Source organism: Podospora pseudocomata (assembly GCF_035222375.1).
Source record: "Podospora pseudocomata strain CBS 415.72m chromosome 2 map unlocalized CBS415.72m_2, whole genome shotgun sequence".
Classification (NCBI taxonomy): Eukaryota; Fungi; Ascomycota; class Sordariomycetes; order Sordariales; family Podosporaceae; genus Podospora; species Podospora pseudocomata.
Window position 1 is genome coordinate 250,710 of NW_026946365.1, and position 127,919 is coordinate 378,628.

General features: G+C 54.1%; 44 protein-coding genes across 44 annotated transcripts in view; 23 read left to right on the forward strand and 21 right to left on the reverse strand.

Annotated features, from left to right (window-relative positions):
- Window positions 1–11,609: 11,609 nt before the first annotated feature.
- On the reverse strand, window positions 11,610–13,316 carry QC762_0030390 (uncharacterized protein; the record flags this gene model as incomplete). The annotated part of the gene is made up of 2 exons (XM_062883225.1): window positions 11,610–12,038; window positions 12,162–13,316. 2 exons carry the CDS (start codon window positions 13,314–13,316, stop codon window positions 11,610–11,612), a joined length of 1,584 nt encoding a protein of 527 aa, XP_062746637.1.
- A 181-nt stretch (window positions 13,317–13,497) lies between these two features.
- QC762_0030400 (uncharacterized protein) lies at window positions 13,498–15,397 on the reverse strand (the record flags this gene model as incomplete). Its single annotated transcript, XM_062883226.1, has 2 exons — window positions 13,937–15,397; window positions 13,498–13,874 (listed from the first exon to the last, which is right to left on the reverse strand). The coding sequence occupies exons 1-2, from the start codon at window positions 14,229–14,231 to the stop codon at window positions 13,498–13,500; spliced, it is 672 nt and encodes a 223-aa protein (XP_062746638.1). The 5' UTR covers window positions 14,232–15,397.
- A 1,583-nt stretch (window positions 15,398–16,980) lies between these two features.
- Window positions 16,981–17,664, forward strand: QC762_200010 (uncharacterized protein; the record flags this gene model as incomplete). The annotated part of the gene is made up of 1 exon (XM_062886884.1): window positions 16,981–17,664. One exon carries the CDS (start codon window positions 16,981–16,983, stop codon window positions 17,662–17,664), a length of 684 nt encoding a protein of 227 aa, XP_062746639.1.
- A 490-nt stretch (window positions 17,665–18,154) lies between these two features.
- QC762_200030 (uncharacterized protein) lies at window positions 18,155–20,150 on the forward strand (the record flags this gene model as incomplete). Its single annotated transcript, XM_062886885.1, has 4 exons — window positions 18,155–19,349; window positions 19,423–19,490; window positions 19,554–20,011; window positions 20,075–20,150. Exons 1-4 carry the CDS (start codon window positions 18,713–18,715, stop codon window positions 20,148–20,150), a joined length of 1,239 nt encoding a protein of 412 aa, XP_062746640.1. The 5' UTR covers window positions 18,155–18,712.
- Window positions 20,151–20,394: 244 nt separating this feature from the next.
- QC762_200040 (uncharacterized protein) lies at window positions 20,395–21,263 on the forward strand (the record flags this gene model as incomplete). Its single annotated transcript, XM_062886886.1, has 2 exons — window positions 20,395–20,994; window positions 21,066–21,263. The coding sequence occupies 2 exons, from the start codon at window positions 20,395–20,397 to the stop codon at window positions 21,261–21,263; spliced, it is 798 nt and encodes a 265-aa protein (XP_062746641.1).
- Window positions 21,264–21,511: 248 nt separating this feature from the next.
- On the forward strand, window positions 21,512–22,336 carry QC762_200050 (uncharacterized protein; the record flags this gene model as incomplete). The annotated part of the gene is made up of 2 exons (XM_062886887.1): window positions 21,512–21,870; window positions 21,918–22,336. 2 exons carry the CDS (start codon window positions 21,512–21,514, stop codon window positions 22,291–22,293), a joined length of 735 nt encoding a protein of 244 aa, XP_062746642.1. The 3' UTR covers window positions 22,294–22,336.
- Window positions 22,337–22,463: 127 nt separating this feature from the next.
- Window positions 22,464–25,373, reverse strand: QC762_200060 (uncharacterized protein; the record flags this gene model as incomplete). Its single annotated transcript, XM_062886888.1, has 2 exons — window positions 22,464–25,066; window positions 25,133–25,373. 2 exons carry the CDS (start codon window positions 25,371–25,373, stop codon window positions 22,554–22,556), a joined length of 2,754 nt encoding a protein of 917 aa, XP_062746643.1. The 3' UTR covers window positions 22,464–22,553.
- A 1,324-nt stretch (window positions 25,374–26,697) lies between these two features.
- QC762_200070 (uncharacterized protein) lies at window positions 26,698–29,489 on the reverse strand (the record flags this gene model as incomplete). The annotated part of the gene is made up of 3 exons (XM_062886889.1): window positions 26,698–28,819; window positions 28,888–29,267; window positions 29,325–29,489. 3 exons carry the CDS (start codon window positions 29,487–29,489, stop codon window positions 26,698–26,700), a joined length of 2,667 nt encoding a protein of 888 aa, XP_062746644.1.
- A 1,293-nt stretch (window positions 29,490–30,782) lies between these two features.
- Window positions 30,783–33,357, reverse strand: ERC1 (ethionine resistance protein; the record flags this gene model as incomplete). The annotated part of the gene is made up of 3 exons (XM_062886890.1): window positions 33,038–33,357; window positions 31,759–32,910; window positions 30,783–31,702 (listed from the first exon to the last, which is right to left on the reverse strand). Exons 2-3 carry the CDS (start codon window positions 32,375–32,377, stop codon window positions 30,783–30,785), a joined length of 1,539 nt encoding a protein of 512 aa, XP_062746645.1. The 5' UTR covers window positions 32,378–32,910; window positions 33,038–33,357.
- Window positions 33,358–33,829: 472 nt separating this feature from the next.
- On the reverse strand, window positions 33,830–36,155 carry QC762_200090 (uncharacterized protein; the record flags this gene model as incomplete). The annotated part of the gene is made up of 4 exons (XM_062886891.1): window positions 33,830–34,940; window positions 35,011–35,130; window positions 35,192–35,477; window positions 35,564–36,155. 4 exons carry the CDS (start codon window positions 36,153–36,155, stop codon window positions 33,830–33,832), a joined length of 2,109 nt encoding a protein of 702 aa, XP_062746646.1.
- A 3,138-nt stretch (window positions 36,156–39,293) lies between these two features.
- On the reverse strand, window positions 39,294–42,076 carry QC762_200100 (uncharacterized protein; the record flags this gene model as incomplete). The annotated part of the gene is made up of 4 exons (XM_062886892.1): window positions 41,580–42,076; window positions 41,264–41,546; window positions 40,607–41,171; window positions 39,294–40,536 (listed from the first exon to the last, which is right to left on the reverse strand). The coding sequence occupies exons 2-4, from the start codon at window positions 41,325–41,327 to the stop codon at window positions 39,294–39,296; spliced, it is 1,872 nt and encodes a 623-aa protein (XP_062746647.1). The 5' UTR covers window positions 41,328–41,546; window positions 41,580–42,076.
- On the forward strand, window positions 41,425–41,795 carry QC762_0030500 (uncharacterized protein; the record flags this gene model as incomplete). Its single annotated transcript, XM_062883227.1, has 2 exons — window positions 41,425–41,553; window positions 41,694–41,795. The coding sequence occupies 2 exons, from the start codon at window positions 41,425–41,427 to the stop codon at window positions 41,793–41,795; spliced, it is 231 nt and encodes a 76-aa protein (XP_062746648.1).
- A 301-nt stretch (window positions 42,077–42,377) lies between the features above and the next one.
- QC762_200110 (uncharacterized protein) lies at window positions 42,378–44,684 on the forward strand (the record flags this gene model as incomplete). The annotated part of the gene is made up of 2 exons (XM_062886893.1): window positions 42,378–42,810; window positions 42,886–44,684. 2 exons carry the CDS (start codon window positions 42,378–42,380, stop codon window positions 44,682–44,684), a joined length of 2,232 nt encoding a protein of 743 aa, XP_062746649.1.
- Window positions 44,685–45,429: 745 nt separating this feature from the next.
- On the forward strand, window positions 45,430–46,596 carry QC762_200120 (uncharacterized protein; the record flags this gene model as incomplete). Its single annotated transcript, XM_062886894.1, has 3 exons — window positions 45,430–45,722; window positions 45,794–45,913; window positions 45,982–46,596. 3 exons carry the CDS (start codon window positions 45,430–45,432, stop codon window positions 46,070–46,072), a joined length of 504 nt encoding a protein of 167 aa, XP_062746650.1. The 3' UTR covers window positions 46,073–46,596.
- Window positions 46,597–47,503: 907 nt separating this feature from the next.
- Window positions 47,504–48,928, forward strand: QC762_200130 (uncharacterized protein). The gene is made up of 2 exons (XM_062886895.1): window positions 47,504–48,404; window positions 48,471–48,928. Exons 1-2 carry the CDS (start codon window positions 47,611–47,613, stop codon window positions 48,640–48,642), a joined length of 966 nt encoding a protein of 321 aa, XP_062746651.1. The 5' UTR covers window positions 47,504–47,610; the 3' UTR covers window positions 48,643–48,928.
- Window positions 48,929–49,172: 244 nt separating this feature from the next.
- On the forward strand, window positions 49,173–50,174 carry QC762_200140 (uncharacterized protein; the record flags this gene model as incomplete). Its single annotated transcript, XM_062886896.1, has 2 exons — window positions 49,173–49,406; window positions 49,465–50,174. The coding sequence occupies exons 1-2, from the start codon at window positions 49,268–49,270 to the stop codon at window positions 50,172–50,174; spliced, it is 849 nt and encodes a 282-aa protein (XP_062746652.1). The 5' UTR covers window positions 49,173–49,267.
- A 1,811-nt stretch (window positions 50,175–51,985) lies between these two features.
- Window positions 51,986–52,324, forward strand: QC762_200145 (uncharacterized protein; the record flags this gene model as incomplete). The annotated part of the gene is made up of 2 exons (XM_062886897.1): window positions 51,986–52,094; window positions 52,203–52,324. The coding sequence occupies 2 exons, from the start codon at window positions 51,986–51,988 to the stop codon at window positions 52,322–52,324; spliced, it is 231 nt and encodes a 76-aa protein (XP_062746653.1).
- A 2,210-nt stretch (window positions 52,325–54,534) lies between these two features.
- Window positions 54,535–59,430, forward strand: QC762_200150 (uncharacterized protein; the record flags this gene model as incomplete). The annotated part of the gene is made up of 4 exons (XM_062886898.1): window positions 54,535–55,464; window positions 55,545–55,654; window positions 55,712–57,898; window positions 57,964–59,430. The coding sequence occupies 4 exons, from the start codon at window positions 54,535–54,537 to the stop codon at window positions 58,424–58,426; spliced, it is 3,690 nt and encodes a 1,229-aa protein (XP_062746654.1). The 3' UTR covers window positions 58,427–59,430.
- Window positions 59,431–59,434: 4 nt separating this feature from the next.
- ATG5 (autophagy protein 5) lies at window positions 59,435–61,158 on the reverse strand. The gene is made up of 3 exons (XM_062886899.1): window positions 60,054–61,158; window positions 59,789–59,959; window positions 59,435–59,723 (listed from the first exon to the last, which is right to left on the reverse strand). The coding sequence occupies exons 1-3, from the start codon at window positions 61,066–61,068 to the stop codon at window positions 59,533–59,535; spliced, it is 1,377 nt and encodes a 458-aa protein (XP_062746655.1). The 5' UTR covers window positions 61,069–61,158; the 3' UTR covers window positions 59,435–59,532.
- Window positions 61,159–61,873: 715 nt separating this feature from the next.
- Window positions 61,874–67,718, reverse strand: QC762_200170 (uncharacterized protein). Its single transcript, XM_062886900.1, has 3 exons — window positions 67,271–67,718; window positions 63,817–66,809; window positions 61,874–63,743 (listed from the first exon to the last, which is right to left on the reverse strand). Exons 2-3 carry the CDS (start codon window positions 66,448–66,450, stop codon window positions 62,175–62,177), a joined length of 4,203 nt encoding a protein of 1,400 aa, XP_062746656.1. The 5' UTR covers window positions 66,451–66,809; window positions 67,271–67,718; the 3' UTR covers window positions 61,874–62,174.
- Window positions 67,719–69,942: 2,224 nt separating this feature from the next.
- QC762_200180 (uncharacterized protein) lies at window positions 69,943–73,530 on the reverse strand (the record flags this gene model as incomplete). Its single annotated transcript, XM_062886901.1, has 3 exons — window positions 69,943–70,840; window positions 70,937–72,030; window positions 72,067–73,530. The coding sequence occupies 3 exons, from the start codon at window positions 73,528–73,530 to the stop codon at window positions 69,943–69,945; spliced, it is 3,456 nt and encodes a 1,151-aa protein (XP_062746657.1).
- A 162-nt stretch (window positions 73,531–73,692) lies between these two features.
- QC762_0030600 (uncharacterized protein) lies at window positions 73,693–73,994 on the reverse strand (the record flags this gene model as incomplete). Its single annotated transcript, XM_062883228.1, has 2 exons — window positions 73,693–73,895; window positions 73,965–73,994. The coding sequence occupies 2 exons, from the start codon at window positions 73,992–73,994 to the stop codon at window positions 73,743–73,745; spliced, it is 183 nt and encodes a 60-aa protein (XP_062746658.1). The 3' UTR covers window positions 73,693–73,742.
- Window positions 73,995–74,315: 321 nt separating this feature from the next.
- Window positions 74,316–75,972, reverse strand: ORM1 (sphingolipid homeostasis protein orm1; the record flags this gene model as incomplete). Its single annotated transcript, XM_062886902.1, has 3 exons — window positions 74,970–75,972; window positions 74,440–74,798; window positions 74,316–74,363 (listed from the first exon to the last, which is right to left on the reverse strand). The coding sequence occupies exons 1-3, from the start codon at window positions 75,103–75,105 to the stop codon at window positions 74,316–74,318; spliced, it is 543 nt and encodes a 180-aa protein (XP_062746659.1). The 5' UTR covers window positions 75,106–75,972.
- A 601-nt stretch (window positions 75,973–76,573) lies between these two features.
- QC762_200200 (uncharacterized protein) lies at window positions 76,574–78,742 on the forward strand (the record flags this gene model as incomplete). Its single annotated transcript, XM_062886903.1, has 1 exon — window positions 76,574–78,742. The coding sequence occupies one exon, from the start codon at window positions 76,574–76,576 to the stop codon at window positions 78,740–78,742; it is 2,169 nt and encodes a 722-aa protein (XP_062746660.1).
- A 1,443-nt stretch (window positions 78,743–80,185) lies between these two features.
- QC762_200210 (uncharacterized protein) lies at window positions 80,186–82,744 on the forward strand (the record flags this gene model as incomplete). Its single annotated transcript, XM_062886904.1, has 1 exon — window positions 80,186–82,744. One exon carries the CDS (start codon window positions 80,186–80,188, stop codon window positions 82,742–82,744), a length of 2,559 nt encoding a protein of 852 aa, XP_062746661.1.
- A 564-nt stretch (window positions 82,745–83,308) lies between these two features.
- Window positions 83,309–88,540, forward strand: SLN1 (Histidine kinase osmosensor). Its single transcript, XM_062886905.1, has 2 exons — window positions 83,309–86,938; window positions 87,001–88,540. Exons 1-2 carry the CDS (start codon window positions 84,207–84,209, stop codon window positions 87,821–87,823), a joined length of 3,555 nt encoding a protein of 1,184 aa, XP_062746662.1. The 5' UTR covers window positions 83,309–84,206; the 3' UTR covers window positions 87,824–88,540.
- A 44-nt stretch (window positions 88,541–88,584) lies between these two features.
- QC762_0030650 (uncharacterized protein) lies at window positions 88,585–90,911 on the reverse strand. Its single transcript, XM_062883229.1, has 6 exons — window positions 90,484–90,911; window positions 90,334–90,404; window positions 90,253–90,279; window positions 89,266–90,185; window positions 89,021–89,194; window positions 88,585–88,949 (listed from the first exon to the last, which is right to left on the reverse strand). Exons 2-6 carry the CDS (start codon window positions 90,350–90,352, stop codon window positions 88,902–88,904), a joined length of 1,188 nt encoding a protein of 395 aa, XP_062746663.1. The 5' UTR covers window positions 90,353–90,404; window positions 90,484–90,911; the 3' UTR covers window positions 88,585–88,901.
- Window positions 90,912–91,013: 102 nt separating this feature from the next.
- On the forward strand, window positions 91,014–92,609 carry NAT2 (DUF1279 superfamily; the record flags this gene model as incomplete). Its single annotated transcript, XM_062886906.1, is given in 5 exon segments — window positions 91,014–91,124; window positions 91,135–91,152; window positions 91,214–92,125; window positions 92,198–92,383; window positions 92,443–92,609. 3 exon segments carry the CDS (start codon window positions 91,663–91,665, stop codon window positions 92,607–92,609), a joined length of 816 nt encoding a protein of 271 aa, XP_062746664.1. The 5' UTR covers window positions 91,014–91,124; window positions 91,135–91,152; window positions 91,214–91,662.
- A 1,976-nt stretch (window positions 92,610–94,585) lies between these two features.
- On the forward strand, window positions 94,586–95,128 carry QC762_200245 (uncharacterized protein; the record flags this gene model as incomplete). Its single annotated transcript, XM_062886907.1, has 1 exon — window positions 94,586–95,128. One exon carries the CDS (start codon window positions 94,586–94,588, stop codon window positions 95,126–95,128), a length of 543 nt encoding a protein of 180 aa, XP_062746665.1.
- A 1,393-nt stretch (window positions 95,129–96,521) lies between these two features.
- QC762_200250 (uncharacterized protein) lies at window positions 96,522–98,508 on the forward strand (the record flags this gene model as incomplete). The annotated part of the gene is made up of 3 exons (XM_062886908.1): window positions 96,522–96,546; window positions 96,625–96,738; window positions 96,794–98,508. 3 exons carry the CDS (start codon window positions 96,522–96,524, stop codon window positions 98,302–98,304), a joined length of 1,650 nt encoding a protein of 549 aa, XP_062746666.1. The 3' UTR covers window positions 98,305–98,508.
- A 1,136-nt stretch (window positions 98,509–99,644) lies between these two features.
- On the reverse strand, window positions 99,645–101,627 carry QC762_200265 (uncharacterized protein). The gene is made up of 2 exons (XM_062886910.1): window positions 101,068–101,627; window positions 99,645–101,006 (listed from the first exon to the last, which is right to left on the reverse strand). Exons 1-2 carry the CDS (start codon window positions 101,294–101,296, stop codon window positions 100,903–100,905), a joined length of 333 nt encoding a protein of 110 aa, XP_062746667.1. The 5' UTR covers window positions 101,297–101,627; the 3' UTR covers window positions 99,645–100,902.
- Window positions 99,875–100,381, forward strand: QC762_200260 (uncharacterized protein; the record flags this gene model as incomplete). Its single annotated transcript, XM_062886909.1, has 1 exon — window positions 99,875–100,381. One exon carries the CDS (start codon window positions 99,875–99,877, stop codon window positions 100,379–100,381), a length of 507 nt encoding a protein of 168 aa, XP_062746668.1.
- A 59-nt stretch (window positions 101,628–101,686) lies between the features above and the next one.
- SUI3 (translation initiation factor eIF-2 beta subunit) lies at window positions 101,687–104,218 on the forward strand. Its single transcript, XM_062886911.1, has 4 exons — window positions 101,687–101,984; window positions 102,296–103,115; window positions 103,175–103,241; window positions 103,299–104,218. Exons 1-4 carry the CDS (start codon window positions 101,973–101,975, stop codon window positions 103,396–103,398), a joined length of 999 nt encoding a protein of 332 aa, XP_062746669.1. The 5' UTR covers window positions 101,687–101,972; the 3' UTR covers window positions 103,399–104,218.
- Window positions 104,219–104,326: 108 nt separating this feature from the next.
- Window positions 104,327–108,175, reverse strand: PTC2 (Protein phosphatase 2C 2). The gene is made up of 7 exons (XM_062886912.1): window positions 107,114–108,175; window positions 106,555–106,861; window positions 106,318–106,391; window positions 106,142–106,226; window positions 105,857–106,063; window positions 105,534–105,794; window positions 104,327–105,306 (listed from the first exon to the last, which is right to left on the reverse strand). Exons 1-7 carry the CDS (start codon window positions 107,147–107,149, stop codon window positions 104,957–104,959), a joined length of 1,320 nt encoding a protein of 439 aa, XP_062746670.1. The 5' UTR covers window positions 107,150–108,175; the 3' UTR covers window positions 104,327–104,956.
- Window positions 108,176–108,569: 394 nt separating this feature from the next.
- Window positions 108,570–111,905, reverse strand: AXL2 (polarity establishment/cellular polarization; the record flags this gene model as incomplete). Its single annotated transcript, XM_062886913.1, has 2 exons — window positions 108,570–111,683; window positions 111,840–111,905. 2 exons carry the CDS (start codon window positions 111,903–111,905, stop codon window positions 108,570–108,572), a joined length of 3,180 nt encoding a protein of 1,059 aa, XP_062746671.1.
- Window positions 111,906–112,209: 304 nt separating this feature from the next.
- Window positions 112,210–113,259, forward strand: EFM6 (Protein-lysine N-methyltransferase efm6; the record flags this gene model as incomplete). The annotated part of the gene is made up of 3 exons (XM_062886914.1): window positions 112,210–112,588; window positions 112,688–112,855; window positions 112,971–113,259. Exons 1-3 carry the CDS (start codon window positions 112,341–112,343, stop codon window positions 113,257–113,259), a joined length of 705 nt encoding a protein of 234 aa, XP_062746672.1. The 5' UTR covers window positions 112,210–112,340.
- A 1,523-nt stretch (window positions 113,260–114,782) lies between these two features.
- QC762_200310 (uncharacterized protein) lies at window positions 114,783–115,610 on the forward strand (the record flags this gene model as incomplete). The annotated part of the gene is made up of 1 exon (XM_062886915.1): window positions 114,783–115,610. The coding sequence occupies one exon, from the start codon at window positions 114,783–114,785 to the stop codon at window positions 115,608–115,610; it is 828 nt and encodes a 275-aa protein (XP_062746673.1).
- An 871-nt stretch (window positions 115,611–116,481) lies between these two features.
- QC762_200320 (uncharacterized protein) lies at window positions 116,482–119,388 on the reverse strand (the record flags this gene model as incomplete). Its single annotated transcript, XM_062886916.1, has 2 exons — window positions 118,610–119,388; window positions 116,482–118,533 (listed from the first exon to the last, which is right to left on the reverse strand). Exons 1-2 carry the CDS (start codon window positions 119,045–119,047, stop codon window positions 116,482–116,484), a joined length of 2,490 nt encoding a protein of 829 aa, XP_062746674.1. The 5' UTR covers window positions 119,048–119,388.
- Window positions 119,389–119,525: 137 nt separating this feature from the next.
- Window positions 119,526–121,262, reverse strand: MAF1 (RNA polymerase III-inhibiting protein maf1; the record flags this gene model as incomplete). Its single annotated transcript, XM_062886917.1, has 2 exons — window positions 119,526–121,186; window positions 121,257–121,262. 2 exons carry the CDS (start codon window positions 121,260–121,262, stop codon window positions 120,149–120,151), a joined length of 1,044 nt encoding a protein of 347 aa, XP_062746675.1. The 3' UTR covers window positions 119,526–120,148.
- Window positions 121,263–121,866: 604 nt separating this feature from the next.
- Window positions 121,867–122,142, reverse strand: QC762_0030780 (uncharacterized protein; the record flags this gene model as incomplete). The annotated part of the gene is made up of 2 exons (XM_062883230.1): window positions 121,867–122,072; window positions 122,130–122,142. 2 exons carry the CDS (start codon window positions 122,140–122,142, stop codon window positions 121,867–121,869), a joined length of 219 nt encoding a protein of 72 aa, XP_062746676.1.
- Window positions 122,143–122,813: 671 nt separating this feature from the next.
- On the reverse strand, window positions 122,814–124,203 carry VAS2 (AP-1 adaptor complex sigma subunit Aps1; the record flags this gene model as incomplete). The annotated part of the gene is made up of 5 exons (XM_062886918.1): window positions 123,614–124,203; window positions 123,518–123,551; window positions 123,334–123,451; window positions 122,985–123,259; window positions 122,814–122,843 (listed from the first exon to the last, which is right to left on the reverse strand). Exons 1-5 carry the CDS (start codon window positions 123,622–123,624, stop codon window positions 122,814–122,816), a joined length of 468 nt encoding a protein of 155 aa, XP_062746677.1. The 5' UTR covers window positions 123,625–124,203.
- On the forward strand, window positions 123,935–126,359 carry QC762_200350 (uncharacterized protein). Its single transcript, XM_062886919.1, has 2 exons — window positions 123,935–124,811; window positions 124,936–126,359. Exons 1-2 carry the CDS (start codon window positions 124,684–124,686, stop codon window positions 125,909–125,911), a joined length of 1,104 nt encoding a protein of 367 aa, XP_062746678.1. The 5' UTR covers window positions 123,935–124,683; the 3' UTR covers window positions 125,912–126,359.
- Window positions 126,082–126,891, reverse strand: BUD32 (serine/threonine-protein kinase bud32; the record flags this gene model as incomplete). The annotated part of the gene is made up of 1 exon (XM_062886920.1): window positions 126,082–126,891. One exon carries the CDS (start codon window positions 126,889–126,891, stop codon window positions 126,082–126,084), a length of 810 nt encoding a protein of 269 aa, XP_062746679.1.
- An 892-nt stretch (window positions 126,892–127,783) lies between these two features.
- QC762_200370 (uncharacterized protein) overlaps window positions 127,784–127,919 on the forward strand; it is a gene marked incomplete at both ends in the record, with an annotated part of 822 nt that continues 686 nt past the window's right edge. Inside the window, one exon of the mRNA XM_062886921.1 lies at window positions 127,784–127,919. This exon is cut by the window's right edge and continues 686 nt beyond it. Coding sequence (XP_062746680.1) covers window positions 127,784–127,919 — 136 coding nt within the window.

Consider the following 127,919-nt stretch of genomic DNA (forward strand, 5'->3'; position numbering starts at 1 on the left):
AAAATGCTTCTACGCTTTCCTGAACTAGCCCCTGAAGGCTTTGTTGAAAGGGAACACGTACGGATGAGGGTGAAAGAGGCCCTCTTAGATCCAGATCTTCAAAAGGAAGTTGAAAATCTGAAGAAAAAGAAGTCAAATTGACTAGGCCGGAATGTCGGCCGCTGCCCTGGCAGTTTTGTTGTATCAAAGGGAGCCTTCCACACAGCTGAGTACCCTTTGAAAAATTCTGCTATCCTTGATTCTGGAACCACAATCCATGTCTTTAACCATATATCTAGATTTGCCAATTACATCAAGGCCCCAGCCGGCGATTTCCTCTGGGCTGGCGAACACCCAGTTCAAATTCATGGATACGGAGATGTGGATATCCAGATTCAGGGATCACAACAACAAAGGCGGCCACGACAGCAAATACAACAACACTTTCTACGGCTTCGGAATACGGCCTACTGCCCTGATTCGCTTGCAACCTTGTATCTCTACGACAATTACGAAAACAAGGCTTGTGGTGGGATAACAGTCCTGGCAATAACTGTGTTCGGAAGGCCAACAACTCTATCCTTTGCTATCTGACGGATCGATACGGCCAGTATGTTCTGGAAGACCTACCATCCACTGTCTCCAATGCAGCCTTCTTCTGCACCCGGCGCAATCGATTCAGCAGCTACACCCAGAAGCCACCAAACAAAGCCATTGCCAACCTCTGGCACCTACGGCTTGGCCACCCTGGCCCTCAGGCACTAGAACAACTCGTCCATCACACGCGAGGAGTTCGAATCAAGGGGCCACCACTGTCCAGTGCGATGCATGCGGAGTATCGAAGGCCAAGCGGCAAATCCAACGACGACCGAGAGAGCACAACGAAGGCCCCGGTCTACGGCTTGCAATCGACTTCCATGACTTTGAGGAAGGTCTCAAGGGATACAGATACCTACTCCTAGTCACAGACAGGTGGTCTGGCCTAGCCTGGGACTATTACCTCAAGGACAGAACCACAGAGTCCATCACAACAGCAATCTCCCACCTCTTTGGCTTTCTTCAACACCAGTACCAACTGAAGCCCAGGATAGTCGAGTGCGATAACGAGTTTACGAAGCCAGTCCTCGAAGCATTCTTCAGTCGGCTATTTATCAAGGTCGAGCCCTCAGCACCCTATACACAAGCCCAGAATGGAGGGGCTGAGCGCTCAGGGGGTGTGATCAAGGATAAAATCCGATCCATGAGAGCCGGAGCCAAATTGCCAGCTGAATTGTGGCCTGAAATCTCCAGGGCTGCAGTTTATCTATACAACAGAACGCCGAAATACGACTACAACTGGAAGACTCCGTACGATCGATTCCACACCTTCGTGGCCCACAGAGATGGATCAGTAGTAGAAGACCAGAAGCCGCACCAAGCACACCTTCGAGCCTATGGCTGCAAAGCCTTCGCCCCAACCACAGACGCCCAGAGAAAGAGCAATCGGCTCCAGCGTTTGAATCCAAAGGCTTGATTGGCTACTTGGTTGATACAGCTCTACAAACATCTATCGAGTCTGGAATCCACTAGCCAATAGAATTGTCAGCACCAGGGATGTGATTTTCAACGAAGAAGAGCTCTTCAAAGGAGATATTGAAGCTCTGAAAGCCGACTGTTCGCACGTACGGCTTGATGAATTGCAACAACTGCTTGCTGCAGTAGAAGAGCCAGAATTGGAACAACTACAACCCTCCGCAATAGAGGAAGACAGTGAGATTTATTCAGTCGATACAGAGGCTGATGCTGAAGTGGAAGGAGAAGACGCCGGAAGCGAGACACAACAGGAAGAATTCCCCCACACCTGCGCTAGGTTTGAACCATATCCCACACCTTTGTTGTCTCCAGAGGCTGCCCTCCTGGCCGGAGCAATCCAGCAAGTCAACCACGCAGTCGTAGCCAGCACCACCGATTTCGAGCCCTGGATGGCTGCGTTCGCCGCAGGCCGACTGCTGCAGCCAGTGGAAAACCATGAAGGCCAAGCCATTACAAAGGCCGCAGTTCAACGGCTGGCTCGACGACCGAACGGCCTTCAAACCCTCCATGGCCAAAATCTACCTCCTTTGCCGAAATCACATCACCAACTGAAACACCACCCATTCGGCCCTCAATTTTTGCAAGCTGAAAAAGAGCACCTCCAAAGCCACGCACAGAAGCAATCTTGGTGCGAAGTGGATAGGTCGGATCCACAGGCACAAGGCCATCAAACCCTAGACTGTATGTGGGTTTATACCTACAAATTCAACCAGGACGGCACTTTCAAGAACTGCAAGGCTAGATTGGTAGTCAGAGGCGATCAGCAGAAGCCCACCGCACAAGAAACCTACGCAGCCACGCTGGCAGCCCGATCGTTCCGCACAATGATGGCTATTGCGGCCAGATTCGATCTTGAATTAGTTCAATACGACGCAGTCAACGCTTTCGTCAATGCCAACCTTGAAGACACCATCTACATGCGAATGCCTCCTGGCTACCGAACCCCTGGAAAGATCCTAAGGCTAAAGAAGGCCTTGTATGGACTGCGCCAGTCTCCACTGCTTTGGCAAAAGGAACTCACCACGACCTTACAAACCTTGGGATTTCAGAGTGTTCCGCACGAACCATGCATTCTAATTCGGAATGGAATTCTGGTGTTCTTCTATGTTGACGACATTGTGTTTGCCTATCGAAAGAAGGATACAGCTGCAGCTCGAACCTTAGCATCACAACTGCGGCAAAGATACCAATTAACGGGTGGAAACGACCTCCAATGGTTCCTAGGGATTGAGGTTCTCAGAGATAGAACCAAAGGCCTGATTTGGCTTTCTCTCAGACAGCCTACTTCGACAAAATCGTCACCCTGGCTAGCAAAGAAACCAACAGTACAAAGGTCAAGATCCCAATGGCTACAACAGAATTGCTGCCATACGAGGGCAAGGCCGAGCCTCGGTCGATCACGGCTTTCCAGCAAAAAGACTGGATCCATCTTATACGCCGCAGTGGTTACCAGACCAGATATAGCATTTGCGGCATCACGGCTGGTTAGATTCAACACCAATCCTGGACCACAACACCATAAAGCAGCCGATCAAGTGCTGCATTATCTCTATAACACTCGAACACTGGCGTTGAGGTTAGGGGGTGAAGACGAATTTGTTGTTGCCAGCGATGCCTCATTTGCTGATAATTCGCTCGACCGGAAAAGCTCGCAAGCCTACACGATGAAGCTGTTTGGCGGCCTAATTGGATGGAGAGCCAATAAGCAAGACACAGTCACCACCTCAACCACCGAAGCTGAGCTCCTCGCCCTCGCACAAGCTACGAAAGAAGGGTTATTTATAAATCGTCTGCTTGACGAACTGAAAGTTCAACTAGATCAACACCACATTACCATTCAGTGTGATAACAAGCAAACCATTAGGCTGGTGACTGCAGAAATGGCTACTTTGCAAACCAAGCTCCGGCATGTGGATATTCACAACCATTGGCTTCGACAGGAGGTCAACCGCAAAACGATAAAAATCGAATACACACCCCTCAAACAGTATGACAGCTGACGGCTTGACTAAAGCTCTGAGCAGTCCACTCCACCAGCGTTTCCTCCAGCAAATAGGGGTCACAGAACCAAAGACCTAGATTCTAAATGGTATGGTCCAGATCCAGGCTCGGCTAGATCTGAGGGGGTGTGTCAGACAGAAAAGGGTTCTGGTCAACCAAGCTGAATAGGGCTCATGGAAGCTGAAACTGACGTAACCAGTTCAGCTGGACATGGTACCATTTGCCACCAATGCTGTCACCATGTATAGATATAATTGAGGTTCTCAGGCTTTGAAGGAACAGGAGCACACACAAGGACAAGCAATACAATCACACTGTTGCAACCCCCATGATATTCACCCTCAAGAGTGCATCGTGTTATCTGACAATATCCTTACCCTGCCTTGCCTGCCCCACGTGGCCTGTGCTTCCCTTTGCTCCCATTGGCCGCAGCCCTCATCCTCAGCCCTGACCCTGTATTCCTGTCCTAACCCTAACCCTGTAGCCGTATGCCGTTACAACCCCCGGGTGGAGAGAAGCTCGCCCCGAGCTTCAAATCGCAAAAAATGGGTAATTGGTTGCTTGGTAGTGCCGAAAGCTCCATGCGCGCGGGGGCGGAGCGGTCGCCAACCAGCTCAAATTTGGTGCCCGACATGGGAGTCGAACGACGGTGGGGCCGTTTCGTCCCCTTCCCATCCATATGTTCGCTGCATCACTCCTGTCGTCACCCGCATAACTTCTGTCGCATCGAACATATCTCTGCGTCGCTCACTTCTTCTTTTCGTGTCGAGCGCCTCAAACCGGGCCCGGCATTCCCTGCCAAGTTGTCGTCGGGATGCTCTGGCGCAAAGTCGTCTGAGGCCGCTGCTTCCAACCACTGCTGCAATCGTATAGGCGGTCCCGCCTGCTCTGGATTCTCGTCGTGGAACTTCTTCAGTGCCATTGGCGAGTCTCGGAACCCGTCGGCGTAGTACCATTCGGGGTCTGGGTCCCAACCTCTCCAGTCGACCTGATATTGTAGCCTTCCTTGGTGAATCCGACTTGCGATGATTCTGTCGACCTCCCATTGCTCTGAACCATCCGGCATCTCCTCCGCCGGTGGGTTCTCGGCTGCTTGTCCTGGGAGTGGATTGTCGGCGTACTTCCTCAACCGGTCAGCCGTAAACACCTTGGTACCCTTCCATGAGTCGGGGACCTCCAGCTGGTAGGCGTGGCCGACCATCTTCTCGATACGATAGTTCTGTTGAGTCATTGGGAACGAGAGCTTGTCGCTGGGGCGGCCCGTAAGCTCTGTCTGTTTCAGGATGATCACCCTGTCTCCGACCCCGAAGTCAGGCTCCCGTCTATGCCGGTTTGCTTGTATCGCTTGTCTCTCCTGTGCCTTGAGGATACACTCCCGAGCGTACTCCCAGTATCCCATGATCTTCTTGGCGCTCGCTTGTGCCTCCTGTCGCGTCAGCTTCTCCCGTCTCGTCATGTCCTTGAACGACTTGGTCCTGGCTTCCCAGTCGAATGGCGTGGGGAAGGGAAATCCGAATAAACACTCGTGGGGGGAGATTGTCGTGCTGTCTTGAGGCATCGCCGCCTGCGCCGCGTCCAAGGCCGGTATCGCCTCCGACCAGTTATCCTGGTAGTGGCTGACGAACATCCGCAGTCTCTGGTTGATGAGCTGGTTGTAGTTTTCGACCTGGCCAACCGTTTGGGAGTGACCGGCCGTGGCCAGCTCCCACTTGACTCCCAAGATCTTGGACATCTCGTTGGTGAAGTCCGAACGGAATTGCGGGCCTCGGTCGCTTAGCACGTCCGCTGGGAGCCCCAACAACCGGTATGGGCCCTCGTAGTACAGGCGTGCTGCCTCCTTCGCCGTTGTTTTTGTGGTGCATGGTATCGTCCAGGCTTGTTTCGAGAGTCGGCAGATAATCGTCATGGCGCTGTCGAATCCGTGCTTGTCCTTCGGGAGCTGGTTGAAGTCCACCACCAGGCTACTCCACGGTCTATCGGGAGGCGGGAGCGGGTGAAGGAGCCCCGGCGTCTTGTCTCTGGGCCGCTTGGCGGACTTGCAACAACAACAGCCCACATACCGGTCTATATCTCCATGCATCTTCGGCCACCAATATCTCGCTGTCACCAGCTTGCGAGTCTTGTGTCGGCCCGGATGCGCCGTCAGCAGCGTGCCGTGGACATCTGCGATCACCCTGGTACGCAGCAGCGCCTCGTCAGGCACTATCAATCTTCCTCCACACAACACGTATCGGTCATCCTGCATGCTGAACTCTGAGGGGACCTCCTCGTTCCTTGCCTTCTCTCTGTACTCTTCCAGAGCCTCACTGCTCTTGTTTGCCTCCAGCAATTCATCCATCAACTGGAACCCGCTGCCCTCCGGCGGTTCCCGATCATCATACAACGCTGCCAACATCATCAGTGGGACTTCCACATCCTCCGTCTCTATCACCGATATCAATCCCAGCGCTTCATCATCCCTCTGGCTAGTCTGCCATTGACTAAGGTCGTCCGGTCTAACCGGCGCGAACATCTGCATCGTGCGATAGGCGTCTCTCTTGTCTTTCTGGGTCTTAGTGTCTTCCGACTTTCGCGACAAAGCGTCCGCAGCCGCATTGTCCCTCCCCGGGCGGAAAGTGATGTGGAAGTTATACCCCGAAAGCTCTTCCGCCCATGCCGCCTGTCTGATGTTTAGAACCCTCTTGGTGCTGAAGAACTTCAGGGGCCTCGTGGTCCGTGATCGCCAAGAAGGGGTCTTTGTGTTGCAGTCCCCGCAGTTCTGCCGACCAGAACTGGATTGCTTTCACCACCGCCATCAGTTCTTTATCGTGGATATGATAATTGTGCTCCGATCCCCGCAGGGTCTGTGACCAATATCCCACCGGGTGCCAGTCCTGATCCTCTTCCTGGTACTGCGATAATACTCCAGCCATCACTCCTGCGACGCGTCGGTCTCCAGCCTTGTCGGCTTATGGTGGGAGAAGTGCTTCAACACCGGCGTATTCAACATGCGATGTTTCAGCTCTTCAAACGCTGCCTCGCAGTCCGGATCCCAGTCCCACTCCTTATCCTTCCGGGTGAGCAGGGTAAGTGGCCGAGCGATTCTTCCATATTCTCTGACAAATCGCCGGTAGAAGTTACAGAATCCTAAGAAAGACTGTACTCCCTTGACGTTCGTTGGTCTCTCCCAGTTGCGCACCGCTTCGATCTTCTTCGGGTTAACCTTGATTCCTTCAGTGGTAATCACGAACCCTAAGAACTCCGTGCTCGTCGTGTGGAACTCGCACTTATCAATATCGGCCTGCAGCCCTGCTGATCGCAGCCGTTCCAGTACCTTTGCCACGTGCTGGCGGTGCTCTGTCTCGCTCTCCGAGTAAATCAGAATGTCATCGATATACGCGCTGCAGAAATCGTCCAGATAGTCCTGCAGGGTTCGGTTGATAAATCTTTGAAAGGTGGCCGGGCCGTTACAAAGGCCAAATGGTAACACCTTGTACTTGAACGCACCTTTGCCTCGTCCGGAAGGCCGTCAGTGCCTCGCTCTCCGGGTCCATCCTCACACGGTTAAAGGCCTGTCGTATATCAACCTTCGAAAAGATCTTCGCCTTGGAAATCCGCGCCATCGTTTCGTCGATCAACGGGAGCGGGTAACAGTCCTTGATGGTCTTTGCGTTCAACTTGCGGTAGTCCACACAGAACCTCAAGGACCCGTTTGCTTTTCGCACAAACAGGATGGGGGATGCCCATGGCTCCCCGCTCGGTACGATCCAACCTTTCTGCAGCATCTTTATCACATATTCGCGGCTGGCTTCCAGTTCTTCGGCCGACATCTTGTACAATAGACTATACCCAATATTCTCCGGTCTCTCGTTGGGGAGTAGCTCGATTTTATGGTCGATATTATGTCGGTATGGGGGTAGCTCGTCGGACTCGGTCTTGCTGAACACGTCGAGATACTGGTGGTAGCACTTGGGCAGCTCCCTCAACACCTGCTGCCGCAACTCCTCTCCATCCTTCTCCATCCCGTTCGCAGCCTTGTCCTCCTCGATCCTCTTGTACTCAATCACAGCGTCCAACTCATCCATCGTCACGAACCCTGTCTCCCATTTCCCGTTCCGAGACATCTTATCGTAGATGACCTCTTCGATGGCCCCGATGTCAAAGGATTCGCACATTTCCGGCCGACCCGTGAAGGCGACAACCTTCTTCTTCCTTCCACCGGGTGGTGTCCATACCTCTCCGGCCAGAGCGCGCTCCATCTTCGCCTCTTCCCTCGATGAGCGATCGGCTTGTTGTCTTCCAATCTGCAATGGTTTGACCGTCTTGGCTGGCTGGTCCTTCAGTTTCCTCAACTCTGCTAGCCTTTCCCTGATCAACACTCCGTTGCGTCGATGCCGGTCCTCCTGTTCCAGCCATGCCTCTACGGCATCCAGCAGCGTATCTTTCTCTTTCTTGTGCCTCTTCCTATCCTTGGAACGACGCTTCTTCTCTGGTGGCATGTTCTCCGGGAACAGCAACCTCCTGCGAACACAATCGATCATGATGTCGTGTCGTTCGAAGAACCTCTTTCCCAGGATGATGTCGTGCTGGGCGTCGATGACCAGCATGGGCTGTTGCAAGAATGTCCTTCCTTGCACCGACAACTCGTGCCGTAGTGCTACATCGATAATCTGTGATGGTACTCCGTCGAATCCTCCGACCGGCCGTGGCGCGAAGTCTTCGATTCTATTCAGCGCCATTTTCTTCTTGAGTTTCTTTGCGAATGTTACGCTAATAAACACATCTCCGTTTGCTCCCGTGTCGACCAGAGCGTCAGCAGTAGTTAAAGAAGTCTCATGGTTACCTATGGAAATTGGTATTACGAATGGTTTTCCTCCCAGCCTCTCCTCCAGCAAGTCCGGAGGCTTTACTCTACCCACTGCCATCATGGTCGACAAGTCCCCTGGAAGGGAGTCACATCTCTCCAGGGTGTCTAGTTTTCCTCCCCGGAGGAGGAGTCATCGCTTTCGTCCAACTTCGCCTTGTTGGAAGCTGGCTTCTTGGGTTTACCGGCCTTCGGGGCCCTTGGGGGAGTCGGGGTCTCGCCCTCTTCGTCGTCCTTGGCCCAAGTCTTCTGCAGATTGGCGATGCGCGCTTCACGGTCCTTGTCGCTACCCCCTCGGCTTCTTCTCATTCGCCTTGGGGCACTGCCTGCTCCTGTGTCCCGTCTCGCCACAGATGAAGCACTCGCCGGCCTCGTAGCGCTTACGGACCTCCTCCCTGGACAACTTGTGCTCTGGCTTGGGGCCTTGGTTGGACTGCCCACCGGACGACTTGCTCTTACCGCTGTTGAAATTGTTGCGCTGACCGCCCCGACTACCGCGGGCGTTGCCTGAGTCTTCTTTCTTCTTCTCCATCGCGTCGACGGTTTCTTCGATCATGGCAATCTCGGCAGCCAGTCGCGTGAAGTCTTCGAAGGTGACCGCGGGGTTGACGTACTGAGCAGCCAAGGCTTTCTGGAATGAGCCCGGCAGACGGCGGCGGAACTCTTGCTTCCATTCTGACTTGGAGCGACCGATTTCTCCAGCCAGACGCACGAAGTCATTCTTGAAGGCGGCGAACTTGGAAGCCTTGTCGAGCTTGAGGTTGTTGAAGTCGGTGAGAGCCTTCTCCTTGCAGTTGTGGTCATTGTACTCGTGCCACAGGTGCTGCATCAACTTATCGGGATGGACGATCTGATCAGGGGTGACCGTCGCGCAGGTAGGGAGCCAGGGCGTCAGCGGCCTTGCCGCCAATACGGCCCTCGATGTAGGCCAGCAGAGCGCGATCGCTGGCGAAGTGATCACGATTGACCACCACCTTGTTACACATGGCGCGACGCCAGACCTCGAACGAGGGGAGTCCTTACCGTTGGTGAAGATAGGAGGGTCAGGCAGCTTCGTGCTCTTCCTACCCTTCTCGGCGGCGTCATCCTCGTTGATGCTGAAGCTGTCAAAACGCGTCTCTCTGGAGGTGAGAGAGGCGGGGCGATCTTCAGTCCTGGGAGGGGGAGAAGACCGCAAGAACTGACTGGACTCTGAACGCGGCTTGCGAGCCTGAGCAAGCTGTTTCTGCAGCTCTTCAATTTTCTGGTTCAACTTATAATTCTGGCCGGCTAAATACACAGAGGCCTCCCGGGCTTCCTGATTCTCGGCCACGACTTCCGTCAATTCCTTGCGAGCACTCTCAAGGCGCTCCTCCGTCAACTCCATGTTGTCCTCCACGTCTCTACACTGCATCTCTTTCTCCGAGAGAGCCTCCTTCAGGTCCTCGACCTCCCTCTCCTTGGACTCGAGGGCATCGTCACGGGCGGCCAAAGCGTCCCGCATGGTAGTGACCCGCTCGTCGGTGGACGTCGCTTTCTGTTGGTGGAGAGCGGGGACCCAATCGTGGACAATCTGGAGGTTGCGGTCGAGGGAAGTGAGGTGATGATGGAGGTCGCGCACTTGTCCCAACAACGCGGTGCAGATCAGCGCTCGAACCTTGAATTCCTGCCACATCTCGTGGGGTGGTTGATGCAAAGATCCATCCATTCGTGCTCGTAGAGGACGCCCTTGAACTCGATCGGGTGTCTGCCGTCGGTCTCGCAAAGGGGTGCAAAGGGCACTGTCGGGCCGGCGGGGGTGGCGTACCAATCGGCAAGCGAGCGGACCCGCTCAACTTGGTCTTGGTCGAGTTCTTCGGGGGATGTGTGGTAGCGGAGGTCGTCCAATCTCTGGGACACCTTGTCGCAGAACACCTCGTAGGACACTTCGGTCGGGGGGATCCCGATCTCGTTGCCGGCGGCGTCGACCACGGTCGCGCCCAGGGTGGCCGACTCCTCGTGGGTCGGGCCGCTGAGGAAGACTTCCGACACGCGAGCGGTCTTCTTGCTGACCGCCGTCTTGGTCTTCTTGGTCTTGGGGAGATGCCAGTGCAAGGCATCCAGGAGAACCGGACTGACTTCCGGGATTTCTCGCGGTCCTCATCGGAGGGACCCTTCGTGGGGTGAGCCATGGCTAGAATCGTCGATTCGTCCGGGCGATGCGCTCAATCGGTATGCTGCAGGTCGACCGGGATTGGGACCGCGCAAGTGGGTTGCCGCAGGTTTGTCGTAAACCGCGCAGGTCTAGCCGTTCTTGGCTGTCGCAGCGACCAGGGTGGCGCGCGCTTGTCTGTCGATCAATTCGTCGAAATTGTCGTATCCTTGGGATATTTCAACCTTCCCAGGCTATAGTGGTTTTGATCTTTCGATTGTCACGAAGCTGAGGCTGAAATAGGTCAAGGCCAATATTATTCCGTAGCTAAAGTAATCGAAAGATGAGGAAAAGGAAAAGTAAGTGTGTGTGGCCCTGCTTGCTCTGCAAGATATCCTTACCCTGCCTTGCCTGCCCCACGTGGCCTGTGCTTCCCTTTGCTCCCATTGGCCGCAGCCCTCATCCTCAGCCCTGACCCTGTATTCCTGTCCTAACCCTAACCCTGTAGCCGTATGCCGTTACAATCTACACTAGCTAGTTCTTCCGTATACATAGACCTAAGGACCGTGGATCGTAAGCCCCGCTACGGTCCTCGGTCCCGATTTTATTGGTCTGTCTGTTACAACCTGCACCGGGAGTGGATACAGACTGCAAGGCAGTACGCCAGAGGTGAATATGACAGGATAATCGAAGGTTGTGGCAAGCGTCTCAGACATGGGTTCACTGTCAACAACAGGTTGTTCTAACAAAGAGCTACTGAAAGTAGATTGTAGACAAATGAACTTGATTGCTTGCATGAGGAATCAGATTCCTCGACATGGGGAGCGCCGGGCACTCCCCCCTATTTATGTGAAGCTATCTACATATGTTTCTGAAGTATCTTTGTACCTTGCTCAGTGTGCTCAGTGGTCTTGGCGGCTGAGCAGACTGAGCAACCTTTCATGATCGATGTGCTCAGTGTGCTCAGTGGTCTTGGCCACTGATCAGACTGAGCACCTCCTGATTTGTCGTATGGGGGCTTATGGGTCTTTCCATCCCTGGCCCAATGATTGGCTGAGGTGTCCAGCACCTCGGGTACCACCCAGTGGTTCCTGTACGGGAGTATTACGCTTGGGGCGTAACATACATGTCTGTGGCCGGCTTCAAGATTCGGTCACTGTCATATACTCCTTTGACCCTTGACCTTTCTTTCACCAGCGACTTCTCTTTTTCCAATCTCTCTTCGGGGTGGGCATGTGACAGCTCCTGAAGCAGTGTCTCAATCTCGACGGTTTTCTGCTCCACAGCAGCCTTGATACTTTTTACGCGCTGTGGGGCCATAAAATTAGAGAATCCTTCGTACGAGGAGTCGAGCTTGATCCTCTTGAGCTTGCCTTGCGTGTCATGTCCAAGGCGTAGGTTTTTGAGTTGTGCCAATACTTTGATCATGGTAACCAAGCCTAGAACTGCCACATGTTTGGGCTGGTAGGTGGCAAATTGATGCGAAAAGTTGGATTGGTAGGTGGGGAGCTCGGCGTCCCAGCAAGATGCTGTCTTTTTGCTCGAGGCTGTATGAACGTCATTTGTTTTGACTTTGTTTGCGTGGTGTTAGAATACAACATGTCAGTCAAAAACTTCCAGGTAGCTGTTATCATTTCAGTTTTGTCGATAACTCACAATGTCACAAATAATAGTGTCATCCGGCTGAAGGCTGAGAACAGTCCCCTCGCGATCCCCTAACTTGACTTGGATATTCCCAGTGGCGACGCGAACGGCTGGTAGCTTTACGCTGGATCGCTGGGCGTTGAGAACCAGAGTCCTGAGTGCCTCGTCATCGTTATCACTGCCATTGGATACTGCAAGCTCCTGGATCTTGAGCCAGTCGCAAATGGTTTGGCCGGCAGGCTCTACTTCCCTCCGCTCAAGCTCTGCTCTCAGATCGTATAGATCATCGAGGAACATGCTGAGAACAGAAGTAAATGCCAACAGGGAGGTGTAAGCGCTATCAAGACCCACGAGCAGAAATATGCCAGCGGCTTTGCCCAGCTCAGGCTCATTTGTCAGTATGTGTGTTGCAACAGTAAGCCCCAGTGTTGTCATTGGGTTGGTGTGATCCCTGTGACTTCCAAAGAGCCATCGTCTGAAAGAAGAAATCTTCCTTATGATCATGCTCTTGTTCGCTTCCACTATGATGCCTTCTTCCAACACCAGCCTGTACAGAAATCTCATGGACCTTTTGAAAGCTAAACGCCGCTTCAGCAATCTTGTCTCGTCTGCATTGTATGAGAGGTATACTTGGCAGTTTGTAATGTGTTGGTAGAGATCGTTCTCGGAATATTTTACCAAGGGGTTGGCTTCGCTTCTGACCATGTGGCCCAACCCCAGGAAATCGGCGACGTATCTGGTTACGGCTGGAATTGCATAATCTCGCGTAACATCCAAAGAATATATTTTCCTGCCCTCTAAGGGGTCCATAGCAGCAGACTCACGCCTGATGATCCCCCTCATGAGGTTTGTGGAGTACTCAGTGAGAGCTGCAGAATCGTCTGGGTTCTGTTCAAAATGCTCCTCGGTCGAGGCCTTTAGAGACGGCTGGCGTGGGCATAACACCGCCACCATCTCAGGTGGAAGATCCAGAGTGTCCAACCGCACAAGATGACCGATGACATTGGACTGATCTTGGAAGAGCGATCTGATTCGCAGTGCATCCTTCAGATATACTGGTTTGGAGGGCTTTCGGGGCTCCGATGGTTTGGTGTCGAAGGTGTACTTGATCTGCTTAGGAATGCCAAGCCAGTTCCTCTCACCTGCCTCGGCTGTCTGGAGGTTCATGCGGAACTGTCTACCATATCCTTGTTCTTGTGCGAGTTGGGCATTCTTCCCCGAGGTGTAAAATGGATGGAAAATCCGGATCGAATCAGCTGGAAACCAGTCGGGAAAAGCGCGCTGGAGAAGCTGTATGGAAAACAGAGCTTTTGAGAACGCCGTTGTCCGGCGTAACTTCTATCATTCCCTACGAAGTAAGAGAGTCTGTGTTCAAGTCCACCGTGTAGAACCGATCGGATCTGACCAGCGTGATTGCGTCGGAGAAGATGGCAGCCCACAACGCTGAGTCAACGTCTCTCGGTCCCGGATCCCCATTCATCGCGCTGTCAGACTTGCAAAAGACACCAGGATAAAGCTCGACTTTGTCAGGGTGCTCATACAAGTCGCACAGCGCCTTCTGAACAGCAGGGCTCTTGCAAATGCTCTCAAAGGTGTCGTGACGCTTGAGCCCGAAGAATTCACGGAAATCATTCAAAGTGCCCACACCCCATTTGCGCGCCTGATGAATACCCATTATCTCGACGGCCCTGAGGCATCGTGGCACATTGTTGGGTCCAAAGTTGGCTGAAATATTACCGGGATCGTTAGCATAGCTGTCTGGTTTGCAACATGGACAGCAAACTTACCAATTGGGTCATCCATCGAGTCCAGCAGCTCGTCAACCATCTCTTGATCATCAAATAACCCGGTCAAGCTGTTGCGCTTGAAGACCTTCTTTCCTGCTGGGTTGCGTTCATTGTCCTCCCTCAAGCCAAACTCCCTCTCCCAAACTGGAAGCTCAGGCTCTTGAGCCTTCCCGCGAGCCTCCTTCGACTTCTGCATCAAGTTGACAAACTCAGGAAGAGTCATATTCTTCGGGGTCCCACTTGTTGTCTTTGATGAAGAACATATCGCGCATGGAGTCTTCAGCATATCGTCCATCCCTGGCAGAAATGGCACAATGGAAGCGATAAAGCAAGTTGAATTCAACTGTTACTTGATTTCCCAGCCCGCGTGTCGTCGTTTTTGCAGCAGTCTCGTGGACGCGCAGATCGTGTCATAGGCGTGGAAACCCATCAGAGCCCGAAGGTAGTCATGGATCGACACCTGGATGTACAGGCCATATGTGATCAACCGCGCGGTGTTGAAAAGGTCGTCGTCGAGCTTCTTCCATGCAGCGTCATACGCGTCATAAAACTCTTCAATTATCTTCTGGCAGGGAGCGTGCTCATAGATGTATGTCTCCAAAGCCTTGACGGCTTTTGCAAACCTCGGAGTTGCATCCGTCCTTTTGCCGTTGGCCACAAACTCGTCGTAGGCCTTTGCATACTCGGCGAGGACACTCTGATAGTGGCTATCATCGTCACGTCCCTTGACAAACGCACGGGCAGCTGCTTGGTGTTCGGTGCCCTCGAACTTCGCAGGTACTGAAAAGCGCCCGTTTTCATTGATGAGGCGCAGTTGGGTGGCAGCGTAATGGTGATAGCGATTGTACATGACAAGCATGATGCACACTCCAGGAGGCTCGTGCAGCAGGCGATCCTCAGCGAATGTGTCAGGCTTGAGTAGACCAAGCCTGTACTTGTCGTCTCGCACCTGACGCTGCATCTCCTGGTTGAAGCCATAGAGGGGGGAAAGATCGAGGTAGGAAGATGTGTCCGAGATGTTCTTGTCGCCATCATTGGTTCGAAAAATGTCGTGTATGATAATGGTGGCGTGATAGATCAGCATGCTGGAAAGTCCAGAAGAGCTGTTCCGTGCTTCCTTGCCTCTGGCCATAAGTCGGTCAAAAATGTCACCGGGATCGGGAAGGGCACCGAGTGGGTGAGTCTTGGACGGCACGGTCTTGGCGTAAGGGGCTCCTGCCTGTCCGAGATGCGGGTTCAGGGCGCTGTTGAACTTGCCATCGGCAGCATGGTACTTAAAAGCATCGCCTAGGTAGGTCAAGGGGGGATGGAGTATGCGGTCGTACTTGGTCTTGACTTGGCTCTCAATAAACTTGGCCCTGGCCTCACTGTCGTTGGACATGAAGCCTATCAACTGGGCTCCTGCTTTGATATCCAAGGTCCCATGCTTTAGAAACATGGCCACGACATTCTTGATTCCGGGAATGTTCTTCAAGGTGAGAACTCTATGTATATCGCCAAAGGTACCGAGCTTTTGAGCCCGCCTTGTTCTATATAGGGCTTAACGCTTACTTCATGATACTCCATGCTACAGGCATGTTCGACAGAATACTCACACCGATAAGTGTATCCCCGTGAAACCCAGTTGTCAATTCCGTTGTGCTCAGGCTTGCCAGCTACTTGTCCAGATGCTCCAGCTCTTGTTGAATTTGGCTGGTTTTCTTTGCCGCACCTTGGTTGACACGACTGTTTCTCTGGCCGTCGGCTTTGCCATTTCCATCAGTATGACCGTTAGTAGAGAACAGAGGTCTTTCCGAGTGGGACGACATGGCCGAAAAGTGACAGTAGCCCCGGTTATACCTGGGGGACGACCAAATGTTTGTGAGATGGGCAAGCAAACAGCGAAGCAATCGCTAGCTAATAATCTGTGAATCACCGAAGAAGACAAACGACGCCTTGGAAGAAATAAAACCATAAGAGAGGTAGGTAGGTAAGGAAGCGTGCATATTTAGCAGCGAGTCCAGGTTTTCTTTTTGACTGGAGCAGTCATGTTGTCTACAGCTACCGGCCCTTCCAGACCCAAGAGCAATACTTTCCCATTTCAAGATCCAAGACGTTTTCAGCTTCGCGCCCCATGGATACGGATGTGGGCTGCAACCATTAACTTCATGTCCCAACATCATATGTCTGATTTCCAGGTTAGGAAGTGCAATCCGAGCTGAGGGTTGCCTATCGATTTGCTCGAGTGCCTAGCCAATACTTTCGCCGAGCAAGCTGAATCATGAATGTCGCGGGGGCAGTAACTGAGAGCGCTCAACTCGAATCCAGATTAGCCCAGTCAGTTTCAGCTGAGCCTAGAACCGGGTGGGTGCGGTGACTAGACAAAATATGGCTTGCTTTGACTAGCTGTTCTGCAACTTGCATCAAGCCATGCTACACATGAAGCACTTGTTGGGTTCGGAAGACACATGGCGATAAGGGATGGGCATCAGGGCTGACCGGAACGTAACCCGGCGCTCCCACCATTGAACAAATTGTATGCATGTGCTAGGGGAATATTACTATAGAAGGCTGGGCCTTTCTGATTGTGCATGAGTTTCTCGCTGTTGGTTTCAGACTCGGTCGATTTTGGCAAATGATTTGATATTGTTCCCACGAGTACTTCCCAAGGTGGACATTGCTCCTGGCGCTTGATTTTGTCATTCTCTCCTGCGCCCTGCCAAGACATGAGGATCAGGGAGGTACCTGGGTATTGTAGTTGTCTAGGTGCCTACGTATCTATGTATGTCAGATGGGTGGCTTCATTTCTTCCGGCTGACCACAGGCAGCCACCCTGCTGTCCACCAGAGCTACTTTCCACCACCGTATCTACCTTAATTACTGTAACAATAGCCCCTATCCAGAGCTCTAGACAGGTTATCAACCTTTGCATGTTCAAGTGACAGCCCCAGGCCTGCCTTTTCATCCTTCACTCCACACACCCTGGTATTCCCAGCCAAGCTCACCTTATCTTCCTCAGACCTTTGCTGTCGATTCTGTTACACACAGTCCCCTCGCCTACCATCATGTCCATGTCAACAGCTGCCGAGTTAAACGATGTTGCAGTGGGACAATGCGCACGACCAAAGCCAACCGACATTGGCAGCCCTTGCCCACTGTTAAATGCCCTTGCAAACCACGGGTATCTTCCCCGCGATGGCAGGAGCTTTCACCAAGCAGAGCTTTCGGCAGCCCTGAAGAAGGTCGGCCTGTCCCCGACACTTCGCCTAGTACTCAGCAACCCCGTGTTTCTCGAGCATCAGACAGCAGCGGGAAGTCAGCAGCAGAGACCGGCCTCTTCATGGAGCAAGCTGTGGTATCTCATGCGGAATCCGTGGGCAGTCTTCTTCTCCTTTTTCGGCATGCGCAGGCCCGGACAGCAGGACGACAGCGGCGAACCGGTGCTCGATTTGGATCAGATTGGGCTCCCTGGGGTTGCAGAGCACGACATATCCCTTACACGTCGCGATGTTGCCCAAGGCGATCATCTGAAGGCAGAGCCGGATTCGGTCGAGGGGCTATTGGCATCCTCCCCAGATGGCGGGAAAACAATGACAGCGGAGGACTTTGCCTCTCTGCGTAAGCGTCGGATGGATGCGCAGAAGCAAGACAACCCAGGGCTCTTGTACGGACCGTTGCAGCATCGCATTAGCTGTGCTGAGATTGCGCTTGTGCTCTGTGTTTTTGGAGACGACACCAAAGTCCCATGAGAATATGTGCGTGCTTTGTTTGCCGAGGAGAGATTGCCAACCAAGGAAGGATGGAAGCCACACGCTGGTGGCGCTCGCTAGGTTTGATGGAGCTGTCGAGGACCTCGAACAGGGTTGCGCAGCTGATCGGCGTGAAAGGTGAATAACCATGTTTTTGACTGACAGTCAGAAGCATAGATAGATCAGGCCTCAAGTTATTTAGATACTTTCTCCAGGAACTACAATACATACGACCATATCCAGCTGAAAACTCGGGATCCCGTCCGCTCTCCCCTGGATAAGCAGCTGAGAGCTGAACTAGTACTCAGGTGGGTGACCACTGGGGAATCCTCGGTGTTGTATGTTTTTTTGACACAAACAAAAGATTGTTGATCTTGGCATTCTTTTTGCTTTCTGTGGTGCTGTTTATTCTTTCTCGGCACTGTGTTACATGCAGTCTAGCTGACGAGAGCGCGCGCCGTCCCACCGAGCCGGCAACTCTATTTTGACCTACCTCCATGTCTCCGTCAGATTGTCAGAAGAGACCACCATCACGGGAACCTGCGCAGATGACACGGTAACACACATCATCACAGGGTGGCGGCACAAATCCGGATGACAGAGCCAGGCGGCCCTGGTTGCATGTGAGCCAATCAGCTGGCACAATCATGATTTCCCCTTCTGCTGCCCGATTACGTCGTATGGGCTGCAACTTGGCCACGGCTGGTGACATCGTGTGTCGCTGGCGCAGGCAGCTGCCGCACACGACAAGGCACATTGCCAGGGAACAGCCAGGAGACAGCCAGCAACGACTGCCAAGCGGCCAGGCCAAGTAAAGCTCAAGCAATGCCGCCCTGTCCTGCTTGGCACCATGCATCATCGACAGGTAGGCACTTACTTGGACACTCACTTCGGTTGGGTGGGATATATAGGTAGGTATCTTTCCCTTCTTTTCCCGTGTGTGTGTGTGTGTCGCCCCTTCCAACTTTGTCTGCCTGCTCTCTCCTCGCCCTCATCTTGTTTTGAATAGCACCAGCATCCCTCCCATATCATCCATCGTTCTGTCCTCATGTCACACCCACGGCGAACTCCCGCTGGCACTCCACGGGCCCAGTCTATTGGCTTTGAGAAGCGGACGCGGAGCGAATGTGGTTTTGATGATGTCGAGTCGTCGCTGGCCCCATTTGGCGTTTCGGCGTCCCAAACACACCAGGGCAATCTCACCAAAATCCTCTCTTACCTTGGCTCTCGAAACCCGTTCCCTGCCCAAATAGGCAGGGACGATATTGTGTGGCTGCTGGACAATGTTGCCTTTCGAGCCCAGAATGGGAACTGGCATGCCGAGTTTGTCGCCGCCGCTTTTGACCACCAGGCCTCGCCCAAGTTGGTCGATCTCGTGGGCGACATCGCGTCCAGGGTTGGCTTGTCCAAAGGAGACAAGGAGGAAGCCACCATCGAGAAACGTATTGCCCCCTTCGTCATGGAGGTTTTGCCCGGGAGACAAGTAAACCTCAAGTTCAACAACGCTATCGATATTCGTCTAGGGCCAGGCGGGAGGAATGGCATCAGCAGCGACGTTAGGAAGGTCACAGATGGCCAAGAGGGGGCTGTCACCGTGTCCAAGGCTGTCGTCCCTCAGGGTGTCACCGGAATGCTTGAAATGAAGACTGTTTACGCGGAACCTGAGGGATGGGCCGTCATCTCAGGTATGTGATTTTCAATTGCCTACTCGGAATTGCAGGAACATGGGAGAAGCTGACTCAAAACATTATGTGGCAGATGTCGATGACACCATCAAGGTCACCCAGACGAGCAGCCCAGTGGGCATTCTACGCTCGACATTTGTTGTAAGTCAATCAACGGAGAAGAGCGCCAAGAGGTAGAGTTAGGAAAGACTCACCACTGCCTAGTCCCAACCCACACCAATTCAAGGCATGCCCGAGCTTTATGCCTACATCCAGACCATGGTGACAAGCTCAGCACCGTGGTTCTACCTTTCCGCTTCTCCCTACAACCTGTATCCCTTCCTTCGAAAGTTCAGGGATGATTACTTTCCGCACGGACAACTTATCCTGAGGGATTCCAATCTTATGACTATCTCGGGGCTGCTGTCCAATCTTACCCTTGGTACTGAGAAATACAAGGTTGACCGAATTGAAAAAATCCATCGGTGGCTCCCACGAAGGAAGATGATTCTCATCGGAGACTCGACGCAAAGCGACCCAGAGGCCTATGGAGACGCATGTAGGATGTTTCCAGGTTGGATAAAACTGATCCTTATTCGCAAGGTTGAAGATATTGCGGCTGTGGGGATTCACGAGAAGAATGAGCCGCAGAGGTTTGAAAAAGCCTTTGAGGACCTTCCCAGGTAAGACTATTGCCTGCTGATCTTGGACAAGCATTCTGAGAGTAACTTCTAACTGAAAAACAGAGAGCTATGGCATGTGTTTGAGGATCCTGCCGAGTGCCAGGAGTTGATACATAAGACGGTAACTGCTGGATTGTGAAGCGTTTCAGCGAGCGGCACAGGGAAGGACTTGGACTGCAGTGGATGTTGTCCACCTTTTATTACGTCACCATACCAAGTTGAGAAACATCTCGGAATAAGACCCCGCACCGCCTTGCCGCAACTCTTCCCGAGCATGCCACCCCGCTCTCATCCCCTCGGTGGAAGAACAAACCTGACCTCACTCTCACCATCTCTCCAGCAATATCCAATCTTGCCGGAAGCATGACCCCTAGCCAGTGACAATGGCATCTGAAACCCCAGCCAAGCGACAAAAGTCTTCCAAGGATGTGCCATACCGTCTCATCTACTGGCCTGGGCTTCCCGGCCGCGGAGAACATATCCGTCTAGCGTTGGAAGAAGCCGGTGCTGAGTATGTCGACACGGCCCACCTCGAGGATGGCATAAACGATGTTCTTGCATACAACAGTGGTGAGCAACCCAAGGACGAAACCAACATCCCGCTCTTTGCACCACCGATTCTGCAGCACGGAGACCTCGTCATCAGCCAGACACCCAATATTCTCTTGTATTTGGGGCCTCGTTTGGGGCTGGTGACCGACCTGGAAAATGATCCTGATGGGCTGTACAGGATCAACAGCCTTGTCCTCACAGCTCTTGATGGCTTGAGCAACGAGCCCCATGACTGCCACCACCCAATTGCCACAGGTCTGTACTATGAGGACCAAAAGGATGAGAGCAAGAGAAAGGCCGAGGACTACGTCAAAAACAGGCTCCCCAAGTTCTTGGGGTATTTTCAACGTGTGTTGGACTCAAAGGCCAGCGGCGACGGTCCGTGGCTCTATGGTGGAAAATTGACATACGCAGACTTGGTCCTGTTCCAGGTACGTTGCACCACAAGAATTTGGTTCTCGTGCTTTGCGCGTGTTTTCTGACCCGGTTGCGTGTTTCACAGTGCTTGGACGGTTTGATGTTCATGTTTCCCAAGGCAACGACCAAGTTGGAGCGTGAGGGCAAACATGGGAAGGTTTTTGCGCTTCACAAAGCTGTCGCGGAGCGTCCAAGGATCGAAAGCTATTTGGAGAGCTCACGGCGACAGAAGTATTCCAACGGCATCTATAGATACTACGAGGAGTTGGATTTTAAAGGCTGAGTTTTGCTATTCTTGGATATGCGCTTGTATAAATGGAGACTGTGTAACAATTTCAACGCCAAGATGATAAATGTTGGAGTTGGGAGATGGGTGTATATCGTGCCTGTGTCGTCAGCTGAATGATGACGTATTGATTTGACATCCATGATTCTATCTCTCCAGATATTGCATCAAGCCCTAGTGTATTTCAGACCTAAGACCTTTTACTTTTTCAAGGCCGGAAATACCACCAAAGCTGTACAAGAACAATGCTCACTGTGCCGCCCGTACATCTAAGATCCTCTTGGTTCACAGCAGCTGCCCGCCTTCATTGTATCACGGTCCGCCCGGCCGACCATTCATCCGGTCAAATACACGCACCCCGGCCTACCCTGAATACAGTTCGTCCCGTATCGGGTTCGACAAGAAACAAAATGCCGCCGTTTCCAAAGCCCAACGAAGAGCCACCTGCGCACAGGATGGTGTACTTTCCTGACATGACGACGGCGTTGCCGTCCGAATCAGGAGAGTTTCGTCGTGTGCTTTGGACAGGACTGTACTCGCAGGTTGTCCTCATGACGGTGCCGGTAGGAGGTGACATAGGGGAAGAGGCATGTATTACCTCACAGTGCCGTCTTGGTCGGGGTGAGTGGGTGCTAACGACAGCCGAGGCAGATTCACACGGTGGATCAGATCCTCACCTTCACTTCAGGCAGAGGTCTTGCACAGGTTGGAGGAGAGGAGCGGGATATCAAAGCCGGGGACATGGTCGTCGTGCCTGCGGGGACCAAGCACCAGTTTCTCAATACTGGTCCTAACCCGCTCATTTTGTACACCGTCTACTCGCCTGCGGAGCACAAGGCCACCACTGTGCACAAGACCAAGGAAGAAGGAGACAAGGCCGAGGAGGAGGGACGGGACGAGCCTCCTGTCTGGAGCCAGCGGAGCAAGCAGGAGAATGAGGAGGATCGTCCAGTGGGCTGATGATGTGCAGGTGTTGCATGAAAGTGCTGATGGTTTCGTTAGGGGCACTGTATGTCAAACTGGATAAGCATGACATTTTTATAAGCTTTATACACTGCTATGAGTTTGAAGAGATGGTGTTGTGTGATGTTTGTATAAACCTGCCCATCAGGGGGTTATTGCGTGTCCCCTGCCCAAGATGACATTTCATTATGATTGACGTCACATAACGCCAATGGAAGACATTAAATCAAAACTGAACGAGGAAAGTCAAAAGTGTGTAACGTTACATGTTGTTCTATCAATTCAAATTTATTGTACATCCTGGACTGTCAGTCCATTCTTGAATTAATCCAAATCGCCAACGGTAATCTCAAACTCCCCAGTGAGCGGCTGCTCAACCTCCACCGTCGTCTCGACCGTCTCATCTCTCTTGCGCTTGCCAGCTCCAATGACGGTGACCTTGGTGATCTTGACCTTGGTCTGGAACCCAAACTTGCCCTTGGCCGTCAAGACACCGCGGGCGTAGCGGAAAGTAATCTCGGTAGTGCCCTTCTGCTCGACGCTAACACCGTCATCAAGGTAGAGAGTACCTGTGGCAGTGCCATCGGCACCAACGGGCACGAGAAGCTCAAAGTTCTGCTCACGGACCCCGGTGGTGGTCATGGCCGACTTGACGCGGGCTGGAACAATAACACCGCCCCGGAGGAAGAGGGGAATGTCGGACAGACCTTGATTCGCGAGGCGGATGGTGCGACCTTGACCCTGGATCTTCTTATGGGTGTAGAAATCATAGAATATATCCTTGGGGAGGTACACCTCGACGCTGGTGGAGCCCTCCTGGGTGACAGGTGCCACGAGGAGGCCAGGGCCATAGAAGTACTGGTTCTCAAGGCCGAACGTGTTGGAGTCGTTGGGGTACAGGTAGAAGACGGGGTTGATGAGGGGGGTGCCGTCAACGGTCTGCTTGTGCATGGCGGTATAGATGTAATCGAGAAGGCGGTAGCGGATATCAATGGCCTTGCGGGCGGCCTTGGTAACGCTCTCCCAGCGGTAGAACTCCTGCGAGATGGCAGGGGGGTACTCGTTGTGGTTGCGGTAGAACGGAGCGAAGGCACCAAGGGTGGCCCAGCGGGCGCAGAGCTCCTCCGTGGTCGAGCCAGCGAAACCGCACACATCAGCACCGACCATGGGAACCTGGTAGATAGCGGCAAATGCCATCATGGCTCGGATGGTTCCGCGATATGCAGCCCAGTCGGCAACGTTGTCTCCCAGCCACTTGCCGACTGAAGCGCCGGCGCCGGCAAAGGTGGAACGAGTGATGACCAGGGGGCGAAGACCGGGACGTCTGGCAAGCATGGCATCGCTGGAAAAGGTTGACATCATGGAGCCGTAAAGGTTGTGGACATCGTACTCGGCGAGGCCGTTCTCGTGAATGGTGTTTGTGTTCACGGTCTTGTTGGAGATGCCGCCCTTGTCAGCGTTCCACGAATCCATGTAGGCGGCCTTGTTGTGGATGGAATACTTGGGGAACAACAGGTCGCGACCGGGAAGACCCTTCCACTTGGTCACGGGACCGGCGTGGGGGTTGCTGAGGGGGACAACATCCCGAGCAGCTGGAGCCGCGATCTGGGGCACTTCATCGCGCTTGCACTGGGTGCCCTCTGGCTGGAATTCACACGGCCAGCCTGGGAGAGGGCGCTCGGAGTGGCTGCGCACAGGTGGCGGGGTGGGAGGGAAACCGACGGCAGCCGCGAAGGGATCGCTGCAGGGGAAGAAGCAGGGGAAATTGGAGGGCTCGTTCATGTCGATCCAGAGGCCGTCGATATCGACACCGGTGTCTCTGGAGAAGAACAGAGAAAACTCGTTGTTCCAGTACGTTGTAATGTTCGTAGAGAACCAGTCAGGAAAGACGGAGACACCTGGCCAGACGACACCAAGATACTCGGATCCGTTGTCGCGCTTGAGAAAGATGCTGTCCTCGACACCACGATGATAAGCAGGATAATCGGCGTATCCGACAGCGGGATCGACCATCACGATGTATTTCTGCTGGTTCTTGTGGAGGTGGTCAACAAGACTTCGGTAGACGGGCATCGGGAACCTCTCGGGGTCGTTGGAAAACACCCTTCTCTGGTCCATGTAGTCGATATCTGTCCACATGACCTCGAGGGGAATCTGGGCTTGGCTGTAGTTGTATACTACCTCGGCGACCTCATAGATGTCACGGTAGCCATACCTGCAGTTGTGGTAACCCAGACCCCAGTACGGCATCATGGCGGGGAGTCCCGCGACCTCGGCATACTGGCGCGCAACGTCGATCGGGGTTGGGCCGGCCATGAAGTAAAAGTCAAACACGCCTCCGATGGTGTTGTACTCGAGGAACTGTCCTGATTTGTCCTTGTCGATCTTGATGTCCATACCGTTGGAGTTGAGGAAAAAGACGCCGTGAGTGCCCGTCTTCCTGTGCTCGTAGTACACGGGATGGCTGCCATACAAATTTGCCCCCTCAGGCGTGGCAAACGAGTCCTGGGACCACATCGTGCGGATGTAGTTGGTGGTATTGAGACGGAACGGATCCCAGTGCTCACCGAGGCCATACAGGTTGGGGTTGTTGGGAAGCTTGGTTCTCAGGCGCAGGTACTGGGACTCGAAGACGAGAGGGGCGGCGGAAGTGTCAAACAGAACCTCACCGGTCTTGCGCCGGACGACTGAGAACGAAAAGGGATTCGTCTTGTACTTGAACTCCAACGCCGACCGCTTAGCGTTCGATCCAGAGCCCTTGGGACGAGGAAACACAGATTCCGGGACCTGGAAGACAGCATCGTTGGTGTCCTGAATCTTGACGTGGATGCGGTTATCTGGCGGGCTGTTAGTGGGAGGGAGAGATGGGCGCCGGGAGGTTTGAAGAGATGCAGGACACTTACCAGTCTCGTAGGTGACCTCGAGACGGAGTTTCTCCAAGTCCGTTCCGTAGGTGTTGCACGCGCGACCGGCCAGTGACAGGTCGGCTGTGAGCCTGGATGAGGTGGTCTTGACGTTGGAGGCTTTGTAGCCAGGGCACTCGCTCAAAGGGCGTTCGACAGCGACAGCGACAGCCCTGGGCGCGATGGCGGCCGAGCTGAGCCCGGCCAACAGCCCGAGACCCAGAAGACGAGGTCCGATCATGTTGTCCCTCTGGCACGTAGGATATTCACACGGACAACGGCACCTAGGAGGTTGACCATTGGAACGGCAAGTAAGGGGTTGGGAGCGCTATTTATCCCCGCGAGGATGTGGATGCACACATCTATATCACAAGCCCACCACCCCGCATTCTGGTTCTGCGGTGCTCGGTCATGGCAACCACGGATCATGGTGACACTGCTGTCGATCCCATCTACGCCATTCTTCCATTCTCCCCTGTCGATTAACCATATGGCAGGGAGTCGCAGTGCGCTCCGTCACGAAGAAATTCCGCAGTGTGGACAGAGGAGGTCCATCGCGGTCTTGACAAGACCTCCGAATGGCAAGGCAAAAGGGCCGTTTGACAACTCAAGCCAGCGACATACAGCAGTATGTGATGTTGGTGAAGCTTGGCACCTAGTCTCTTCACCGGCTCTGCCCAACGTCTTCAACCTGGCCGGCAAGGTGTGGTGGAGCGAGAAGGCCCGCTTCTTCCCCGGCCGGTACGGAGTATGACATGGTGAGCGACGGTCAACAGCCATTCTTCATCCCCAGACCAACTTTCTCCCCGCACCATATTTGCTTCGATTGGCTTGTCCCCCCGAGTCTGGTAGGATTGGAGGTGGAGCCATCCCCCGGCCCGACAAGAAAACCGTTGTGCCATGCACGCCATAAAGGGCCGAATGCGGGCTGGAGAAGCCCCGGCTAGAGCCATGTCCATCACCATCCCGGCCGGCCGCGCCAAGTTGCTGCAGGGCGGCGGTAGCTTCATCTCGTTGTGGCCCTGCTGCGGTGTTGTTCGCTCTGATGGCCAGTTGGTTCAGCGGTTGATGGAGAAGCTAAAGCAGGATCGAGCGGATGTAGAGGGAAATGTTTATAGCGACCGAAAGACGTGGAATTTTATTGTGTGGTGGTCCCTGAATAGACAAACTGCCGTGCTGGTGAAGGGATAGTAGACAACGGATTTACGTCGCTAGTAAGATCGAGCTCTGCCAGCTCAAATGATCCCATAAAACCCCCTTGACCCTTCCAGTAAATACACTCCATGTTGGGGGGAGGGGGGCTCGACGTCAACAGGTCAGCCCACCGCCCGATGTGCTGGACAACCCAAAGGCTTCCTACAGTAAAAGACCCCAAATCCCTGCGCTCAATGCCAGCCTTGATTTGTATTCCGACCCTGCCCTGGACCCTAGGACAAAACAAAATGTACCAAATCGACTTCTTGTTATACATGCCTTCATAAGCGGTGTCTTGATATTCGTTCCAGAAATAGAAGATGCTGCGAGTTTCGCCTGCATACCGACTTTTGCGAAAAAAGAAAACTCATTCAATCCACCTCCATATCGTCAGCCATTGGCAACGTTATCGCTACAGTGATGGACGGGTCTTCGTCCTCCCTCTTCCCACCATCTACCAAAAAAGAGTTGTTGGTATTGCTGTTGCTGCTGCCGCTGCCGTTGCCGTGACCGTTGGAGTCCCTCTCAGCAACCCCGTTTCCATTCCCATTCCCACTTGTAAGCTTGTATTCCCCGTCCTCCAGTCGTTCAATGATACCTTCCTCCAGCGCCCAATCAGACAGTAGACTGTCAACGCCCATTTGCTGGGCCTCACCCTTTTCCATGTGGCGGCCAACGTGTTCGGTCCACTCATCCCAGGACCCGGGTCCTTCAAAAACACTTTGGCAGTCTTGTTTCGGACAGGCCGAGCGTTGTGGTGGTTGCCTCCTCGTCACCAAACAAGAGGCCTGCATCTCCTTGACATGAGTTTCCCATTCCACCTGCAGTTTGCTGTCGCCCTTGGCGATGGACTTTTTGATGGCGAACGGAGCATGCATCCGCCGAAGATGTTGCGTGAACAAGTCCTTGCGGTTGAACTCGTTGCCTTTGCCATCGGGACTGCTCTGCGGACACGAAGAGCATCGATAATACTGCAGACACAGATGCTGGGATGCGATGTGCCTCTTCCACTCATTTTTGGAGCCAAATGTGCTCGGGCAGCCGGCGAAGGAGAAGGCACAAGGAAAGGGTCTTGTGTGGGCGGCAGCGACATGCTTTCGGAGCGACGAGGAATCCTTGAAAGGTGCATGACTGCAGAGGTCACAAAGGGTATCCTGCTTGGGAGTTTGTTTCTGCAGGGGCCTCCGAGCTTTAGACTTAGCGGTAGGAGTCCCATATTCGGGGGCATATTGGATCTCGTCGGCCGTTGGCCCAGCCACTTCAGCTGGGGGCGATCCGGGATCGCCGGCATGTCGCACGGCGATGCTGTCGCCTATTCGTGTGTTTGAGGGATCGTGGGCCGATAGGCCGTCATCACTAACGTGACGGACGTGGCTCAGTGCTTTGAGCTGCTCTGCCGCTTCTTTCATTTCAGCTGATTCCTCCACCTCTTCCTGGGGGACAGCGGAAGGCTGCTGGCCTTGGGGTGCCGGAGGTGGCGCTGATATCGCCCCCCCGTTGACCACTGCCGGTTGTGAACGTGAATCCGCCTGACGCCCCGGTGTTTCCTGCTGAATGGGGACGTACTGAGCCACAGCTTGCTCGCGCCGAGTAGCGGATGGACTACCCTTTGCAGGTGGGCGAGCTTCGAACGCCGTGCGGTTCTCATCTAGCTCTTTTGGCTGCAGCGAACCGTTGGCAGCCTGATTTACCAGTCGCTCGTAGAGGTGGATCATATTATGTGACCCAATGGAGCCCAGGAAGCAGCACACCTTGTCGTGCTGAACAACATTCCACACGCTGTTGGGCATGGATATGAGAAGCATCGTGGGAGGGCCCAAGAACATGCCTTCCACCTTGATTTTTGACGCTGCAGGAGGCGTGTTGTGAAGCCACTGATTAAAATACGCCATGTCGGGACTCGCGTCGCCAACAAACGTGGTACACACCAAGACTCTTGGTTCGTCAAACGTCAGGCCCATCACCTCCTCAGAGCTCAAGGGCCGGTCTTCACGGCCGGACTTCCACGTTCCCTGAAGATCCGTGTCTGCAGACTGGGGAGGCGACTGAAGCTGGGCGGCTTTGGGGTCCAGAGGTACCAGAATGATTCCATGCCCCCTAGTGTGGGTAAGCGTAAACAAAGCAGGTATCCTTTCATGGGCCACGGGTTGCTTGCTGGCCCCGTTGGCCAGTCTGGCCAGAGCTTGTGCGCTCTCATGCTGTCTTTGTTGTCGAAGATCCTCGAATAATCGTTGAGCACTAAAAGGGCGATTCGTGAGACTCAGCTTGTGAAGTGTGTCGGTCAGAGAGGCGGTAAATGAGCGAGGGCCGGGCTCAAAGGGGGTCTGCTCTGGGGTGTATGCCGCGATGGCTTGCTTGGCTACGTTGCTCCCAGCCATGGGCGCATTGGGGATGGCACATGAGTCAAGGAGGAGCAGTATTTCGGACTGTGCATCCTCAAACAGGCACCGGACACCGTCCCACTTCAGCTTGGCAGCATCCTCACGAGCATTGCTAGAGCAAAGTATTAGCACATCGAGACCCCAGCATCGAGACCTTTGATAACCTACCAGGCCCAGTACAGCTGGTTGTCGGAACCAACATAGCCATGGCCAGCATAATATATAATCAAGAGATGATCTGGGCGGGCATTGTCCAGAAACGAGGCCATCTGAACACCGAGCTTGATGCTTGGATTTGGAACCGTGGGGATTGCCCACTTGTCAGTGTGATAGTTGTAACGCTCAATAAACACCTTTTCCAACGCCAGCAGGTCCTGCTCCACCGAAGTGTCATCCTCCCATCGCAGCATGAGCACCGACACACTGGTATGCTGTGGCTTCAGTGTTTGCTGGTGGATGTGCATGGCGGCATCTTGGAGATGCCGAGCAAAAGCCTCGAACTCGTGCCGCTCGGGTGGCGGCGCAACAGACTCGGTGGGCGCATAGTGAGGAGGCGGAAGCTGTCGACACCGTTAGTGCTCCGGCGGGCAGGTGAACAAGGGCGACGGGATACGCACCTGTTCTGGGGGGAAACTGTGTGGTGGAGGCTGCGCCTGAGTATGTGGAGGTGCTGGAGCCGGGACCGGGACCGGGACCGGGACGGACGCCGGAGCGTGAGGAGGCAGGACGGGCGGATCGGCGACTTTGGGGGCAAGCCTCCGGCGTTTGGAAGAAGGCTCCATGGTGGTGGTGGTGATGGTGGTGGTGCACGAGGACGACTGTTGGGCGAAAGCACGGGGCCCAGGCGCAACAGCCAGAGACCCAAAAGACACGGCAATCCGATGTGTGTGCCGCCTTTGCGGTGGTCCTAGAGAATGAGAGATACCAAGAGCTGAGATGGTGGGGAGCAACCAAAGGGCCCAATGGTTCGGCAGCGTTCAAAGGTGCGGTAGTAGAGACGAATTGATGGCGACAGCGTCAACAACAGCGACAACAGCAGACGGCGTGGTGGGTGCGAGAGGAGAAAGGCGGGCAGGAAGAATGAGGTTTGAGGCCGCACCGTCGGGGGGTGGGATGGGATAGGATAGGATAGGTGGGCGAGCGACACACACACGCACACCTCTCACACACAGTAAGGCTGTGCTGAACTGGAAAAGGACCACTCGGCTCTGGATTAGCCTTGTGGCAGGGCCATGGCGCTATATGATTGGCTGGCGGCGGCTTGTCCTAGATGGAGCCGGCAAGGAGGGGGAGCGGGGCTGCAACTCTGCCTTGCGGCCAGTCACAGGCCGCCACAAGAGCGCTCGAACCACCCGGCATGTGTGATCAGCTGGCAAGGTCTGGCGAAGACTTGGCTTGGGCTTGGGATTGGGCTTGGTTCTCCTCCAACCTTGTCACTTCTTCTCGTCTCTCTCATCCTCAGCGTTAGCTGTGTTGTCTGTTGTCTGTTTCTCTTGTGCCTGTTGTGTTGTATTGTGTTGTGTTGTCCTGTGTTGTGTTGAGTGTGAGTGTGAGTGTGTGTGAGTGTGTGTGTGTGTGTGTGTGTGTGCGCGCGCATGTTAAACAGGTGGAATGAAGCACTATGTAAGGTAGTAAGTAGTGTGTAGGTATGTACGATGGATTGGATTCTCCTCGTTTCCCATAGACCCATTCCTCCCCCCGTGGCACTGTTTATTACAACACCAACCTGGAGCCAGATCGAATTTATCTATCCGTTGCATGCATGCGTCTCTGCCCAACTGCCTTTTCTCGCTCGCCTTGCTGCTACAGGCGGGCTTGGTCTGGCTGCTGGTTCTGCAACGGCGCCTTCTTATTCGCCTCGTAGCTCGCCCAAAAGAGACAAACCAGGCCAGCAAATGGGCCATCGATGGCCATGCAAGACGAGGCCGGATCCTGACCAAAGCTGCAGTCTTGCAGGCTCTTCGGCCTTCTCATTGGCGGCTGTCAGCCTTCTGCAGCACGCTGCCTGCAGCACTTGATTGGCACAGGTCAGCCGTTCACCACCTGACTGCCAAGGTAGGGGACGGTACCTATCTTTACACCGACTCCAAACCGCCATCCGAGTTGCCAAGCCCCCCAGCTTCCAACCTGGCGATGGCCCTCTCAACCTCTGTCTCCCAGTTGCTCACCCCCACAATCACCCACTCTAGAGCCCCGACTAGATACAGCGCAACACACTGCCCGACCCATAGTCCGACGAGACCCCATCCGTGGAAGGCAAGGTAGATGCCGCCGGGGAGCGCCCCTCCGTAGTAGCTGATCAGGTTCACCACAGCTCCAACCCATTGCCGGCCCATGCCGCGCAGTGCACCGCCGCAGGATCCGTTGAGCCCGTCGGCGATTTGGAATAAGGCCACATACGGCATCACTTCAGCCACGAGCTTCACCACCCGCTCATCGTCGTTGAAGATTCGCCCAAAGACGTTGCGTGAGGCCATGAGTATTATCAAGATCAAGGTCCCTGCTATCGTGCTGAGGATGGCGGCTGAGTGAGCAGCCCGGGCCGCCCCCCTCGAATTGTGTGCGCCGAGGAGGTTTCCAACCCTCGCCGAAGCAGCGACGCCGAGGCCGAACGGGATTGTGTTGATGATCTGGTCCGCGGTCATGATGACGGATTGTGCCGCCAGAGGAATTGTCCCCAGACGGCCCGCTGCAAGTGCAACGATCTCGAAAGCCCACCATTCTGTCCCGACATGTACAACGCCCATGAGCGCAAGGTGAGCGAAAGGTCCCATGTGGGAGACGGCTCTTCGGACGTCAATGCCTCCCCAGCACTCCTTCCCCCGCACAAAGGCAGCATACGCCACGAGCAAGAGGAATGAGCTCCAGTATGATATGCCGGTGGCCATGGGGGCGCCGTACAGACCGAATCCCAGCCGGTGGATGAAGAGCCAGTTGAGCAGTGCGTTCATCGGAGAGGTGAGCAACAGCACGTATGTTCCTGGTCTGTAGATTTCTGTCATCGCGTCAGTCTGGATCTGGACGTTTTCTCTGAGCAGGAGCCATGCTAACCTTGCGCCTGCAAGTATTTCTTCATGGCCTCAAACCAGACATAACCGAGACCGCCGGGGATCAGATACCGGAGAAACTTGGAGCTCTGTACGCAGATAAACTCCTCTTGGCCTAGAGCGCGAAACAAGTGTTCAGAAAAGGCCCATATGATGGCCACAACGGCATAGAAAGAGGTCAAGATCACCAGGCCTCGCTGCAGCAGTACACCCAGATCGTGTTTGTTGGACGAGCCGGTAAAACTGCTTGATGCGAGTGTATCCAGAGCAGTCGTACCGCCAAGAGCAATCAGCCACGCCGTGGCCATGGCGAACATGTACGAAAAGGCGGCTGTAGCAAGAGCCTCGGGACTCAACCGGCCGACAATGAGCACCGAGACTGTCTGCAACGAGTTCTGCAATATGTACGCGAGGATGACGGGAAGGGACGTGCGTGTGAGCAGCCACAGTTCGTCAAGCCATAGCCGGTATTGAGGGAGCCTGAGGATTTCGGATGAAGCAGCGTGTCCGGTGGCTGATGATGACGAATATACCGATGCCGGCTTTGTCAAGAGGGATGTTCTTTCGTTCGGAGGGTGATCAGAGGCCTCTGCCCTGTGGGCAACACCATCCTGTGCCATCATGCACGGCGGCTAGTTGCTGTACAGGAGTTGGAACGAACCTCTCTGATGATGGTGGGAGGAATGCTTAGATATAGGGTCCGGCATCTTGAGCCGGTTGTTTCGATGTCGGAGATCTCTAGTCGATGAGCTGGGGGGATTTGTCGCCTCTTTCCTCGACAGCCTATAGACATTGCAGCTAAGCTGATTACCAGGCCCCACGCGGAGCCAAACATTGGAGAATGAAGATGAGCGGACTGTCCTGCTCGTCTTGCAGGAACGTCACACATCTAGGTACATAGGTACATAGGTATGGACGTCTACTAGACATGGAAAGATAAGAAAGCGGTTAAGCCAGGCAACGCCCAGCGAATCTCGGCTCGCAAAAGAGCACTCAACGTATCTACCAGTTGCCGCAGAGGAGCTGTTGGACAGATTCAAGCCAGAAAGTAAGATGTTGCAGCTCTCTTTACTCGAGCGTCTGGCTGTTGAGGTGTGTGTGGGTTGGCGTTACAATCTCCAACTTGTGCCTACATCCACTTTCAGCATTCAACGGCCTAAGTATCAATCAGTTATCGCTCAAATACAGCGCTGGAAGTAGAGCTGCGAGGTTGCCGGGAATGCAAGCACGCCGTCTGTTATCTCAGACCAATCCTAATTAAATAACGTAACGATTCTACTAACGGAGTCTACCCAATCAGCTCTGTTGAGGTCTGTCCAGCATTGAAACCCAATGTCTCGTCAATGGCGATGCTGCTATCTTGCTTCTGCACGTATGACGGATGAGTTTGGCCAACTGCAGCATCTCGTTGAGAGGTTGGAGTTACCACTGGCCTTTACGTAAAATAGAGCTCGAGGTTTGGTGCCGATTTGCTTGGTCGGGAGATGATGATATCATCCGCCAACAGCTTGCAATCAGACACAACAAGTAAACCTCTAGTCGGAACAATACAAAAGAGCATACTGTCCCACGATTCAGTTTCGAGGGCATGCTTTTATTTCTCGTGATTGTGACATTAAGGCTGACCGTAACTTGTTACGAACCCCTCCCCCTTCGCATCCCCCTCCCCCAACCCAGTACCGGACATTACCTCGAACCAACACACCAAAGCTGACGTCTGCCAAGCCCCCACCCCTTTTCTGGCCCCCTTGGCCCCTTAATAGGGCTGGCCCCAGAAGACACCAGAAAGTAAACAAGTCTCCTACTTACAATGGGTCACTGTGCATTCGCCCAAGACGGACCGAGTCACGAGTTGAGGCACCCATTATTTGCTCTCAGCACGACACTTACCTATTCATGGCCACATTTATCAAAGCGAAAAAAAGATGGTATCCCTGTACATGAACTAAAAGGGGGTATCGATGTCCAGAAACAAAAGTGAACAGAAAAAATAAGAACGGCTATCCCACCGAGCGTTCCTCTATCTAAAATTTTCTTTTTGGGCTAGCCTTTTTATCATATTCCAGGCGCGCACTTCACCCGGCAACCTGCTTGCCCTTGTCCTTCGGTCCCTGCCCCCTATCCAATTTCTCCCCCCCCCGTTTCTCCATCCCCGCCCCATCATCTTTTTGACCCTCGTTGCCACCGTCCCCAGCTTCAACTCCGCTCCCCGACAACCACCTCTGCAGGCCCACGGACGCTTCCATAACCCCGCCGCACAGCTCCCAATTCTCCATCCCGATTTGCAGCAAGCTTACGTTCAGCATGCCCTTGACAAAGTGCCCGTGGTTGTTCGAGTCCTGTTCCTGGGTGCTCGACGACGACACAAGAGGCAGCAGAATCCAGTTGAACACCCCGAGGAGGGACCGCCACGTGGACAGCGGCACCTTCCATGTGGTCCTCCAAAGTTGTAGGTGCTCCGCCGGTGTTACAATCTGCTTGAAGGGACGGCGGAGCATGATGGCCCGGCTGTAGAGGATGGCGGCGAGCCGGACCGACTGGTAAATGTAATCTGGAGGATCCGACGGCATCATCGCCGTGGAGTGTGTGGACGAGGCTGCAGCTCGGGCTGGCGATGGTGAGCCGTCGAGGCGCAGCACGCTGGAGTGTTCGTCGCCTGGCAGTTGCATGGGACGAACAGGAAGTGGAGAGTGTTGCTGCTGCTTCAGACCAAGAGGCCGACCCCTGGTGCTGCTGTGGTAGTCGTCTCCCAGTTCTGGACTAGGCCTGGTGTCTAATGGGCTAAACGTTGCTGAAGTGGTGCTGGCGGCTGATGACGGGGCAGGAGACGCCGCGGCTGCGGCAGTGGACAGGCGACGTAGCGCCGGGCCCTCCACGGAGAGGTTCACCATTCTTTCGTGGATCCATCCTGATGTCGTATGCACTTTTTGGAGCTCTTTCGCTGTCGGCTCTTGGGGCAGCGCAAGGACGGCGGCAAGGAGGAACCGCATGTCGTCGAGGATAGAGGCCACGGCGCCGTGGGTGCGAAGGGCTTCGCCACAGGATGCAAAAGTTGCGAGTTTGGGGATAAAAGGTGTGTTGAGTGGCAGACGCAGCGGCACATGACTGTTGTCGCGGAACTCAAACTCGGCGCCGCCACGCAGGAAAGGGGCCGTTTCAGAGGATAAGGCAATGGCCACATCGGCTCTATCATGGCTCTTTTGTTAGCCCAGAGTCTTCTGAGCACAGAAAAGCTCCCGGATGCCAGAATACTTACGTGATGGCAAGCTTGCTGATCAGCCCGTGTAAACCCAGGGTACGAAATCCGCCTCGGACCCTGATCATCTCTCGCAAGCCGCTCAAGTGGGCACGCAAGTCGCCTTCGTTTCCCCAGTGCCTGCGGTGATATCAGTACGGCTAGCAAAATGACAACCGTCGGAGTCATCAGCCGGACTTACCACTCGTTGAGAACAAGCTGAACGACACCTGTGATCCCCTCGTCGCTGGTAGACAGTTGCGAGCTGAGATGCATGTTGACGAGCTCAAATACTTGGCTTTTCTGCGCCATGGCCGCCGTGAGATCAACATGTCCAGAATCGGCGAGGAAACACGCAGCTGTGTAGACACCGACACGCTGAAGGAGCTGCGACTGAATACAGTATGGAACATAATACTTGATGTAGGGGTTCGACGCATCTGGGTTCCCATCTAACGATGCCTTGAACTGGGAAATGAGGTTTATATCTGGAAGAAGAGCCATAAACAATCAGCACACCGGACTGAAAATGGCACCAGGACTACATTTGTGAGTAGAAACCGCTTAAACCTACAGACCGCAAACAGATCAGCATCCTCTAGAATAGGCGGGTGCCTGGATATGTCCCATGGTATGTTGCTGTCGCCAGACATGCTCGGAGGTAGGGGTGAGTTGTTTGCCCACCCGCTGCTCTCCGAGTCCCATCCCCCCCCTCCCCACGGATGAAGCCCCTGCCCTCCTGGGTAGTAGGCACGAAGGGTTTTGACGACACCATGGACAGCCGCGGCGTGTTGCGTACAGCCTTCTTCGCAGGCTGATAAGTGGGAGTAGAGAAAGCTGCGATCAGTGCTCCAGGCGTACTGGGGAGTTGATGGTGCCGTGGGAGAGTGTCCCAGTGTGTCGAATCCGGGCCAGCCAGCAAGAGGACCCGTTACCTCTTGCCCTGGCGTTCTGGGCCATGGCGAAGTGAGAGGAGAAGGCTGCCTTGGGGGTATCGAAGAGGGCCTGATATTTTCGACCCCGTAAAGACCAGGGCTCAGAGGTGGTGGTAGAATGGAGATGGAGAAGGCAGGCGGGTGTGTTGCTCCCGCTGCTGCTGCCGCCGCCGCTACGGCGCTCGATCGTCTACAACTTGGCTTGTAAGCAACTATCATGGTACAGACCATTCCCGTCTATGTGATACAATTGCGCACCTGCTGTTGGGCCTGTACTCGCAGAGCGGTTGGGGGTATCTTCTCGCGCAGTTGTTGCATGGCTGGCCCTGGTTGCACTAGGAGAAACAGCCACAGAGACACAGTGTTAGCAGTAGCGTTTGTGACCTAGATAAGAGTGAAAGGAAGAACAGTCTGGCAGCGGCAATGGCAACGGCACTGGCACTGGCACACAGAAAGAGTGCTTGGCCTTGGCAGGCTTGCTTGCGGTGTTCTTTTCGAATGAGCGGTTAAGACATGGCATGGAAGGAAAAGACGGTGCCTCACTCTTTGCTTCCTCCTCCTGCACTCTCCACACGACGTCGTTGTTCTCTCCGCACGTGAGGGACGTGGTGGTACATTGTTTTGCGTAGGGTCGGACATTACGGGTATGCTGTGCTGGATGAGAAGCTTATTGACGGCGACACGGCCGTCAATCTCTGCATTGGCAAGGGATGATGGCTGGTTGTAGGGCTGACTTATAACGCTCCCTCTTCTTTGGGACCAGCTTTGCAAAGGGCTGAGACGGGGTCGTCGGGCTCGTTTATGCAAGCCTTCGGCGCTGGGAGCACTCGTTGGGATTAGCGTGTTGAGATGCCAGCCGGGCCGGTTGTGGGCAAGGGGTGACTGGGTGGTATAGGGGACGAAGTAAAAAGGTGTGTTGCCCCGCGGCTCCAGACTGGGAGACATGAGGGAGGGAGGTAGTATTGAGGATGGCAGCTGTGAGCGAACACTCCTGATAAGAGGATGAGCACGAGTAGCCAGACCGCAAACCTTTGCCTCGTGGAAGGTTCTATGGACTGGTCCACGATGTGATGAAAGGTCGTGCGCGAAGCAGATAGATTTGGAACGACCAACTCTTTATGCTTCGTCTGAGGCCTCTCTGTGTGTACGAGAAAAGAAGAGGAGTATTTTTGGAACATGGAAACAGAAGAGAACAGAAGGTAGGGCTGAAGGAAAACATTTCTTACATTCGCGTGGGCGTATATGTGCCGGATGAACAACAGCCATCCACTTGTTCCCAGGGACATAGAAAGTGTATTGATGGCGGTGCTGCTGGGCTGGGGTCAAGTGGCAGCTGGGACCCTTCCTACACGCACTTTTTTGTATTCGGGACCATGTGTGTATATGTAAACAACCAAGCAGGTACTCTGGTACATGGCGGTGAGTGATTTGTCCGGATAGTAAAAGGCGGCTCTCTCTGTGAATGACGCACCAGCGGCCAGGGATAAGGGGACATCTCAAGATGGAGCAAGATGCCACCAGACTTCCCATCCTTTAATCTGGCTAGTGCAATACAAACAGGCTAGGCTCCTCGTATATTTGAGGGCGGCAGGTTCTGGGTACTCTTCTGGCACTAATGGAGCGAAGCCAGGCAATTGTGGCCTCTGTGGTGTCCAGCCAGACAGAGGAGAGATGGGATTCTGGAGTCAGACCTGTTCATGAGGGTGTGAAGTTGTCCTGATCATCACCATATGACCAAATCGAGCGTGCTTTGCGGCGAATGTTGTGACACCAAGCACCTGTCTGTCCCAAAGCCTCTCGTTGCCTATGCTCCCTGGCGAAGGTGACATTGATCCGATCTGCGTCCCCTGACAGACCGACCTGGTGGATGGCTGGTCCCTGAATTCCAGGCCCTGTGAGCGGAGGATGCCGTTCACCCTCTGGTGCAAGGGCGACGGCGTGGCGTCGCTCTGAAACAAGGAGCCAGCTTTCTCGCTCTGGCAGTCACATCTCCGGAAATGCCTCCGTCCAGTAGCCGTCATGCAACGAGATGCCAGCCAGGAGCTGGCAGTCACAGGGCTAGGCAGGGCTGCAGGACTTGAAAGGTGCCCAATGACGCAAGATAGTAAGACCTCGACTCTCACTTTCCGGCTTGTGGAGAGTGGGCGAATAGAAACCAGAAGCAATAGTTCAAGGCCAGTAGTCCATCAGAGTCAGACACAGCACCTCGATGCGGCGTGGTCTGATGCAGAGCAGAATATTGTAGCTCAACCGTCGTTCCTTGACCCATCATCATCTGAGTTGCCCACCAGCACCCAATAATCTAACCCAACCCCGCACGTCCCGCACACAGGATACGTGCAGCCACAAAGCAGCGGGCAGTAGCCAATGGAGTGGTCAAAGATGGGGTCGAGTTCGATTCCAGCTTGCCAGAGCCCCCAGGGCTGGCCTGGTAGTGCCGACCGGCTGAAGGCTTGGGTATTTAGGAAACGCGGGGTCGGCGTTTGAGAGTGCTGCCAGCCCATCTAGGTAGGTAAGATGGGCTTGTGAGAGCGGACTATTGCTCTCACATCCAAACGATTCACTGGTGATAGCTCAAGATCTGGCGAGGCAGTGCCCGCCAGCACGTCGGATGGTGTCAATCCTTTGGTCCGGACGGCGGCCTCCGCACCTGACTAGAGCAGACCGAGGTCGGTCTCGATCGTCGTGATGGATATCTGATGTAGTTCATGGGTTCATGGGTTTATGCCTGTCGAAATAGAGTTGGAGAATTGTGACGTAGCCTGAGCTTGATGTCCCTAAGCCTGGTGAGCTTGGCTGACTTAGGGCCAACCATCCTATGTACAGGGGGTCAAAGTGCTGCCAGCCTACTGGTTAGCCTATCGGTCCTGGGCATTCTTGGGCAGGGGTTCGGGTCTAGACTGGTCTCTCTGGTCTCTGGCCAAGTTCTGTCGTAAAAGGCTTCCCCGCGGAGCCATGGCCTACCAGGGCGGCTCCTCTTGACAGGCACCACTGACACTTCAGAGAGTACATAGGGAAGATGACCCGGTATCCATGTGCAAGCCATTTGAAATTCCGTTTGGCCATTAAAAAGCAGTGCTAAAATTGGTATCACAACAACAGAAAATGCTCCTCCCTCCTGCGCAGTCAGTCCTGAACGCCAGCCTGTTACCCAGCGTCTTGCTGTGACAGTGTCTCCCAATATCTCCCAATATCTCCTAATGTCTCTCATTGTCCCCCAAAATACCCAGAAGAATTAGCATTCTATGACATATCGGATATCATTCATCATCATCATTATCATCATTCATGGCTGCGAAAGCCGTTGGTCTTGCAATGACCACCCCTCACGTCTTCCCTCAGCTTCCCGTCCTCTCTATGTTGGGACCGTTATTTGGCCACATAGTTTGGTTTCCTGGCAAGGTTCACAGCCGGCGGTGCATCTTCATCCAGGGGGTAAGGCAGCGCAGGAGCAGCTCCTCGCCCAGAGGTTGAATGTTGCCTCTCGGGAAGCGGTGTTTTGGGAGGCAAGGGGGGAGGTCCATCACGTACTGGTAATGGCTGCTGCTGTGATGGAAGCTCTTGGTACCGTCGAGGGTAGTCATCCGCGCTCACAATAGCAATCTTGTCTGAGCCTGACGCCGTTCGGTACTGCGAGGGCGTCGGAGCATTCACCGTCAGCCGGTCTGCGTCGTCATTGTTCGGAGGCTTAGCCGGGCGACCACCTTGGGGAGGCGGCGGAGGGGCTAGAGTAGGGGCGCTCGAGTACGGCTGCGTGATGCCCAGCGGCGAAGGCGGGAACCGCTCGCCTGAACTTCTGGGGGACGGCGTGCTGACACCGGGCCTTGGAAGCATGTCGCTTCCAGACTCGTACGACTGTCGACTGGGTGGTGTGCGAGGAGGGAAGACAGGAATATCGCCTGGCAACTCAACAGCCAGAGGCATCGAGATTTCCGGCAACTTCTTTTCTTGCTCTGCGGCACTCATGGATCCGAGACGCTCCCACCGCAACTTGGCGAAGTGAATCTTGGCCAGCTTCGATGACGCTCCCTGTACCATCTTCTGCTCCTCCTCCCTCGCCAAATAGCGCCGGGTGTTGGTACTGATTTCGGCCAGCCGGTTCCACTCATTCATGCCAAACTCTCCCACGCCCACCTCCACATTGAGCCGGTAATAATGCTCAATGTTGACACCCCGCTTGGGCAGGTGTTCCTTTTTCATGAGCTCATGAATCTTCTCACAGCCCTCAATCTTGGCTATCAACCTCCTCCTGGCCTCGGCAAACTCCCCCATGAAGCCCTCGTACCACAAGGTCGAGTTTGTGTCACTGCTCTTTGGCCGCTTTCCCGTTCCGACGCTGACAAATACGCCAACCTCACGGCCGGGCCACTCATTCACCACTGCCTCGTCCAGAGCAGTGATGGAAGGGTTGAAGGTACCAGCGCCATCGTCGTGGAAAACCGAGTGACCGATCTGAATCGGCTTGAAAGCCAAACCGATGGCGCAGGTTGCTCTCCCAGCTTGCCAAATCTTGCAGTCAAACTCAGGAGCGGGCTCCTTTCTGGAATCGTAGGATCGCAAAAGCGCCGGAGCGCCGCCTCGTTGGGTACCTCGATATACAGCTGTAATGGCACTGCAAAGATGATATCAGGGGCCAGTCAGCCGTGTCCTGGTGGAAACGAGGGAATACAGAAATTACTTACGTCTTGGTCCTGTTCTCCCTCTCGTCATACAAGCGGGCGTTGGGATTGCCCCAGCGTGAAGAAAAGGCGGGCCTTGCTGCCTGCGATGTTGGGCTTTTGGCGCTGAAGCTGATCACACTCGCGTTGCTCGAATGCCTTCTCGGATAGGCAGCGCTCGATCGCGAGGCAGTGGACATGGGATACGTGCTGCTCGTTTCAGACAGGTCGTTGCCCTCTCGTTCATACACCGTATGCTCCCTGACACACTCCTTGATTGCCTCCTCCAGCTTGGTCGCCTTGAACAGCGTAGACCTATAGGGAATCCCAGCGATGGTCTTGTCCGTCTCAAACACCATGCGCGTCAGGCGCACATACAGTTCCTTGCATGTCTCGATATCCAGACGCAGCCTGCCAAGCATCAAGGCGATGAGGCCACCGGTGCCAGTGCCAACAATGAGGTCAAAATGATCGCATGGCTTAGGTATCTCGGATCGTTTGGGGGCCCGACCTTCGATTTCGACGAACGTCCGGTGCATCAGCTCTTGCAGGATCAGGAACATGGAATAGCCGCGAACACCTCCACCATCTAGAGGCCCCAAAAGACGGCGTTAGTATGCTATGCTTGCAACCTTTGCGCTGCGCGCACGCAGGCTAAGAAAGGGCCGGCCGTCAACATACCTAGTGATAAGATGCGCAGGGGCGGACCTTTGGTGGTGTCCTTGCGCCTCAGGTGGGAGTCCATCTCCAGAATGTGGCAGTCACTCAGAGAAACTGCAGACTAGAGAATGTGTGAGTATCGGGAAGCCTGCAAGGCCCCGAGGACTCGACGAGTCCTAAAGATGATGGCTTTGCCGCCGAGAGGCCTACAGTGGTTTGCTTGGCGCAACGACTGGGAGAGGGGGTGGGTGACGCAGGAGCTTGGGCCGGACGGGGAAGCGATCAGCCTGGAAATACGCCACACCTGGCTGGTCTTTTTGTCTTTTGGTGCTGTCACAAAGAGTGAGGTTGACTGAACGATTTCTTTTGGGCTGCTGGGGAGCAGGAGGATGTCGTGTAGAAAAAGATGACCTGGATCTGTATGCGATCACTCCGACCTCAGCGCTTGCAGATAATCCGAGAGCAACAATCACGGGCGGTTGTGGCAGTGCCTGAGCGCCGAGTCCCGAGAAAGGAAGCCTTCTACCAAGTACATGGTGCACACAATTCCTGAATGGGGCCCGTGCGTTGGGGGACTTGGGTGCCCGATGACGAGGCATCTACCTATCGCCTCCTGACAATCAGGGCGCTTTAGGACGGCTCTTGTTGGGCCCGCGCAATCCGGCCACAGGAACCCGCTGCTCCGAATGCACAAGGCTGTCATCACCTGCTCTGATTCGATGCCACGCGAGCTTCGGTGCGAGGGCGAACAAACACATGGCTGCAAGTTGTGGCTGTGCAAAGCATGTCTTGAAGACGAGGGATGAGGTGGGAAGGGAATGAGGCCTTTCCAAATGTCAAAAAGAGTCTCGCACCTCGGTCATTAAACCCGAGCCATCTGAAAAGGCCCTTGTTGAAAGACGGGATTCCGGTGTCTCTTATTGGTCGTACCTACCATGGGCTTGTTGGGTGGTAGGTAGGCAGTTGCTAGCACAACAAGGGCAACTAGCTGTCTACGACGTCATCGTTTCGTTGCCCGCTATCTGTGTCACTAATAGAGGACCAGATCCATCGTGAACATGTTCAACACAACCTTCACTTCTGCATCTCCCGGGCATCCCCGACTGCTTGATTCAACTTTGCCCAGTCAGCCGTCATGCTTTCGTCTTGCTTTGGATCTGGCCGGCGCCGGTCAGACGAGCATGAGCCGCTGCTGCCCCAATACGATGACACCACCTCGCTGCAGAGACAGCTGCACCAGAAGCTGCACACGTACCAGATGCTTCGAGCTCTATCCAAAGGTTTCATGCCCTCAAACGAGCAGATCATTGTGAATCTCAGAACCCTTCTCGCTGCCGACATCCTCAACCCAGATCTCGACACAACGGAACTGAGCGACTCGGGCCAAGCGCTGGTGCATTACAGCAAACAGTTTGTCCACCAACTCATTGAGCTCCTCCAACACAAGAACAGCAATGATCAGATTCAAGATTTTATCTGGTACTTGACCAGGGCGAGGGTCTCGATGGACATGGAACACGTCGCTGAACGGGCAGCCAAGGCAAAAGCCAAGGCTGACACAGCAGCAGGTTTGTTGGAGAATCTGGTCGATTTCCACACCAGTGCTTGCTCGGCCAACTGACACATTTATTCTTGAATTCTAGCTTACAAGAGCCTTCAAACAGTGGGTTCCCTGCTTCTCACAAACTCGGACTTTCGCCTGTTCCTCACAGATCTCAACTTGGTTGCCCGCGAGGTGTTCAAAGACACCGCCTTTGCCCTTTCCGAGGCTTCGAAAGAAGCGGGTAAAAGTCTTGAACCGTCTCCTCAGGAGCAGGAATCCTTGAAGGCACCGGGGAAGGATGCGCAGACACCGCCAAGCAAAGAAGACCTCTTGAACCAGGCCTCAGAGATTACCCAGGTGCTCACCGGGAGCACGTCTACCGTGGTTGAGGGAGCCGAAAACAGTATCATCAGCAAGCTCCAAGGTGATGAAAAAGACACCATGCTTTTCCGGCTGAAGCAGGCCGTGTTGAAGCTTAGAAAACGACGCGACTATTCCGACTCTGTTTCGACCCTCTCACTACTGCTCAAGCGCTATGCCATGGTTTACTCACGCATTGCTCGCGACACTCTCGAGGCGGCTGACCAAGACGTTGACCGGAATCCGGAGACGGACCGAGCGCTGAAAAACTTCTGGCTGTTCATCCGATCATTCGGGGATGCCGAGGAGTGGGAAGAGCTGGAGCGGCGCTTCAGAGACGTTATGGATCATGGCCAGAATGACCCGGAATTTGAGGACCTGGTTCAGCAACTAGGAAACGCACTCCAGGAAATGTTTACAGACGCAGCCTTCTTCGAGCACGCCGAAGAGAGGTTCCAGGCATTACGGGTCAGGTCGAGACAACTTGCCTCGGGGTCATCTTTACGGGACGACATTGACGGACTTCTTGCTCAGGTGCAGTCAACCTTTCAGTCGGTCATCAGAGACAAGGATGTTGCCAATCTCATCAAAACCGCAACCACCATCGGCAAGATTCTTTCCCCCAAGCACCAGTATGCCAATACAGATTTGCTGACGGATTCGATCAATGTTTTCGTGCCACTGCTCATCCAGTCAATCAGTTACATCCCGATACCCAGGCTTGAAATCTCAACACCGCAACTCGACTTGTTGCTTGAAAATCTCATCTTGGAACCCGGCGTCACGGTCAATCATTCTTCATTTTTCCCATATAAGCTCCGAGTTGAGACCTTCAATGACTTGGAGATCCGCAAGGCGCGCTTTCGGACAACTTCGGCGATAAAGAGCCTGATGCGCATCAGGATTGATGGATTGTCCATCAAGGCCGAAGAGGTAGGGTTCTGGCTCCGGGCGCACACAGGGCTCTTACGCCTGGTGGATGAGGGAATTGCTTCGTTTGAGCTTGACGAGCGAGGTCTGGACATCCAGCTCGACGTGGAGGTTGGGAGAGACAGACTTGAGAAGATACTCTCTCTAAGGGGGGTAAGGGTGCGCATCCACAAACTCAACTGGACCCTGCGGAGAAGTAGGTTCAGTTTTCTGGCATGGCTCATGAAGCCACTCCTCAAACCGCTTATTCGCAAAACCATCGAGATGCAGATCGCCTCGGCCATCAAGGATTCACTGCACTTTGCCAACCGGGAACTCTTGTTCGCACGGGAAAGACTCCGTGCGACACGTATAGCTGATCCTGATGACTTGCGGACTTTTTTCAAGGCTGTTTTGGCAAGACTTACACCCCCTGACGACCCAGATCTCTACGCTCGTGTCGGTGTCGGCGAGCCAGGCCAAGGTGTCTTCGAAGGAGTTTACGCGCCTGGTAGTATCGTCAAATTGTGGAAGGAAGAGGCACAACAGGCAGCACAAAGGATCCGAGAAAATGAGAGAGACGGGTGGCGCAATGATGTTTTCGATGTCCACGCCAGACTTTTGGGGTGAAGGGGTGTATTACTCATGGTCTGCTTGCGTCTTGGATCCTCTTCACTTGTGTCACGATAAGGGTTGATGACACACCTTCAGTGAGTAGTCAACTTGATGCAAAATATTAATAACACTCTCAGCAAAATGCGCTTGTGCACCATGTTCTTGCACATGCGTTTTACTCGACATCTGATCCGGGATGTAAAGCCTGTCTTGGGCCATGACATCATAACTGGGGTTCACTGGGCGCATATGGCTGGACGCCATTCGTGGTTCTTGGCAGCAGTCAGCTGAAGCCGAGTGGCTCTATCAAGAAACCAATATCGAACAGGCCTGTTCTCAGTGGCTGGACTGGCCAAGCTGCACGCTTTGAAGTGAAAACAGGGTCCTGTTCGTTTCAACGGTGGTGGGTGGTCCGGCCTACCCAAACAAGTGACGTGGTTCAAGGAGCTGGGCGCTTCTGGTTTGAAGTCATCGTCAACAGCTAAGTCTTAATCGCGTCAAAAAACATGGTCAGAAGGGGGGGCGGGAATGACGAAGAACAAAAAGACTACCAAAAGAGCCAAGTACTGTCCGGTGCCACGACATATCGTGTAGCAGTATATAGCCCAACGGTGAGCCGTAGGTTCCTCATCGGTCTGCCTCCATTCTCTAGTCCTGTAATATTCAACAGCAACGACGGCTTACCCTGCCCATCCGTTGATAGATATCCCCAGCAGCAACCGTTACGCCCACTCGCGCTACTAGCCTAGCCCAACTCAACATGGCGCTACCCGAGATCGCCTCCATCATTCTGCGGCTGGCAGAGCTGGCGTTTGCGGCCGTTGTCGCAGGCTTGAACGGCGACTATCTACACTCAGTTCACGGCGCTTCCTCGTGGGATTTGGGACGACACATCTACACTGAAGTTGTTGCGGGATTGTCGATTTTGTTTGCCATTATTTGGCTGTTTCCCTTCAGCTCCTCGTTTATCCATTGGCCGGCCGATCTGTTCTTCAGCATCCTGTGGTTTGTGGCCTTTGGTCTATTGGTGGATTGGCTCGATGGTTCTTGCGGGTATGTATCATTGCTTAGACTTGTTTCGACCTCTCCGGGGCTAAAATGGATTAAAGCTAACTTTTTCTCAGACGGGTTTTCGACTGGACCAACCTCTCCTTCCGGGACACTGCATCCTGTGCCCAGTTCAAGGCCGTAGTCGCTTTTTCCTTCTTGAGTGCCATCTGCTGGCTAGCCAGTGCCATCGTCGGGTACGTTTACCACTCATTGCTTCCCATACATTTTGTTAAAGGCAATCGACTAACACGAGGGGCCGTAGTTTCTGGTGGGTTCGCCGCAACACTCGTGTTCGTCACACCACCACTGCACCCACCTACCGTCGTCGCCGTTGGTATCGCTCTCGCGTTTAAGCCTACCATTACCGGTACCCCAGATGACCATGACAAATCACGATACTCCATTCAGAGCAGCAATTTTCTCCTAATCCAAGTACCCTATTCATTTTCCTTTATCTTGTGGTACCAAACGATAACCCTCCTTACAATGTGGTGTAACGACATGACGGTATGAAGAACGACGAGGCAGCGAGGCGGAGGACAAATCGGAACTTCTTGATATACTCCATATTATTCTCTTCTCATGTATTTAAATAAAAGCAAATTTTTGTGTGATCAGGGGTGATCTGTGCATACCAGGCTCATTAAAGTTGACTCTATCTGCCGTTCATTGAACATCTCCATAATCATCACAACACAGGCACCCAGGATCAGCAGGGCATGAAGTGGCTGAGTGGGGGTGGGGTATCTGTCGCAAACGGGATGACCCTTTCGGCATTTGGGTCAATCAAACAACATTATACAGCACGCGAGCACAGAGGGCTGTGGCTCGGTCAGCGTGGCTCCTTTACCTGGCAATCAATGACGTCGTTGCGTTATGCGGAGCGGCAAGCCCGGCACCAGACGGTGTAAGTGGATGTCCACCTGCTAAAAAGAGAACAATGCGGGGAAGCTTGAATTGACGGGGCTTTGCGCCACACCTGGAACCGTGACGCCTCCTCGTGCCCCTTACACGACGCGGATCCTGCTTTAATGGCAGTGATGCCAAGATTAAAGCAAGAATACCGCAGTGGTACCGTGAAGAAGCAGCGGCCGCGCGTTGTAGAAGAATGTACCTTCAAAAGCTGTTTGCTCACAAGATCGAAATGTGGCGTGGATCCACAGAGAATCAATGGGTCCAGGCCAAGCAATGGGGAAATGCTCGGCAGCTCAAACGTCACCAGCCACACAACTTCAACCACAAACGACGTCACAGCATCCCAGGCGAATTGCATCTCCTTTTGCCCATGCGGCCCGAATTCCCCATCTTGGTGATGGGCTTGTCGTGCTGTATGTAGAGCCCTGGAGAGCGTAGCTTCATTGTTTGATCGCATCTGGGTATACAACTATGACGTATATGAGGTAATGCCCGTTTGCTGGGCCGCCATCTCTGACGTTCTATTGGACTCGGCGGCTCTGACAGCTTATTCCAGTTCAAGACGAACAAGAAGGTACGTGTCTCAGGACATGCAACCGGCCGAGAATGATGCCATTTGACCAACTTCGCTTCGGCTTCTTCCATCCCTTTTCGAGAAGCCTTGATGGAATGAGCTAACGTCTGGCCCAGGCGAATGGCCATGCTTGCTATGACACAACCAGAGCGAATCTTGGTTCTGGGTGATCCACATCTCGATGATGTTTCCCATGTGCCCATTGACGCCTTTCTTGTTCCGTATCTGGTGTCAAAGGGATATAAGGACTGTTCCCCTTCCTGTTGAAACAGAATTTTCTTTCCTCATCAACACACAAAGCATTATCACAAAGCAATCACAACTCAAACGAAGCTTCACCACTCACCTCACTATATCAACACACAACTACACTTGAACTCAACACTCGATACAGTACCCAACATGTCTTCCATCGTCAACAAGATCAAGGAGGCTGTCCACTCCGACAAGTCCCACCATGGCGCTCCTGAAGGCACCAGCGGACCCCACAACTCTCGTGTCGCCAACGCTGCCGACCCCCGCGTCGACTCTGATCGTGACGGCTCCCACACTGCTGGCCGCACCACCGGCACCACCGGTACCAACGAAGGTCTCCACGGCCCCCACAACTCCCGCGCTGCCAACACTCTCGACCCCCGTGTAGACTCGGACCGTGACGGCTCTCGCACTGCTGGCAACACTGGTACTGGCTTTGGCAACACTGGTACTGGCTTTGGCAACACTGGTACTGGCTTCGGCAACTCAAGCCGCACCGCTGGCACCAACGAGGGTCTCCATGGCCCACACAGCTCCCGCGTTGCCAACACTCTGGATCCCCGCGTCGATTCTGACCGTGACGGTTCCAACACTCTTGGCTCTTCTGGCACCGGCACCCACACCACCGCTGGCTTCGGCGGCAACACTGGCATCGGCTCTGGCAACACTCACCGCGCCACTGCCGGCACCGGCACGACTGGCATGACCGGCACCCATGGTGCCCCCGCCGGCACTCACGGCCCTCACAACTCTCGCATTGCCAACGCTGCTGATCCCAGAGTTGACTCTGACCGTGATGGCCGTGGTGCCATCCACAGCGGACCTGGCCCTGCCAGCAACACTGCCGGCCCCCACTCCAGCGATATGGCGAACAAGCTCGACCCCCGTGTCGACTCGGATCTTGACGGTTCCAAGACCATTGGTCAAAACAGGACTCACCAGTAAGTAAGTAAAATATGAGAGAGCAACAATTTGCAGACAGCGGTACTAACCTCATCTTCTCTCAGATCTGGGACAGCCACTTCCATCGCAAGAGACCCTACGGACGCTTCTCAGGTCCCGCCCTCTGTCCTTCGCAAGCATCTGGGTGACCCGGTGGTTGAGCATGATGACCACCACCATCACCGCGAGAGGAGAAACAGCGTGAAGTCCCACCAGGAGGCCTTTAGCGGAGTCTAAATAGGGGGTTGCTTTTCGACCAAGATGGAACATGCATTATGAATTATGACGGATGGTTTTGAGCCTTTTTCTTTGTTGTAATAATACCAAGTTTGCTCTTGTTCTTTCATTACTGCTATCACTCGCTTGCTCTGGTTGGAAAGTGGATGATGTGGTATGCAATATCAGGTAGCTAGATACCCATTTGGTGTAGGATCAATGCAAACAAAGTCGCTGCAAATGATCAAAACTGCCTACATAGAAGTGAACATGATATGGTCAGCTCAATGGACAAGTCTTCAACTTCCTCAACTCTCCCTCCTGAGCTACATATCCGACCAACAGAAATCTAGCGACAAGTGTCTGAAAAATTGGACTGTTGCAAAGATAAAGCTACCGTCCCCCGTTTTCGGTTTTCTAAGTGAAGCTCTGGTCGTCTTTGAGCAAAAAAAAAAATAGGTCTCTTGGAATGATGTGTGAAGTCAGGAAAAGTGGGGCAGGTTGCTCAACCACGGACTTGGAAACTTTGACAACACTCAATAGTTATCGTTCAAGCCGACAACAATCCAAGATTCCCACCCTCATCGACAGACACTACTTCCACCGCCAGCTGCAAAGAGGATAGCGCCATATTTACTAATTGAAAATGTCGAGTCAGATCGACTCATCAGATGAACAATTTTCCGCCTCTGAGCAGGCACATTCGAGCTCACCATCTCCTTCGCAATTTTCCCGAGCGTCGTCCTATCGAGGCCGCGAGTATACCCTTTATGACGCGGTCGCCGGTATCTACACTCCACTCCTCGTTTCGTACTCGCTCAAGCATCCTAACTCGGCTACTAGGTCAGGTATCTCTAAATGAACGCGTCCAGCCACATGGCAGCAGCAGCCGTCGCAGCAATCGACCTGGCTCAGGAAACCTCACATCCCGCACCTACAGGCTTGCCCCAGAAGAGGTTCTATTTCGGCGGCACAACGCCCCGACTCGATATGCCGAGCATGATATCTACTGGGCCCACGAGGATTTGCTGCCGTCACAGCAACTACCCGACAGTGCCCTTCTGAGATCTGTTCACTGTTACGCAAGTAAATTCTACGACTACACTGCCTTGAATTCTTCCCACCTCCACTCCCAGCTCCCCAAGGATGGATTACCTTCTCTTCCAAGCCAGACACAACCACACTCGGAGTTTTTCCAAAAGAAAGCAAACACAGACCTCCGGAGTCTAGATGAGACGGCCCTCCTGGCTTTTGGCGTCCTCCTTGAAGAAGCCAGCCGTGAAGTGCTAGGGAAGCGGGGCGACTTGGTGTTTGCCGAGGCAGAGGGATATCAGCCTCCCCAAGCCTCTTCTCAAGCAGCTGGTGCAACGCCAGCAACCACGGCCGCCACCCTGGTGCCATCATCAACAGGGGGAACCGAAGAGGGAAAGGCAAATGGCGGTGGAGCCCTGGATACTGATGTCTCACACGGTGAAGGAGGCCCAAAAAAACGAAGGAAAGTGGCAAGAAGACGCAAAAAACGCCCTGACGATGGTCCTGACAGACTGGACTGACGACAGTTCATTGGAAGAAAAGAAACCCGGATTCTCGACCCAGAAAGTTGCTCGGCTCGAAGGACAGGTTTGGAATCTGTTTCAGTTGGAAACCCGATTCTCCAGTCCGGATTGATGGCAGCCATGAGAAGAAGCAACGGAAAAAAAGCAACGCAGCTGTTTGAGAACCTGTCGTTCTTCTTTCGCCACCTCGTGGGTGCGCCAGACTCGAGAGCTAAGCCGACGGACCGGCGTGGGAAGAGACAACCCACCAAACTGGTTGCGCTTCCCGTTGGCTACCGAAAGGACGCCATTCGCATTCGGGTACTCGTCTCTGTCTGTTACCAATAAATTGTTCCGCTACTGCCGGGCGTTGTTGCTTCTGGAAGGATCACGCCTTCCATTCGACTGACATCTCCCAGAGGATTGGCTAGCCAGTTTATCGTCTGCAATTCCGTGCAGGGGCAAAAGAAACAAGAGGAGCGACGCCATCAGCCACGGCATGTCTTTGCAGCAGGTAGTTTCTGTCTCTAATGCGGTTTCCTGACAGTCCTGTCTGGGTCTCTCTTTGCCTGAAACCGAGAAGGCCAAAATGCCACTTTGTTTGTCAGAAAATGTCATGATGCATCATATCATGTGTGAGCGAGCTAGTCCACCCACATACACATGGAGCGAAGCTTTTGAGTCTTTTTTTCTTTCAAGCCGTGCATATCACACAGTCAGCCTGCCCGCCTGTCCGAGCCCAGTGGGAACAGGAAAAGAAAACATGATGGACCCGATTCGGTTCTTGGGCCCGCCATCCTGGTGTTGGAAAGTTCCGACCTCTTGGTAGTCGCCGGCTGGGACCGACAACCTCCATGACGATTGGTCAGCGGGCTGAGCCAGCAGACAACAGTTTGTGGATTAAAACCGACGGCCAGGCAAGACATGCAGTCGACAACAGGATGATGGTGTGGTGGCGCTCCGTCCCCTCCCCCCCCCCCTCCCCGGTCACCAAGCTATTGGGACGTGCTGATTTGCCCATCAAGGTATCAGACCATGCGGTTGGTGCGCCTGGGGGGAATAAGCGTGGGGTTGGGAGAAGGACGTTGCGCTTTGCTCGCTTTCCCCAATGACTGGGCACGTGGGAGAAGGCCGCTCAAAAAGACCTGCAAAGATGGAGAAAGATGCGGAAGGATCAGCATTACACAGATTGAGAGCAGCAGAGGGGTTTCTGATATCGGGATTCCAAGTGAGAGTTAGTGCTCCGTACGGCACAGGTACAGGACAGGATACCGTGGCGCCCCCCCCTCGCCATTACACTCCACGACAGGCCATGGGTTAAATAGCAGATCGCGGAGTTGTCTCCGACCACGGCTCAGGCTGCTATGATTGGCTTATTTGGCCTTTCACCAGACGATACAAGAGTGTCTGTCGTCTGGGCTTCTCACTGTCGGTGTCTTGCGGCTGAGGTGATTTGCTTTCTCGATGTTGTCTCAACTGGTTGTGTGGGGGGAGGGGAAGCAGGTGCATAAAACCACATGCGCGGTCAGGCAAGGCTTTTGCTTCTCTTTGGCCAGAATGGCAGGTGAGAGGGTCGTCAGAGTTGTATTGGGTTGTTGGTTTTATCGATAGGCACCAGATACCAAGCACATAGCCGAAACAAGCTGGCCGGCTGGCAGGAAAGGAGTGTTTGCAAACGTCGAGCCTCCAGCGAGAATTGCGGGGGAACCAACAACCTGGAAGTCTCATCAGGGTCGGAAATGGCGTTCAAGTTCTGCAATCCACAACCTCACACCACGGCGAGGGCGAACAGGGACAGACCTGGATGGACAGACGGCCTGTCAAAGAAAATGGCCGGTCTGCGGCGAGCCGAGGATTTCTGGTGGAAAATCTGGAAGGCCGCCGAGCCTGTCAGGGAACCCGGCAACTTGTGCGACCCTGGTCTTCAGATGCTGCACCGTGCGTCTGTCCAAATCTCGCTCCCACTTGGCTGGGAATCATCGCGATGGTACGAAGTTTGTCAACCCCCCAATCCCCGATAATCCCCAGGGCTATCGCTTACAACAGTGCAACATTATGGGGCGATATCAGTATCAAACTGCTTGGATGTTCATGCTTGGCCTGCTGAGAATGTCCTCCATGTGTGCGACAGCAGCCACAACGACGACGACGACGACGGCACATTGTAGCATGTAAGCTAGGTATGTACCACAGGTTGGGGCGTCAAGGTCCGTGTGTCTCAAATGGTCCCGACTTTGTGGACGCGTCGCCCCAGGAAAAAAAGATAGATTCCCAGTCTAGCCCGCAGTGGCATGGTCTCGCAACCTCGGTCGGGTCGTTGGTACTGGAAAGGACTTTGGAAGAGAGTGCGCCGTCGACTGTCGCGGCACGGTGCGGAAGCAAACCCCTGTCAAGGTGACAGCCAGCCATCCAACCAGCTCTCCAGTGGGACAGACAAGGCGGGCGGGAGGTGTGGTGGGGTGGACTGGTGTGGTGTGGTGTGCTGGTGAGGGCACGGTGAGATGACCGATGGCGCATCTCTTTTGATTCGTCTTGGAGAACTCGGGGTTTGCATTTTCTGCATCTCGATGCTGATGCTGATGCTGATGCTGATGCTGGTGGTGGTCTTTTGGGGGGCCCGGGAGTTGTGCTGCCCCATCATCTCCATCCTAGCGTTGCACATATTGTCGAGCCGAGTTCTTCTTGGCGTCTTTTTTTTTCATATTGCTCTCAGCTCTCCTCTCCTCCACCACCGTTTCCATACCAATCCTATGATCCATATCGCCCGCCACGCTAATCCATCCTCCTGGGCCCGTCCAAGCTGATTCCACAACTATCTGAAAAGGACGAGGACGGGGGCAAGTTCAAGGGCGACGCGTTGGAGAGGGGCCGACTGCCCGTAGGGGAGGAGGGGTGGGATTACCTCGTTGCTGGCTTCTGCTGACCACCACATTCTGTGTCACCGTCGGACTAATACTACTATCACTCACTACCACTACCGCTACTACGCTGCTACCGTCTATCCTTCTTTCTCCGTTCGCCCTCATCCTGCTCGTACCTCATTCCTGCTGACCTCTTCGGCCTGGCTTCGGCAGCTGTCACCGCCTATCCGGCTCTATCTGTCTGCTCCGGCAGCAGCGAGCTCGACCAGCAGCGCGCAAAGGGGGGAATGCGGCCAAAAGAAACCGATGCCCCACTAATTCTCGTGAAGCTGTCACGTACCAAGCCGCCTATTCGTCGAGGGGGCCCAGGCTGGCAGAGCACGAGAGGGGACACCCCGGACTGGACTGAGGCGCTCTTGACCCACCCGTTTGCCCGCCTTTGATTGTCCCATCGAACCCTGGCCTACCTAGCTTCCACCACCCCGGTTCGGCTTGATGAGACGTGCTCCGCAGGGTTGGTGACCCGTACCTCAATTTTGTCGGATTCTCTTTCTCTCCCAAGGCCCAAAACACCGCCGGACCCAGCTCCAGCTCGCTCCCCTTTGCCATTGACCGTCTTTTTGGAGCCCGTCTCCAGCTGCTGCCCATCAGCACCACTCACACCCCCCTCCGCACCGCCGTTTTTGTGTGTAATAAACACGTCTCGGGGACCCCAGCCAGCCAGCCAGCCAGCCAGCCAGACCTGTCACCAGCAGCACAGCACAAGCACCACAGCGAGAGACGAGTCAAGGAGGCTTTGCCCCGACCTCGCGCTGCCGGCCTGCCGAAAGCCGCATCCTTGAACCGAGCTTCTGTCTCTTTTCGAGCCTCCCCACTCACCCGCCCACTCCAAGAACCGCGACCACGCAATCAGTTCTCTGTTGTTGCTGCCCAACTGGTTGGTCCGGTTCTGCTCCCTTTCTATCGAAACCCGGTCCCAAGTGAGGCGGAAAGGCTAAATCCAGGGGAGCCTTTTGTTCTTCTGCCGAGACCTCCCCTCCACAAGCAAACCACAGCTTTATGCCAATCTAGGCCAGGCCAATAAGCAAGCTCCTCCCGGCGAGCCCGTTCACGAGCTTGCGCAACCACCACCACTGCCACCGCTGCTGCTGCTTCTCTTCCTGCTGCTGCCACTGCTCGTGTGCCTGCTAGCTGTTTCTCTCCTTGCTGCTGAGCTGCTGCCTCGTCTCCTGCTGTACACCACACAGACAGCGAGAACGAGACAGGAAGAAGGGGAGAAAAAAAGAGAGTGACCTGGGTTCGCGCAAGTCACGGGTTGCTCGTGGACGATCTTGCACTTCCACTTCCCACCCCCAAGACGGGCTCCTCCCCGCTTGTGTTCCATGCAGGTGTTGCCAGGCACTGTCTGTCCATGGGCCATTGCTTTTCTGCCGCTTGTTGCCTGACCTCGCGTCTGGCCGCCGCCTTCTAGTGTCAACGGCATTCATGTACATACATATATAAGAACCCCCCCAGCCATGGACCATTCAGGGGCGCCTGACACCAAGCGGCCCCGTCTGACGACTGGCTCGCCATGGTCAGCAGGCGGTTCACATCACGGCAGAACACTCCTTAATCCCAATCCCTCCCCGACGAGTGGACAATCGCCTCATCTGCCGCCAACGTCGAGCCCCTATCATCAACCATCACCACATCACTACGCCCGCCCTTCTGGTACCGGCGATCACAACCATCCACACCCGCACCCTCACCCTCATCCTCACTCTCACCCTCACTCTCACCCCCATCCTCAACCACCACCACCGCCGCCGCCGCCGCCACCACCATCACAAGCACCTCACCCTCACGCCCACCAGCAGCACCCTCATCCTCAGGGTCCGCCGCCGCCTGTTGCGCAAACGCCCGTCGACGACCGAAGACACCATGAGTCCGAGAGATTTCAGACCATGCACGATCACCGGCAACCTCCACACTCGCCGGCCCACCCAGCATTTTCGAGCTACTCTTCTAGGGAAACCATAGTAAAACCCGACCCAGGCGAAGACACCACGCTGCCGCAGTTGCGCAGGCCTCTATCAACGAGCAACGGTCCCGAAATCATGACGCCGGGAACACCACATAGCGCCCTCCCGCCGCAGTCATACGCCGACGACAAGCGCCATATGAGCTTCGACAGCGGCCCTCAGCAGCAGCAGCAGCAACAACCACAGCAACAGCAACAGCAGCAATCACAACCACCACAGCAGCCGCAGCCACCGCCGCCCCCGCCGCCACAACAGCAGCCCATGTACGGCAGGCAACCAAGCTATCCACCGCAGACGCCCTTGCCACACGCGCAGCCATATGAATACCCACCACCTTCATACGGAGCACAACATGATGGCTTGCCTTACTCGATCCATGTGGCCTCTTCGAATGCGAAGCGCAAAGGACAGCGTGCCTCACAGGTTAGCCGATCTGAACCAGGACCATGCCATATCTGTAGCCAAGGAAAGGAGAATGACTAACCATGTATGTATGTGTGTAGGCCTGTGAGACGTGCCGTCAGCTCAAAGCAAAGTGCGACGAGCTGAAGCCTTGCAAAAGCTGTAGAGAAAAAAAGGTGGAATGCAAATACCGAGAACTTGTTCCCAAACAGTGGGTTTTGTATCTGGTCAACGACTGCTGTCTCAGTGACTGACCATGGTGATACAGGCAAGATAAAGTGCAGGCCGACATTTTGGAGCAGCTTATGATTATGAGAAACGACTTTCAGGACTGGATCGCGACAAATGACAGGCGCGTGGGCAGGCTCGAAGAGGCGGTAAAGCGAATCGCACCAGCAGCAGATCTTCAGCAGTTCGAGCCGATACAAGAGGAAGAAATCCGACCAGCCTCAGCCGAATCAGGGAGCGCGCCCGTGGCAGAGGAAGCGTACACATCATCACCCACCGGAGGGGCTCAGGCACCCCCCATCGATGCCGAAGCTGCACGCCAGATAACACGTGAGATGGAGGTTGAAAAGGAGGTAGAACCGGGGCCGTTCGTTCAGCCTGGAGTCCCGACCATCCCGCCCAATCATACGACATTGGCTGCGTTCTTGCTCAAGTGGCGACCCATCGAGGCGTTGGTTCGGCGCTATCTTGATGCCGAAAAGATCAAGTATGTGGATGAGTTCCCCATCAGACAGGAGGAAAGACGAGGGTTGTTGCGAGTCTGGGGTCGGGGCGAAGGCATGGACAGCAGCCGGGACAGGGACGCGCCTCACGATCTGGGGATGATGGAGGTGCATGATGACTACTCTGACGCCGGCGCGCCATCTCCAGCAGACTGCTGGGGCGGAATCAGCGGCTCACCTGGCCCCATGGACGGAAAGTCTGGCAACGGACTCCTCCATATCCCAGACTTTTCCGAATCAACTGTGTGGAAATACGTCAAGAGCTTCAACGACAATATTCAGAACATGCACCCACTCATTATCCCCAATGAGCTGAATGCCATGGTCAAGCTGTTTCTTGACGGCCTCCACCCAAGCTCGAGAAGCAAGGGCGGGGGCTCGAACATTGCCAAGTTCGCCGTTGGGTCGCAAGGGGAGACCTCGCTCAAGAGAAAAAGGACCTCGCCCGGCCCGGAAGGTGGCAGTAGCGAGCCCTCGTTGCCGCCCAAGGTCGGCAGGCCCATGTTCCAGCGATCTATTAACAATGCGCTGGTTCTGCTTGTCCTTGCCCTTGGTAAAATCTGCCTTCACAAGGACAAACGGCTGCCAGATGTTGTGCCAGTCAGCGAACCTGTCCAGCACGGCTCCCCCTTTCTGCGCAACGGCAACCCGGCGCCAGCATCCCCGTCGCAGGGCTCGCCTCCGTCCTACGCTTCTCATTCCCACGCAGCTGGCCTCCCTTCGCCCAAGGACAGTGGCGAGCGAGCTGGAACCAGCAGGCGCTCCTCGTTTCAAGGATCCGGCGTGTCGGCCAAACCGGTGGCCTCCCTCAAGAGGAACCTGGACGTGATTCCTGGCCTGGACTATTTTGCCCATGCTACCGACATTCTTGGCGGTCAACTGGCTGGAACAAGCCTGCGTCATATTCACGCGTATATTTTGGCCGGGTTGTACCACGGTCAGCTGGGGAGGGTGGTGGAGAGCTACGCCTACATCAAGGAAGCCGGTTGGGCGCTGCAGATCAAAATGAGACCAAGCCTGGATCGGTTCAAGAGGCTTCAAGAGAGCCAGACAACCAACAGGGACTCGGTCACCGAGAAATCGGACAACCAGCTTGTCTTTGCCTTCTGGACATGCCTTCAGCTCGAAAGCGACATCATTGCCGAGTTGCCGCTGCCACAGTCTCACATTTTGGCGTTTGAGGAAATCATGCCTTATCCCAACATCAACATGGCGACGGGGCTCGGTTTTGACGAGCACGTCCTGCGAAGCTACTTGGCTCAGCTCTACCTCCGCAAGAACCTGAACCAGATCCATCAGACGCTGTACAACCCGGAGAACCCGCAGCCTCTCGAGACTCACTCAGCCGGGGGCGGCATCATTGAGATTATCCAGAACTCGCTGGACATGCGATTCGTGCCACCCGAGTTCAAGTTTTTGGAGTCTGATCCCCCAGCAAAGGATATCCTGTCTGCCCGGTTGCGTGCCAAGTACTGGGGCGCTCGGGTCATCACCTTTCGCCCGTTCATCAGACAGATTCTCGAGCACAATTTCGACAAGGCCATGTCCACCACGTCCCCGATGCAGGGAGTGTCGCCGGCCGGCAGGATCCAGGATGATTTCTCTGATGATGTCAAGGCGTATGCCCAGAAAGGCATCAAGGCTCTGGTTGAAAGCACGAGGGCCTTTCACGGGGTCGAGGACAAGCGATTCATCATTACCAATGTATTCGGCACAGCGCATGCGTAAGACAACCACCCACATGTGTTCTTGTTTCTCGAGTGAATATTTGCTGACCTGATGGCTGTAGACAATGGGGCAATCTGCTCACGCTGGCGGCCGTGTTCAAGGACCCGGTGCTGAACCAGTACATTGACGAGGGCCTCTTGAAAGAACTTTTTACCAAAACAATCTCTTTTTTCAAGATTATCTCGCACCCCTCGAGCGCTCTATCAATCGACATGCGGATTCTGGAAGGCCTTCAGAACGAACTGTGGCGACGGCCAAACAGTATCGACCTGGTGGACCACCAGCCCGGATCCAGCTTCTCGAGCAATGCCAGCAACGGCATCCCACTATCTTGCATGGCCCCGACCACGCCTCTTCCTGGCATGCATGCTCCCAGCACACCAGTGGACGCCTTCCGCCCACCGCCGCCTGGTCAGCTGCACGGCCCGCTCCTACCGCCCGTGTTGGGTGCCGTACCCGACGGCCTACCGGTGATGTCACCGGGGTCCCTGCCCCCCATGCAGCATCCACCACCACCATACTGACATTCGAAACGAATCCCGACCTTTTGATAAGGACACTTGACGCTGCTTCCGCTAAACAAACACCATACATACCCTAACCTCTCATGCATCTCATATACATACACACAATCTCTCTCTCTCACACACACACACACACACACACACACACACACACACACACACACACACACACACACACACACACACACACACACACACACACACACACACACACACACACACACATATATATATATATATATATATATATATATATATATATATATACATCTACAGTCACCTAATCGTTTTGTTCACGGCCCTGATAGAGAGGGAAAAGATGAGGAAAGAACGAAGAAAAGATACCTCGGAAAGTTGTGTTGCGGGAAACAAAGCCAATCGTGGTCTTTTCTTCTTTTGGGGTCTTTAGGGGAGAGAGGGGGAGCAAAAGAGAGAGCATGGTGTCATTTAAAGCATCTGCATCATCATATGTGTGCGCGCTCTGGACAGGTCTTTTCTTTCTCACGGTCGCAAGGGATAAGGGGTGAGGGAAGAGAAGGGGGGGAGATACCCACTTTGTGTTGAATCGAGATTTTAGCCAAGTCTTGTTGTTTTTCGCGCGCGCGCAGACAGAACTATGGTAATATTCATTTTGGTCTTCCAGGAGGTGGGGGGGTTTGGTTTGGCTTTTTGTCCAATTGGAAATGGTTTCTGGGTCATGTCTTGTTTTTTTCTTTTGCCCCCCGGGTGTAGCACATAACATGCCCTTACTCCTCTTCTGTGTCTCTACCTTTTTCTATGGAGGATGGTTGGTAGGCTGGTGATGATGATGGTGGTGGGCAAGGGCGGTGGTAATTTTTTTTAAATTTTTTTTTCATCTTCATGTTTTCTGTTACCTATCTTTACCCAAGTCATCCCGCTCCTGTGTTTACTTAACCTAACCTGCTTTGGCTACACTATCCATTAACAACGTACCTACTACATTGAACTATTATACCATACAATATCACACTAAGTTTAGTCCATGATGTTTAGCAAATGTGTTCGAACTATTATCGTGCGAAGTAGTTCGCTATGAAACTCAAGAGTCTGTGATAAGTATGATTACATCCCAAGCGCTCTCTGGTCTATAACAAAACAATAATCAAGCACACCCACCCGTCCGGATACGCCGCCTCTCTCATCAACTCTTCCAACGGAGCCCTGAACGGCACCGAACCTCCGTGCATGATGACATTCGCCAACACCGGGTCTCGACTAGACGGGAAGAGTGACGGGAGGTTTTCCTTCAGGACTTCTCCCAATGTTTGTGGTCTCCCTTCCCAATGACACCACATCAGCAGTCATGTCAAGAACAGCACTAGGCAAGGAAAACAAACTCACGATTGGCATCTCGAGGTGGTATCAGTGTTTGAACCACCTTGAAGGACCCATGATCGGCCCCAGAAGTCTGCAAGGGGGACGACGGAATATAAATCCGTACCGGCACGTTCTTCAACGGCGTGGGCGTGTTCAGCAAGCGGCTGTTGATTCTGCTAAATGAAGCATAGTCATCTTTTTTCGTGTTTGATCCTCTCACGTTAGCGCCCCCATCATGTTGGGTAAGAGGAGGGAAGGGAACAGGAAAGAAAGAAAAAAAAATACGAACTATCCTGCACACTGTTCCACAAGGCGGTGCTGTCGTCCTTGCTCAACCCCATAATCTGCTTGGCGTTTCCGTTGCGGACAAAATCCGCCTCCTTTGCCGAGTTGGTGAAGGTGTCGGCTATGTCCCATTCGGGTCCGTCACCGACCGTCAGCCTCCATGGTAGCGACCCCGCAGAATCGGGGGGGAGGTATAAATCGACGAGGAGCCCAGCAGCTAGGTTGCGGAGCTGGACGTCCTCGTAGTGAAAGGACGAGCAGGGGAGCGGGCTGAAGTAGGCGGATAACCGGGGGAGCAGAAGGGCAAGGTAGCTGAAGCGGGGGACCGAGACCACAAAAGGATTGGTCGAGGGCTGGGAGGTGTGAGTTATGTAAAGGGGTATTTGAAGGGACCAGAGGGCCTGGGGGAGGGGCGGTGGTGGGATGTCGACATCGTCGTGGTCTGGGGCGTTGGCACCGCGACGGCCAGGACGGTGACTGAGTGAAGAAGGGGATACAGGGGACGATGGTGGAGGAGACGAAGGCATGGTCCAATGCAATGCGGTCCGAGATTGTGGGGCTGGGCCGGGGCTGATCACGGCGGCGGACGGACCAAGAACCGGGCCAGCTCGGTGCCGTCGTGGTTGGTGGTGGCGGGTGCCAAGAAGGGACGAAAACGACTGCCGTTGCTGCCGCTCCGGCTTTGTTGTGGATGCCCTGGTACAATGATATGTGTTGTAACTGGGTGGCCTGTCGATCGATAGTCGGCGCTGCTGCTGCTGCTGCTGCGGGGTAGGTAGTAAGGCCAGGCAATATGGGGTGAGGGGTAGGATGGAAGCACCGCGTGAGTCTGATGCAATGCGAGCTGGGTGTCCCGTTTCGAAACAACGGGACGAGATTGTTGGAGAAAGGCTCGGGCGGTGGTGGTTGGCTGGTGGGTGGGAGAAGGCACATGCATGCACTTTCACACGCTGCAAGGCCCTGCGTGGGAGACACGGTGCCGCTTGCACCGTGTGCTGCCGTACCTGCAAAGTATACATTACCCTACACCACTCGGCACTTTCGGTCCCAGCAGCGCTGCTCTGAGAATAGCAAGTGCTCGGAATCCTCGGGATGACACTATCGGTGATGGATGGCTCTTGTCAACCGGCACAGATAGACCAACGGCTACCAGCCTTACATACATGCACATGTCCGTCCGCCTGTCCAATGTTGTTGCGTATTCCATCAAAAGTGTTATCTCCACGTGTTCTGTGGGTTGATCGAGATTTGTCTACCGCGAGAACAAAGTGAGGGGCATCCGGCATTTATCCATCCATCACGGGCCGAAGTTCCCCCCTCCCTCAGATGACCGAGACTGGATGGGTGGTTGGGCAGACGGTTGGTTGGCTGTATCGAGTTCCGTTGGTGAGAGTGAGACGGACGCTCACTCTTACTCCTGCTCATGCTTCATGCTGTGTAACTGACCATTCTACCACTCAACGAATACTGCCTGCCACATGTGTAGCCTATTCCAGTCCTCCGTCCCCGTCCGGCAAAGGCTATTCCCCGATCGATCAATTCAGGCGTCTTTCGGCTTACTTGTGGTGTTGTTGTCCAAGTGAATATATAGAGCACCCCCCGTTGTAACCCACCCAGGGCGAAAAGAGGATCGAGGTTTATGGTCTCCAAGCCGACGGTTTTTTTATTTTAAATTTTTTTTTAAAAAAATTTAAAACTGCTAGAAGCTAGGAGAGTGTGTGTGTGGCAGCAGCATTGTCTTGGGAAGGCAGGCAACTAGCGAGTGTGTGAAAGTTGTGTCTGATGTCTTGATACTTGTGAAGATTCATCTTCAAAAAAGATGATGATCAGAATCAGTGCACAGATTAGGACCCAGACGTTGTGGTTCATGATTGTATTGCTGCACGCTCCAACCCCTCCAACCACACCTAGCAGGTGTGGTTTCATATGTTTTTAAATCCATCCAAACCAAGATTGAGCTTTCCATCCACGTGATGTAACTGTTTCCGCTAAATGTCTGTCCCTAAAATGTGTGTACAAGAAAATACCAACAATGTATCCAAGACAAAACCAAGAGAGCATGTGTACACGGATACGCCAACGAGCAACAAGAAGAAAATTAGAAAATAGATGAGAAAAAAATAAATCAAGAAATGCTCGGCTTTTTCCTCCTTCCAAAGACCTTTGAGATACTGTTCGATTCCCGCCGGCGATGTTCAGGGGACATGGGCTCTGGGAATGGGGCTGCCATTGTCATGCCTGGCGGAGGACCCGAGTGCTTGAGAAAGTCGGCCAGGTCAGAAGTACCTCGGGAAGGCACCGAAACAGCGTCGCGTGGCTCAAATTTCTTCATCGGGACCCGTCCGCTGCCTCCCACCGGCGGCTGGTTGGCCATACTGGGGGGTGGACCACCGCCCATCATGGCTGCTGCCTTCGAGCTCATGTTGGGCGCCACTTGAAGGGGGGTATAGCTTCTTCCACCCATTGTCCCGCCCATACCGGCGCTAGCCCGGCTGCTCAGACTTCTGGACTCAGCTGCAGGAAGCTGAGCAACCTTGGGCCCACCCATGAAGCCAGAACCTAGTCCGCCACCCTGTCCGCTGTCACGCCTCGTCAACCTAGCCATCAGGCTCGCCGAGCTCGACTTCTTCTTGGGCTTGTTTCGCGCAGCTGCCGCTGCTTGGGTCTCTTGGGTGGCAAAAGGCAAGACAGTTGGCTCGGGCGGTGGGGCATAGTTGTTCAGAAAGTCAATCAGACTCTCCTCCTTGGCCGCTGGTCGTTTGGGTTTGGGCGTTAGCTCCTCCTCGAGCATCATCTCGTCCTCGTCGCTGAGGTCAATGGCATATGGGTCGCGAACGCGCCGAGTCTTGCGCTTGGGTATCGGCATGTCGAAGTCCATCTCGTTGGGCGTAGGGGCAGGGTGCGAGGTGGGGAGAGGCTTGTTTCTTCCGGCTAGGAGGGCGCTCTGCGAGTTGATAGACGACTGAATAGAAGGGGGGACCGAGCTGGTCGAGTCGTTGCCCCTCATCTCGGCCTCGTTGAGGTGGGCGTCGACGGCCCGACCGCCAACGGCTCCCGACATCTGATCCGAGTCCATGGTGGTTCGGAAAGGGGCAACAGCCTTGGGGATCCGCGGGTTGAGGCTCGGGGGACCGCGGCGGATGAAATCGATCAGGTCAGAGTTGTCATCCTTGTAGTCCACGGCGGCATCACGTGCCTGAAGCCTTGGTCTGTTGGGGTTGCTCGTCATGGATCCCTTGCTGGAGGCCACGCTAGCCATTGACACCATGCCCGGATTTCGCGAGCCACCGGGCCCAGCGAGCGCATTGACAGGAGCCGCGCCGCCGCCGGGGGGTCCGGTGGAGCGGATGAACTCCGCAAATTCTGCCATCGACTCTCGAGGCAATCTCGCGTCCCGGGCTTGGGGTATGTTTCCACGTGGCTTGGACGGGCCCGGTGGAGTCGACCGCGGCACCACGCCTCCATGCTTGCTGCTGCTTGTGGGATAGCTCCTCAGACTGTGGTGGGTGTCGCTCGACTGGTGAGCATGTCCCACCGAACGTGGGTTGTTGGACCCAGAGGCACCCATTTCGCCAGGCCTGGCCGCCGACGACGAGCGGGACCGCGGCGTGTTTTGGCGCGCGTCCTCACTCTTCCTGGTCTTGACCGAGATGACGGGACTCCCAGAACCCTTTTGCCGTGTTGATGACTGGGACTGTGGCCGGTGGATACGCATGTCAGCTCACATCTGTCTGATAACGCACGGCAGGCGGGATGAGGGGACTTACGTTGTTGTCTCGCATGTTTTCAGGAGTCAGTGTGTACTGGATAGTCTGGTCGCTCTGGATGAGTTCCTCAAAGTTCCGCACCACATCAATACGTGCCTGCATTCCCTCTTCCGGGGTTCGCACAGGCTTGATCTTGGTTGACCCGGGTGAGCCTGAGCCGCGTTGCTGCTTGGAAGACGCCCCGGGGGCTTCAAGACCACTATCGTTGCGAGATCTCTCCACCGACACCTGGCCAATGGTGGCCGGTTGGCGTTGGGCTGATGTGTTTGCCACGGCCTGTCTTCCGGCACTTCGCTCGGGGACAGCGGGCGCCGGTGTGGTGCCTGTCGACGGCCGAGAGTTTGTGGGCTTGGCCCACTGGTGTTTGTCTTTTGCTGCTTTTCCCTCGGCCAGCACAGGCATCGATTCGATAAAGAAGGTTGAGCTCGCCGCAGTCGATGGTCTCGATGGAGACGAAGACGTAGATGGCAATATGGTAACCTTGGTGAGCGCCTTCTGCGAGGACGGTGTTGTAGCACGCTCGGCATTGACAGGGACAGCAGATATGGGGTTTTGCTGTTCGTCAGCTGTGCTCTCGATTTCGCGATGCTCTCTCGATGTGGCTTCCAGAATCACTGGTAGGCCGTTGTTGTTGCCGCTGCCAGGGCTGATGGGGGTGACAGGGGACACGGCATAGTCATTCTCAGTCTCCGAGGCCAGGTCGTTCGCTGCCAGCCCTGAACGATGGGCATAGTTGACAGAGAGTCGGGAACGGGAGACGCTGTCCGGAGAACGGCGCGGGCGCTCGTCTGGAATAGGAGGAGTATCAGCGCCGCTCAGACGGGAGGGGCTGGGTCCGCGAGACGAGTCTGTGGCCACCAGCGAGTTGCGTGCAGACGTCACCACCGGGCTCCGAGGGCTGGTGACTTCGATCAACCTTGCCGAGTGAATGCTCGGTGACCTCACCGGCAGGTTTGTGTTGATCATGGTCGGTTTTCCATTTTCAGAGAATGTTGGTGACGGATTCCGTCCTCCCAGGATCGAGACGCGGGAGGACCTAATGATACGAGGCTCCTCGATCGAGACCTCCTCCTCCTCTTCATCAATCCGGTCCTCTTCGACGGTTTCGAGCTGAGTGACAACTGAGGGGGCGACCTGGATCTGGACAGCAGTCTCTTCTGACGGCTGGACTTGTTCCTCCACCGCAGCATCAGAGGTGTCTATCGGCTGGTTCTCGTCCAAAGGCGCAGCGGGGGCTTCGATCGGGGAGAGGTAAGGAGTAGTGATTGGAGTCGGCAGCGAGTTCGAGCGTTTGCGACGTGCGACAATTGGTGTTTGCGGTCGAGACGATGCGGGGGTGAGCAGTCCGGTAGCTAGCGGAAGTATAATCATGCTCTTGGGCCGGGCGGGCTGCTGCTCGCTTTGTCCAACAGCGGCCTTCTCTTCCTCGTCTTCTTCGTAGGTGGGCGCCAGTCCGGGCACCTCGATCTCCTCCACATCATTTGGTCCCATTGGCAGCGGAATCGCCGCCGCTGTCAGATATTCGTCCTCCATGAGCTCTTGGGCCCCTTCAATTGTCTCTTGCGCAACATTCTCGACTTCGCCCTCGACAGCGGCGTCTGGCTCCAGGACCGTGGCTGGAACCATCAGTTCCGCCGTGCTGCTGGGGGACCGCAGGTGGCCTGCCCCACGCGTCGAATCACCCGAAAAGGACCTGGCCAGACGCTCCATGGTGCCAGCGGTCGGAGTTCGAATCTTCTTCTTCCATGATCTCCACAATCGGCCCAGCGTGCGGTCCAGGGCGACCCGCTCCATGTCGAGCTCCTCCACCACGATTTTGTCGGCAACCCCCGTCGGGCTCCGCAGGCCCTCTTTCAGCTCCTTGTCATATTTCACGCGCATGCGGTGATAAGCAGCCTGACCGGCCACAATGAGGGCCTGTTCCCCCATAAATTCCAGTATCGACGTCAGGAAGATGGCGACTGCAGGAGACACGGCCTCGGACAGCCGGTCGTCGGTTCCCGTCTCGAGATGGCCCTGCTCCGTGTAATAGTCCTCGTCCTCCTCCTCCATGTCCCCGAGCGACGAATACACCATGCACCGCAGGCGGCTCCGCTTCCACACCAGTTCAACGTCCCAATCGCTTGCGGAAACAGGGTCCTGCCCCTGGGCTTCAGCAGGAAGCTCCTCCTCGCCTCCGAGATACTCGCGAAGTTCCTCGTCGGCCTGGTTTATGGCATCCTTGGCGAGCTTTGGCTTCAGCACTTCGGACACGGCCGGACGCAAAGCAGAGAGGGCAGTGGAGCGGGACACGCAGAGAAAATTAAAGAGCAGCTGATCGAGAAAGCTGTTGACCAGCTGCAAGGCGGCGGGCGACACGGCTGCAGTCTCGCCCGATGGCTCAATGCCATGCTGATCGTACCAGGCTTCAGCATGGCTGTCGTGATCGTTGGTGACAATTTGCGAAGCAGCTGAGGCGGCGATGAAGGCCGGTTCAGGTGACACTGTCAAAGGGGGCGACATCAAGCTGTGTGCGACGGTCGACGGCCGGTCGCTGGATATGCTCAGGGCCCTCGATCGTGAAGAGGGAATTCTTTGGGGGGAGGCCATGCCCGAGGAGGACCGGGGGGTGGCCGAGTCTATAGAGGAATACATGTCGACGGTTAGTGGGAGTGGCGGCAGCAACAATAATTGCGGAATCGGTTGCAGCTTCCAAACTGCAGGGCCGCTGCTGCTGCTGCTGCTTCCTCTTTACTGATGCAGGAGGATGCTACAGTGACAAGAGACAAAACGGCACGAGGCAGTACAAGATCAGCGCCGCGCATCCGAGGCGCCTACTGCTTTCTCCGCCTTCGGTCACACAAGAATAATACTGAGGGAATGCGGTCGGCCGGCTGCTAGACGGGCGGTGTCTAGGATTGGACGGCAACGGTGGTTGGAGTAGGCCAAATCGACGCGGCTGACAGGTTCGACAGTACGGTCTCGCAGGTCCTGGCTTGGACGGTGTAAGACGGCTGACGGGTCATCCGGTCTGTTAGCTAGGATTCGTTGAGATCTGGTCGGCGCGACTGCGTGAGGCGTAGCTGAAACAAAAACGACGCTGGAAGCCGTGATGGGGGGGATGGGAAGGGGATAGGGAAGCAAGAAGTGGACAAGACGCAGAGGAAGATGCTCCAGATTAACAAGCTTCGCTGTGTCCAAGTGGCACACTGTCTGACTAAAGCCTCTATCGCAAGCAACAGGAATGCAGACACGACACAGCATTTACGGCGCAGGCCAGCGTTACGACGTCGATCCCCTTTCCTTGAGCACTTTACACACCGCCGGACAGTCCAACCGCCTCCCGAGAATCCTGTGTTCAGCTTCTCTGGTGGGCATGCAGCCGTCGATGCGAGGAGCCGAAGGGAGAGGGGAGGTGAGGAGAGTGATGGAGAGCAGCCGACAGAATTGGATATAATAGGGGATGGAAACACACCTGGCGGTCGAGCTCCAGCAATTCACGCATCCATTGGTGTAGCTCGCTGGACGATTCCGGTCTCTGGTCTCACGACGAGAATTGGCTGGAGAGAGTCTCCTATAGGTAACAATAAGAAAGCCACGCGGTCGTTTGGCGCAGCAGGAAGCAGGTCTCGGGCACAGCAGCCCACACCTGTTGGCTATTTCGCGATCTGGTTATGTAGGCCGCTGCACGGGTCGGTTCCAGGTTGGCGTTGCGGCACGCTGCACTGTTGAAGAAGGGGGACGCAACCAGATCAGATCGATACAGGTACGCGAGATGGTCCTGGAGGTGAGAAAAAACAACTTGGGAATACAGACAGCATGGGGGAGGGGGGGGAAACATGGGTGATTTTGGCCATTGGGCGCACAGTCGCAAGAGTTGCCATCACAAACCAGGGGTCCATGATTGACGCACCCAAGATTCCCCAGGAGGGGTTTAGCGGCCCAAGAAGGAGGGCGTTCCCGAGATGACCTCCGCTAAGAAGGCCCCTAAAACACGCGGTCTTGTCAGGTACGATGTACCTCTACTCCTCTTGGGCCATCCCGATATGGCATGATATACAGATAGCTTCTACAGATAACTACTGTCAGTACTAGATACTTCATGGCATGGCGGGTTACTGTGCTCTTTGCAAAGATCTACACAGCACGATACCGAAGCGTCTCAGGCTATTCTCCAGGTGTAGGGCAGACATAAACATATATCGACTGCTTGGCTGCCGCGCATCGAAAATTCGGTGATGGTCGCAATCGGCAGACAGCAGCCCCAGAAGCGCAAACAGGAGATGCCCCTGTTCCCCGTGTCTCCCCCACTTGGAATTTAGTTGGGTGGGGCGACCGGCTTGGCAGGGCCTGGGAGAAGAAGCGATGTTCTGTGCCTACAGTTCACATCAATCGCCGGATACCTACAAACAGCCATCACTTGCTGACAGCCCCGAGCAATAAGCCGGTCTGCCACGTTGTGCAGCATCAAAAGCGTACAGTAGATATGGACGCCAATGACTATCTGGTGCCCTAGAGCATCCTACTGCTGCCAAAAATGTGGGGGATATCAAGGTCTGCTCCACCTCGAAACAGCCGGGCTTGTTCAGCACGGACAGCTGTTCGGCCGTGATGGAGTTGCTGTAGTTCATCCCACAGGCATCACAGACATCACAGACACAAATCACACGGGCAGCCTTGGCCACGGCCATGGTTTAATATGAAACAAACATCAGTGGCCCATGGGTGATCCTCAACTGATCGACAAATGAAACGTCTTTGCATTTCTTCTTTTTTTAGGAGACGCGGAGAGCATCTAGACAGATCGGCTAACCACCTTGCTTCGACAAGCCAAACAATATATATTAATACAACGCATCTCCTGCAGGTAGGCACCCGCAACTTTTGACCACAATGTATAATATGTAAAAGAAATAAAAAACGTGGTCACTGCCAATGCCCGTGGACTGCATGTTTTGGAAAAAAGTAAAGAAGCTATGTGATGTGTGCATCCGCGTGTCATCGACATTCTTATCCCCCCCTTTTCTTTTTTTCCCGTGTGCGAGTTTAACCGTCGCCCGCTCCTGGTCCTGCATAGGGATCATCAAGAAAAATGGACCAAGAGGCACCGAGAGAAGAGCTACTTTTTTGTATTCTTGTTTTTTTTGTATTTTTTTTTGTTTCATCCCTTTCGCCACCTCCTCCCCCTTTCCTCAACCTCCCTGCCTTTTTCTTTTCTGTATTTTGCCTGCTCATCTCGCCCTTCCAACCAATACGTTGCAAAACAGCAAAGCAAGACGAGTCTACATAACTTCAAATCTGTTTAGAACCACAGCAGACAAAATTCAAAACTGAGATTATGTATAGCAACAAACTGTATAAAAATTATTATGAACTCGCAGCAAAAATTACACAGTGGTATTATGCTCCGGTGTTAGCCCAACTTCTATCTCTCTCTCTCATCCACTCCTTTTATGTAGCCAGCAAACGAAAGATACATGCGAAGACAATACGAACGTCTGAATAACGACAACCATGAGCCTTTCCCTGTTTTTTTTCCCTAGCCAGCAAACCACACATCCCTACTACTACCCTTCAACCCACTCCAAACCCTGCATCACTCCCCGTCCCACTGCCCCTTCCTTTCTTCCTCTCTTCCCCTATCCCCTCTCTCTTCTCAAGCTCTCTTTCTGTTCCCCCTTTTTCCCTTCCCCATCCAATCCTAAAATTCCCATCCCGTCCAACCCAGCAGTAGGAAAATGTACATGTAAAAAATATGTCTGTCTGTCCATGTACCAGCTGCTGACCATGTTCAAAATGAAAACAACCAAAAGAAGAGATAAACAAACGGCTTTTCTACTCACCCCCTTTCCCCCCGTTTTTGTTTTCCAACGAGAAAAAGATTGCGAGAAAAAGCAAAAAAAAAAAAAAAAAAAAGAGAAGTCAGCAGAGACGAGGACAAAGGAAAAATACAGGGTTCTGTCTGTGTTTATATGTGCGCGTTTCCAAAAGATGGGGAGAGTTGGTCCATGTGGGTTGCTTTTGATCAAGCTCTGGCTGGTCAAACTTTTGCTGAAACACAAACTCCTTGGGTCTTTTCTTCCAACACTTCCTCGTGGTCTCCTTATCATTTGCTCTTCGCGGCATAATCTCGAGTGAGGGACAAACCTAGTAAACCTGCCCGATTGCTGCCACGGCAACAGCCACGAACCCAGCCATGCCGAAGCTGGCCTGGAAATTGACCGCCGCTCCTGCAGTGTAGACTGGTAGCGGGGCGGAATCGGATGGTGTCGCGGGGGGTTGCTCATGAGGAGGAGCAGGAGCAGGAGCAGGAGGGGCCTCGTAAGGCTGGGCCGGCTCAGGCAGAGGAGAGGGGATCACAGGGCCGGGGCCGCCGATGACCGGTGGAGGAGGCGGGACGTAGCTTTGCTCTTCAACATAGCCTCCATCATCAATGGGAGGGGCAGGGGGGTTGCCACCGCCGCAACCACTCGGACCACCGTCGTCCTCGGGGCACTCTTCGTGCGGAGCAACTGGGGGAGCCCAATAGTCATCCTCATCATCCGAGTCAGAGTCGGAGCCGGAACAAGAGTCGGAGCCAGAGTCGGAGGAAGAACCACAGTCATAGCCAGAGTCGGAGTCAGAGCCAGAGTCAGACTCATACTCCGGAACATGTGCTGGGACTGGGACCGGAACCGGCTCGGGGCCCGAGCAGCAAGGGGCCGGTGGGGGATTGGAGGCATTCCCTTGAGGAGCAGGTTGAGGCTGTATATAGTTGGGCTGCTCATAAGGAGGAGCCTGGGGTGCTGGAGGTTGGGAATTCTCTGCCTTGGGAGGTTGGGCCGGAGGTTGAGGCTTCCCGCACTCGGGCTGCTCTTCGCACTCGGGTTTGGGAGGCTGAGGTTGCTGAGGTTGCTGAGGTTGGAGCTGCTGAGGTTGGGGCTGCTGTTGAGGCTGCTGGGGCTGCTGAGGCTGTTGAGGCTTCACACACTTGGTGGGCTCGTGGTCGGATTCGCTTCCGGAGTCGCAGTCTGAATCCGAATCCGAATCAGAGTCAGACCCGGAGCTGGAATCACAGTCAGACCCAGAACTGGAATCGCAGTCAGACCCAGAGCTAGAATCGCAGTCAGACCCAGAGCTGGAATCACAGTCAGACCCGGAGCTGGAATCGCAGTCACCGTCACTGTCACTGCCCGAGTCGTCCGAGGTGTCCCAGCAGTCATCGTCATCGTCATCGTCATCGCAGCTAGCGGGCTCCTGGGTATTCACCTCACAGTTGCTGCCCTTGCAGTGCTTAGCAGGAGGGGCAGGAATGAACGGCCCACAGTCTGTCCCATTACCGCAGTGAACTGGCGGCGGAGGAGGGCAGTTGTCTCCCTGACAAGGCACGTAAGGCGGAGGAGGTGGAAGGCAACCAGCTCCTCTGCAAGGAACATAGGGAGGAGGGCAATTGTCCCCATGGCAAGGCACATACGGCGTCGGTACATGGTTGCAGTGTTCGCCCTCGCAGGGAACAGGAGGCGGGGGCCGGTAACCGCCTGTGGTGTTGAGGTTGACGTCCCGCGGGGGGAATGGATGGGCGTGTTCGGGGTAGTTGGGTTGGCAAGATTGGAACGGAGGGCAGCGGTCAGTATCAATTTCACAGAATGGAGTCCTTCGGTCACAGTATTGAACAGGGCGGCAAGAGTAGCCTTCAGGGCATCGAGCTCTGTGATAATCATCACCAAGATTGCCGCTGTGGCCGTGACCGCGATCAAACCCAGATCCGTCTTGGCCACCATACCCGTTGCTATGTCCGTTTCTGTCGAAGCCAGGCACAGGAGGCGGTGGAGGGATCGGAACGCCGTATGGTCCGGTGTCAGGGCGGCCGTCATGATCTGGTAGATGATCGGGAGACACCCGAGGAGGAGGGTAGAGAGGGTTGGGGTCGCTGCCATGGTTGTTGCCATTGTGGCCATGGCCGAAGTCATCATGTCCAGACTCGTCCTCAAAACGGTCATGATCATGACCTCCAAAACCACTGTCACCATAGGGGGGGAAGCCATGACCGCCATTGCCGTGACCTCCAGGGAATCCTCCACCATGTCCATCGTGTCCGCCATGACCGTCTTGTCCACCATGACCGTGCTGACCACCAGGAACAGGGAATCCGGGGAAAGGATTCCCACCATTATGGTCTTTGTTATCGTGCTTGTTGTCATGCTTGTTGTCATGCTTGTGGTCATCGTGCTTGTGGTCATGCTTGTGGTCATACTTGTTGTCATGGTGCTTGTTATCATGGTGCTTGTTATCATGGTGCTTGTTATCATGGTGCTTGTTATCATGGTGCTTGTTATCATGGTGCTTGTTATCATGGTGCTTGTTGTCATGGTGCTTGTGGTCGTGCTTATTGTCGTGCTTGTGATCATCGTGCTTGTGATCATCGTGCCTGTCATTATTGCCGCCTGGAAGATGAGGAATACCTGGGAATGGACTCTTTTCATCTTTGTCCTCATCATGATGCTTATCCTTGTGCTTGTCATGCTTGTCGTGCTTGTCGTGCTTGTCATGCTTGTCATGCTTGTGGTCCTTGTGCTTGTGGTCCTTGTGCTTGTGGTCCTTGTGCTTGTGGTGATGTTTATCATCGTGGTTGTTGTTATCATGGTTGTTGTCACCGTGGTTGTTGTCATGCTGGTTGCCGCCAAATTTGTTGTCCTTGTCCAGGTTGCCGCCAGGGAAGTTGCCTTTTCCTCCCCTCTCATCATCAAAATCACTATAATCGGGGAAGTCGAAGCCTGGACCGCCGCCGAAATAGTCATCATCTGTCCATTCGCTTTCCCAGTCTTCAAGATCGCCCCGAGACTTGCCGGGTCTGAAGCCAGACTCTCCATCATAGCCATTGTAATTTCCTTCATCAACAGAGTGACCCCACTTCTTGGAGGCATTGCATGGTGTTTTGCTGTTCGGGTGGCAGCCAAGGTCATACTCCGCACCGGCAGGAGAAGGCTTGGGGAAAGGAACCTCTGTAGCGGTGGACGGGTTGGACTGAGCACTGGGGGCAGAGGCTTCTGGCTTGGGCGATGGCTGCGGTGTAGGCAAAGGGTCTGACCGGACAGAAGGAATGGTAGCAGAGGCCCGGACAGAGGGGTAGTCAGAGGCAAACTCCTGTTGCCCCCCCACCTCTAGCTCATCTTGTAGCTCATGTTGGGCCTCGGTCTCAGCATCAGTCTCGACATCAGTCGGGACCTCCTCCTCAACTTCGATCTCGAGCTCGCTCTTGACCTCGGTTTTCACCTCAGTCTTGACTTCCACCTCGACCTTCGGTTCAGGTGAAGGCCGGGGAAAGACAAGCGAGGAGGCCAAAGGAGAAGCGATGGGAGAGATTTGCAAAGAAGGCTGGGCGGATGGTTCGGCCGAGGGGTGAGGACTGGCAACTGTGGCAGCTCCCGATGTTGGCTGCCACGCAGCTACGGTTCTGGTGTGGGCAATGGGTATGACGATGGGCCTGGTTGAGTAGACTGTGAGACTTGGTCTCACGAGAGTCTTGGTGTGGCAGTAGACACCGCTGCCGCCGGCTTTGCACAGTCTGTCGGCGAGCTCGTCATCTCCTTCCGCACCCTGATAAAAGGGAAGGGGAGAGGAGATGGGGCCAGAAGAAGCCGGCGGAATGGTATCGGCTGATGCTGCCTCGAGCGGTTCAGGTGGTATAGATGACACCGGAAAGGGAGCAGCCTTGATAACCAATGCGGCACCAAGGGCCACTATTAATGCCTTCATGGCTTCCGGAGGCGACGTTCAACACACAGGAGGAGCAAGAGGGTTGTTGCTACCTCGTTGAAAAAAACTGAAGAAGGGGTGTCGTGGGAGTGACCGAGTGAGGGGACAGAAGAAGATCCAGAAAGATGCGTTTCGGGGAAGGACATTTCTAAATTGATTTTATGGCTGATCACAGGATCGGTTCCGTGCCGTCATCAATGTCCGGCTTGCATCTAGGTTTGTTGGGGAAAGCCCCCATGGGCCATGGCACCATGGACTCCGAATGGGTTGGACTGGAGCGGACCGACGGCGTCCCTAGCACGGCATGGAAGACACGAAAACACAGCATTGACAGCGGGACCGGTCTTGGAGCTGTCAAGAGTATGCTTTGTGGCGTAGTTTTGGCGTGTTAGGAAGTCCGTATTGACCAGAGAGGGGCTTCTGAGGGCACACACCTCTGCCACATCTCCCATTGCCGAAGCCATCCTGAGTCGGCTGCGAGGGGCAGGTGGAGTTGCTGCCGAGTTCTTCCTCCGGACGGCTCAGCCTGGGGCAAACCTTCAAGTCGGAATGGGTACGAGTACAGGGGCGAGTGTGGAACCGGGTCTTCTTGGGATCGGGTCAATGATTGTATCTGATTGCCTGTTCAACTGACGATGCCGTCTTCCCCATGGAAATGATCGATATCATCGACTGCTGCTTCCCCACCCTATCTTCCCTACCTCCTTGCCGCTACCTGTTGCCTGGTGATACCTTCACATTCTCTGCCTCTATCGAAACCATGAACCTAACGCCCCAAATGCATCCTAATCTTCAGGCACTCCCGAAAACAGTCCAACGCGCATGCGGTGACTCTGTACGTTTATCATGTGTGAGAGGTGACGTTTCCAGCCAAAGGGGAACAAACAGACTGATGGGAACAAAACTTACGACGGGCAGTTTTGGAATTACGACTCCCAGAACAGCGAGAAAGTTGATTGTAAAATAGGCCAAATCGTAGTGCGTATAGTGCGTACTCAGGAGGAAGAGCACAATGGGGACGCTCAGGAGAAACTTCTTGGCGGGCGTGTACTGGGCTCCATCATCAATTTGCTCCCACATGTTCAGGTTGTCGTACGCTCCGCCGTTGAACTCGAATGGCACGCCGCGGACGTAGTGGAACATGATGTAGGAGCCAAACATGTACGTGATGTTGGTCAACGTCCATGATGTCTCCTGTGAAACACCGGGGAGACTGTCGTAGAAGATCTTGAGGCCAAAGATCAAGACAAAGTGAATTGTCCATGCACCTGGCAGAGAGAGAGAGAGATTAGCACAGGTCTTCCTCTACTTTGAGTCCTTCCTTGATCGTCTTCCCCTCTCAGAGCTTGTTACACTCTCCACTGCTCCCCCCAGCTTTCCTGAAAGAGTTGATTTCGGCAAACCAGATATCACAAAAGCACAAAGGCAAAAGGCTGTACCTTTAGCATTGACCCAGTTGGCGTTCAGGTTTGGCAGGGCAGACTGGTCACTCAGCTGCTCAATGGGCTCTGGTGGCTCATGGTAGACCTGGAGGATACTACTAGACCTCCTTCTTCGGCCGGCCTTGTCTGCCATGTTTCCGTGCGTGGATCCACGACGCGGAGGATTGGCGCCCGCGTCGTAAGAGACGGTGCGTGGTATGAGGATTGGGGAAGACAGCTTGGCGGTGTTGGCGGTCGGCGAAGGGTGCGACACACAGGATCGAGAAGCCGGACCGGGAGCTCGGAGGAAACGGGCACGAAGCACGATCGGTCGGCCGGGAGTTAGGTTGGGGAGAAATGCGGTCGGTCGAGCGAGGTCACACGCGGAGGATTGACACAGCCAATGCCAGTGCCAGATGTATCGCCAGTGGGATGATGTCACAATCAATCGCCGAGCTGGACAACAGACAGCACAGGAAGAAGTTGCGTGGTCTGTCCAGAAGCCGAGTGCCTGAGTGAGGCTGCGGCGGAGAGCTTGTGGGGGGGTTTGAAGAATCGATGTTCCGTGAAAGCCGAAGAGAGGTGCGGGAGGCAAGGAAGGGGTCTGAAGAGGAGACAAATAGTGGACGCGGCTCCCCCCTGACAGGACAGACGGGCACTGATCTGGCTGCCCTTTTTCGCGACGTATTCTGCTTTTTATTACAACGTGTATTCTGTAGTAGGTAGTGTACTGCTCTTCGAGACTCGGAGCACACAGGATTCAGGTACCAGAGGGAGAGGCTGAGCGGGTGTTGATATGGAGATGCAGCGAGCGGAAGTTGGCTGGGTTCGGCGTCCGATGGCCGGGATAGCCACGACAGCTAGGGACAATGGGGAAAATGCGCAAATGCTGGTGAGAGGTGGTGGTTCAAGGTGGCAATCTGGCCAGAATCAGACCCCAGGCGATGGCCTGTCAGGTACCTCCACTGCACAGATTGGCCCGAGATTGCGGAGGAGAAGACGTGCAGCACTAACATTTAAACGCCGGCCATTGCAAATTACTGCCTGTGGCCGCTGCGACATGTGCTGATGGGCCGACCTCGTATTTATTAGGGACTTCCATGCCCTGTACCCTGGGGCGTAGTGGAATTTGATAGTGATGCAGCCGACTGTCAGGCGGCCCAACATCTGTTGCCGTTAGGCTGCTATCAGAGATGTGTGGCTTTCTCTCCCGCCTGTTTGCTGCTTGCTCCATTTCCAAAGTCGACCCACAAAACAACAACATCATCTCTTTCATCATCAGGCCTCGCCAACGATATCTACGTTTTTACTCTTTACTCTTTGGGCTTTGGTCCCGGTCATGGTGAAGACTGACTGTCTCCCCCTAAATACTGTGAAGTTATACCATCTTGGGTCTTCCCCCCAAAGCTACAGACAGCTTACTTATCAAGGTTCGAGAACATCACCAGCTGGCTTGGCAGTGACAGGGATTTGGCCGGCCGCTTTTTTCTCGATTAATTTTTTGACATCTCATCGCGGAACGCAGACCGCAGACGCGTCATCCCCTGCCTGCCGAGACGACATTACCACCATCATTCCCTTTCGTCCTCTCATTCACCACGGCTATTTTAAGAACCTTCAACATGGATACAGCGCAAGATACTGTGGTGGACGACCACCCAGTTGCCAGGAAAAGATCTCTTTCAGAGGTGGAACCTTCCAGTCCAGCAGGCGAGGATGTGGACTCAACCAGGAAACGCACAAGGACTGTCGAGCCTGATGAGAAGGATGAGGGGGAGATCACAGATTCCATGTCTGGCTCGTCGCCGGCACCGGAGAGCTTCACGCCAGTCCAGCCCTTCGCCAAAGCTCATAATGGCTGGAATGCTGGTGTCAATGGCGGGTTGAGGATATCCTTTCCCTCGCTCAGGAAGCCACCCCAAACAAACGCTGAGGGTGATCAAGTCCCAAAGGCCCCAGAAGCGGAGTCCGGGCAGCCGTCCGAAGAAAAACCCCAGGTCCAAGGTCAGCCAGATACTGCCGTTGAGCTTGAGGCAAGGCCGTCTATTGAGGGTCTGATTACACCAGATGGATATCCGAGTCAGCCTAAAAACTCTCGACGACGATCCTGGGATGCCAGGTTCAAGCATTGGTGTATTGAACTGATGAGGCTGAACAAGGACCACGAGGGAGTGCAAGACCCAGAGGTTCTGCGAGAGGCCTGGTCGAACTGGCTGCAAAATCGAAAAAAGCAAGACCCGCTGGCGCAGACGGCGGCACTACGGGCAGCTCAAAGTTTTGAATTCACTCCAGAGGCCCTCACAGAGATGGCATCGGCAGCTCTTACTCCGGAGAACGAACCAGCATCGCCTGCAGAGCAGCAGAGTGACCGCAGCACAGACAAAGCGACCAGCGATACCGGCAAATCCGAAAACAGCAACAAGCCACTGACAACTTGGGAGGCTGGAGGCATGATCCAACCCATTCGGCCAAACCAGTCCGCACTTCCCCTGGACGCCAAAGACGACCAAGCATGGGAACACATCTTCACCATATGGTGCCAGGACTTGGCTGAAATCAACTCCAAGAAGATTAAGACCAAGGAACCGCGAGACTTCAACAGGATCTTGACGGCTTACAATCAATGGATTGGTACGATTGATGGGCTGCCGAAGATCAGAGCCACGGCAGCCAGGCGTAATGCGAGCAATTACCTGGCGAAGAACAAGGGCAGGGTTGCCTCTTTGCTTTCTGGTCGGCCGTTAGACGACGAGCAAGAGACAGAAGAAGAGGAGCCCAAGGAGAAGGAGGCCGGGGAGGAACCAGTCCCAGAAACAGTGGTTGCGGAGGAAACCTTGCCTCTCGCAGCACCAGTCAACGACGGGAACGAGGAGGTCAAAAACATTCCGCTCACAGAAGGGGAAATGGCGTACCGGGACCGGTACTTTCCCGGCCTTGCTCCGGACGCTGTCTTTTGCGTCATGTGCGCTTCTTCGGAGCACAACTCGGCCGAGTGCCCCGAGATGGCCTGCAAGTTCTGCCACAAAGACCACCCTTGCTGGACTTGCCCTGCTCGACAACGCTGCTCCAAGTGCAAGCAACTTGGGCATTCTGTGGCCGAGTGCAAAGAGCAACTAATACTAGCCCAGGACGAAATGGACTGCGCCCTCTGTGGCTCGCGAGACCACATTGAGTATAGCTGCGTCAACTTGACGAGAAGCTTCCGACCCAACCCCTCCAACACCCCCAAAGTCCAGTCCTTACCCGTCTTTTGTTACCGATGTGGTGCTGAGGGGCACTATGGTGGCGACTGCGGGCTCAGCGCGCTGGAGAAAAAGGGCAGCAGCTTCAACCCATTCACCAAGGCGAACGCAAGCCAGTACGTGGATCCAAACTCTTCAGAGACGGCCCTTGCCTACCGCGGCGGTCACCGGTCTGCAGCAGATTACAGATCAGGTGGCAGACCGGATCTTGGCAAAAGCATTGTCCCTCGCCAGCACATTCAGTTCGAGTCAGACGACGACGATGATGATGAGTTCATACAACCCATTGTTCAAAAGCCGAGGCGGTCTGGGCACATTACCTTCTCTGGATACAGTGGGAATGGCAGTCAAAACCAGGAGAAACCCAGCGCGAGATACCCATCCAGCCTCCCTCCAAAGCCTCCGGCGGTGTCGGTGCAACCACTACCGCGTGGGCCCCCTCCTCCGCTACCTCCAGGGAACAATTCTTTTGGGAGAAAACACGGCGGTGGAGGAAGTAGGGGCAGGGGCAGAAGTGGAGGTGGGGGTAGGGGCCGAGGTCGCTATTAACAGCGAGAAATAGAAGTGATAGATGAGATAAAGCCTCTACCAGTTGCGAAGTCCTGCAGGAAGAGAAAGAATACCACGACATAATGCTACCAATGATCCACATGCCATGACCAGTCCACTCAACTGCTCCTCTCTACGTGGTGGCAGTTTGAAGCACACCGCTTGCGAATCACAGACGACGCAGCAGGGGGGGGAGAAGTTTCGAAACATTTCTGATAGGCCGGCAGTTGGGCACCGGGAGGAAGTGGGGGGCGCGTCCTGGTCGCGACTCAAAAGACTTTCTCGGCAATTTGAAAGTGAGGCCTCGGAAGGCGGTGGTTTTTGATATGTCCACGACTGTGATCATGAGCATGAGCATGAGCATGAGCATGGGATGGGTGCTCCTTTTGAGTGAAATATTCGATATCGGCATGTAAGGAAACCCAACATGGGCCATGAAGGCCTAAGGCAAAGGCGACATTGTTCTGGAAGACGGGCGGGGCGCTTAATGGCTTTATGTAATCGGCCGCGGAACCAACATCGCGCCAGTTTCGTGCACTAATCGCGCGTGTTTCGCGCGACGTGGCCTGCCAAGAGCTGTCTCAACGTTCTCGATGCCATTGATTGGACAGAAAGTCACCGTCGACGAGGACCCTGTCTTGTCCTCCCGCCCTGTCTTTTATCGATAGCGACTTCCCCCCCTGGCCTTCCCCACAACTCCAAGTGCCGTTTCAACATCTCCCAGTGGTCGAGAAGAGGCGGCCTTGAGACAGCCTGCAGACGGCCGCAGTTGTCGCATGCAGGTCTCGTAGCCTCCAGGCCACTCAGGAGACCCGGCGCGGTCCGCACACGTCGGTCGCGGTCGCAGCACCGTTCTCATGTCCCTGGCCCTACCTTAAATCCACGCTTGTCCAGTTGCATGTCCAGTCCACAGCTGCAGAGGGACAGGGGACAATGAGTCACTCATCACCACTCGTTCTCCCAGGTCGGCCATCTGGGGCGACGACGAACCCTGACCTCTAGCGAAATCGCGCACGAGAGAGGAACCGCGAAGGGGGAAAATTGGGAGGTTGTTGAGTCGGTAGGGGAGGAGGAGGAGGAGAAGGGGAAGGGGGGGCTTGTATAACTTGGTCCACGCGCTTTCTCTCGCGCGTCCGGTGATCAAGAATTTTTCTGTTCCTATTTCCCCATCACACTTCTTCTTTTTAGATCAAGCAGATATCTATTTCCCGGTTCTCAGCGAGAAATACAACCCGTTCTCTTTCTCTCTCGTCTCTGACAGATATCTCAGGTTCTCAGGTTCTCACCTCCACAGCGTTTGCTATACACCTATCTCACACATCTCACCTACACATCTCACCTACACACCTCACTTGAAACCACCACGTTTTGCTCGGCGCAGGGCTCCTGGCAGTTCCCAAACATTCCAGTGTTGGTTGTGTTTCTTGACGACATGCTAGAGCTATGGCGTCAAGTACACAATTATTCTACCGCCTTTGGCAGGAGGAGACGGTGCGCGAGAGATTCTTCGAGCTCTTGTCCAAACAGGACCTCTGCGCCGTGAGAGTGGCCAATTCGGCCTGCTGCAATCTCGTCACCAGGCGGCTGTTTGTCCGCATCAGCTTGACCTTCACATCAAACACCTTCACCAATCCTCACCGCATTCAGGCCTTGTCAAGGATTGGCCACCACATCGAGCACCTCAGCTTCACCTTTCCCCATTCCAATGCCACCTTTCTACCCCCTCTCATTCACCCACAGACAGGCCAGGAGATCCTGTTTCTATACAACCCCCACACGTCCATGGCTTCGGCGCTCACAAGGCCAAAGTATGGCAATTCGGAGCTCGGCGACATCCTCACGCAGCAGTACCCGCCTCTTTTCCATGCGGCCAGCAATGTTCCCTCCTTCATCAACGCCATGAAGCACATGACCAACATGCGCCACCTCACCATCAGAACTCCCGGCCAGGAGCCCAGTGAGCGTTACCGGAGGGACATTGTTGATTACGCCCTCATCAGCCTCCGCATCTCGGTCGAGCGCGCGCCTCTCACCAAGCTCACCAAGCTTTCGCTCTCTGGTGTTCACCCTTCCTCCTTCAACTACCTCCGTCACAAGCCGGGCTTCGGCGCTCTCCCCTCGGCGGCCCTCCGATGGCGTCAAATCAAGAAGCTGTACATTTCTGTCGAGAGCTGGGACTTTTATGGCCCTGCCCCCGGTCTCGACCACCTCAAAATTATTGACGACTACATCCGGGAGTTTGCCCCTCAGCTGGAAAAGTTTTCATTCACTTGGCTTGGGAGGAAGGGACCCTGCCCCATTGCCCTCTCTGGCGACCCCCTTTTCGCCGCCCCAAGACACTCCAAGAAGCTGTTCAACGAGGTCACTTCCCCCATGTCTCCTCTTCCGCCCAAACCACTTAGACACCCGCTCGTGATGCCCAAGTTGAGGTGCATGGCGGTCAAAAACGCGACGATGAATGCGCAGCAGGTGAAGGGACTCGTCGCCGACCATCGGGGCACTGTCAGGGAATTTGACTTTGACAATGTGGCACTCATCAGAGGCAGTTGGGACGATGCGCTGGGCCCATTGGTGGACAAAGAAGAGGGCGGCAGTCCCGACAGCTGGTCAAGAAAATCATTCGCTTCCGCAGGCTCAAACACAAGACCCGGGACATCCAGGACAAATACCTCGGCAGGGTCTGCGGTGGCAAACTCGTCGGAGGACGAAGCTGTCACACCGTCGTCGGCTGCGGCCGAGGCAAGCAGGGAGTTGTTCCAGGTCGACCTTGAGGGAATGGTCTTTGGCGGCGTCAACGACGTCGACAACTTCGAGACCGGGGTGGAGGAGTGGGCTAAGGGTGTTACTGCTGCCGCTGCTTCTGCGTCTGCCAGCAACGACCGCTTGGATGACTATGATGACGTCGCCTCTGACATTGAGGCCGCCAAGCAGGCGAGCGAAGGGTTCAGCACGACGCTTAGGAAGAGGAGGTTGAGAAAGAAGAGGAGGCACCATGACCACGATGAAGAAGACGAGCGCAAGAGCCAGAAGAGCACCGAAAAAGAAAAGGAAAAGAGCACTCGCCACTTTCCCGGCCTGGGCAAGAGCAGCAGCAAGCTTACGCTCAAACACTCGCGCAGCCGCAGCGACGAGACGGCTTCCACCACCCCCAAAGAAACCAAAGACCGTGAACGCTCTGAATCCCGTCCTCGTCTCCAACGTCGCCGCCGTCACCATCGCCACCACTCCTCGGATGATGCTGTCCCAGCTCTCCCTACAATGCCGTCCATGCCGGAGGTGGTTGGCTCTGACGACGAGTCCTACTTCAACTCGCAGCACCCTTACTATACCTCCCCTGGCCCATTCACGCCACCCCCCCTCACCCGGTCTAACTCTCTGTCTTCCTCCCATTCTGTCTCCCCGGCCCCTTCCCCATCCCCTACCGGAAACAACAGGGGCAGCTCCAGAATCGAGATCTCAGTCCCTCTCCTCAACCCGAACCCCTTCCCCGTCCTCCTCCAGCCAACAGTTTACGACCCCTCGGCCAAGACCGGGCCGTTCGTGTGCTCCGTCGTCGGAGAGGAAGACCATGGGCTTTATGAAGACGACGGTCTGAGCCCAGCACAGAGACTGATCGAGGCAGACATGCTTGCCGAAGCGCAAGAGCGTGAGGCTAGGTCGTCTGCGCTCAAGAGAGCGAGGGAGGCAGTCATGACGAAGCTCTCGAGAGAGTTTTCGAGAAAGGCCAACGCGAACAGTGAAAAGAACAAGGGGTCGGCGGCGGTGCAGCAGGTCGCTGGGATGATGAGCCTTGCCGATTTACCTTTGCACCCTTTGCATACCGGAGGCAATGCTAGCAGCCACAATGTGGGCGGAGGCAATAACAGTATCGGATGCAGGATCCGGGAAGGGCTGTTTGGAAAGAGCATGGCGAATGTGGCCGAGTGCAGGTCGGATCAGCAGAGGGTGACCATGGAGAGTAACGGCAGCGTGTTGGTGCCGCTTATTTTTGCCAGGTCTTGAGGCGGTTTAATGGGGTTTCTTGTCACTCTTTATCAACACCTTTTTTTTCTCTGTCTTCTCTCATGTTAACGAATGAACGGACGGGGATGACAAGACACGGTGTTATGTATTTATGATTCAAGGATGGAAAAAAAGGACTGGCTGGCATACTTTGGCAAGGTACAGGTGCAACGGACCGGTCAAATAAAGATACCTTGGGAATGGCATCATCGCTGGTGTTGGGGATGGCGGGACATGGAAGGGTGTGTGATTGGGCGGTGGGTGGCAGGTGTTTTATGACATTTACGACCATTTTTACGTTACTATTCTGAACATTGTTATTTATCATCATCGACTTGACGATCATTACCATGATATGATATATCTCAAGTCTCTGCACTTTACTTATCTTTTGGTATCACCGAACTATGCGCACCTTGATTTCTAGAAATCCCTCAGTACCTACCTTACCTAGGACAGAGACAACAGACGGTGTGACAGGGTCCGAAACAGAAACTCTGTGACACTGACTGACTGCTTTGGCTGCCAAGTGCTGGTATTTCGAGGGCGTCCAAGAAAAAGGCATCAGCATTGATAACAATCCCATGCCGTCCAACCAAGAAAGCGATCGATCGAAAATGGGCACGCTCGGCTCACTCAGCAGACAAGACTTCTTGAGATCAGCGATCACCAAGCGATGAAGCGATGAGGTGCAGCGACCAACAGGCATGGGACATGAAGTGCCTGCAACGGCTTGGCAGCACTGTTCTAGGCCCGACCGAAGGGCCGGGACGAATCAGACCAGAGCTTGCAAATATCCGTGTCCGCCTTCAGGGTGGTTGCTAGCCCCGACGGGCATAGCGTGGACGTGTTCGCTCAGCTTCCCTGTCCCAAAATCCTTGGAACCTGGAGATTTGCTCCATCTGAACCCGCGAACCCGCCGCCGCAATCAATTGAGAGCCTCGACAGGTTCCCGCCCTGGGGCTAGAAGCTCAGAGCTCAGACGTCGTTTACGGTTTTGCTTTTTGATTGATTTCGTCCTTCTATCATCTGTCTGTCAGTGCTGTCAGTCTGTCCGTCTCTCGCCCGCCTTGTGCCTGTCCTGTTCGTCTTCTTTGTCAGCCACGTGTTGTCCCCAGCAATCAGATCATCCGAACCTCCTGACCTGACAGGCCCTCCCGATCTATCTCGGCTTGCTTTGACTATCCGAAAACCGAACCGACGCACATAACCCACAGACGACACCTGTCGGCCACCATCCTGTCCGCATCTTTATGACTCGGTCGAGCCGGTATTGAGTCCAATCGCCGTTCACCTACGAGCAACCGAAGCCCTGGATATCGCCCTCCCTCCCCCGAACTGTCACGATACGGTCCCGTCGACACGCCCACCCAGCTCCGAGCCTCCCTACAGCAAGCAGCATGCATCGGCCCCGACAGACCCGTCCAGACTGTCTTTTATAGTCTGCCGAAGTCTGCCGAAGATGAGAGTCGCGATCCGGGAGCAGCTCGCAGCCCTTGTGATATTTGCCGTCCTCGTTGCGCTCGCCATTGTCTCGATTCCAACATGGATATTTGTCAACAATTTTGTCATTGGCGTTGAGTCGGGTGGTCTGCTTCTGACTGCCTCGCTCAAGGCTGCAAGGATATCATCCGAAATCGATCTGATTCAGACAACATGTCTTACCATCTCGACGCGCTTGATGCTGCAACAAGCATTCAAGAACTATTATCAAGGGAAAACCGAACCTGGAAGCGAAGATCCCTGGGTGGAAGCCGTCGCCGATCTCAAAAGCGCTCTCGGCAGCTCAGGCTTCTCGGGACTTGTGCAAGGCCGCTTATACTCGAGGAATTCAACCGGCAATGCCAATGGGCTATTGAGTATCACCGGAAACGGAAACGGTGGCCCCATTTATCTTCCCTACCTGGGAAGTAACGGCTTGCCGGTTGTGCTTGGAGACGATACTTATGGCAACGGCTTCCCGCCCATGCTCTATCCAAACATCAGCTACCGAAACAACGGCCGGCAACACCAGTTCGTCAACACGACATCCTTCTCCGCCGAGGTCTTCCCCGGCGTGTCTCTCGGCAACGGAAGTGATGGAAATGGCATCCTGCTTGGCCCTCTAGTTGTCAACTCCAGCTTTGCCCTGGTTTCCATCACCGTCCCCGTTCGCCAGAACGACCAGCCCCGTTATATATTGGGATACATGACACTCGTTGCCACTGCGAATGCCTTGATAGATGTCCAGAGGTCTCGGGAAGGGCTGGGTCGCACGGGAGTGGTCCTTTTCATGGGCTCTACGAACCCTTGGAATCACTTTGAGAGGCGGGTAGCGGCATCGAATGAAACATGGCAACCGCCGCCGGACGAGTTCTCCAAAGAAGATATACACTTCCTCCTCCCACCCCATCCGCCAGAGGATCAGGATGATCGTCATGACCAACACAGCTATGAGTCGGGAAACTTTGGCGCTCCTTTCCCCGTAACTTCTTATCCCATGGTTCACGACGTCTTCCGCAAGCAAAACCTTGAGCATCCCAACTATGCAATCAGCGACCTGACTACTACCAACGAACAAGGGCACTCGGTGGCGGTGGGTGCTGCCCGACCGCAAACATCACTGGTGTCGTGGGCTGTGGTGGTGGAACAAGATGCAAATGAGGCCTTTGAACCCATTCACACCCTCAGGAGCATCCTCTTGGCCTGTGTGTTTGGCACCTTGGGACTTGTGCTGCTCCTGATCTTCCCTTGCGCCCATCTCAGTGTTATGCCCATTTTGAGGCTCAAGTCTGCCACAGAGAAGTCGATCGCCCCGCCAGGTTACGAGGATGAAGACAGCGACTCGTATGACGAAGAAAACCCCAGCTCGGGGGGCACAACTTCCGGGCGGCTATCAGAAAAAACGATCGTGGGCAAGATTCGCCGTCACATCCGCAGACGCAGACGAGCCAAGGCTCGGCAGGGCATTTCGAATGAACCCACTCGTCGACAGTTCAAGATACCAGCACGTGTGGAGGACCGCAAGCACTTCGTGACGGACGAGCTGACGGAGCTTACGCAAACATTCAACGAAATGACGGATGAGCTTCTGAAGCAATACACCTCGCTGGACGAGAAAGTGGCCGAACGAACCAAGGAGCTCGAGATCAGCAAGAAGGCTGCCGAGGCTGCAAACGAGAGCAAGACCCTGTTTATCGCCAACATCTCGCACGAGCTCAAGACACCGTTGAATGGAATTATGGGCATGTGTGCAGTTTGCATGGAGGAAGACGACATCGTTCGCATCAAGCAATCACTCAAAACGCTCTACAAATCGGGAGATTTGCTGCTCCATCTGCTTGAGGACTTGCTCAGTTTCTCCAAGAACCAAATTGGGCAACAAGTCAGCCTTGAAGAGCGGGATTTCCGGTTGGGTGAGGTTCGATCACAGATGCTTGCCATTTTTGACAAGCAAGTCCGGGAGAACAAGGTCAGCTTTGCTGTTAACTTTGTCGGCACCGAATACATCGACGGAAACCCAAGTCCAGAACGGACAAGCATCGACAAACGGCTTCCTGCTCTGGGCCCCCCTGGTGTCGGCAGGTTGAAAGATATGTGTCTCTGGGGAGATCAGCATCGTATCTTGCAAGTCATCATTAACCTGGTGAGCAACAGCTTGAAGTTCACGCCAGCAGGAGGCAAGGTTGAGCTCAGGATCAGGTGTCTTGGTGAGATCGAGCAGCCAAGTGATGAGAGTAGGACATCGTCCTTCTCCAAAAATGGGTCCAACCGCCCGGGACGAACGCGTCATCGCATGGGTTCCGGGTCGACACATTCGGCCAGTTCCAAGGGCGGGCAGTCTCCAGCGTCACCACCACCCAAAACAGATGGCACGGCGCTCTCTATCAACCCCGTTGATCGAAAGGTTTCCACCCACATTCAAATCAGAGAGCGCTCACCAACACCTCCACCGCCGAATGCAAGAACGTACATGTTCGAATTCGAAGTAGAAGACACAGGCCCTGGTATCCCCGAGCACATGCAGCAAAAGATCTTTGAGCCTTTCGTACAGGGCGACTTGGGCCTGAGTAAGAAGTATGGCGGCACCGGTCTGGGACTGAGCATCTGCTCGCAGCTGGCGACCATCATGGGCGGTAGTATCTCGCTGAAGAGTACTGTTGGTGTTGGTACGACGTTCACCATGCAGATACCACTCAAGTACATTAGAGATCGGTAAGTCAACAAGCCTTTTTATTCATGGTGATGACGTGGTCATGGCTAATTGTTTCTCGTAGCGCTTCTAGTACAGCATCCAGTAGTATTGGGTCTCGTCCACAGAGCGTGTCTTCAGCAGACGGGCGCGCGGCTGCTGAGGCTGACCGGCGGAATTCGCTATCTAGAGCCTCCAACGACGTCCAGCCTCCGCCATCTACCGTGCTCGATAAGCAACCCCGCCTAGTAGGCCTGAGACAGCCATTTTTTGCGACAAATCTCACAGCCCGCCCTACTGCAGAGGATCAGTTGGCCGTGATTGATCGCGCCATGGAAAACAAGCCACCTGAGCAAGGGAAGCTCCGCGTCCTCGTGGCCGATGACAACTCGACCAACATTGAAGTTGTCAGTCGAATGCTCAAGCTGGAAGATATCTACGATGTGACCATTGCCAAGGACGGGCAAGAAGCATATGATCTTGTCAAAGCCAACATGGAGAACAACCAGCGCTTCGATGTCATCTTCATGGACATTCAAATGCCAAATCTTGATGGCCTCCAGTCCACTCGATTGATCCGAAAGATGGGTTACTCTGCTCCCATTGTTGCTCTGACCGCATTCTCCGAGGAGTCCAATGTCAAGGAGTGCATGGAATCGGGAATGGATGAGTTCCTGAGCAAGCCTATCCGACGGCCGGCATTGAAACAAGTGCTCAAGAAGTTTGCCACCATTGAGGAAGAGCCCGAGACATCAAGCTTGACGACAAAGAAAACCTCACCAAACCAGACCCCGGCACAGACGCCAGGCCAAGAGAGCTCCGATCCCCTTGCTCTCACCAATGGAGACGCCGCTGCACCTAAGGCTAAGGGAACTGCCCATGGCCCTCGTATAAATGGTTCGGCCTGAACTGGATCTTGATCTCCCGCCTTTCGATACACTTTCTGTCATATCTCTTATAATCTGGCGGTTGCTTCTTGGACGAAGATATAATCAGCATACTATTTCGGTGCAAGGCATTTTTTGGATTTTGGTCTTTTTTTCTCTTCGTTCTTCCGAGCAAGGCGTAGGGCGTTTGCTGTTTTTTTTTCTCTTCTAGCACGATTCCAACGCCCAATCTGCTTTTTGGGCGGGTTTCTAGAATGCTCGGTGGGTTTGCCGTCTCTGCTGCTATGCTGGACGAGACGGGCTTGCCCGCCAGGATCTGCTATATCTATCTTCTTTGCTCTTTATTCTTTTCTTAACCCTCTCTCATTGAAGTGTAGGATTGGCCGAGAGTTTCTTGGGATGGGGTAGCTCGTGTATATGGGCCATATTTTTTTTGGGTATCTAGTGTTGGACCGGCAAGGCAAGGGGAATAAAAAGGGTCAGTCGGGTTTTCTTTGTGCCAACGACCAACATAAAAACTGGTCAGGAGCAAAAACGAGAGAAGATGCAGAGGTACATAGTAATTTTCTTGTCAATTTGTTGATGGGATGGGTGGCCGCGGTAGGCAGAGGTTGCTTATGAGGTTGGAAGGGCGTGGTTAGTTTGCAAATATAGGAGCTGTTCTTGTCTTGAGAGTCATAACTTTATGTCTGAAATTTGTGAATGCATGTTGTTTTGTAGGGTCAGGGCCTAAGGGGGTCTCATTTCAAAAAGGGGGATTCAGGGGCAGGTCTATATTCACCTCTACTATAACGCCAAATTGAGCAGCGGCCATTTAAAATTATCATCGTAATCATACAAAAAAACACTTGCACTATGAAGACCCTAGGAGAAGGCACACTAATTTGCTGCCCAAACAACGCGACTGCTGAACCGTGCTCTCAGTCTCAAAACCAACGGCAAAGGCATTCGTTCAATGTGCTCAATCCAATCAAACTCCGTCAGACCATCAACCCGAACCAAACCAAAAGTTATCAACTCAAAATTCAGAATGAGTACATCCTCTCATGGTATAACCTCTTCCTCCCCGTCTTCCCAAGACAAACTCAGACCTCCCCCCCTAAGCATGGCCGTTCTGTTGTCCAGTCATGTAAGCACTGAATGATCTCTGTTGCTATTGTCAGTCACGCAGTCCTTTGTCAGGAGAAGAGGTCTGAAAGAAAAAAGAAGAAAACATACCGCGTTTCTGGTCTGAATAAACACCGTCCCTGGGCCGGTGAACTTGCAGACGAGACCTTCACCAGACGCAAAGCCCGAAATGATGCCTCCCGAGGTGACCCGCTCCATGATGTACTTGACGTTCCAGGCGACCAAGTGGCCGTTGTCCACAATGTATTTCTCGCCTTCGGCCAGCTGTTTCCATGACATTAGCATTCCGGAATGTTTATTATCAGGACTGGGCGAGAGAAAAAAACAAAACTCACGTCTTTCCTGATAATGGCACCAAAGCTCGTCAGCCACAACAGGCCCGTCCCGCTAATCTTGTACACCCAGAGCCCCTCCCCGCTAAACATGGCCTTCCCCAGCCCCTGCCTCTTGTAGTCCTTGATCACATGCTGCGTGCTGGCGAGATACCCATCGTGGCTCACCGACCACGACTCGTTCCCGGTCAGCCTCAAGCTCGTGATGTCGCCCAGCATCGGCGGCGCGAGCAGCAGCTCTCCGGGACCGGTGTAGTGCGACTGGCTCATCTCGCCGCCCGCCACCAGCTTCTTCATGCTGAACTTGTAGGAGCCTTTGAGCTGGATAGACGGGGACATGGCAATCATGGCTCCGGGTCTCGCCTCAAAGGGGCAGCCAATGGCAAGCTGGATTGTGAGCACGGTATTGCAGTCGCGGTGGCTGATGCGGTAGGAGCCACCGTTGAAGGTGCCCACATCGTCTACTACTGTGGAGGTAGCACCGACGAACTGGCCAGCGGCTGGGGCGCCGAGCAGGGTGCTGGCTACTGAGGAGGGATCCATGGTTACCTGTTGCTGTTGCTGTTGCTGTTGCTGCTTCTCGGCTGGATAAGAGGCATCCTTGTCTTCTGTGGGATATGAAGGAGGCGGTGCGAACTGTTGTGGCTGCTGCTGCTGCTGGGATGTCTGTGATTGACTGCGTGCGTGTGTGGGCAGCGCAGCGTGTTGCGCCGGCGAGGGGGCTTGGGGTGGTGGTGAGAATTGTGGCTGCTGGGGAGGAGGAGGGTACTGCTGGGGTGAAGAGGCAGCAGGGGGTGGTGTGGCAGCAGCTTGAGGAGGAGGAGGGTAATTTCTACCCTGAGAGCTGCTTGGGGGAGCTGGGTAGGAGAACTTGGTTTGAGTCGGGGGAGCTGACATCGGTGGAGGCGGGTAGCTCTTCTGTGCTGGATCGGTCAAAAGTTATTAGCATATGGAATTCTCTCTACTGAGGATGTAAACAGTCCATCGTACCTCCAGCACCGGCCGATCCGGGAGGGGCTATTCTGGTCAGCGCATCCAGTTGCCAGAGTTGAGTTAAGCAATAAGACTCACGAGGATAATAGCCGGACATGCTGTAAAACTCACGAATACACTGAGGGTATGATGATGCGCTTTCTCTTCTTCTATTCAAACACTGTTAGCATTGCGCAGCAAATCATGCACCCTTCAGATCATAGATCCAGACCTACACCCCGCACTTACAAGTTTCCCCGCGTTGATATCACAAGGGACTCACTTTGGTGACAGGTCCTGGGTATCACTGTAGTTTTTGAAGAAGATAAAGAAGAAGAATGTTTTTGACAATACTAAGGGAAAGTAACAAGCTACAGCCTCACGAACAGACAAAAAAGAGGAACAGGAACGGGGAAGAGGTCAACCCGAGGCAGCTTTTGAAGGGCCGCGCAACGAACGACCCGCAGCCGCCTCCCCCATGCTTTTGCAGCTTGTCAAGGCTGCCCACCACAGCGGCATTCGAGGGGGGAAAATGACTGACGATCCAATCAGACAGCTTCACCTACCGTGGGCAGGCGCGGGGAGCTCATGGACGAGGGCGCTTAGATGGATGAGTGCGAGCAGACTGAGCAGTTGATTGGCCGGCCAAGCATAGGGGTCGTACCAGTGCATTCTTCATCAGCATCCAGCCATCTGGGCGTCGATTCGCAATTGATTGCATGGTGCATCTTTAGGGTATCTTCCATGTCGTTGGCGGTCTCGGGGCTTTTTACAGATCCTGTCATTCTACACGACAATGGAGCCCTTGAGAGTTGTCACTTCATCCAAAGTCAATGCATGGGTATAAGTGAGGTGTCACAGGCCTTGGCAATCGCAGCTGACGGCGGCTGGCACCCCAAGGCACCCTTCCAGAAAAAGGTCCAGACCATTCCCCCAACGGCCCGGTGAAATCTCCGCTTACAGATAATTGTCCAATTAGAACGCACCAGATCGAACATGATTGCATCACTGCGCATGTGCCAAAGCGGGAGAAGCTTTGTCGGGAGCCCGGAGCTATCCTGACGAGGGAAAAATAGATCCAACATCTGGAACTCACTCAGCACACATCCCGATCCCGATCCACATCGAACCACTCCGCCGAACCGTCCCCCGGTGACCCGCTCGGTGATCAACAAATCAACAACAACAACAACAACGACAGCTTGAGCCTTGAAAAGGAACGCCCAGCTGTTGACCCTTCCTCAGTCAGTCGAGAGGGAGCCCGTGACGACGCTCTTCGCCGCGCCCTAGCTCGGCGTTAACGGAGAGACAACAACCCCGCCAGCGCAAGGAACCTTCGGTGACGACTTTGTTGAAAGTGGTGGAAGGGCGAGGTGGACTGTAGACAGCATTGTTCAAACCAACACAGTTTCGATTACTCACGCCGTCATGTTACGAACAGCCTTCGGGACGCTCGAGGCCCTTGTGGAGCGGAGCGCCTTGTCCATTACCAGAAATACCACAGGGAGACAGCTTTGGGCGAAACGGATATCGGCCAATACAACCAACGGATTACCATGGCATTGGAGGGCGAGGTTGTCACAGCTTAGACAGGCTTCACCAACCAAGTCCGCCTCGAACAAGAGCCCCTCGAAAGCCATCCCGCGCCAACAACTCAAAAACTCTTCTTTCACATCACGGCGGAATTTTCACTCTTCCAAAGCGAGGCGGGGGGATTCTGAGTCGGCCAAGAATGGGACTAAGACCACTGGGTCGCTGAGCCTGCGCGATAGGTTGAAGAAGCTATCGAGAGAGTACGGTTGGACGGCCATGGGTATCTACCTGGCTTTGTCTGTCTTGGACTTTCCGTTCTGCTTTCTGTTGGTGCGGACTGTGGGCACGGAGAGGATAGGTAGGAGCTACCCCAGTGTAGTATATACTGCTGGGACAATCAAAGCTGACTGGTGGCCTTGGCGTTGAACAGCTCATGTCGAAGAAGTAGTGGTGTCGAACGCAAAAAAGGTGATTCCGGAGCGAGTTCAGAATCGATGGAACGAGTATCGCAAGTCTTTGAAGGAAGCAAAGCAAGAGCTCACTGGCAAGGCTGATGCCGAAGTGGTGGGCCACGGCGTAGCCGAAGCGGAGGAAGCAAACAAGGGAGAGGGAGCCAGTAAGTTCATGCGGTGCTTTTGTGCCATGTCACGACACGTAACCTAACATTTCGTCTAGGCTTGGCAACCCAGCTCGCGCTGGCTTATGCTATTCACAAAAGCTTCATCTTCTTCCGCATTCCCTTGACAGCAGCTATCACTCCCAAGATCGTAAAGACCCTTCGGGGTTGGGGCTGGCAAATCGGCAAGCGCCCGGTCAGGCCACACAAAAAGGCATCTGACTAGGACCTCGAGTAGGCTATGTGGTCTCTGGACCAAGCGGTTGCTCGTGCCTGTGACAACTCTATGGCGACATATAGCGTTTGAGTATGGTATGTCAAAGCTGCATTTTGTCTAGAGAAATCTCTCCCTCATAGAATATGTAACATCACCTCTGTTCCACTTATCGTCTCCTTTTGTTTGACCCGGGATATCGTGGATGTCTCGATCATAATATATGGGGAGGGGGGGGGCGTCAAAGTTCAGCGCAGATCCTCCCTGAGTCCTGTTCAACATGGAACTGCGGAACAATTCCGCAAAACACAGACTTTTAGCTTTCTCTCTCGTTTCGAAACGCAAAGCAATTCCGGGTCGCTGAGGCAAGCGATGTTAGTGCGCGCGGGCTGCCTCCTGTTAGTTCTCCGAGTCGACGTCGGAGCATGTCGTCAGAGCCGCAGCAAGCGACTAGTCCTGTCAAACGGGCAACGATGTGGGATGAAATGTCTGGAGGCGAAGACAACTTTGCATGGCATGGTCATGTGAACCCTGTGCATTAGTGCAGAGGTCAGAATAAGGTTTACGCTACTGGGCAACGTTCGTACAAGGACCAATCACCTCTGCTTCTCTGGACGGACTTTCAAGGTTTCCTGGTTTCAAATCACGCCTCGCGTTGTCATTTGCTCTCGTGGCGGTTAACGGGAAACCCCTCCCGCGTCGTCTGGAGACCGGGTGGTCCCTACAGGAGAGGTACGAGGTAGCAGAGCGAGGCATAGCCATGGCCCAGTGACAGGGACTTACTCACCAGGGATGGACCGTACCAAGGCTCTGGCATTGGAAGAGTGGTTGACGGCATCATCATCATTACCAATCGAGAGACACTTTAACCTTTGCCCTGTGGTGAGAAATCTAACGCCTACAGGAGGCAGCCCATCTCCATGATCAAGCCCCCTCCCTGGAGCTTTCACAGTCAGATGAATCAGCCAGGATACCCTACCCTAGGTCTGCGCTGGGTTCGAGAATAAGGTCCGATGGTTGCGGGATCTTGCCTTGATATCTGCTTTCCAGGTCCCCGAGAAGTCCCCGACTACCCCCTTTCTCATCGTGCTCCACGATTCATCGCTTGGGCCCTCAGCTACATATCGCTCGCCCCATCCCACCACCCCTCCGAAAATACATATCTTGGCAGACGTTTGAAGTCTTATGATCTTGACATCGTCGTAGTTTGGCTTCTTTTCGCTGTGAGTTTGGCAGACAGCATACCTTCTACAATCCTGAAACTCGAAGTGAATGCAAAAATATCCCCATGAACTGGCCAGATATGGGAGACCAAGACTGGAACGATAACTGTCTAGTCATCAGCATCCCGTCTCGAGCAATCTGACGTGCCAAAATGGGATGAACGGTTGTCCATCCACGTGTGCTTCACTCGGACGAATGTTCCTTGCCAGGTGCTGGCTGGTGTGCTGAGTAGCTTGCCCAACGGCGTTTCTCAGACACCTCTTAACACTTTACCTTGCCTTGGAGGGAATCGGAAGCTGGCCGGTAGCTCGTGGCATTGGCCGAGGTTGCCTTACCTCCAGATCCCCGCCGCTGTCAGTTTACGAGACGCTCTATTTCTTGCTTTTCGGCCCTGCGGTACAAATACGTCCTCTCCTCTAGCTCATGAATAGCGTTCTGCATGTCCTTCGGACGCGGAAAACGGGATGCATACCCACATGGTGGTGGCTGAGCAAAGCTGGTGTGCTTTGATCCACCCACGACTTGTACCTCACACGCTCCAACATGGATCTCGCTTGTGTTGCCATCCGATACAAGAAGGGAGGGTTCTCTTGCCAATAAAATAGGAGGGAGGAGTCAAGCTCAGCGATCACACTCCCTTGTTGGCAGCCATATGAATGACAAACGCCGAAGCACCACTCATCTCAAACAGATTCTGCCCACTTCTTTTGCTCACCCATATAAACCACTTCCTACCCGTCTTGCACCCCCAAAACCCACTAATCATGCTGTCCACACAGGAACACCAGATTCCACTGCCCACTTTATGCCCTTGTTGCCTCGCTGCCATATCACCACCGGATCTGATCACCAACCCCCCTTCCCTCCATACAATGACCACCGGTCAACAGTCAACTACAACCAACTCAATACCGTCACAGTCGCCCGCAATGGTCCCCTCCTCCCTCACGACACCACAAGAACAGTCCGCCTTGGCAGCCCTGCATGGGCTCACACTTGAACAAGAGCTGATCCTGCGCGAGAAAGTAACGCCTTCCTCGGTCATGTTCGCCTTGGAACTCGCTCGGGAAAGCGAGGAGGGGGCCATCGAACCAACGGTCGCAAAGCTCCTCACAGACGCCTTCAACAAAATCTGGAACAAAGTCGTGACCAGGCCTGATCTCTACCTCATGTCAGAACAAGAATTCGCCGTGTTCAATTATTTTCAGTCATTCTGGCCGGACAAGGAGATTGCGAGAAAGGCAGTAGCCAGGTTTTGGGACAACCCTTGGGCCTTTGCGACTCCCGCAGGCCAGCGCCGGTCATGACGGGACTGGTCATGGTCTCCACTTTTGCCGTGCCGCGAAAACCAGGTTCGGATCGAGGTCGTGGTCGGGGTCGGTTCTCGGGGGATCCACAAACCGGAATTGTGGAGCTCAACCGACGTCTTACAGAAACGAAGGCAACGGCCTGAGTCAGGGCTGGCCTGATGGAACAAAAAGTCAGCTTTTCCAAATAATTTTCAAAACACGCGGTCCCTGGGGATTCACCGATAGCCTCTCACCCCCCAACTCACAAATCAAAGATGCGGTCGTTTGCCAGAACTGCCCCTCCGCCAAGCCTTTTCCCCTTTTGATCAACTGCCTGCACCACGGAGCGGGGGAAGACAACAGCCGATAACAAGCCAACGCCGGCTGCCACAGTTTTTGATGGCTGAATTGTGCCTTGATGTTTAATATACCCTTTATTATTTATTGTGCATGCTATCTCGGGTTCGGAGCGCGGGGAATGGAAGGACAGCAAGCGGCGATGTGTTTTGAGGTTGCGCTTGGTTTATTAGGAGTTTGGGGAATGGAGGAGGGAGTGTTGCACTTGGGGTAGATAGCACCGCATCTGTATTCACCTCTCTCTCTGCCTGGTTTACTGTTCTTTTCCTTTTTGTATGCTTTTTATCTTTGTGTTTTAAAGGTTTCCTGTCTGCTAGTAACAATACATTGATCGCAACTGACAAACCAAGGCCAACAACATTCCCCAACTGTGAAACTTGATGGGTGCTGTCATGGCGGGCCCTGAGGGTTGCTACGATGAAGATCTAAAAGACGATTCCCCTCAACGCCCTCTTCTTGTTCAAGACACCATCACTCCCGCCGACAACGGCCAACTACGGCGCCGGCGGTGTATTATGCTCTGGCTAACGGCCTTTTTGGCGGGGCTGACGCTTATTTCCGCACTTCACCAGACGCGTTGTTTGAAAGTGCATGGACCAGCAACGGCAGCATCGATTGCTAAGCATCATCTCGACGATTTCTGGCAATCCCTCAGATCTCGAGCAGCACAGAATGACGATCCCCCGCCAGCCCCTGCCCCCACGCGGGCTGTTCTCAAAACCTTTGAAGTCGCACAGCCAGTGCGGATGCCAGATGGCCCAGTTCAGAGCGACGGCTCGACCCGGCATGGGAATGAGTACAGCCCCAAGCTGTGCACGGTTTTGCTCATGAGAAGGGACTTTGCGTGGAGCTATGGTGATCCGTTCATTGGTACAGATGTCCCTTTACCACTATGCCGCATTTGCACCATGAAATTCTGTCGTTTTCTGAGCTGTCGATTCTGATACAAGAGTCATAACCAGGGGATTATACACCTCCCGACTGTCCTTTCAACAGAGTGGTGCTCAACTTTAGCTCCGTTTCTGTCGGCAGACAGTTTGACCGGCTTGCGGTGATGTACTTTGGGGATACCGAGGTTTGTAAGTGTATCCGCCTTCACATCATGCCTCGAGGAAGTAGATAACTAATAGTAAATTTCTCAGGGAGAACTTCCACAGCCCAGCCCACCGCGCCTCCCGGAATAAGCTGGATCTACCTCAAGGACATGACGCACTACATGTACTTTTGGAAACGCCCTCAAAAAGTCATCTTTGACCTGGGAAACCTGATCAGTAAGACCCCGTGCCAGCCGATCTCGTCCGTTTCGGTGTTGACGTGAACCAAAAGACGAGAAATACACCGGCATCTTCAACACCACCATGACAGCCATCTTCTACAACGACCCAAACCCCCACCCCGCCAACCAAGCCCAGCAAGCCCCTCCCTCAGACCTGATCTTCCCCATCTCGGCCCGGTTGTCCTCGACCAATTCGCCAAGCGTGTTCACCCTCCCCTCCCAACGCGCCATCACTACCTTTTCCGCTGGCTCCCTTCCCCGTGACATCCGCCGCGCGGTCGTCTCCCTCTCCACCACGGGACAGGCAAGCGAAGAATTCTTTTGGTCCAACGTCCTCGAGTCAGACACGGCAACATTCGAAGATGACCCCCTCCCGGGGCTGTCCCCCTTTAGAGAGGTGCAGCTCTACATTGACAACCAACTCGCCGGGGTGTCGTGGCCTTTTCCCGTCATCTTCACCGGGGGTGTAGTACCGAGTTTGCACCGGCCCATCGTTGGGATCCAGGCGTTTGATATCAAGGAGCAGGAGATCGACATCAGCCCCTGGTTACCTCTGCTCTGTGATGGAGAGGAACACACGTTCGAGATCAAGATTGCCGGCGTGGGCAGGGATGGGAAGTTGACGGAAAAGGTAGGGGACAACTGGGTGGTGACTGGCAAGATGTTTATCTGGTTGGATTACGACAGGAAGGATGAGCACGCTTGTGCAAAGGGGGATGGGTGCATCACCACTGGGCTGAAGCAGCCGATGGTTACAGCGCTGGAGCCCGAGATTGTGGCGCGCAGTGAGGCCAAGCTGGATCGGCAGCAGCTAGGTAATGAGACGTTGGATTACTCGATTGTGGTCAAAAGAAAGATCGAGATTAGGGGGCAGGTGTCGGCTTTCCTGGGCCGGGAGAAGATGCAGGAAGTGAAATGGGTGCAGGAGCTGGCGTATTCAAATCAGGGGTTGATTTCTCAGCATGGATTGCAGGCGATAAATGATTTAACGATCGAGGGGAGAGACCAGGCTGGGTTTGTTTCCAACGATCTGGAGAAAGGCAACCAGCGGGGAGGGTATGAGGTGCTGTATCAGTACCCGCTGTCCGTGAACTCAAGCTATGCGGTATCAGAACAGGGGAACTTGAGTATTTGGGCGCACGCCATTCAGGGAAGGCAGGTAGAGGTGGACGGATGGGGAGGAGGGGTGGTGTTCCCGACCGGACTGGAAGCCTTTGACACGGGATACAGCAGGTCCAAGCTGTACACGATCAAAGAGGGCATAGCAGAGTATCGCCAGACAGGCGATCAGATGAGCAGTACAGGATGGGGCGAGTCGAGCCAAGAGTTTGAGTTTACGGGTGACGGAGAAGAATTGTACTGGAGGAGCGTGGGGGCTGTGAATGGGACTGTTATTTATGACCGGAAGAGAATGGGAGGGGACGTGATTGTGGGAGGTCCCAGAATAGTGTCTCAAGTGGCACTGAACAGTGACGGCGTTTCTACTCAGGCTTCTGGATATGATTCTGGAGAGGCGGTAGCAAAATGGCCAAGGTTGTTTCCGAAGGAAAATGGGGCTTGAGCCTGGGTTTGATCTATTGATTGGTATGAGACAGTAGCACAGCCACTGTTTACTTTCTCCTCTTGATGATGTACCCACATGTCGATATGGCAACGTGTTGAGTGATCCGGAGTTACGGATAATGGGAGGTGAGTGATAATGGCACCACGGATGGCACTCCTTTCTCATAGGTAAACTGGGAAAAGAGGCCGCCAAGATATTTGGACCAAGAGCTTCACAACACCACCGGGTGCCAAGCCTCGGTGTGGAATGCTCACCACAACCGGGCACGGAGCTCTCCACGGGCCCCGAGATACGGGTGCGCGGAATAGAGTCCATTGTTCTCTGGAGCCGCTGCTTTGGAAACGGGGTTCCACACAATGAGGGGGAGGGGGAGCAGCACGTGGCACTCATGCATCGCCGTTGCTGGGTCAGAGAGAACAAAAAGGCTGAAGGCTGTCATCAGGGGTGGTGGACTGCAACCCTCGCCACATAATAATTGACATACAAGTAGGTTAACTCATACCATATTGTGAACTATGCCCTGAAGATAATTACCAGGCCCTCAAAGATATTTATAGGCCTTTCAATATTTAATAGGCTTATGAAAATAGTTAATAGGCCTATGAAGATAGTTAATAGGCCTATAAAGATAGTAATAGGCCTTTTAAAATGTTTAGAAGGCCTACTGATTTGCTTCTAAGGCATGGGTTTATGATATGGGAGAGCTTATTTGCTGTCTCAATATTTTGTGAGGAGTGTGATGGCTTATTGGAGCAATGGCCCAATGGCGCTAACGGCTTCAACAGAAAAAAAAAAGGGTGGCTTGTGTCCCAGCCAACCGACCCCATCACCCTTCAACATCCTTGTAGCAGATCACAGAATGTCTTGCGTGGACTGAGGAGCTGGCGGTAAGCTCGGCGCATGGCTATGGAGGCTATGGAGACACAGAAAGTTTTGTGTGGATGAGAGTGTCGCTCTTTTGGAGCAGCTGTTTCGGACTGGGGCAGACAAAGAGGAATTCGGGGTCGTGGACGGAAGCGCCATTGTTGACATGCGGTGTCGACAAAAGGAGCTTGGGCCGCTGTCGCCACCAAAAAACTGCCGTCATTGCCCCACTTTTCAGCAGTGTTGTGCAACAGCTCGATGATGCTCTTTCTTCCCCAGTTTCCCCTCGGCCATCCTGGGCATTATCTTGAGTTTGTATGGCTCCTTCTTTTGTTGATCATATGTGACGGGCTGCTTTCTTAATAATACCGCCCTCCGATTTATTGCGACCAGCACTCTTAGCCAGCCTAAAAACCGAACCCCCCCCCCAATCCACACATCCCAAAACCACACCATCCATCATCCGTGCAGAAGTGACGACTCGCATTCCTGGGCACCTACACACCGGATAGCCAACAATTCGCCTACAAGACCAGAACTATCCCACGAGTCGTATTATTTTTCTCAGCACACATTAAAAAAAAACAACACCTACCCATAGCTATTTACGTCACAGACCTCACCTACACGAATTGCCGAATTGATCCAGTTCCGACGGCAAAACCCGACGACAGCTACTACCTCGCACAAGGAAATCGCCAAGATGGAAAAAACACCGCTCTACTTCCGCTCAGCGCAGCTCCTCTTCATTCTCATCACCACGGCCCTGATAGGCAATGTGATCGCTACCAACGTCTCGGCCGCTTCGTCGGCCACAGCAGCCATCAACTTCACCATGTTCGTCCTTGTAATCACCTGGCTAGCCGCCCTTTACGGTCTCATTTCCACCGTCATTGAGCGTCTCTCCTACCCGGTCGGCCTTCTCGCCCTCGACGCAGCCGCTACGCTCTTCACCTTTATCGCCGCCATCGTGCTGGCTGCCAAGTTGACAGTTGTTAACTGCGCCGACCCAGGCAATAAGGCGGCCGATTGGATTGCCTACGGCAGCACCGACAATACCAAGCGGTGCAGACAGATCCAGGCGTCGACCGTGTTTATGTGGTTCTTGTTTCCGCTGTTCACGGCCGTTCTGGTGCTGAGCCTCATGGGATTTCGCAGGGGGGGTGGTAGCGTGAGGACTGGTCCGACTATGAGCCAGATTGGCGTATAAGCTGCGCTGACTTATTGGCTCCCTTTGGTTGTTATGAACGACGGGAAGAGTAGGAAACAAATGTAATGAAGATTAATGACCAACGCCGAGAGGGCTATGACGAGGGTGATTCCCTGGGCTTCGTAATGATAAGAAATGATGGGAATGCAAAGGCTGGGGCATGTAATGATGGATTAGGTACATGGTTTGGGAGACGGGTTGTCTTTGTTTGTTTGGTATATAAGTGGGATCGTGGGTTTGGGATGCGGTAGTGGTGCCCCTGGAGCTGTACACTCAAAATAGCAACGATGTCGATAGGTCGACTTGAATACCAACAGTTGTATTATCTGCGCATTTGAACGACAAGTTCAGTATGCCGTTGATGTAGCTGTTTTCCCATGTTTTGTGCCGTGTGTATACATATCCCAATAACGCCATAAACGCTTCGCGGGGCCGCCCCTTATATAATTCTTCTAATCAGTTGTCGAAAAGAGGATATGTACTGCTCAGAATGGCTTTTCCCAGCCCGTGAAACCACCAAGTCATAACGAAGAAGCTGCTTGCACAGCTCCCACGGCCGCAAACTCTCTCTTATTTGTCCACCGGATCTCGACGTTGTGCATCCATTCCATATACCGCGCCCAGCCTGAAGAACTCCAGTTAGCATTATGGACCTAAAAGGCAACCAGGCACAAGAGCCAGCATACTCCAGTAGGCAAACTTGCGGCCAAGATACTTGCCCGCAAATGGCATAATAATCATTGTCAGCAAAAGCTGTAGCTGCTCTAGACTTGTCTCCCACTCCCTTTGGGCATCGGATTCGTCTTCGGAATCGAGAATGCTGCTGGAGATGGATGGAAGGGAATCGACATCGTCGTTGTCTGAGGAGGGAGCCATGTCGGAGATGACGAAGGAGTCTGAAGTGCTCGCCATCATGGAGCTTGGGCGATGAGGTGGGGAACAGAGCAGCGTTGGTCGGAGTACGTCACGATGTCTGAGGACGGGGGGTGAATCGGGTCTCGGTTGAGCTTTCACTAGAGTGAATGAGTCCCTCTCGTGGTATCGTGGACTGTCTACACTAGACTCGTGGCAACCGGCGCAGTGGTGAATGTATTGTATGGGTGCGGCAACCTAAGCATGGAGCAATCTAGCATTCATTCACCTGTCCCACTGGGCGCTTCGCTTGCATTGCAGTAGCTGCTGTAGCGGGCTGGAGTGCTGGGCACTGTCTACGCACTGTCTCCTCACCACAAGGCTTATCGTTGTCGTTATCGGCAGCTGGCAGTGAGGTGGGAGCAAAAACCCCCCGCTTGTCAGGTGACTGAGGGCCTGAGTCACAGTGAGTGAATCCAACGTCATGAAGAAGGCGCCAAGTCAGTGATAGGGCGACCATCTCTACACAGAAACCACACTTGTTCGGCTACCGAGAAAAGGCAAGGCATTAGGAAACAACCTGGCAAAAGAGACGGCTGCTGTGAACCCAGCACTTGTTGCACCCCACGAACCAGCGCACCCCGATCCCTTCTCTCACTAGCGAAAAAAAGCGGTGGAGAGTCCAGAACATCTTCGAGAAACGAGAAAACCAAGAACCCTGTGACATCCGTGGCCAAACATGAGCACTGAAGTAAGTTTTACATCTGTCTATCCTAGCCCTCACCTCCCGCCGTTTCCCCTCACCGGCACAGGCACGAGCACCAGCACTCCCACAGTAAATTCACTACCCCTCCAAAGACTACCCTCCCTCTTTTTTTTTCTCCCACTCCCTTTTGCGCCACCCGAGACCCTACCCACCCCTCCCCTTGTCCCTTTGACGGTTGACTCTTCCTTTGACCACCAAACCCGACAATCGCCCGCCCCTCCGGAAATTTTAGTTCCGAAGCGACTTGACAACCTACGACTGCGACTCGAGACAAACAGCATCACTAACATCGTTAGGAACTCTCTCTCCAACGACGTGCCTCGCGCAAATCAGTTGCCTTCACCGACGAGAAGCTTGTAGTCGACGCAGACGGCAGTGTAACCATGGTTGCTTCCCCGAACGACGATACCAAAGAGACAGCCATGTCGCATACCCCTCGTACGCCGCCTCTCTCCGCCGCTCTCGGTGCCTTTACTGATGCTGCCTCTCAAGCACCCGCCGCCGCTCCTGCTGAGGATGCTGACGGGCTCGATCTCAGACTCATGAAGAAAAAGAAGAAGGCCAAGGTCGGGACCGCTGAGGGTGACGACGAAGCCGCCGCCCCCGTTGCCGGCGAGGAGGGCATCGATCTCTTGCTCAAGAAAAAGAAGAAAAAGGTTCCTAAGGACAATGATGACTTCGCCAGGAAGCTCGAGAAGCTCAACATCGAAGGCAAGGCGGGTGAAGAGGCTGCTCCTGAGTCGGAGGAGCAGGAGGGTGACTGGGAGAAGGGTACCGGCATTTTCAAGCACGACGAGACCAGCACCATCAACTACAGCCCACTCCTCTCCAGATTTTTCGCCCTCTTGTCGCAGAAGAACCCCGACCACGCCTCAACCGGCACCCGCTCCTACAAGATTCCTCCTCCTCAGTGCTTGCGCGAAGGCAACAAGAAGACCATTTTCGCCAACCTTGCCGAGATTTGTAAGCGCATGAAGCGTGCCGACGAGCACGTCACAGCCTACCTCTTTGCTGAGTTGGGTACCAGCGGTTCCGTCGACGGTTCCAGGCGGTTGGTCATCAAGGGTCGCTTCCAACAGAAACAGATTGAGAACGTTCTTCGCACGTATATTATAGGTATGTCGTCATGTCTCTGTGGCTCTCTTGTCCGTCGGACGCTAACGCTTCGAAACTAGAATATGTCACCTGTAAGACGTGCCGTTCCCCCAATACCGAGCTCTCCAAGGGCGAGAATCGCCTTTAGTATGTTTTCCTGCCCCTGCCGTTCATGCGAGTGGCAGTGCACTAACAACCTCTCAGCTTTATTACCTGCAACTCTTGCGGCTCTCGTCGTTCCGTCCAGGCTATCAAGACTGGTTTCTCGGCCCAGGTTGGCAAGAGAAGAAAGAACAAGGCCTAAACGCCATGATTTCTTTGTACGGCATCGGCTTTTGCTTCGGTCGATTTTTTGGGTCGGGATTCATAAAAGTAACAACGGCGGGGTTTTTTCCTTTCAATGGGATTCGTATTGCTCGGTAGAGGGAAGCTTTCGGCAGCGCTGTTTCTGGTCGATAGATGCTCTTGTTGCTGGTGTTGTTCGACGCTATTCAACGTTTGTTGGAGGTAGACTAGTCGACCAAAAACTTCCCCACCCCCATACCCCTTTCTTGCCTTGTGGATATGACGGTTGACGATGGGTATAAGGGGATGGGAATGACGATCATGACGACGAACATAAAGACGGGGGAGATGGGGCAAACGGATGACATGCATTCGAATAGTTAGAGGGCAAGGTTGGGTGGTTCATTCGGACGCAACTGGTCTAGCATCTTTGTCAACCTAGAATGTGCGTTAATCTAATGCCGAGTATAACGAAGCGAACGGAATATTGAGAGAAGTGGTGCCTGATTTGATGGTGTCTTGGTGATGATTCTTGATGAAGCTGCGGGTGGCGGTGTTCTCTGTGCCACCCTTCGAACAGGCGGAAAAAGAAGTGAACGAAAGGGGAGAGACGAGAACCTCGAGGAGGGGAGGAAAGACGACGGTTTTGATTGTGTGGTTGTCCTCAATATGTGAGTCATTCTATTGATCTATCTACCCATGCCCCCACTACACTCGGCAACAATGGCGACGCGAAGACAATAAGATGAATGCATTGACCTTCTCTCAGTGAGTAAACAATGGGGATCTCTGCCGGCTACATCGTCACTGTCTCCTCATCTTTGAACGCACGCTGCGCAGAGAGTACCAGCCACATTACAAACGGTATATACATAGTTCATCCAACAGGGGCTCTTACGGTCAATACAGCTGGCATCCTTGGCTGTCTCTCTTTCTCTCTCTCTCTTCCGCCTTTATACGCATACAGGACCAGACAGCTTTACTCTGCTCAGTGATCAAATCACGGATTTTGTCATCAATTTCTTCAGGCATGTATCGAGGCAGGACATGAAAAATCGCGTAGAATAGATAGGTATAGGGTAAAAGTGTAAAACAAGAGAGTAAAAAGGAAAAAAACAAAATAAAACAAGGAAAACACGAGGTTCCCCTTCTCTCTCAGACCAGAGGGGCAACAGTACAGGCACAATGGTAACGAGACGACGGGAAGAGAGACAGGCGGAGCAGGATCAAGAGTTTTTGAACGAATCATGCTTGTTGTTCGTGTGTGTTGTGCTGGTGTTGTTGAAGAGGGGGAGATGATGACGAGTGTTATGTCTTGCTTTCCACAAAAAAGATTCCTTGAAATCCCTTTCAACCCATTCTTCCCCATCCCAAGACCCCAAGTCCAGTTCAGCCAACTGGCTCCGGGCTTTTACCTCCCCAGACCCTCTCCCAGACCCTCTCCATTTCACCCCTTTACACGTATTCCACAGCCCCTCCCCCCTCCCACAACAGTTCCCGCCGATACGCTAACAGAAAAAGCCATACAGACATGCTCGAGATGCCATCCTCCAGAGACTACCCCTCTGACCCTATACTTAAGCGTCCTTCTTCATCTCCGCCTCGCCGCTAGGTTTCCCCGCAGCCTCTGGCGTTGGCTCGGGCTTCTTCTCCTGCTCCTTCCCGGCAGCAGCTTCGCCGCCCTCGACTGACGACGCTTTGGACACCTGGCTTGCGAGATCCTTATCCTCCTCCGAGTTGTCAAACATCTCAGTGTCGTCTGAGTCGGTCAGCACCTCGGTCCCATCACCCAGGAAGATGATGCGGCCCTTGTAACCACCGATGCCGAAGCTTCTGCCAGCGCCACCACCTTGCTTGTTCTCTTCGACATCATACCCGCTGTCACTATCATCAAAGTTGTGATGCACGCCGGGGCCGCGGAACTCAGCTAAAATGTGTGAAAAAGCCATGTATTAGTAATGATGTTTTGGTAGAAAAAGTGTGCGGTAGACCAGTGTCAAGAGCGCGCTCGGTTCCGAAAAGTATGATGATCCATATGAAAAGGGAGACGAGAAGGAGAAAGATACAGGATATGGGGGCAGGTGGTGGTCTTGATGTGGGCGGAGGAAAACAACCAGAGCGTGCGCGTTTAAGAAGACGGCGAAGATTCCCTACCATATTCGGGCGGGGCACAAGGACCGTCTCCGTTGGCAACCCGCCGGGCAATCTCCTCATACCACTCTTCCTTGGTCCGTCCCCTGAGGAAAGCGACAATGATCATGGTCATGTTGTCGCAGCCGACGCCTCCCGTCTCCGAGTTGGAGGCCAGGCAGTTGTCCATCATGTTCTCGCAGATCTTGTCCAAATCCTGCTTGGCAGCGATTCCACGCCTGACGAATTCGACAACGGCTTGGGAAGACTGGCAATCCCAGATGCCTTGTAAATGGACAAGGTCAGCGAACAGTCCAAGAAACAGGGGATAGAGGGGGAAACTGTACCGTCGCAAGCAAGCACGAGGAACTCATCGTCGTCGCCTAGGTCATGAACCACAACGTCCGGATAAGCTGTCACGATTTGTTGTTCTGGCGCGAGCTCGGCGCTCTTCTTGAATTCGAAATCACCAATGGCTCTTGACAGGGCCAAGTTCCCGTTGACACGGCCAAAGTCGACAAAGCCACCTGCAGCCGTAATTCGCGCCTTTTCGCCTACACATCCGCAACACAATCACCCGGTTAGCGGACAGGCGCGGCTAGAGAAGAGTGACAGCTGTGTTTTCGGCGCACCTTCGTTCTGTGGTTTGTGGTCAAAAGAAAGGGGCTTCGCCCGGCCCTTTACGCCCAAGACGCCTCTCGAGTCACCAGCGTTCGCCTACCGCGGAGAGGCAAAGTCAGCATCAGTGGACCAAAGTGGGGGTGCACAATGAGGGGAATTCTCCTCAGCAGCACGGGGTCAAACATACAACATAGATCTTGTCTTCCGTAATCAGGCCCACGCAGGCAGTGCAGCCGGACACTTCCTCCTCGTATTTGGGATCTGTTCAGGAGGCAGCAACAGGTTAGCGAACTCGTTCCAGAAAGGGCGCCATTTTCTGAGTGATTTGGGGATGTTGAATCACATAGCCTTCCTCCCCTAGCAAATCTGGACCGTCCAGAACCCCCCGTTTTGTGAGAATAAGAAGACCAGGCTGGCATCATACCGTTGAGAATAGCTCTGTCGGTCGCCAAAAAGCCATCTTTGAGAGCCTGTTCGTAGTTGCCGGCTTTAAATGTATCCTGCTTCGCAATAATGTTGTGAATGTTGTCGCCCGCAAACAGCGCTACCTTGTCGCCGCCGTGGCCATCAAAGACGCCAAAGAAGGAGAGTTTCGAGCTGTGGTCCTTGGCAGCCTTAGTGCCAGCGAGCAGGTCGAGTACTGTCGTGTGAGAGTCCTCCATGCTGATGCGCCAGCCCTGCATGGCCGACACGCCATAGAGTAGTCGTTCGTCTCCGCCATTCTCTGAAGCCTATAGGCATTATCCCTGCCGCGTTAGCCTCTGGTTTTTGTATCCAGCGCGAGCAGCTGGAAGACGATATTGGCAAGGAAGGGAGCCATGGGCGCGGGCATGTGAGCACCATGATCGGCCCCTGGCCTGGGGAGGAGAGCTTGAGGCAGAGAGGGGCAGACGAGCAAAGTGTGTGCGCGCCCGCGATGGCCAGGATGGCAGCACGGACGGCCAAGGGCTGCGACAACCACCTCTTCAGGAAAAGGCACATACCTTCTCGACAACAGGCTCAGAAAGTGTCTGGCCCATGATGACGCGGTGGTGATATGGAATTCGGCAGCAGCGCGGCTACCGGTGGTCGGTGGGGGGAGGGGTTTTGGTCGGCGAGATTGGGCAGAAGGGTGAAGGGGGAAGGGAGAGCAGGCGACACAGTCAGTTTAACGACAAGTTGATTTTGGGCTGGACCGAGCTCGTGGGGTGGGCGATGCTGATACCGATGACGTTGATGTCGGAGATGGGAATCAAGAAAAAAAAGGGAGCCGCGAAAAAGGACGTCGGTGAGGTGGTGTAATGCGGTATCCCGTAGTCGCCAGGCGCTTCGTGTTATTTTTTTTTCCGTTAAGTGTTCAGGTCAGGTCAGGTCCCTTTCTTTGGCACAGTCCCAGGTCGCTGGGCGGGTTTGGCGGGTTTGCGTCCTGCTGGGTGGCGCACGGAGCAAATTTGTGGTGGAGCGGGGTTGTTGTTGGGCGGGAGCCGGCCGTGCCTGGAAGAGACAGCAGCAGAGAGACGTCTATCTTTTGTGGTGTGGCAATTGTGCAACAGCTAGGCGGCTAGCTGATGAATGACAAGCAGAGTAGAGAGACTACACTATCTTCCATATGTTATCAACAATCTGGACTACATAGACCACGAGTAGAGACAAGTGCGAGATTAAACACTACATACAAGAGAGAGGCGTCTCAGAAACAAAGGACAAGGATCTGCTGCACCCAGACACATGGGCACATCCACTTCCAGATAACAACCTTATCACCACTCGCAAGGCAGAAAGCTGTGATGCTATTCAGACTGCCTGCCCTCCCTGGCTAAAGGATGTCGCGTGTGGGGTAGCTCTTTCTATCAGTCACAGCCTTGACAGCTCTACCCAGACAGTCATAGGTAGATAGGTGTAGCTAAGGTGCCTGGAACATCCATCTCATGAGCACGCCTTGAGATATCAGGTCAACCACCTCAGCCCTCACTCAGCTCATCATCATGCGAAACGCAAGAGAAGGCCGTTCCTGAGTCGACGGCTGACGGTCTGGCCTCTCTCCAGTCACGCTCGCAGTGGACTCCTGCCGATACCAGACCTCACAGTGCGCAAAAATAGGACTGCGAGGCAATGAGGAGACCGTGGGCTGCTAAAAAGGGAAGCGGGGGTTGGGGGGACTCTCCACTGTGCCAATTCCTACCCCTGCGGCTGCCTGGAGTGCCTGCCTGGTCCGTCCGCACTTTCTGTTAAGGCTCAGGAGCACAAGATTTCAGCGTCACGAGAGGCTGCGTATTTTACCGTATTGACTTCCTTGGCGTTTTACACCCATGACGACATTTGTGTGCTTTGAGTAACAGTTTTAAAGCACATACTGTGCAACATCCCCCATCATTTGGATCTTTGAGGTCAAAGAAGAATTCAATTCTGGGTATTTGGCTAGGTAAACGAAAAACCAAAGATATTAGAAAGATATTCCAATCAAATATACACCGCAAAGTCTGACTCCTCCCCTCTACTCTTGCCCGACATTAACGATACCCCTTTCCACTCACTACGCCCAGGCAGTCCAGACTGGTCCCGTTGGAATCCTCTCTTGTAACCTACTGCAGCACTTATGTTGGACGGCTGTGTCCTCGATGACGTCGGCTGCTGCTCCCGTTTCTCATTTCCAGCAGGAGTGGAAGCGTCTCCTGGTCCTATCGACACGGGCGACGGCGAGTCGATCCCGGCATCCCAGTCTTTGATAAATGGTGAGTTTTGCAACACGGCCCAGTTAGACGGTGTGCCCATATCCTTCTTGGCCGTTTCCCTCTGTGGCGTGTCCATGCTCACGACTGTCTCATCCACCCACTCGTCGTTTGTATTTGTAGAAATTGATTGCCATGTGGCCGACGGGTGGAAAGGTGAGTTCTTGACCAGATCATCATAGGAGAGACCCAGGAAGTCGTCGGGTGACTCTCGCCAGTCGGGTAGAGGGGGTAGAGAGATGTCTTTTTGAGAGGCGACGCTTGGAGCACCAGGTCCCCCAGGGGTTGTTGGCAGCGCATTCATGGGAATACTCATCCCACTCTGGCCTTGACTGAGGATCATGCCTTCCAGACTCGCATCGGTAGGCCCCCTCCTGGTTACTGGCCGAGCCAGTGGAACTGCCCCAAGAAGTCTTGCACGAGGAGGCGGTGTTATCTCAGACGCCATCCCCGCATCGGCATACCCTAGGCCGATAGACTGCCCTGTTCTCTTGTAGGCAAATGTATCGACCGTCGACGTACTCGGTTGCTTGCTATGTGTCCTTGAGCCCCAGCGGAGCTTGGAGCTGCGGCTCCTCGAGTTGTTTCCCCTGAACCACGGCCACATGAATCTCCTCGCGATTTCCGGCGGTCCGTAATGTGCCAGTTTCGATTCTGCTCGAAGCGGGAACGTCTCTGGGTCGGATCCTGCCGAGGAAGAACGAGACCGAGGACTTGCCATCGCATGAGGTTGATATGGCGAGTTTGGAGAATCATTGTACCTCGACCTGGGCGTCCCTTGAACGCTGGGAATGTTGATCTCAATCCCGTCCCGGAAAGATCCTGTTGTCTTGTTCCCAAGCAGCCCGGCTGTACGTGCATCCATCTCGCCCGCCTCGTCGTTAACACTTCTCTCGGAAATAGACGCCAGAGAGCTCCCGAGCCGCATGGCACCAAAACTTCCGCCCCCTAAGAAAGGTATCCGTCCGCCACGGGCACCCCCGTGCTTGGACCGGACGCTCGGGGGGAGTAACTTGACGGTAGCCAGGGATGTAGGCGCGCCCCCCTTGGTCAAAAACGAGCTGCGTGACTCGACGTACATCTTATTTTCTGGCGTAAACACATCGCCGACAGTGAAGCTTCTGTCAAAGTTGTGACTGATATCGGGGAGAGATGGCGCGGTGTTGGGTCCATTAGACGTAATCACAAAAGACCCCGGTAGAGGCCCTGAGATATCGCGAGTGGTAAGCCGTGGCCTTTGCTTCGCTTTTTGTCTTCGGTAGCACCAGAACACGGCGAATGCCACGACAAAGGCGGATAAAATTGTTGGCAAAAGTATCCCCAACAACACCACATTGACCTTCCCGCTTGGAGCAGCATCTCCCCCGACTGGGAGAACACCACCGAGAGGCGTTGAATCTGCATCTGAGAGCGTATCGGAGTTAGGTGTAGAGTGTGCTGCCGCTCGAATGAGTAGTTTCATGGACAGCTTGTCAGACTTGTTGGATGATCTCGATTGCGCCGAGACCTCCAGCGCAGCAATGGTGTCTTTGGAGACAGAGGGAGGGTGTCCAGACAGGGTCTTTCGGCCGGCGTCGAACCGGATCCAGGATGCTGAGTCGCCCTGCGAAACTGAAATCTCGATGTCGTCTGGATTGACCAGATGGGGCCGGAAATCAAAGGAAAAATGTTGGCCAGGGGTGGCTGTCAAGATCGGTAAACTTCCTTTGAAGACACCAGCCGCCTTCGTGGCCTGGCTTTCCACGTCCACCAGCATGGTGATGTTGAGAGTATCGGAGAAATTGTCCTGGAATGTTATGGTGAAATTGGTCGATGTGGACTTTTCCGTAGGGGTGCCCGTAATATCCCAGCTGTCTTTGTTGACAGATAGCCAAGCAGGCATGTCGGAACTTGTGTTGAGTGTGACCTCGCCAGTACTGGGTGGCTTCCCGTCGAGTTTGACGATATCCTTCAGCTTGGTGTAAGATACAGGTTTCCCCGGGACGGCAGTCAAGATGATGGTCGTTTCCTCTGCAGAGATTTGATGAACTCCCACCACGAGATCGAATTGCAACGCGGCACCTGCGAAACCTGCCACATCGCTAGCAACCAAGTGGAAAGCGAAGCGCTGTGGCGGTTGTATCAAAGAGTCAAGTGGAGGCGTTCGTCCGGAGAAGGACAGTTTGTCTTGATCGAATGAAACCCAGGCCGGGAGCGGTGTATTGTCAGCCATGACAGCGTAGTAGCCTAGGCGACTGTTCGAGACACTTGTAAACGTCTTCTGGTCCAAGGCGAAGGAGAATGGCGCGTCTGGGCCAGACAGAATCGAGTATGGGCTGGAAAATATGCCAAAGTTTGGTATTTGTTGCTCCAGAGGGATCTCGACATTGGGTCCTCGATTTCTTGACACAACAAGCGTAGCTTCATGTGTTGTTGAGCCGGTCTGGTCTGTTGCCACCAAGTTTACTGGAACTCCCACCACCTCGCCCGGGGCGACATCTCCTTCACCTGGCGTGCCAAAAAGACGCCGGTTGCTGCTGTCGATCGAGAGCCATCGGGGGGCATTGGCCAGCGTGTACGTGAGGGGGAAGCTCGAGGTGAAGGTCGAGGGCGAGAAGACAAACGCGAAGGGCTGGCCGATCTGAGCAACCGGGGGCACCTGGGAGTTGATGGGGAAGGAGACGGTAGGGACGGCCGCTACGAGGTCTGCGAGGAGTATTGATATCCAGGCCGCAAGCTGAGGCCTCATGATGGCGACGGCAGACAAGTTGCTGCTGCGGGTGAGAGTAATAGCAGCATGCAGGTGCGCTGAATACGTGGTGGTATAGATAAGCAAAGACCAGAAAAGACAGCAGTTGCAGAATGCCTAGATGCAAGAGAGAAAGGAAGTGTTGTTCATGTCGAAGAGGTGGTGGCTGTCATCTGGGACTTCAATCTTCAACTACGGAGGCTACCCCTTGCTTTCACTGTGATGAGAATGAGAATTACACCCGTTACTAGGGGGCGCAGTGAGCCTACAGACTGTCCCTAAATTCTTAAGAATGGATAGTGCTAGATTAAATTGAACAGAGGGGAATGTCGAGTCCATTTTGCTGGGCTGGACGTTGAAACAAGGGGTTGGATGACGGGAAAACATTCCAGCGTGGAGGTCTTCGCGAAGGCAGGGAGAGACAGGCGCGTGGTGAGGACTACTCGACGTGTACGTACGCGACGACCCGGGTATCGGCACCCTTAAAGATGAGATGAGGTTGAGAATGGGGTCCATGGCCGGGCAGGCAAGCCAGATTATCATCTTGATATCAGATAAGGAGAGATCAGCCGCCAAGCTTCGTGGATGTAGCGTGCCAGGGGACGTTGCTCACGCAAAGTGGGCGGCGGTTGCAACCCAACCCCAACCATAAAAAAATGCCGAAAAAACGGCGCTGAGACCCCTTCTCCAACCCCGCCATAATTCACATCACCAGCAAAATACACAAAAAACATCATTTTGATATTCGGCCTTTTCCGCACCAATTCGCCCAGCATGAACGGCCGATCAAGGTCATCGTCGCCTGAAATCTCACCGCTGGACTTTGGAGAGGATTTGGCTCCTCTGCCCGTCTACAAGGCCGCAGCCACCACGGCCTTGGACTTCTCAGGCCTCTTGGATGAGCCATTGAAGCTTCATGAGGATCTATCTTCGGGTTGTGGAGGACAGCTTTGGCCTGCGGGGATGGTGCTCGCCAAACATATGCTGCACTATCATCGGGATATGCTGCAGACCTCCAGAGTGTTTGTGCCCTCAGACGCTGCATGAAGATCTTTTTGATGCCGGGAAGTTTCCCAGCTTTGGGACGGTTATGAACTGACAGACATCTCCAACTTTTCCAGTCTCGAGCTCGGTGCTGGCGGCGGTATTGTCGGACTCACGATTGCAAAGGGCTGCAGGATAGACCAGCCCCTCTACATTACCGACATGATAGACATGGAGCCTCTCATGCAACACAACATTGCTCTGAACGAGCTGGACGACCGGGTCAGAGGCCGCATCCTCAACTGGTAAGTTCTTGCTGTGTGACTCCCCGGTTTTATTGCGTGACATTTGTTGGGTAGCTGGCGGTTGGCTGCGTTGTTGTATGGGAGTTTGTTCTGACGGCGAATGGGGACAACTCAGGGGCGAACCTCTCTCACAGGAAATTATCGACTTTAAGCCAGATACCATCCTCGCGGCCGACTGCGTCTACTTTGAGCCGGCCTTTCCCTTGCTTCTGCAGACGCTGAAAGATCTGCTGACGTTGAACCCTTCGGCCATCGTGTTTTTCTGTTTTAAGAAGAGACGGCGGGCTGATATGCAGTTCCTCAAGTCTGCCAGGAGAGCCTTTCGAGTGACTGAGCTCGAGGATGAAGACCGGCCCGTTTTCACCAGAGAGGGCTTGTTTCTGTATACCATCACAGCGAAATAAGAATGAAAACTTTTAGATGATTGGTTGCCATACTGTGTGCTGTCGAGTAGCCGCCGCCCTTGAGAGACAAACACGTATGCACTGGATTTGGAACGCCCCGCGGCTTCAGAGCGTCTCGGCCTCGACTCAAATTTACTAAGAAAAGAGACGGGACTATCGGTACTTGCCATAGTTATTGCTGATGTTGACCGTAGACGAGGCCCGGAGCAAGAACCAAGGTTCTCAACGGCGTGTTTCTAATTCCAAGTCAGGCTGGTAAAAAGCATGTCCCGAATGGATTATGTTTCCCCACGGAGGTTTGCACTCAGCCGTGCCGTACCGAGCCACACCCAACTTTCGGAAGAACAGTTTCTCTCCTGTCCTGATACTTTGAAATCGAGATTCGCGACTTGGTCTCGCCGAAGTTGGGCGAAGTGTGCATAGTGAGAGTAAGAGAGTGAGACGGGAGAATCAGCGGCCCATCGGATGGGGTCGCCACCGCAGTGTTGTGATGCAAGAAAGAGGGGAAAGAGAGCAGAAAAAAAATTCTTCTGCAGTCTGCAGTCAGTCTCCCTCGAACTGGAGGTTGTCTGTTAGTCGATGATGAATATGAGTGGGACGTAGATGGCGACTCTTTGGCTCAAGCTGGAGGGGGTGGGGTAGATCGACGTGGCCTTCCTTCTCGGCGGCGTCTGTGATTGGCTGCGGTGGTTTCCGCATTGGATGGCAGTTGGTTCGCTTCCCTGGAAAAGTCAGGGCTCCCGGGACTTGTCCCGGTGCCTTGCAGCATCCTGCAAGGAACAACACACTGGCGCCATTTTCTGTCAAAATTCGGACGGCAGGGCTGTGCTAACATTTTCTGACCCCCCGCGACGATGTACCCGCCAAAGCCCTGTTAGCTCGGTACACCCGGCACCGCAGCGGCCACTAACAAGCAACGCGGTGCCAACCACTTATTGCAAGGGGGCGGCTTAACGGCCGCGTCTCCAATTTCGGTACCGTCCCAGGCTTTCGTGTTAGCAGAGAGACGAAGCGCGATGCTGCCCAGCATGCATCGAATTTGGCGAGAGAAAAACTTCCACCAGGCCTGCGCCTCTCAGCTCCCCAGCTCCCCAGGTCCAGCGTGTTCCACCACAGTCAAGGTCCGCAACCCCCCTGGCCCTGGTCCTTGCTGGTGCCCTCACTCGTTTCCCTCTCTTGGCCGCCCAAAACACTGGGATGGTTCATAAACCCCCGGCATCTTCCCTTCCTCACATCTTCTCTCCTTCATCTCATCGTTCGCTGTCTGTTTCGACCCACCGACAACCACACATTCATTCCCTTCTTGACCAGGCTCAGTGAGCTCACCTTCATTCATCAATAACCACCACCACAAGATACCGTCGACCAACGTCCTAGCTGACGTTCACTCAACCTTCTTTCATCATCTGTGGTACTCGATTCACAGCGGCATTCACATTCCTTGCCCATAAGCGAAGCGGGATCCCGGAGACAGATCAACAAGACATTCAGCAACCACACGTTTCAACCACTCATTTATCATCATGAAGTCCACCACCGTTCTCGCCAGTCTATTGGCATCTGTTGCCCTCGCCCAGCCTCACCATGGCGGCCACGGCCACCTCCACCGCAGAAAGGCCCATCATGACAAGCGTGCCATCGTGACCGAGTGGGTGACCGAGACTGTCCACGAAACTGTGACGGTTCTCATCGACGAGAGCACCACCGAGGTCATCCTACCCACCAAGCCTGCTGCTGCCGAAGTCAAGGTGTCGGACCTTCCTGAGCCCCGTCCTGGCCAGTTCTTCGAGAGCCTAAAGTCCAAGTCATCAGTGGCCCCCGTCACATCAGTGGCACCACCCCCTCCCCCTCCTCCACCTGTTGTCATGGAGCCAACTCCTACTCCTTCTCCCCCTCCCCCACCTGCTCCTGTTCAGGCTCCTCCTCCTGTCCAGGCCCCTCCTCCTGTTCAAGCCCCTGCTCCCCCCCCGGCGAACAACAGCCCTCCCGCTGCCAAAGGTGGCAGCGAATCCGGCTCCAGCTCCAAACCCAGCGGCGAAGTTCACAACGGCGATCTCACCTACTACGATCTCGGACTTGGTGCCTGCGGCTTCGATGACAGCGGGCTCGACCACACTGACAACATTGTTGCACTCTCTTACTTGATGATGGGGAGTCAGTCCAACGGCAACCCCTACTGCGACAAGACTATCACCGTCAAGGTCGGCAGCAAGACCGTCCAGGCCCGTGTCCGCGACAAGTGCATGGGCTGCGAGCGGGAGGCCATCGACTGCTCCGAGAAGATGTTCTTGGAGCTGTTTGGCTCGTTGGAGGCCGGCAGAAGGCCAGTCGAGTGGTGGTTCAACAACTAAGAGACCCGCTCCAGTCTCGTGTCTTGCACAACCTATCCGGCCGGCTGGTGGAGGTGCTGGTATATATACAACAAAGATGACAAGTTGGACACTTGGAGATCATGTGATGCCGTAACGACTATTTGCCCTTTTTTTCTTGCAACCGAAAAAACAAAAATCAACAGATCATTATTCGCCTCAGCCATTTTGGGCATTTTTTTTAGAAGGGAAAAAAGGAGCAAAAGGATTGGAGACTTCGGCGGGCTTGTATCATTTTCCCACTCTAGGCTTATGAGTGTCGGAAAGAATGAATCAGTTGTGATACTTTCAAGCTTGCTGCCTCCGATTCTAAACCGGACCGGCGCGTAACACAGCAGAACAAGACCTGGTCGCGTTGGGGAAAATCACTTTTGGGTTTGGTTTTTTTATTAGAAGGATACCTATATAGACTTGCTTCTTCTTGTATATACCAACTTTTATCTTTCGTCTTCTTTTCCAACCAATCAACGACCTTACGAGTCGAGGAATTATACTAACCTCTTTTTAACTGGACGCTTTCCGTGACATGGAAACCCCAGTGTCAACCCATCTACATATCAATGAGGGATAGCTTCTGCGCAATGGCGTCTGTCGCATCGAGACTGGCAAATTCTACCATGCAGTGAGTGTAACACTGTCTCGTTCTTGAGGGTTGGTTATTTGTGCTACCGAACCTAGGAGACAATTTCCCGGGCACAAGAGGTCAATGTTTCTGACAAAAACTCAAATGTAATAATAATTAAACAGTCGTGACCGACCAATGCCCCAAGGCTACGAAAATCGCCCACCCAATCAACAAAAAATATGTACTGTCATCCTCACGTATATATACCCCACCCAGTCCATTCAAACCTCACCGATTCAAGCTCAACAACGCCTCAATATACCTCCTCGTATCAACCCCAATCCCCTGAGCCAACTTGGTCGCCCCATCCGCCCACCCTCCTCCCCCTCCTTCCCCTCCACCGGCACTCCCACTGGCAATATAAGACGTACTCACCCCCCTCAACCCTCCCCCGCCATGATCACTAGCCCGCCGGATGAGTATAATCTCCTTTGTCACACCAACCTCCCCTCTCTGTCCACCCTCCTCACTACCACCGCCATCAGAGGAGCCATGGCCATCCACCCACCCTGTGATCGTCGCCGTGCCGGTGGTGCTTGTCGCGGTAATGATAGTAGGTGTCATACTGCCGTCGGTGCTCTTGCTGCTCCATTCCAAGATCCTGGTCCAGACTATCCACCACCCCCGGCTGGTCTTGCACGTCCGTTCGAACTCTGACAGATCGTCTCGCGTGTTGCTGTACACGTTGAGAATCTGGTTGTGGGTGTTGAGGGACTCCACACGGGTCCAAGCACCTGGTTTCGTAACGCCATGCGCCGTTACCGATACTGGCTCGGGAATGTTGGGGATGGTGGAATGGATCGTGAGCAGCTTGGGGTCCCAGACCAAGTCATAAATCTGGGCTGTCGCCGCAACACCACCGACGTCTGGTCGCTCGGGTCGGTATGCTGTGGAGGACAGCAATGGCTTGTGCAAGGGGGCAAGTTGGGTGTGTAGCGATCTGTACATGCCGTCCCAGGCCAACGAGTCGGTTCGGAGCTGGAATAAGAATATGTAGATGAAGGGTCGGTTGGCATATACCACCACCCGTAGCTTCTTGGTCTTGTTACGATCTTGGCTGTCGAATTCAGTGTTGGAGGTATCCGCGGGCTGGCTTTCCTTATCAGAAACGCCTTCCTCAGCTAGCTCAGTGTTTTGGCTGCCCAGGTCCTTGGTCATCTTTGACTCTGGCTTATCCTCGCCCTCTTTCTCAAGCTCGACGGTGAGGGTGCGCAAGAGAGTTCTCGAGTTGGGGTCGGCTGCATCTGCTGGGTCTTGGGCGTCTGGATCGTCCTCCTTACTCGTTGGTTCCTCGATATCACCCATAAGCCCAATGAGATAGCGGCCGGTGCTAAGAGAAGGCTGTCGTGATTTGGGAGCCTCTTCCGAAGTGGGAATCTGCTGTTCGCTGGCCTCAGCGGCTGGGACTTCTTGTTCCGCAGCTGGAGTGATTTCCGTGATCCTTTTCCCAGTCAGAGACCAAGATGTCCCGTATCCCATCTTCATGTACCCAAAAAGTGTATCCATACCGCCCTTTCCTGCTTCATCGGCACCCTTTGAAGATTCACCACTACTTCCAAAAGATGCAGCCTGTTGTTGTTGTTGTTTGCCCTCCTTAGCAGCAGCGGCAGCCTTCCTTCCAGCAGCTCTTCTCCTTCTCGCAGCCTGTGATCGAGTCGCAGTAGGGCTGTCGTTCACTCCATATGCATTCTCCCCAAACATATACATATCTTCCATCCAGAATGTCAGGGCCCTCAAGGAATTTCTGGACAGCGCTCCAGTCCCGAGAAAAACCGCTCCATCTTCCGCTCCAGGTTCAATTCCGTTCCCAAGCCACTTTTCATCTTCCTCATTATCTTGCTCATCTTCAGAAGGAGCCTTTCCATATCTTCCGACGACCAAGTCAACCAGCCCTTCTGTTCTTTCGACCAACCCTTCCAATACTTCCCTCTCCCCGCTGCCCCTTTCTTCCTCCCCAACTCCGATCCCCAGCTCTCCACAGGCAGCAATCTTGATACCCCCAAACACGGCGCACGCCGGATTTCCGTGGAGCATCACATTCCAGGTACTGAGAAACAGATCCCAGTACCGCCCCAACACCGCCACAAACTTTTGCCTCTGCGTCTTGACAAACAAGGCCGAAAGCGAGCTAGCATGATGCAGCAAAAACACCGAATGTGCCCTCAGTAAATTCTGCAACAACAGCGACGTAGGCTTCACTTCCCTGGAGCTATACTCCATCTTCCTTTCCGCCCCTGCCTCCCCAGTACTAGCAGAAGGCAGCTGCGTAAGATCAATCGACTATCCCGCTCATCTTGTCAGTAACACAATTCACCTCCCCATGCCAGGCAAAAGAAAAAAATAGTAAAAAACTCACAGCCAAAATCCACCACCCCGGCTCCAACTCATACACCACCACCCTCCTCCTCTCCGTCTCAATCCCCTCCACTGCCTTTCCCCCCGCAAAACCCCTACTAAACTCCACCATCCCCTGCGCCAACCCAACCTGCCTCAACCTCTCATTCCTAATCTCCCTTGACACCTGCTGCTCCATCCCACCAGTCGAAGACTGATGCCGTCTCCTCCTCTTTTTCAAACTCCCACCCTGCGACGAGGCATGCTGCTCGTTCAGCGAGGCATAATACACAATCTGGTCATTGACGCTGTTCTCATCATCGCCGCCGTCGCCAGACCGCGAAGACAAGCTCGGGTTGTAAATTGCCAGAAACCCAAGCTGGGCCGGGATGATGGACGGTGCCGCCCCCGGTGGTGAGATGATGGGAGGTGGCAGGAGGGAGGGGGGTGGTGCTGCCATTTTTTTCTCTCTTTCTATTTTGGTTTTCTTGAGGACCCAAAAGCCGGTGCGCGGCGGTATAAGTTGAAGGATGATATATAACAAATCCCCAGTCTAGAAAGCCAGAAGGAGACAAAATGGCAGGTTAGGTAAGATAAGTTAGATACCGTCAGAGGTACTTGGGATCGCTTTACCCCGCCGGGCCTGGCCTGATGACAAGTCAGCACCTGTCGATGTTGACAGGGCGGGTCCAAATTGAAGAAATGGCAAGTTGCGCTTCCCCTCAAAACGGAGATAAATGGCAAGAGCACTTGACGAGACCCTCACAAGTGAGGGATGCTAGGTTAGGTACACACTGTGCATATTATTAGGGGAACGGCGCCGAAGGAGTGTCGTCATAGTAAGCGCCTTGGCTGACCTCTATCTACACTGTGGAGATCCCCGCACTGTGGAGAACCGTCCACGTATTGTATCGGCGCGTCCGACACTAACAAACGATGGGAGCGTTGACCGGTTCAAAAACGGTCAATAGCAAAACAGAGGCCAAGTCATGATACTTGAAATTGAATTCTTGTCATCAAATATGACTGACTGTACACGCTAGAAGAACATTTACTCAAGTACCCTCGCAAACCAAACATGCCCGCCCACCCAAGAACTCCGATTCACAGCGCCTCTCTCACTGACCTGAGAACCAAAAGCGCCCCTTGGATACCTTATCCACCCTTATGCGTAACAGAACACCTCCTACCCGGCCCAAATGCATGTTGTGTGTGTGTGTATTGTCCACCTGCCATCCATCGAACCTGCGATACAAAACCCAACAAGCACGCCGAATTAAAGCCCATAAAACAAAACAAGAAACGAAAAAGAACACGAAGAAGGAAAGCACAAGAGGTCATGACGCGTAGAGGCATCTCAGTTAGTATACCTCGTTCGGGTATCATGCGCACCCAACAATGTTGAATGGAAATTAAAGCCGAGGTCGTAGTGCACCCCTTTGACGATGCTGAAAAAAATAATCCCGAAAAGCACAGGATTGCGTAAATAATGACAAAATACAACCGTCGGCGGCGATGGGGCGGTTACGTAAAAAAAAAAGCTTGGAAAACGCCAAACTCTTTAGACGTCAATCTCCATCCTCGAAGCGATGTCCTCGCTCACACCCCGCCCGAAGTGGCTGTCGTCGGCAGCCAGGTCGAGGTCTTCATCGTAATCGTAGTCGTCGTCGTCGTCATAGTGGTATGAGACGTCGCCGTCGGCATCGCGGTTCCATATTAAACCGTCATCCATGTCATCGTCACTGATTTCGATCCGCTCGGCGACTCTATCGCCTAGCCAGAAGATGGCTCGCTTGTTCGCGCCAACAGTGTCATCATCCTGATTGTCGGCCCACGACTGGGTGCTTCCCCGCGACAGGAGGGCATGCGGTCTGACACTGGGGCTCTGGCTCATGACAGGCACACCTCTAACGTGGATGTAGCAGACTCTCTTCAAGGCCTTGTTGAAGAAGAAGTAGTGGAAGGCCCAGATGGCACCCTCATCGTCCTCAAAGGGATCATTGGCGGGTTGGTATGAGAAGATGCTGCACTCCTTCAGATCCATCTCCTGGTCGATCAACGACCACATCTCAGGGCCCCAAGGTGGGGATGGCGAGACGCCCGTGTCAAACTCGGACACCTTGGAGGACGGGGAGTCGTAAGCGGCCATTGGGTCGAGGAAGTTGGTGTTTGGTCGCACGCTGCGGAGTGTGTTGTCAATGTGGGTCATGACGGAGCGCAAGACATTCTCGCGCTTGAAATCGCCCGGGCGGAGAACCTTGGAGAAGTCATAATCAGTGTGCGATGCGTTGAGGGTCGCGATAAGGTAGGCGAAGGTGCGCCGGTTCGACACCTCGTTTAGGGAGCCAAAGGGCGAGGAGCGCTCCAGGTTAAGACTCGCTGCCATTGAACTGCGCCGAGGTGGGGAAAGGCTTGCGTCGAACTTGAGAAGGGCGGCATGTTGTGACTCGAGGGATTGGGAGATATTCTTGTAGAGCTTCTTGTCCGAACCGGCGGCCTTGGTTGTGTAAAGATCACAGCTGCCTTGTATGTGACAATCGGGTGTATCAAAGTTGAGGGCGCTCGTCACTTTGTCGAACGCTGGGAGAGATAGGTACTGTCGCGGCTTGTCAGCTCGCTGCCCTGGCATAAACGGCAACTATGATGTCAAGTGTCCACAGCACGCATACCTTCATTTTGGAAGCTGATAGCGCTGGGAAGCAGACTTTGCAAAGTGTGATATCTTGGGGAGATGTGCTCTGGAAAAGATAGCCCTATCTTGCGGGGGCATCAAGACGGGAAGGTGTCGTAAGATGGAGATGCGGAAGGTTGCCAGATGGGCGCAGCGCGTGACCAACCAGGCGGAGTGGTGTGAATTGTGGGTAATGTTGACGGATCTGGGATGCTGAGCAGCTGTCCTGTTGTTGACGTGATGCTTCAAAAAACTGATGAAAAGGCCGAGAAACTGAGAGATGGCTTCGGGAGGAAGTGGTGCGCAATCCTGGGAATGTCGCAGAAGACTGCCTGTGTTGTGTGTGGTCACTGATAAAGAACAAAGAGCCAAGTTTCGGCGGGGGTGGTGTGGTGTTAGTGAGTTGCCGGGGATGATGCGATACGATGATGCGATATGGCTCGGCGCCAGATGCTGGCTGATTCGTGATCAAAGGCACGTTTGAGAAACGCCTTTTGCACAGTTGAAACCCAGAAAGAGGGGAAGTGGAAAGCAGGAAAAGAAGCTGGTTGCTGTTTTAGTCGAGTGTCTTTCAGCTGGCGGTCTGGGTCGGTGTTCGAGGTGCTGCATCATCTGGCCGCTGGCTCTGCCCACGTTGGCTTGGCCTGACCTGGCCCAGGTAGCGGTAATCCCGGTTTCGGGCGGGCACGGGGGTAAATGATCGGCAGTCCCAGGTCCTCCACCACCCCTTCCCCCTTTTCCGAACCCGGCACTTCCGTCATGATGCTGTCAACCATGAACGAATGGGAAACTCTCTTGTAACCACGGGCTGAATCTGTGAATAGCATCAGGTATAGGACTCGCAATCACATCTCAGCATCTCCCAACAAACCCTTCAAACACATGGTCGCAATGCGGGTGGCAGATTCAGGTAGGGTTGGTGGAGCGCCTTGGTAGCGTTCCAATGTTGTAGTTATTAGTAAGTCGAACTGACGTGTGCCGGGTGCTTGCTGGTCTCCTCAAAATGCATTCCCGAGGATGACCTGTGCGTTGCATGCAGTCCTTCTTTGCGGACCAGCACCGACAGACAGCCAAGTTATCTACACAATGCCCATATCTAATATCTAAGGATGGAGTTTGCTCCCTCCTCATGGGTAAATGTAGCCTAGCCCAATGCCTTCCCGCTGTTGCCGCCTGCCACGGCCTGCCATGGTCTGCTTCTTTGCAGCCGGTCTGTTCCTGCCTATAGCCATCATCATTTCCGTGTCCGTGCTGTATTTATTGTGGTAACCGTCTTCGTCGCCTTCGGTTTATTGGTTTGTTCGTCTTTCCTTCGTCGTCATCTAGGGGGTATCATGCCGCATCCGCCGCCTGTTTCACAGGATTCCTGCCTCTTTGAGAGCCTTCTCGAGCTCTTCCGAAGTCTGTGTCGCATGTGTAAGCCAGCGCACTCAGTCAAGTCATGTATGATCTTTGTGTCGCCGGTGCACAGTTTGAGGGAGGGACCTGCTGCCCAAAGTGGGAAGGGTGGGTGAATCCGTGGAGAGAAAGAGGTGCAAGTGATGATGCCGATCCTCTACATGATCTTGGTGACCTCATCCTCGACCTGAGGGGATAGGGTTGACGTGTCAGTAAGATCACCAGACTTGGCCGCAATAAGGGACTCGCGTGGAATGCCGTGATGAGGAAAAGGAAGGGGAGGCATCTCTGCCAAGCAGTCAACGAGTGGTGGGGGAAAGAAACCAACCTCCATGTCCTCAAGGGCATCCTGCTGGGAGATGCATCGCAACACATTCTTCTTGCTGCTTTCCTGCAGTTCTCCCGCCAGCAATAGCTCGTCAAGGATGTAATAGGCTTTGGTGAAAGAGAAGATAATATCTAACTCGCACACATTGCCGTAGTACTTGTCCATCTGCTCAACATATCGGTGGATGATTTCGAGCGTGATCAGTTCGTTGTCTTCGGAGGAGCAGCCGGCGATGAAGAAGAGGGAGGCATATCGGCGATAGACAATTTTGGTATCTGTTGATCATGCGGTCAGTATGCTGCCGAAAAAGATATCACCACTGGCATTCTCTAAAGTAGGCATGACACACCCTTGTACTCCAGAAAGTTGCACATCCGGGTTCGTCTGGCAAGAACAAGCTGTGAGACGTCCTTGACAATCTTGGCTTTGTCCTTTGGGGACAAGGTGGTGAACCACTTGGCCAGGCGCTACAGCTGAGGTTAGGATAGATGTTCGTTGAAGCGACCGTGATGTTGGAGACAATGAGAACTGACCACTTTGCCCTGGCGCGAAAGGAGGATGAGATAGCTGCAAACACGGTAATTAGCGCAAAGAGCCTGGATGGCAGCACTGCAGGATAAACTGCCTACTTGATGGCCATGATGAAGCTATTCAGGCTTCACCGACTGGCAGGAAGTTGTGTAGGTCTGAGAGAGGAGTGGGTGTTGTCAGGGTGGTCTTGGGGAAAGTCGATTGGCATGCTTCCATGAACAAAGTCTCCTTGCTCCAACCATCTGGAAGGTCGGCCACGACTGGACGCTCGGCCTGGGGAAATTTGGCGCCTCCCCAATCGCTGATGAGTGCCTGAGGAACAAACTTGCAGCGCTTGGACCCCAATTTGGCGGGGCAATCCCTGGACAGAGGAGCTTGGGCAGATCGCCCACTGGACATCTCGAACGCCTCACAAGTGGGATCGATGGTGGGCGTGGTGGGGTAGTATACCCGACTTTCCGTCAAGGTGTGGTTGTTCCGTCGTCACCGTCCTTCGCCTTCATGGTCTGTGAAACCCTTTCAACAACTCATTAGAACTCCAAGTCTCGGCTCACTGAATAAGATATCTCTTCACCCAGCCAGTGCTCCTCGGGTGCACTGTGCAGCTTCGGCTTACAGTGGGTCAGACAACCTAGGAGCAGCAGAGTCTCAGTGGAAACAATTTCCTTATTCATCGCTCCTTGTCTGGGCTTTGAAAGCGTGGGTAGAGTTCCTGAAGGGGCGGCCTGGGTATGGCATGTGGGAGGTTCTAGGTCCCTCCCACAGAGTCCGTTGATGAGGTGGGAGGGGCTTTCATCCCACGCTCTCGAATCACAAGGTCAATATTGAACAGTCTGCTCCCATCATTACTACTCCCTGTTGAACCTGGTTCGATTTCCGCTTTGTGTACATCAATCCGGCTCTTCGAGAGAGGTACATATACTAGACCTCTCCCAGTCCTTCAGGGTACACTTTCCTATATAATCACGCCTCATGAATATTCAATCGTTTGTTACTCCCCAGCGTACATTCTCACATCCCCAACACACATATTGACGAAGCAAGCTGGCGGGGCTCCTGTTGTTCTGACATGAATCATTAATAATTCATTGGAACCCCACCAAGAGAGAACGCCTGCTGCGCTCGCGCTGTGCCATCCTCGAAATCTCCCACCTTTGCTCTTCTCTCTATGCGATTTCTAAAACTGCTCTACTTGCTCCTGGTGGACACCGGACTATCAATTTGGTTATTCCTGACCGGAAGAAAGAAACGACTTGGGGGAAAGCGAACCATGGCAAAGCTGATACTCTCTACCGGGTAACACTCGACCTCCCCATTTCTCCCCATCCCATCCCTCCCCCTTCCCTTCCCTTGCCGCGCTGGCGCTGTGACTGTGTCGCATGAGAGTGGCTGCTAATTGCGTGATTTGGCATCTATCTAGGAACATCGTCTCGGGCGGCCCCTCCATCATCCGCAAGCCGGGCGCATATCGATCCAACCTTGAACTCACCAATTCGCTCCGAAGCAACTTCCTGGCCGCACAGGAGGATTACGCTACCGCCGCGGCCGACGACGAAGCCCAGGACGGGAAGCTACATGCTAACGGCGGAGTCGAAAATGGCGCAGCGAAGAGCAATGGCAATGCGCTGCACGTAAACACAGAGACGGGTGGACGCCCTCCAGTATCGGTCTGGACTGCCGAAGAGGATGGCGCCCTGTATGTACCCCGCATCGATTGGTCAGAGGCGGGCCTGCAGGAAGAGCCGTCGCAATACAGCATCACGGTCAAGCTCTTTTTCTTGCCGTCTGCCTCTGTCGAAAGGCGGGCGCAGTTTGCAAATGAGGCGCTGGACTTGGTGCTGAAGGAGCTGGATGCGCCAGCTATCGACCTGCTGATTGTATCCTTCCCCGGCATGTCCTTTGAGGGCGACTGCGAATGGAAAGCCGACAGACACAACGCGGTTCAGGGCAACGACGAGGAGGAGCTCGCAACTTGGGCGGCGATTGAGAACTTGCACAGAGCTGGACTGGCCAAGAGCATCGGCCTGGCCGAGTTTGGCAGCGAGAAGCTCGCTCGCTTCCTCCAGAGGGTACAAGTCCGGCCGTCGGTCAACCAGATTAATATCAAGAACTGCTGCAATGTACCACCACCACTCACGAAGTTGGCCAAGGAGGAAGGTATCGAGCTGCTGGCGCATAGCGACTGCATCGACATTCTTCCCAAGGGAACACTGAGGGAGCTGCTCGGCCAGGGGCTCGGTGGAGCTGGTATACTCGCTGATCCAGAGACGGGAGCCGGTGGACTGAAGGGAGATTTAGCACCGCAATGGGTTGCCAAGTACACAGCCGTGGTGCGGGACCGGGGGGTGATTGAGAATAAGGGGTACTTTGCCGGTGCTGAGCTGACAGAAGGTTGAGACCGGAAGTAATCTAGAGATATTCTGGGGTTTACATATGGGTGGTTATCTGCTCTTTTTTGGGTACTGGATCAGACATGATATCAAGCGGAGTGTATGTATGTTACGACCAAGATGCATGTAGCGAGCAACGCTGTTTTTGTTTCTGTTTTTTCGTTGTGGTCCTTGTATTATCCAAGCATACTCCTCTTCCTCCCGCGCATCCTGACATCTTCGAGCTTGTGAAGCACCCCCGGCGCCTTCTTGAAGGCTTCCCTATACGAGTCCAAGATGTGGTGAAATAACCTCTCCGCCCTGGGATGTGTACTCGCGAACGCTCTTTCCAACACGTAAAGATCTACCGCCCGGTCCTCGTCCGACTGACTCTGCATTGCGAGCCCAAAGTCAATCACCACCACATCGCCCGCTACAGCCTTTGCCTTCTCAGCCTTGTCCCCGTGCCCGTTTGGTAGTCTGTCGTCTGCCCATGGTCTCAGCATCATGTTGCTCGTCGTCAGATCTCCGTGTACCACGCCCGTCCTGTGAAGCGCCCCGACGGCGACTCCAATCCTCTTCATAAGATCGGTCAGGGGCGTCTCGTCTTCCTGGCTGTGATCCACAACGGCATCGTCCTCTGGCCGCTCCCCTAGCCATTTGTTGATTCCTACTCTGACCGGCTCTCCCTCGATCCACTCAATCATCATCCAGCCGGCAGCGGCATCTTTGGCGAGAACAGCTGGTACTGGGACGCCCTCACGGTAGCAGCGGTCGAGGACTTTGGCTTCGGAGGAGATGCGGGCTTTGGTGAGGCGGGCGTCGAGAATGGGGTGGCGGTAGGGTTTTGGTGGGCGGTACTTGAGGGCGCAGAACTGGTCTGGTTGGAAGGGGGAGGGCGTTTTGTAGAGACGGCCTTCGGCACCTTGAGTGATGAGGATGGGCTTGTGGGCAGGGGAGAGGGTGAGGATTTTTGGTGGTGGGAATTCGGTTGCTGGTTCTGTCATGGTGGGCGAATCTGCTTGCTTTTGTCTGGCGGAAATCTCGAGGTTCTTGTCGTCGGCGAGTGTGAGTTTGTTAGGACAGATATCCTGTTTAATGTTTTGGCGGTCGCATTTGTTTCCTCGGACGTTGAAGAGGGGCAGTTGAAGAAAGTGGGATGGATCATGGAGGGGCAGAAATGTTACCCACTTGATCTGCCCGCCCACGCGGAGCTATGTAATGCTGTGGAATGGGCTATGCCCGATGCAAGGGGAAGACTTGGTGTCTAATGTTTAAAGACCGTTTATCTCTCTCTTCTTCTTTTGTCTTTACCAAAACTTCTCCAGACCTTGTCCACATACGCTTAGTGGCTTCGGAAGGCATCCAAGACCTACGATTGTTTGTCCTCTTGAGTCGGCAAGCCTTTCCGATGTGAAGCACTCTCTCTTGATAAACTTCAGCACGACCTGATCCACCACACCTCGAACTCCCATCCTTTCAAAGATCAGAGGACATTTATCATCATCAGCGAGGACTGCGAATATGAAGCATCAACCGAGGAACCGCCAACAGCATCGCGGGGTTCTCAAGCGGCAGAATGTGATGACGCTCGGCGGCTCGCACCCCTGTCGGTGCGGGCGGTGAGGTCACCACCTCTCACAGCCACAAAGCAGGAAACATGTGCCTGGTCCAGAGTTCGGGTCGTTCGGTGGTGGTGAGCGGGGGATAATCAAGTGACGTTCCAGCAGCCACTGTCTTTGCAATCACACACCAACGAATGAAAAAAGTCGAGCCATCTTTCTTCCTGGCTTCCGATGGTTCGAAAGACGCCCACAATGTCATATCGTTCGCCTACCATGCCCTGAGAAATTAAGGAACCAGCGCAGTAATCCAGGCACACGCACCACTACTGGCAAAATGACAGCGGTTGACAACACATCAGCGGGCCTCGGCGGGGACAGCTATGCCCAACAGTGGATCCTCATGCTGGTCCTTACTACCCTCGTCCTCTCGCTGGCCATCCTATCGCAGTTTGCAACCTGCTATGCAAGAG

Excerpts from the sequence above, each read along its gene's own strand:
- QC762_200170 (XM_062886900.1), bottom strand. The coding sequence starts at position 66,450 with ATGTATTCCTCTATAGACTCGGCCACCCCCCGGTCCTCCTCGGGCATG. Across the intron at positions 63,744-63,816 it reads AAAACATGCGAGACAACAAC|TCCCAGTCATCAACACGGCA; the intron begins GTAAGTCCCCTC and ends CACCGGCCACAG.
- PTC2 (XM_062886912.1), bottom strand. The coding sequence starts at position 107,149 with ATGGGCCAGACACTTTCTGAGCCTGTTGTCGAGAAG. Across the intron at positions 106,227-106,317 it reads CGGAAGACAAGATCTATGTT|GCGAACGCTGGTGACTCGAG; the intron begins GTATGTTTGACC and ends TCTCCGCGGTAG. Across the intron at positions 105,795-105,856 it reads CCTCGTGCTTGCTTGCGACG|GCATCTGGGATTGCCAGTCT; the intron begins GTACAGTTTCCC and ends TCCATTTACAAG.
- SUI3 (XM_062886911.1), top strand. Across the intron at positions 103,116-103,174 it reads TCTTCGCACGTATATTATAG|AATATGTCACCTGTAAGACG; the intron begins GTATGTCGTCAT and ends CTTCGAAACTAG. Across the intron at positions 103,242-103,298 it reads AAGGGCGAGAATCGCCTTTA|CTTTATTACCTGCAACTCTT; the intron begins GTATGTTTTCCT and ends ACAACCTCTCAG.
- QC762_200265 (XM_062886910.1), bottom strand. The coding sequence starts at position 101,296 with ATGATGGCGAGCACTTCAGACTCCTTCGTCATCTCCGACATGGCTCCC. Across the intron at positions 101,007-101,067 it reads CCGCAAGTTTGCCTACTGGA|GCTGGGCGCGGTATATGGAA; the intron begins GTATGCTGGCTC and ends GGAGTTCTTCAG.
- QC762_0030650 (XM_062883229.1), bottom strand. Across the intron at positions 89,195-89,265 it reads GTGCCATTATCAGGAAAGAC|CTGGCCGAAGGCGAGAAATA; the intron begins GTGAGTTTTGTT and ends TCATGGAAACAG. Across the intron at positions 88,950-89,020 it reads TTATTCAGACCAGAAACGCG|AGATCATTCAGTGCTTACAT; the intron begins GTATGTTTTCTT and ends CAATAGCAACAG.
- QC762_200350 (XM_062886919.1), top strand. The coding sequence starts at position 124,684 with ATGCGATTTCTAAAACTGCTCTACTTGCTCCTGGTGGACACCGGACTA. Across the intron at positions 124,812-124,935 it reads AAGCTGATACTCTCTACCGG|GAACATCGTCTCGGGCGGCC; the intron begins GTAACACTCGAC and ends GCATCTATCTAG.
- SLN1 (XM_062886905.1), top strand. The coding sequence starts at position 84,207 with ATGAGAGTCGCGATCCGGGAGCAGCTCGCAGCCCTTGTGATATTTGCC. Across the intron at positions 86,939-87,000 it reads CTCAAGTACATTAGAGATCG|CGCTTCTAGTACAGCATCCA; the intron begins GTAAGTCAACAA and ends TGTTTCTCGTAG.
- QC762_200130 (XM_062886895.1), top strand. The coding sequence starts at position 47,611 with ATGTCTTCCATCGTCAACAAGATCAAGGAGGCTGTCCACTCCGACAAG. Across the intron at positions 48,405-48,470 it reads GGTCAAAACAGGACTCACCA|ATCTGGGACAGCCACTTCCA; the intron begins GTAAGTAAGTAA and ends ATCTTCTCTCAG.
- ATG5 (XM_062886899.1), bottom strand. The coding sequence starts at position 61,068 with ATGTATACTTTGCAGGTACGGCAGCACACGGTGCAAGCGGCACCGTGT. Across the intron at positions 59,960-60,053 it reads GTGGAACAGTGTGCAGGATA|ATGACTATGCTTCATTTAGC; the intron begins GTTCGTATTTTT and ends ACACGAAAAAAG. Across the intron at positions 59,724-59,788 it reads ACCACCTCGAGATGCCAATC|GGAGACCACAAACATTGGGA; the intron begins GTGAGTTTGTTT and ends GTCATTGGGAAG.